This window comes from Corythoichthys intestinalis, chromosome 14 (genome assembly GCF_030265065.1).
Source record: "Corythoichthys intestinalis isolate RoL2023-P3 chromosome 14, ASM3026506v1, whole genome shotgun sequence".
In the NCBI taxonomy this organism is placed as follows: Eukaryota; Metazoa; Chordata; class Actinopteri; order Syngnathiformes; family Syngnathidae; genus Corythoichthys; species Corythoichthys intestinalis.
In genome coordinates, this window is record NC_080408.1 from 2137817 (window position 1) to 2252813 (window position 114997).

The 114997-nt window shown below is 40.6% G+C and overlaps 1 protein-coding gene across 1 annotated transcript; it reads left to right on the top strand.

The window, feature by feature from the left end:
• Positions 1-18317: 18317 nt before the first annotated feature.
• Positions 18318-109312, top strand: si:ch211-207d6.2 (sickle tail protein homolog). The gene is made up of 24 exons (XM_057858170.1): positions 18318-18998; positions 39495-39769; positions 48601-48757; positions 55190-55388; positions 55460-55553; positions 61352-61640; positions 63878-64148; positions 65647-65949; positions 66014-66112; positions 68958-68983; positions 69115-69245; positions 70854-71029; positions 77832-77968; positions 84356-84503; positions 84579-84891; positions 86244-86396; positions 88880-89075; positions 89159-89233; positions 89415-89568; positions 89645-89729; positions 93571-93720; positions 96985-98331; positions 100770-100880; positions 108054-109312. The coding sequence occupies exons 1-24, from the start codon at positions 18728-18730 to the stop codon at positions 108723-108725; spliced, it is 5832 nt and encodes a 1943-aa protein (XP_057714153.1). The 5' UTR covers positions 18318-18727; the 3' UTR covers positions 108726-109312.
• The last annotated feature ends 5685 nt before the right edge of the window (positions 109313-114997 follow it).

Genomic DNA, 114997 nt, shown 5'->3' on the forward strand with positions numbered 1-114997 from the left:
ATTCATTTTTTCTAGAGCTGCTGCATATAATTAACATTTTTTGTTTGTAAGATGTTTAAGTTGAAAGTTTGCACTTAAATTACTTACCTCTTGTGTTAAAAACACCAGGAAATACAGTAATTGAATTACTGCACTTTATTGTTGTCTGTCACTGGAGTTTTATTATCAATCCCATCCAACAAAATGACGGTCATATATACAGAAAAGACGCAAAATATCGTATCGCTCCCTTTCTAGGTGAGTCTATTTTTTATTGCGGAGTTTAAGTACGTACAGGACACCGTCGCCCTTAAAAATTAATCAGCCGCACAAATTGTTTCACTCATACAATTTGGGTGATCCTACCTTGAGTTGCCTTCAGTCCTTTTGGCTTTGCTTCAACCCTCCGCCTCCAGAAGCGGAGGTGAGGCCAGTCCCCTCGAAAACCGAGGATGTGCACACTTTGACTGGAGGTCCCCTCCGCTCCAGGAAACACCAGGTATGTCGCAATCCGGCTCGAAGGACCAATTAAATGTCAAGTTCAAAAATAGATCCTTAGGTAGACATTTGTAAAATTACCCAAAAATAAGGAGAGAAGACACTCAGTTTTCTTGGCCAAGGAGAGCAAGGAGGGACTAGACAGTGAAATGCTAGATTACGCTGTTTAGTCACCAAAATTGATCTAAACCTAAACTCCTTGCTCTTTCTTTTATTAGGGGCTTGCCCTAACACAGAAAGGTGCCGCCCTAAAGGGAGGGGGAAAGCAAGCTGGAGACACCCATGTGATTTTGATTGGCTATGTGTGAGCATGTAGGCCAGGGGTGTCCAAACTTTTTGCAAAGGGGGCCAGATTGGGTGTGGCAAAAATGTGGCGGGCCGACCTTGGCTGACGTCCTTTACGTAGAACAATATATTTAAGCAAATTTTAGCTAGCCATTCTGTGTGTCACATTTGCTTTATTATAGGGCTGCAGCTATCGAATATTTTAGTAGTCGATTAATCGATGGACTAGTTAGTTAGCATAATCGAGTAATCGGATAAGGAACATGAAAAATTAAAACACCTGAGCTGAGCCTCAAACGATATAATTTTTTTTTTTAATGAGGATCTGTGTACAACAAAAGAGCAATTGGCTAACTTGGATAGAGGGTTAGTCTGCTAGCTTAAATGCTATAAAATGCTAATTTTTTTTTTTCTTTAACAATGCTCTTAACAAGTGGTTCAGACACATATTCCCACAAAAAACGGCTAAATATACCTACAAACTAAGTTAAGAATCCATTAAAAAAACATTCGCGCAAACAAAAACTTAGCTTATGTTGGTCTTAACAGGGAGCAGTTGGATTCAGCCATGTGAAAAGAGGCAGACCAGAGGGCATTGTATCCATCCTCATCAGTGAAATTAAATGCAAACACTTTTAAAATCAAGCATTACAATGCCACTTTAATGAAACGAATACTCGAAGCAACAAAATTTAGTTCGAATATTTTTTTCTAATCGAATACTTGAGTTAATCGATTAATCGTTGCAGCACTATTTTTTTTTTTTAATTAATAATTTCAACAATTTTGCAACTAGCCTTTGTGGCGTTCTCTTTCGACTCTCGGGCTCTTGCGAAATACTGCTGCTGTGAAATTAAACTAGCTTCAAGTTGCTTCAATTTCTCGCTACGTATCTACCCTGTAATCTTGTCGTACATGTCAGCGTGTCTTGTTTGGTAATATCACCTCTTATTGAACTCTTTAAAAACAGCGACTGTCTCTTTGCAAATGAGGCAGACACAGTCGTTGCGTAGTTTAGTGACGAAATAGTCCAGTTTCCACCTATCCTTGAAGCGCCAGCCGTTGCAGTCAACTTTTTTTTTTGTTGATTGTCGCCATTTTAGAAAATTGGGAGTAAAGGGTCACATGTGGTACTGTTGCTTAGAGTTCTGCTCCATTTTAGTCGGTAAATGAGGGGCAGCATTTAGTGTGTAAGTTACTTCATATGCTTGTAGCGGTACTGCTGACCAATTTATTAAGTCTGTGTGCGGGCCAGACGTTATTTATTTTATGACGGAGGCTGGGGGCCGGATGAAATCTGACCACTGGCCGCATTTGGCCCCCGGGCCGGACTTTGGACATGTCTGATGTAGGCGGAACTAACTAAATACACGTGTGTAAGCAAAGGCATTTAGATAAAGTGGTCAGAATGACCCAGACACTTCAGTTATGCAACGCTGCGGCCATGGAAGATGTCCTCGAATGGAAGATGTCCTCGAAAGTCTAGACGTAAGATGCTGAAGATGTCCCAGAAGGTCTAGTTACGCAATGCCATGCCTTGCCATGAAGCAAGGCAGTTGTCACCCCGACCCTCTTTAACACTTTAAACATTATACTACAACCTATTATAGCAAGCAATAATCATTTACTGGTAATATCAATAAAAAAATATGTATTAGGTATATATGAGCACAAGCAAATATTCAATCAACCCTCGATAATTAACTCAACAGTAAGCTTTATTTTATTTTCATAAAAAAATAAAACATAACATTGATAATTTTGCTATTAGAAATGTGGTCTTTTTTATATGTTTAAAATACTGTACAAACGCACACAACAAATGTTTACTATCGTATCGTTTTCACTCTGTATCGAACCATATCGTTCTTAAATGATCAAATCGCCCGGCCTTAAAAATGTATCGTTTTTTAATCGAATCGTAACCTGTGTATCTAGATATATATCAAATCGGCTTCATGCCAGAGATTCCCAACCCTACTAATAGGATGTAATATGAAACGTGAAAGGTGATTACATGTTGGTATAATGAGGTCAAAGGTAAGAAAAGGAATTTTGTGATAACTCTAGAAAGAATGAAGGGGGTTGTTATCAAACTAAAAACTGTTTCTTGGCCATGCTGGGCAATGACCAGCCCGGATTGAAGTAGGAATGAGTAGCGATGTGCACACGCTTTCAGACTCTAGGCAACGTTAACGCTAAACTCTCTAACAATCTCGTCTTGTCAGGTCTCCAATTTTGATTCCGAGTCCATGACGTTCCATTCGCATTTCCCCGCCGACAAACTAGACAAAGCCCAAGCTATATGCAATTTTTGTTTTGTATGTTCATGACGTGATTGAACAGGGTCAATTCAGTCCACTTGAAGAGTCTGACAGAACTCTCTTGATTTCCAAACATACTGAATACGACCTGACTCTGTTCGTGCGGCCGGAACAGAAAAAGGCAAAAGTCAAATTAGATAGCATGTTTTTTTCTTCTCTTCCTTTCTGTCGGCCTTCATTTGTAATCGAGCGGAGGAACACAGCGAATGCCTGCTAGCGTGATGAACATTTACCCCCACAGGCTGAACCCTGGCTGACCTTTAAAAAAAATAATCACATTTATACTTCAATGAAATATTGTTGAGTTTTTTCACATACTATAGTATATACAGTGCCTTGCAAAAGTATTCGGCCCCCTTGAATCTTGCAACCTTTCGCCACATTTCAAACTTCAAACAAAGATATAAAATTTTAATTTTTTGTCAAGAATCAACAACAAGTGGGACACAATCGTGAAGTGGAACAAAATTTATTGGATAATTGAAACTTTTTTAACAAATAAAAAACTGAAAAGTGGGGCGTGCAATATTATTCGGCCCCCTTGCGTTAATACTTTGTAGCGCCACCTTTTGCTCCAATTACAGCTGCAAGTCGCTTGGGGTATGTTTCTATCAGTTTTGCACATCGAGAGACTGACATTCTTGCCCATTCTTCCTTGCAAAACAGCTCGAGCTCAGTGAGGTTGGCTGGAGAGTGTTTGTGAACAGCAGTCTTCAGCGCTTTCCACAGATTCTCCATTGGATTCAGGTCTGGACTTTGACTTGGCCATTCTAACACCTGGATACGTTTATTTTTGAACCATTCCATTGTAGATTTGGCTTTATGTTTTGGATCATTGTCCTGTTGGAAGATAAATCTCCGTCCCAGTCTCAGGTCTTGTGCAGATACCAACAGCTTTTCTTCCAGAATGTTCCTGTATTTGGCTGCCGTCAATTTTAACCATCTTCCCTGTCCCTGCTGAAGAAAAGCAAGCCCAAACCATGATGCTGCCACCACCATGTTTGACAGTGGGGATGGTGTGTTCAGGGTGATGAGCTGTGTTGCTTTTACGCCAAACATATCGTTTTGCATTGTGACCAAAAAGTTCAATTTTGGTTTCATCTGACCAGAGCACCTTCTTCCACATGTTTGGTGTGTCTCCCAGGTGGCTTGTGGCAAACTTTAAATGAGACTTTTTATGGATATCTTTGAGAAATGGCTTTCGTCTTGCCACTCTTCCATAAAGGCCAGATTTGTGCAGTGTACGACTGATTGTTGTCCTATGGACAGACTCTCCCACCTCAGCTGTAGATCTCTGCAGTTCATCCAGAGTGATCATGGGCCTCTTTGCTGCATCTCTGATCAGTTTTCTCCTTGTTTGAGAAGAAAATTTGGAAGGACGGCCGGGTCTTGGTAGATTTGCTGTGGTCTGATGCTCCTTCCATTTCAATATGATGGCTTGCACAGTGCTCCTTGAGATGTTTAAAGCTTAGTAAATCTTTTTGTATCCAAATCCAGCTTTAAACTTCTCCACAACAGTTTCTCGGACCTGCCTGGTGTGTTCCTTGGTTTTCATAATGCTCTCTGCACTTCAAACAGAACCCTGAGACTATCACAGAGCAGGTGCATTATACGGAGACTTGATTACACACAGTTGGATTCTATTTATCATCATCGGTCATTTAGGACAACATTGGATCATTCAGAGATCCTCACTTAACTTCTGGAGTGAGTTTGCTGAACTGAAAGTAAAGGGGCCGAATAATATTGCACGCCCCACTTTTCATTTTTTTATTTGTTAAAAAAGTTTAAATTATCCAATAAATGTTATTCCACTTCACGATTGTGTCCCACTTGTTGTTGATTCTTGACAAAAAAATTAAATTTCATATCTTTATGTTTTGAAGCCTGAAATGTGGCAAAAGGTTGCAAGATTCAAGGGGGCCGAATACTTTTGCAAGGCACTGTATATATGTAGTCAGGGCCGTCAACAGACTTGTTGACAGTGTGTAGCCCCCCACCATACCCCTGCCACGACAACATACGCAGTACTTTCAACGCTTTGCAAGCAATGACAGTGTAAATTTTCAAATGATTAGATTTGAGATGGACAGTTAAATTAAATAGAACGAAATGTGATGTGACACAATATAAACAAACAATTTCCATCTATTGTCCCACAGTACAATACAACTGAGAGTGTTATGCCTGCCTGCTGCCTGTTCCGGTACATTGTACTACAACTAAAGCTGTCCCAAACAACTAATTTTCTCCCGATTAGTCAGCCGAGTAATTTTACGATTAGTCGACTAATCTAATATTTTTTTCCCCTTTCTTTTTAACCCTTATTAGTTCACAAAAACATTTTGGAACACTTAAATTCTTTGTTAAAGTACAAATAAAAACGTAAATAACAACAATAAATCACAAATAAACAATGAGGTCAAATGCTGATAGCATTAACTAGTGCAAAAAATTGAATGTAAACAGACCTTACCTTTCCAACATGATTCAAAACAATTCTTGAAAAAAAAAAAAACCTAGCATTAATATTATAGTATACTACTATACAGGACTGTCTCAGGAAATTACAATATTGTGATAAAGTTCTTTACTCTCTGTAATGCAATTAAAAAAACAAAAATGTCATACATTCTGGATTCATTACACATCAACTGAACTATTTCAAGCCTTTTATTATTTGAATATTGCTGATTTTGGCTTACAGCTTAAGAAACCTCAAAAATCCTATATCAAAAAATTAGAATACTTCCTCAGACCAAGTAAAAAAATAATGTTATAACAGCAAAACTAAATCAAACATTTGAAAATGTCCATTGATGCACTCAGTACTTGGTTGGGAATCCTTTTGCACAGATTACTGCATCAATCCGGCGTGGCATGGAGGCAATCAGCCTGTGGCATTGCTGAGGTGTTATTGATGCCCAGGATGCTTCGATAGCGGCCTTCAGCTCATTTGCATTTGTAGGTCTGGTGTCTTTCATCTTCTTCTTAACTATACCCCACAAATTCTCGATGGGGTTCAGGTCAGGGGAATTAGCAGGCCAATCAAGGACAGTGATGCCATGGTCAGTGCACCAGTTACTGGTGGTTTTGGCACTGTGGGCAGGTGCCAGATCATGCTGGAAAATGAAATCCTCATCTCCATAGAGCTTTTCAGCAGATGGAAGCATGTAGTGCTCTAAAATCTCTTGGTACACAGTTGCATTTACTCTGGACTTGATGAAACACAGTGGACCAACACCAGCAGCTGACATGGCTCCCCAAACCATTGCTGACTGTGGGAACTTCACACTGGATTTCAAGCAACTTGGATTTTGCTCCTCTCCAGCCTTTCTCCAGACCAGACTCTGGCGCCTTGACTTCCAAATGAAATGCAAAACTTGCTTTCGTCTGAAAAGAGGACTTTGGACCACTCTGCAACTGTCCAGTGCTTCTTCTCCATAGCCCAAGTCAGACGCTTCTTCCGTTGTCTTGAGTTCAGAGGTGGTTTGACCATGGGAATACGGCTATTGTAGCCCATTTCCCGGACACGTCTGTGAACTGTGGCTTTTGATACCTGGACTCCAGCTTCAGCCCACTGTCTTTGAAGCTCCCCCAAATTCTGGAAGCGGCTCTTCTTCACAATTTTGTTAAGGCTGCGGTCATCTCTCTTGGTTGTGCAGCGTTTCCGGCCACATTTTTCCCTTCCAACAGACTTTTTGTAGATATGCTTTGAAACTGCACTCTGTGAACAGCCTGCTCTTTGAGAAATTTCTTTTTGTGTCTTACCCTCCTGATGGAGGGTATCAATGATGGTCCTCTGGACAGCAGTCAGATCAGCAGTCTTCCCCATACTTGTGATTTAATTTACTGAACCAAGCTGAGTGTTTTTAAGGCTCAGGAAACCCTCGCAGGTGTTTTGAGTTAATTAGATGATTCAGGTGATTAGTTGAATAGCCTACTTGTATACTTTTTCATGATATTCTAATATTTTGAGATAGGATTTTTGAGTTTTCTTAAGCTGTAAGCCAAATTCAGCAATATTAAAATAATAAAAGGCTTGAAATAGTTCAGTTGATGTGTAATGAATCCAGAATGTATGACATTTTTGTTTTTTTAATTGCATTACAGAAAGTAAAGAACTTTATCACAATATTCTAATTATCTGAGACAGTCCTGTATATAATAGTATTATCATCATTGCCAATCAGATTTTTCATAAAGGGTGTCATTTTAAAGCTATTCTTAGGGTAGAATCTGAATTGTGAAGTATGTGGGATTAACTCCAGAAATTGTTATTTACCGTATTGGCCCGAATATAAGACAAAGTTGTTTGCATTGAAATAAGATTGAAAAAGAGGGGGTCGTCTTATTTTCGCGGTTTAGACATTATATCCATTCACGACGCTAGATGGCGCCAAATATCATTGAAGCGATGTTCTGTCATGACAGATCGCAGCTATTCTCAAGTTTAACCAGTTTGCATTATTTTATTGCAATGTTTTTCCTTATGCAGACTTGTTTCAAGACTACAGTTACCGTTAGACTTCACTTTGATGGGTAATGCAATTATTGAAATTTTGTTGTTTTATCACAATAGATTGGTTTATTTACATTTCAAAAACCAGAAGCCATTCATTTATGAATGTGATTGCACTTTAGTTTACATTATAAATGCTCAGATATTAAGATTTAAATGAGGCAAAATAACATGCTTTTTCTCTTAAATATATTGTTATAATCATTTGTTTCGGATGTACTGTAATTATTTTCTGTATAAAAATTGTGTTCAAAAAGTCTTTTTTTCAAACTTTAGTCTTGAAAAAGAGGGGGTCGTCTTATAATCAGGGCCGTCTTATATTCGGGCCAATACGGTATATGACGAACATGACGTGTTTTTATTTTGAAATATTCACCGGAAGAACGTTTGCTAAACCGCTAACAGTTAGCTTTACACTCCGCAAAAAAAGCTCTTTCCGTCAATTTTTTTCGTTTGCAAATGCTGTTAACCAGCAATTTTTCATGTTTGAAGTGTCACCTTTTAACTGCAAGTTGGCGTTTTGGAGAAGCCTGCCAATGTTCTATAACAGGCTAAAGTAGGTTGTCTTTTTTCCCCAATTGGCCTCAATGTAGCGATGCTAACGTTTACAGTGTTTGATATACATGTGTTTCCTTATTTTGTTTGTTTGAACTTGAATTTTATGGCGTCCTGATGACCAATAAACTGCTGTGAAAGGAACTTGAGTCTCATATGCCATCAAAACACACGTGTACACGCATGCTAGGGTGACCAAACGTCCTCTTTTGCCTGGACAAGTCTTACTTTCACGTAGTATCCTCGTCGTCATAAAAATGTCCGGTTTTTATGATTTTTCACGGGACCAATTTGAAGAGAATCCCTTCGGCCGCTGGGTGGCAGCGCCTGCCTCCGATGACATGGCTCCTAGTAGTAGGGAGAGAAGGAGTAGTTCTTGTTTTTCTTGGCAGTTTACCCCTATCATGAGGCATTACCGCCATCTACTGGGTTGACGATTTGGCCACAAAGCTTGAAGTTTTTTTTACGATAAATACGTATATTATGGCAACTGTTGACTTCTGTCGGAGCTTTGACTGTAAAATCCCGTTTGGTGTCACATCGTTGCGCTAGGCATTATGGGAAACGTAGTTTTGAACTGCTACGTTTGGAAACATGCTGGTTGAATAGTTTGTCAGTTTATTTCGGTTTTTGTTTGTGTGCAATCTAGAACATTGAATGAGAATATCAATTGAATGGGGATAACAATTTGTCAAGGACAATTGTCGTGATAGTAATTTATAAAAATGTTTAGTTGGCACATAGCCTACTTTGTGTATGTGTATTGACTGGACTACATTTCTATGGGTCTGCATTATATATATTATACGTACACACACAAACACACACACATATATATATATTTTAGGGCTGTCAAAATTATCGCGTTAACGGGCGGTAATTAATTTTTTAAATGAATCACGTTAAAATATTTGACGCAATAAACGCACGTGCCCCGCTCAAACAGATTAAAATGACAGCACAGTGCAGTGCCAACTTGTTACTTGTGTTTTGGGGAGTTTTGTCGCCCTCTGCTGGCGCTTGGGTGAGACTGATTTTATGGGCTTAAGCAACAATGGCGGGCTACTAGTTTATTTTTGTATTTAAATTTTACTAATTTTATTAAAACAAAAACATTAAGAGGGGTTTTAATATAAAATTTCTATAACTTTTATTAACATTTATCTTTTAAGAACTACAAGTCTTTCTATCCATGGATCGCTTTAACAGAATGTTAATAATGTTAATGCCATCTTGTTGATTTATTGTTATAATAAACAAATACAGTACTTATGTACCGTATGTTGAATGTATATATCCGTCTTGTATCTTATCTTTCCATTCCAACAATAATTTACAGAAAAATATGGCATATTTTATAGATGGTTTGAATTGCGATTAATTACGATTAATTAATTTTTAAGCTGTAATTAGCTTGATTAAAAATTTTAATCATTTGAAAGCCCTAATATATTTTTAAAGTCTTTTTTTTTTTTTTTTTTTTAACTGCATTTTTCCATCCAGAGTGAGGGGCACACTTTAAACATATTAAAGTGACGAAGGCATCTTTGAGTGTACTTCGAGTAAAATTCAAGTATCTTGAGGCCGGGCTGAGTGTCCTCTTTTTTGGAAATGAAAATATGGTCACCCTAACACATGCACAAATGTATGCACGCACGTGATGATAAAACGCAACTGTGAAAATGACTGCCCTCATTTTTATTTACCTTGCGATAAATGGACTCATTGCATATCGCGACAGGCTTAGCAACTTCAATAAAACATGTCATTAGTTAGTTAGTTATCTCCTGTCGTTATCATTCACAGCCGACGTGCAGCCAAGCTTGGCATTGAAGAGACAGGACAGCAGTGTACCCTCCTTTGTTTTGTCGAAATACAGTAAGTCAATGTTTTGGCCACTGTTGTGCGCTTCTTTGGCTTTGTGCCGCTTTCCCCGCTTGCATACCAAGCGTCCAACGTTAAAAAACCCCAAACCCCAACCCTTAAAAAATTTCTCCTCTGATCTACACAATTCACGTAGGTCACGCTTTTTGAATTCAAAACAGATTTTCATGCCTGAATTTGACGGATTTTAATTTCCCGCTTCAGGGCACGTATGTAGTGTAGCCTTGAGTGCGCCAGAGCGGGGTCAAACCATTCTCTGCTTAGACGGGGCGGGGGCGTTGTGGGGAAAAAAATGGGAAAAAAATTAGGGCTGTCAAAATTATCGCGTTAACGGGCGGTAATTTTTTAAATTAATCACGTTAAAATATTTGACGCGATTAACGCACATGTCCCGCTCAAACAGATTAAAATGACAGCAGAGTGTAATATCCGCTTGTTACTTGTTTTTTGGTGTTTGGCGCCCTCTGCTGGCGCTTGGGTCCAACTGATTCTATGGCTTCCAGCACCATGCGTCAGCATGGTGTAATTATTGACATCAACAATGGCAAGCTATGTTTTTTTGATTGAAAATTTTACAAATTTTAATCAAACGAAAACATGAAGAGGGATTTTAATACAAAATTTCTATAACTTGTACTAACATTTATCTTTTAAGAACTACAAGTCTTTCTATCCATGGATCGCTTGAAGAGAATGTTAATGTTAATGCCATCTTGTTGATCTATTGCAATAATAAACTAATACAGTACTTATGTACTGTATGTTGAATGTATATATCCGTCTTGTGCCTTATCTTTCCATTCCAACAATAATTTACAGAAAAATATGGCATATTTTATAGATGGTTTGAATTGCGATGAATTACGATTAATTAATTTTTAAGCTGTTATTAACTCGATTAAAATTTTTAATCGTTTGACAGCCCTAAAAAATATATTTGGAAATAAAGTTTATACCCGGTTGCCCCCCCGTCGACAGGCTTGTATATAGTTTTATCATTATTCAACTGAACATCGGTGTATTTTTTGGCAATGTCACGGGACAGACAGTGGAGGACCAAAAATGTGTCTATCCCGTTTAGACAGTTTGTTTTGCTTTTATGGAAGGATTGGTGGAGCACACGTACAACAGCGGAGCCGGTGAAAATAAAGCAGCAGTACATCTAAGGGCTAAGCAGAATTCATGGCTCCAAAAACACAATGTAGGTCGGGTTACCTGGGCAGGAGAGAAGGCAGAAGTCAGACGCGTTCAGGTCCAGAATCGAGAGTCAGACATTTTTGAGAGCTAGGCAGGCAGGTAACAGGCAGGCTTCACAGACGGTCTGACAGAGTGGAATTTAAAAACCAGGGTTTTACTGTAAGTACACAAGTTAATTGAAGAGTGAAGCAGTGCTCTTGGCTGATCTATGAGGAGGTGGATTGAGAACAGGTGGAGCTAATTGAAGGCAATCAGGCAAGGGCGTAGGTTTGGTCTCCCCATTGGTATGGACGATATAACAGCATAACCTGCATGTACACTTTTTGCTGGGAACAGGACAATTGCCACGTTTACATGGAGCCAAATATTCCAATTTCAATCGGAATATTTGTTCAAACCGAATAAATGTGTTCCATATAAACACCTCATTCGGAATGAACAGGCCCAAACCGAATGGAATTTCATTCCGATTCACAGGGGTGGAATATTCCTTTTCCCAAACCGATTAGAAGTAAAATTATATCATGTAAACAGGGAAGCGGAATGGTGTCTGGCTGCGTTCTTTCTGCACATGCGCCGTACTGACGTGGTGACGTCACTTGGTGACGTAAGTAACGTCACATGCAACATGGCTTCCAAGCACACGCACAGCGCACCCACACAACTTTTTAAATGAACGGCGTGTCATTCTGCAGTTTTGTTTCCACTCGAAAAGTTAGAACAGCAGCTGATCTGACGATCAATCTCCATGTTTTGCAACGTGACGCTTTGTTTTGATTAATCTGCGCATGTCAGACGGCAGTTGTCAAACGTCCTTTCGGAATAAAGGCAGACACATGTAAACGCTGGATCGGAATAGATGAAGTGACATGTAAACAGCTGATGTGAAATTTCCATTCGGAATGATTTGAATCGGTATGAAAAAAAGTCAGCATGTAAACGTGGCTATTGATAAGACCAAACAGATTGGGTGAACGGGGGTCAGAGCATAGATTTCATAATGATTGACGGGTCACATTTCACCTTTACTGTGCAAAGCCTTTAAGTTGGGGGCCACCCTACAGTCCGCTTCAGTTATTCACAGTTGGTGGTAGAGTCAACACATGCAGTGATTCATCATCCAACGCCTGATTTATGGTTGAAAAAGTACAAAAGCTGTACCGCATACAAACAGGAAGGATTGTCTCTGGAGGGATTTGTTCGAGGATTCAAGGTAATTATCATATTTTTCGTATAATGTATGCATTTTGAAACGTTGTGAAAAAAATCAATAGGAGAAATGAACCTCTACGGACTAATATCATTCTTTGACATATTTACGTGAAGTTAATGCAAACTGCCCAATTTTTTTTGCTTTTAACGAATAATCAAGACCCTTTTACGTCCATATCAATAAAGAATTCAGGGATTTAAGCATTTATTCACAAGACATTTCAACGGAAAAAGCCGTGTTACATATGGCGGCTGCTAATTTCCTTACTGACTAGCTTTATCGTTCGCAATATTTACGTAATTGCATAATATAATATTATATATTTATATATATTGCGAAAAACACAGACAAGACTGAAAAAGCAGTTTCTGCTCTTGCACCCCTCTTTGAAATAAACTGCTGTATTTTAAGCCAAAATGACTGTTGTGCTTGATAGAACAATATGTCTATACGTATGCTGCCAAAGCAGATTCATGGCGCATGAAGCCCCCGAACTATTTTTAATTTGTCCGTTTTACCCTGAAAACCCCCGTTTACGGACATCGCGCAACCGCTTTTGTTTCAACCTAGCCATAAAAAGAAGGTAAGTCATTGTACTTATTATTTGAAATGCCTGTCATTTTTAGCTTGGAATTATTAATTGATGTCTAATATTTAGTTAAAAAAAAAAACCAACACTTTAAAACATTATTCACTCGCATATTTTAAACTTTCCACGCATATATTTTCTTAACCCTTCATTAAACGTCGATGGGATGTTAGGCTCGTCGACGCATTTACGTCTTCGATGACATCGACTATGTCGACTAGTCGGGTAAATTGTGAAGGTATGACGGAAAATGCCACATATTTGTCTCATTCTCGTGTCTTTACATGAAAACTGGCATTCGTCTCATTATGTTTTAGTCTCTCGAGACACGTTTTTAGCACGTCATCCTCATGAAAAAAATTGGTCATCGACGAAATTTTTTCGTTATCATCATCTGTGACTAAAACAACAATACTCTACATCAGGGGTCGAGAACCTATGGCTCGTGAGCCAGATCTGGCTCTTTTGACAGCTGCATCTGGCTCGCAGACAAATCTTCATTAAAAAAATAAATAAATCGTTATACTCCTTTGCGCTGTTATCGGCATTCCCAAGGGGCCGCTGTCCCATTTCAATATGACCGGCATTGCCAATTTAGTGTAGAAGAAGTGGGCGAGCGTAAGGGGAGTAAGAGGTGTGGGGAGAGAGTTGTGTGGGAGTGCTGTGTTGAGTGGCTGCATGTCTCCAACATGTTTTTGTTTGTGTTCATAAAGTCTCCGATAAAAAGCCATTTCAGCTTGCATTGCTGGCATTCAGCATTGTCAGCTAAATTTAGAAACCCTTTTGAGAAGATGGCAAAAAGAAAAAAAGACGAGGAGTATCGTACTTTTCAGCTGGACATAAGGACATAAATGCGGCACCGTTTTTTTTCTCTCGCTTCTCGTCAACAGAGGTAAGCAACTTATCCCAGTTCAGCGTGATTGCAAGGATTTGACTATGAAAGGGACAACGACAGGGGAGGATTTATTTAAGTCCTTCACTGAGTTCGCTAAAGAAAAAAATCCCAGCAAGGCCGAGAACCAAAAATGGCATTTTCCAAAATGCCAAATAGATTTTGCCATGTGGCTTTTTTTTTTTTTTTTTTGCCATGTGGAATTTTTTTTTTTTGCCATGTGGCAATATAGATTTTGGTTTGTGGCATTTTTTTTGGTGGGGGGGGGGGGGTTACATGGCATTTTTGGGGGTAGTTTTGCAGGCCATGCACCTCTATGCCATTGACGGCTATGTACGCTCAAATTTTCCATTCATTTTAAATGGCAGAAAAACATGTGGCTGTGATTTTTGACCATCCACTTTACATTATATTGCATTGACATTCAACTTGCACCCAAGTAACACTATGCCATTGACAGCTATGCACGTCCAAATTTTCCATTCATTTTAAATGGCAGAAAAACATATATGGCTGGGATTTTTGACCATACACGTTACATTAGGGCGTATTGACATTCAAAAAATGCCACAAACCAAAATCAATTTTGCCACATGGCAAAAAAAATGCCTCATGTCAAAATCCATTTTGCCAGGTGGCAAAAAAAAAAAAAATGCCACACAGCAAAATCCATTTTGCCACATGGCAAAAAAATGCCACGTAGCAAAATCCATTCTGCCATATGGCAAAAAAAAAAAAAATGCCACATGGCAAAATCTACCGATGGATAAACGTGTATCAGTGTGCACTGATGGTCCTCCATGCATGGTGGGGAAAAACGGGATTCGTGGCGCATCTTCATGAACATGAAAAGAGACGCATCCAAAGTTTCTCAGTGCCTGCATTAAGCTTAACCCCACCAAGTATCAACCAGACTACAAAGCCATCAGCACAACCATGCAGCACCACAAGTCGCATTACTGATAAGAAATACTCATTATTGATTAGCAACAGCCTAACAAAGTTATTAAAAAGAATTCAGCGACTCAATGTACTTTAAAACAGGGGTCCCCAACAACCGGGCCGCGGACCGGTGGCGCATTTGGTACCGGGCCGCGCAGAAATAATAAATAATTTATTAACGACTGAATTCTGGCCAATTTACTTTGGCCTGTGCCGCTTAACACACCAATATCCCTGTCTACTCTAGATATACAACTACAGGATAGGAGGTCGTCATAGAAATGCATTGATTGGGCTGTTAGCACTAAATCTCGTTTTGTATATCTACGCGCGCTTGGACTCGATAATAACATATGACGTAGGTCGTCGCCAATCCCGTTTCTTCCCGGAAATAATTAGCCCCCCACTAGAATGACTGAATAACAGACGTCTTTGGACAGACTTTTTACGGGGAAAAGGGAACCTGACGAGCCAGAAGATGTGCCTACAACCTCGAAGAAAACAAAATTTATGCTACTTCCCAATCACTAAAGACCCACGAACTGCGAAGGAGTGAATTCGTGACCCGTATGTGAATAAACAGAGTTATTCGAGCATGTCTGTGGAACAGGAATATCAGCTTGTAGAGATCGCAAATCACGGCGACTTAAACGTACATTTGAGACAACAACTCTACCGAAGTTCTGGATTAAAGTCATTTCGGAATATCCCGACATCGCTAGGAGCGCGCTGAAAACTGTGCTACAATTTCCAACATCGTGTATTTGTGATGCTAGCTTCTCTCACTCTCCCGTCTCGGGACCACCTCGTCTCAACGAAACAAACTGATTCAGCGGGTGAGTTGCATTTTTTCCCTGCACTTAACACGACGGGGCTAAAAACAAATGCTATTTTATATTTGCTGTATTTTTCTGCCGCACATTGCCGGTGTTCTGACAACGTTGGCATGTGCGTAACGTTAAAAAGGACCGCGAATGCAGCGATTCCAAAGTACACACTACAAACTTTCTTTAAAGAAAGGAATATTAACTTACGTTTGCCATGTTAGGTGCACACAACAACTGCACGTAGCCCTCTCACTTAACGACAAGCTTTAATTTACGCCATTTCCGTGTTGCATGTGTATGTTTATGATATAAATAGTTTTTGAGCACCATTGGATAACATTGAGAGTCCAATTGAATATAAAAGAGGGCTTTTTTCTCTGCCACAAAAGCTTTGGGAGCAAAATTTTTTAAAGGGGAACTTTGAAGTAAGGTTGGCCAACCATGTTTTTGAATAATATCAATGGCTAAACAATTATAAGCATATTTTCATTATTTTTTTTAACGCAACCCTTCCAGATTCTTTGTTTAACCCATAGCAACGCCCTTGACAACCAAAATGCTTTTCTTCGGCAATCTTAGGAAATTACGTCACACCTAGACGTGCGAGGGAAGTCCACCATAGAACAGTATTGTTTGTTGCATTGCTTCTCGGTAAGATGCCACAGCGGTGTGTGGCGATGTTTTGTTCTCGCTCAAACGAAAAGTTGTATGAGTGGCCAAAGGATAGCAGGGCACGTAAATGGACATCTTTCGTTCGCACGAAGCGAATGAATTTCACGCCATCATCGAGTAGTGTTCTCTGCTGCAAACACTTCGAAGATGCCCGCTTCCTTAACCGGTCTGCTTATGATCAAGGATTTGCCAAAAAGTAAGTGTGATTGTTGGATAGATGACTGATGACTTTGTCAAAGTATACCTGCCTACTGTTGTGGAATTGAACAGTATAAGCTATGAGAACCGCTGACAGGTGACAGCTGAAAAATAGCGTGTTGGTTTAGCGTAACCATTGAGTCAATCTCGCAGCGAATCAGCAAGCGCGCAGGTCACGCAGTGAATCATGGGAAATGTAGTCTCGGGACAACACTGAAGTGGTGCTTTGTAATCTGTTCGCTTGTGTGAAAAAACTACATTTCCTCACGCCATTAGACGCCAATTCTTGCCGAGAGCTGTGCCGAGCTGTGTTCTAACTTTTCCATAAGAACTGCTCCATGTGTCCCACAAAGAGACAAGGTTGTCAGCGCGTCGTGTGTTCGATACATTTGTAAACAAAAAAGCTCATAACAAGACACTATGCACAATCCGTTTAAGTGACGCTGGAGTGGGAGGCGAGGAGGAGATCGGCAAGAAGCAAAACTTCGCGGTCGAATGTGGCGGCAGTCCGCTATTATTTTGTTTTCTTATTGTTGCCACAATAAAGTGGAGAAAGCCATCGAAGACTCATCTCCTTCTTTCCCCCCAACGTTTTTATATTATTATTTTATATGCACGAGAGCTGCCGGATCTGCCAAAATGAACATGAAGTCTGATTATTATTTTTTTTTAACAATGTCATCAGATAGACAAAAACAACGTTATGTGCAAATGCCTGCATCTTCAAATCATAAAAATAATAATAGCCTATATGCTACCAATGTTGTAATCTCGATGGGTCTTGTATCCATTCCATGTCAGGTAGTCTAGGTACATTGTTTGCATTCTGATTAGCGTCTAGCTAATACATGTTAGATCCAACATAAAATTCCAAGCTCCTCTTCTTCCTCCAACTCTTCAAAAACTTGGATCTCCTCCCTTGCGCTCGGTCTATCGCTTATATCGCTGTTTGAATCATTGTTTGAAGGGCTTCGTTTGGCGGCCGTATGTATGGAGCTGCCAACGCTGTTCCCGGTGTGACGTATCACTTCCGGGTTCGTCCCCTTTCAGGCTCGAACTTCGGAAATGTGATTATTTTGTCAAATATACAACACATAAATTATTTTTTCATGCTTTATTTGGTGGACAATGTTTAATTACTTTACTTGTGACCCTATTTGGCATGTGAAGAAATTAGTTCACACTACAGCTTTAAGGTTGCAAAATTTGACAGGACACCGGTCCGTGAAAAAAAGACCCAAATCACACTGGTCCGTGGTGCAAAAAAGGTTGGGGACCCCTGCTTTAAAAGTGTTGAAATTACATAAAATGCACACATTACGCGTATTTTTAGTTTTAAACATATTGTATGGCTCTCACGGAATTACATTTAAAAAATGTGTGGTGGTCATGGCTCGCTCAGCCAAAAAGGTTCCCGAACCCTGCTCTACATGACCTCTTTTGTTGCCAAATACGGCCATAGATGTCCAATAAATTTGAACTGGAAGGGGCTGCCAGCGATCGTTCTGTGCTGGAGCCTATCCTAGCTAACTATGGACAGTAGGTGTGGTTTACAGACAATCACAGTAATTAATGAATATACAGCAGCAAATCAGAAAAGTGAAGGTTCATATTTATTTATAAACCCAAATGCCCTCCAGTTCTGAAATGACTCATGATTATAATTGCACAATGTTGTGAATACAGAGACTTCAGGATGAATTTAGAGTGTCATGTAAAATGCTAAGAGAGAGCGAGAGCGAAGGAGGGCAAGAGTGAGAGAGAGAGAGAGAGAGAGAGAGATTAAAAAGGGAAAAATGGGAGTGAGAGAAGGAGATGGCAAAGAAAGGAGACAGAGCGTAGGGAGACACAGAAAGGACTTCAACTCTCACTGGGAAAAGGCAGTCAGTGACGATGCTAGGCGAGAAGCAAACAGCCACAGATTTTCCCAGTTTCCAATGAGGACACTCTGCTACAATGGAATTTACCGCTGGGAGACATGAGACAACTAGGTTGGGATTAAAACAAACACTCTCCCAAAGAGGAGCGACAAAAGATAAACTGGATTAGCAACTGATTCTTGAACAAGAGATCAAGGCAGAACCTACAAAAATAGCAAATGGAGATCCAGAACAAGTCAAATTAAGTGCTCTCTACAATCCAGTGGTAAAATGTCCAAGTCTTCCCGTCTCGGTCGACCGGCGTTACCAGGAGGAACCCAGAACTGTAGTTTGAGAAAAGACCTCCAAGGTAACCGCTCGTGCATGTTGCGCATCGGGGAACGGCTGATGAGAGCGGGCAGCGAGGGAAACTTGGTCCAAAGACCCTTACCGGCCCAGAACCAGAACGCCAGCAAGTCTTCGGGATTGGGACATAATGGAGCAAAAGTTGACACTTTGGAGGACAAAACCTCAGATTCTACCAGGAAGCCTTGCAATGACGGTAAGATGAAGTTTGTAAAAACTATTGTATGGATGCTCTGTAAAATGAAGCTCACCATGTTAGGGTGCACGACAGAAGGGGATCCCACAGCAGACAACGGCATGAGTGACTGTGGTCAAAAAAAAAACGTTTTATTGTTGCAAGATCTTGGAGCATTTAGGCAGGCAGGGTAGAGACAGGAATCAGGAAAGAATCAGGCTTGAGGTTCCAACATGGGGCTTGCAGAGACAGGTCAGTAGTACTAGGCAAGTTGATCTGGCGAAGAGGTGAGGTGCCCACTGGCTTTTCAAGGCTGCTAAAGGCAATAGCCTGCACCTGAGGTCGCTCCATCCGTCTGACGTTCAACCTGCAAATTAGATTAAAACATGCACACCTGCCGGAGGTGGCCCAGGTCTCAGGAGGGAGGGGCTGAGCCTCTAACACCCCACATAAAGTGGTATGTAAAGTATCTGAACCTTTTGGAATGTCTCATATTTTTGCATAAAACGGCCGTCAAATGTGATCTGATCTTTGTCAAAATCACACTGTTGAAAAAACAGTGTCTGCTTTAACTAAAACCACACAAACATTTATAGGTTTTCATATTTTAATGAAGATAGTAAGCAAACAATGACAGAAAGGCTAAAAATAAAAATAAGTAAGTGAACCATCATATTTAATATTTTGTGCCCCCCCTCCCCCCTTTGGCAGCAATAACTTCAAACAGACGCTTTCTGCAGCTGCAGATCAGTCTGGCACAAGGGCGTAGGTTTGTATAGGGACGGTAGGGACATAACACCACCAACTTTTAAGGATGCTGAAATTAGGGTCGTTCCGATCATGTTTTTTTGCTCCCGATCCGATCCCGATCGTTTTAGTTTGAGTATCTGCCGATCCCGATATTTCCCGATCCGATTGCTTTTTTTTTACTCCCGATTCAATTCCAATCATTCCCGATAATTTTTCCCGATCATATACATTTTGGCAATGCATTAAGAAAAAAATGAATACAATTCGGACGAATATATACATTCAACATACAGTACATAAGTACTGTATTTGTTTATTATGACAATAAATCCTCAAGATGGCATTTACATTATTAACATTCTTTCTGGGAGAGGGATCCATGGAAAAAAAGACTTGTGACTTTGTATATTGTGACTAAATATTGCCATCTAGTGTATTTGTTCAGCTTTCAGTAAATGATACTGTAGCCATGCCCAAATGCATGATGGGAAGTGGAACCATGACTGTGCGTACTGCTACCAATTGATATATCTTCTCTGCATTGGGAAATAAGGTGTTAAGAAAAAGATCAATTGCTCCCCATGATATTTCTAATTGTAGGGAGAGGGATTGTAAGGCTTTAGCCAATTAAAAAAAGGCTCCAAAGGCTGCCAAAATTCACTCTATTCATTTTACGCTGCCTTTTATCGCTCTATATAGGTAAAACGGCACCATTACAGATTGAGCGCGACAATGCGTGAGTGGGTCGTGCAACGCATGCATTAATTGCGTTAAATATTTTAACGTGATACATTTTTTAACAAATTAATTACCACCGTTATCGGGATAAATTTGATAACCCTACCATAAGCCTAAACTAAAGACTCTGGATGAGTGTAACATATTATGTCTGTAACGTTAAATACAATTAGAAAACAATTAAATTAAAAAATATATATATATATTAAAAAAAAAGGCATGGCCGATATTTTTTGGCCGATTCCGATACTTTGAAAATGACATGATCGGACCGATCGATCGACATCTCTAGCTGAAATTGTCCCCACCAACTTTTAAGCAACCCTATTTGCATTATATAACGAGTTCAGTTATATAGGTAATTTAGACTGTCTTCCCATAAGTTGTAAGGATAGAATTGACCCTACATTATGTTCAGACTTATATTTATCCTTTTCACTTGCTGAATGTGCTGGTCCATTTTTCCCCCCCCTCAAATGCACTTTTGATTGGCTGATGTCTAGAACCCCCGCATTCACACAATCCCGACAGAAATACATGTCGACATATTCTCTGCCCCCTTTGAAGAGAAGGGATTTTAGAAGGTTTTTTTTCTGGCCAGAAGCAGCAGCCACCGTAAGTAATGTAAAAATACGTCAATATTGTGAAAGTGGGGAACACACCACTAATTTTGCAACTGAAAGTCCGACCTGCATCAGAGTTAGCATGACATTAAACTGTGTGAACTTGCTAACCCGTAAAACTCGAGTAGAAAGCTGCTTAGAGACGTGTCTCCCTGTACTTTTTCTACTGTTAACGTTAATTCAACTGTGCATTTATTCCCTATTTAAAATGTGTGTATTTTCTACATCATAAAAAAAATATTTTTTATTTGCAGCCTATGCACATTTTTAACCCCCCCCCCCCCCCCCCAAAAAAAACACAACCACTGTAAATTTCCTTTCATATGAAGCAAGCACTTTGAAAAATGGCTTCCTCCCATGAAAATAATTTTACTGTAACTTTATTCATTTTTATGTAGGAACCAGCTATTTTTGAGAAATGTAGCCAGTCTGTTTGGTCTTATTAATGTCCGTCCCCAGCAAAAAGTGTACATGCAAGTTATGCTGTTATAGCGTCCCTACCAATGTTGAGACCAAACCTACACCCTTGGTCTGGCACATCGATCAGGACTAATCTTGGCCCATTCTTCTCTGCAAAACTGCTGTAGTTCAGTCAGATTCTTGGGATGCCTGGCATGAATCGCTGTCTTTAGGTCATGCCACAGCCTCTCAATGGGGTTCATGTCTGGACTTTGACTTGGCCACTCCAGAAGGTGTATTTTGTTCTTCTGAAACCATTCTGAAGTTGATTTACTTCTGTGCTTTGGATCACTGTCTTGTTGCAGCATCCAACCTCTTTTTAGCTTCAACTGTCTGACAGACGACCTCAGGTTTTCCTGCAAAACATCCTGAAATATTTTTGAATTCATTCTTCCAATAAAGATTGCAAGTTGTCAAGGCCCTGAGGCATCAAAACAGCCCCAAATAATGATGCTCCCTCCTCCATGCTTCACGGTGGGGAAGAGGTGTTGTTGGTTAGCTGTTCCATTATTCCTCCACACATGACGTTGTGTCTTACTCCCAAACAATTCCACTTTGATTTAATCAGTCCACAAAATATTTTGCCAAAACTTCTGTGGAGTGTTCAAGTGCCTTTTTGTGAACATTAAATGAGCAACAAGGTTTTTTTAGACAGCAGTGGCTTCCTCTGTGGAGTCCTCCCATGCACACCATTCTTGCCCATATAGTTGATGTGTGCACAGAGATATTGGACTGTGCCAGTGATTTCTGTAAGTCTTTAGCAGACACTCTAGGGTCCGTATTTACTAGTCTGAGTATTCTGCGCTGAACTCTTGGTGTCTATTTGGTGGACAGCCACTCCTTGGGAAAGAAACAACAGTGCCAAACTCTCTCTATTTGTAGACAACTTCTCTGACTGTCGATCGATGAACATCCAGACCTTTAGAGATGGTTTTGTATCCTTTCCCAGCTTTAGACAAATCAACATTTCTTGATTGCAGGTCGTCAGACAGCTCTTTTCACCGAACCATGACACACATCAGACAATGCTTCTGATCAAGACATTTCTTACCATGTGTGTGTTTCACCAGCGATTGGGCACACACCAGACTTAAAATGTTTGGTTAAAAATTGGTTTAAATTGCTCTTTAAGTCTCCTCAGGTAGAGGGTTCACTTACTTCAATTCAATTCCAATTATTCCCGATAATTTTTTCCGATCATATACATTTTGGCAATAAATTAGGAAAACAATGAATAAAACTCGGACGAATATATACATTCAACATACAGTACATATGTACTGTATTTGTTTATTATGACAATAAATCCTCAAGGTGGCATTTACATTATTAACATTCTTTCTGTCCATGGATCCACGGATAGAAAGACTTGTAATTCTTAAAGGATAAATGTGACTTTGTATATTGTGACTAAATATTGCCATCTAGTGTATTTGTTGAGCTTTCAGTAAATGATATTGTAGCCATTTAAACTGTTCTGCCCAAACGCATGATGGGAAGTGCAACCATGACTGTGCGTAGTGATACCAATTGATATATATCTTCTCTGCGGTGGGAAATAACATAAGGTGTTAAGAAAAAGATCAATTACTACCTTTCTTCCCCACATTGCTTTCCACGATATTTCTAATGATAGGGAGAGGAATGGTAAGGCTTTAGCCAATTAAAAAAAGGCTCCAAAGGCTGCCAAAATTCACTTTGCTCATTTTACGCTGGCTTTTAGCTCTATATATAGGTAAAACGGCGCCATTACAGATTGAACGCGACAATGCGTGAGTGGGTCGCGCAGCGCATGCGTTAATTGCGTTAAATATTTTAACTTGATAATTTTTTTAAAAAATTAATTATCGCCGTTAACGGGATAAATTTAATAACCCTACCTTAAGCCTAAACTAAAGACTCTGGATGAGTGTAACATATTATGTCTGTAATGTTAAATACAATTAGAAAACGATTTAATGAATATGTGTTTAAAAAAGGCATGTCCAATTTTTTGTTGCCGATTCCGATACTTTGAAAATGACGTGATCGGACTCGATCGATCGGCATCTCTAATTATCGGTCCTATTATAAATGTTATTAGATTTATCGGGATGACGTCATAATTTCTATGTTTGAGTTGTTTTAGTTAAAGCAGACACTGTATTTTCATCTGTATGATTTTGACAAAGATTGATCACATTTGATGGGGATTCGTTCCAGTTGCCGCAAAAACACTGGGCCGGAACATTTCTGCATGAGCGTATGAATCCTATTTGTACTCTTGTCGATTTCCCCATGTTCTTCTTCTTCCGACCCGTCCCTGATCTTCTTGAAGCAGTCGGCGTATGTAACTTCTAAACACGCTCCCATGAGTCAAACCCCCTCCGGCGATACGCGTACGTGTAATATTGCGTGCATGCGTGCGGCGGTGGGGGTGGAAGTTTTGTTTGGGTGCACAAATAGCAGCAGCAGTTTATACAGTAATTAGCTAACATGACTAAGTCGTATGCTAATGTGTTGCTACGTGCAGATCTATTCGAGCGTGAGTAAAGGTTGGAATTAACGCATGACGTGTTCCAAGGTTCACTGCTTTTCATGACTTTATGAGGTTATTAACTCATTGGCTGCCATTGACGGGGCTAGACGTCAAGGGGCCGCAGCCCTAACCCATAACCATTCAGGGGATCTGTGAAGAAACCGAGCAAGTTTTTGGTTTTTTGAAATGTAATTAAGACTCGGGCTCTAACCTTAAACAATTCCAATTAATTCCTAACCACAACAACTCGGGGGGCGCAGCTCTAACCATAACCAATTGGAGATCTGTCCCTAACCATAACAACATTGGAAGTCTAATAGAAGTCTAAGACGACCCAACCTCTAACCTTAAACAATTCCAAACAATGCCTATCCATTACCACTAGGGGGGGCGCACGAAGAAGCAGGATGATAAAATCGGAATCCCGGACTGTTCGTTTTCCCCACAGAAAGGGGTTGACCACGATGTATGGGGAATTACTCAGCACACTTGTCCTCTTTTCCTTTTATTTTTGCTCTTTGCATTTAAAATGGCAGGCGGAATAAGCTGTTGTAGCAGTACAACACAGACCCTGGTTTAATATCCCAAACATAACCTCTGGAAAATGGGTGTAACAAAAAGAGCTGGTCTAATTTTGGAAGAATTGACGCCTAAACCTAAATAAAGGGGGTATTTGGGAAAAATGATGACAGAGAAGGACAGAACCCCGAGCCCATAACTCTGTCCTAAGCCTAACTGGATGGAGGAGTATATAAAATGGAAATACCGCAATTGGTTTTGAAACAACAAGAATTAGGAGAGGGTAACCCTGAGGGGTAGAAATAAACTAGATATTTAGATAAGGTAATAGGAAGGGCAAAATAGGCCCAATCCTGGACGTTGTCAAATACTTACACTGCCCTCCATAATTATTGGCACCCCTAAAAAAGATGTGTTTTTAGCTTCTAATTAGAGATGTCCCAATCGGGTCCGATCACGTCATTTTCAAAGTATCGGGATCGGCAAAAAAATATCGGCCATGCCTTTTTTTGATATACATATATATATTTTAATTAAATCGTTTTCTAATTGTATTTAACGTTACAGACATATTATCTTACACTCATCCAGTCTTTAGTTTAGGCTTAAAGTAGTGTTATCAAAAATATCCCGATAACGGCGGCAACTGATTTATTGAAAAATGTGTCACGTTAAAATATTTAACGCAATTAATGTATGCGCTGCATGACCCTCTCACTCATTGTCGCGCCCAATCTGTAATGACGCCGTTTGACCTAAATAGAGAGATAAAAGGCAACACAAATTGAGTAGAGTGACTTTTGGCAGCCTTTGGAGCCTTTTTTGAATTGGCTAAAGCCTTGCAATCCCCTCCCTATGAATAGAAATATCATCGGAAGCAATGTGGGGAAGCAAGGTGGCAATTGATCTTAGTCTTAACACCTTAAGTTATTTCCCAACGCAGAGAAGATATATGAATTGGTAGCACGACGCAGAGTCATGGTTCCACTTCCCATCATGCATTTGGGATGGCCACAGTATCATTTACTGAAAGCTCAACAAATACACTAGATGGCAATATTTAGTCACAATAGACAAAGTCACAAGTCTTTCTATCCGTGGATCCCTCTCACAGAAAGAATGCTAATAATCTAAATGCCATCTTGAGGATTTATTGTCATAATAAACAAATACAGTACTTATGTACTGTTTTTTGAATGTATATATTCGTCCGAGTTTTATTCATTTTTTTCTTAATGCACTGCCAAAATGTACATATATGATCGGGAAAAATGATTGGAATTGAATTGGGAGCAAAAAAAAGCAATTGGATTGGGAAATATCGGGATCGGAAGATACTTAAACTAAAACGATCGGGATCAGATCAGGAGCAAAAAAACATGATTGGAACAAACCTACTTCTAATCTTTTTTTTTTTTTTTTTTAATTCAAATAATATGGGACCTTAATGGAAAAAAAGAGAAAAATCCAACCTTCAATACAAGTGCATTCATTCAGTGGGGGAAAAAATCCCACATAAAGAAAAAATTATTTGACATCAAATAATGTGTGTCACAGTTATTAGCAACCCTGGTGTTAATACTTTGTACAACCCCCTTTTGCCACCAAAACAATGTCTGGGGACTGAGATGGCCGTGGGAGGAGCTTGATTTTGCGTCTGGTGAACCATTTCTGTGTAGGTTTGGCCATATGTTTCGGGTCATTGTCTTGCTGAAAGAACCAGGGACGACCCATCTTCAGCTTTCAGGCAGCAGATTGTGATTTAAAATGTCCTGGTATTTCAAAGCATTCATGATGCCATGCACCCTAACAAGGTTCCCAGGGCCTTTGGAAGCGAAACAGCCACACAGCATCACTGACCCACCCCCATACTTCACAGTGGGTATGAGGTGCTTTTCAGCATGCGCATCTTTCGTGGCACGCCAGACCCACTTAGAGTGTTTGTTGCCAAAAAGCTCAATCTTGGTCTCATCTGACCAAAGCACACGGTCCCAGTTGAAGCCTGTGACCGTGTGTATTTTTGTGTGAGCCCACCCCAAGATTGAGCTTTTTGGCATGCAAGTGTGTGTTGTCCACAGCAGGTGAAATTGCTAGTAGTTAAAAAAAAAAAGAACCAAGTACCAACTACACCAACTTTTAAACATTAAAAAAAACTTTTTTAAATAAAAGTTTCTCAGAGCAAAAAGTCCACATGCATCCTCATTCACCCATTCATTATTACTTACATTTTCACATTATAATACATGTCCACATAATTTAAAGATATGGACAAATGCAATATGAATGCATAGACTTAAATGATTTCATTTTACATGCTAGCCCATCAATTCAGTGTCAGTCTGTCAAGTGGGTTGCCTGTAGGGAATTATTATGTCCAGCAGGTGTCAGTATTCAATGACGCAATATCTACACTGTGTCAACACAGTGTGTCACTGCGTCAACACGCTTCATGAGGTCTCACAGACCCATCACTATTGTACATACGTGACAATTGCGTGTTGTGCCGCATTAAAAGTAGTCTGGGTAAAACGTCATGCTTAGCGCTGGCAAAATTCAACGATTCCTCGAGGTGGAGAAAATTCCTCGATCAATTTTTTAAATCGAGTTACTTGAATTACTTGTAATCGTTTCAGCTCTGGTAATGTTAAACCACAATTGAGTGAAAGGACTGTCTCTGAAAGTAAGCAAAACCGTCAATACAAGTAGTCCCCGGGTTATGGCGTACCCGACATACAGTGGGGCAAATAAGTATTTAGTCAACCACTAACTGTGTAAGTTCTCACACTTGAAAATATTAGAGAGGCCTGTAATTGTCAACATGGGTAAACCTCAACCATGAGAGACAGATTGTGAGAAAAAAAATAACAGAAAATCACAATGTTTGATTTTTAAAGAATTTAATTGCAAAACATAGTGAAAAATAAGTATTTGTTCTATACCAAAAGTTCATCTCAATACTTTGTTATGTACCCTTTGTTGGCAATAAAGGAGGCCAACCGTTTTCTGTAACTCTTCACAAGCTTTTCACACACTGTTGCTGGTATTTTGGGCCATTCATCCATGCAGATCTCCTCTAGAGCAGTGATGTTTTGGGGCTGCCGTTGGACAACACGGACTTTCGACTCCCTCCTCACCCCGTGGCATCAAAATGATAACAAGAACTGGGAGCAAAAATCCCAGAACCACACAGGGGGACCTAGTGAATGACCTACAGGGAGCTGGGACCACAGTAACAAAGACTTCTATCAGTAACACAATGCGCCGCCAGGGACTCAAATCCTGCACTGCCAGACGTGTCCCCCTGCTGAAGAAAGTACACGTCCAGGCCCGTCTGCAGTTCGCTAGAGAGCATTTGGATGATCCAGTAGAGGATTGGGAGAATGTGTTATGGTCAGATGAAAACAAAATAGAACTTTTTGGTGGAAACACAGGTTCTGTTGTTTGGAGGAAAAAGAATACTGAATTGCACCATACCCACTGTGAAGCATGGTGGTGGAAACATCATGCTTTGGGGCTGTTTTTCTGCAAAGGGACCAGGACGACTGATCTGTGTAAAGGAAAGAATGAATGGGGCCATGTATCGAGAGATTTTGAGTGAAAACCTCCTTCCGTCAGCAAGGGCATTGAAGATGAGACGTGGCTGGGTCTTTCAGCATGACAATGATCCCAAACACACAGCCACGGCAACAAAGGAGTGGCTTCGTAAGAAGCATTTCAAGGTCCTGGAGTGGCCTAGCCAGTCTCCAGGTCTCAACCCCATAGAAAATCTGTGGAGGGAGTTGAAAGTCCAACGACAGTCCCAAACTATCACTGCTCTAGAGGAGATCTGCATGGAGGAATGGGCCAAAATACCAGCAAAGGTGTGTGAAAAGCTTGTGAAGAGTTACAGAAAACGTTTGGCCTCTGTTATTGCCAACAAAGGGTACATAACAAAGTATTGAGATGAACTTTTGGTATTGACCAAATACTTATTTTCCACCGTGATGTGCAAATAAATTCTTTAAAAATCAAACAATGTGATTTTCTGTTGTTTTTTTTCCCACATTCTGTCTCTCATGGTTGAGGTTTAACCATGTTGACAATTACAGGCCTCTTTAATATTTTCAAGTGGGAGAACTTGCACAATTAGTGGTTGACCAAATACTTATTTGCCCCACTGTACGTGGTTTCGACTTTACGATGCCCTAGTCTCATCCGCCATTTTGTCTCCCGATAACGATCCTGATCGTTTGATTGAGGTGTGTTCAAGGAGGGAGACATGGAAAACAAGCTGGATAGCAGCTCTCGAGGCCTGAACTTAATATTAGAGTTAAGTATTTTAAATGGCCTACAATATTCAGAAGTTCTATTAAGAATGGCTGCATCAAAATAGTTAATTGTATCATGAAGCAGTGTCATTTCTTTGCATAAATATCATGCGTGGCAGCACTTGTTTTACAAATCGCAGTGAATGCCGCCTGACCGTCTTCTTAATTCGATCTGACAGCGGCAGTACAATTTCATGTGCGACATTTTCCCATTGCTCGGCCCTATTTAGAGCCCACAAAATTCAGTTTATTTATTTATTTACTTTGTTTTATAGTTCAAATCTTCACATCAGTGAGCAATGAGTGCCCTGGGAAACAGCTGCTTGGTCTAGAAATCTTCAGAGAGTATTTTCTGATCATCCGGGCGATGCGTCGAGCGACACGTCTGAGCGGATAACACTCACCGAGCAATTTCTTGCGCTTATTTTTAGTCACGCCCACAGTGCGGCTATTTTTTGGCACGTTTCGGTCGGAATGATGAGATGTGTTGTGTTAGCTAATGGGCAGAGAATGCCTATCTGACAGTTTGTGTATTTACATCGAGAAATGAAATGTGTTTGGAATGCGCTTCATTCATTGGCTGCTATTCACGGTGATGCCAGTGCCAATACATTTTGTGGACATATTTTGTTAAACCTAAATGTTACTTACAGTTTGGATACTCTATAGGGTATATATTAGGGCTGTCAAACGATTAAAATTTTTAATCGAGTTAATGACAGCTTAAAAATTACTTAATCGTAATTAATCGCAATTCAAACCATCGATAAAATATGCCATATTTTTCTGTAAATTACTGTTGGAATGGAAAGATAAGACGCAAGACTGATATATACATTCAACATACTGTACATAAGTACTGTATTTGTTTATTATAACAATGAATCAACAAGATGGCATTAACATTCTGTTAAAGCGATCCATGGATAGAAAGACCTGTAGTTCTTAAAAGATAAATGTTCGTATAAGTTATAGAAATTTTGTATTAAAACCCCTCTTAATGTTTTCGTTTCAATAAATTTTTTAAAATTTTCAATCAAAAAATAAACTAGTAGATCGCCATTGTTGATGTCAATAATTATACAATTCTCATGGTGCTGAACCTATAAAATCAGTCGCACCCAAGCGCCAGCAGAGGGTGACAAAACTCCAAAAAACACAAGTAACAAGTGCATATGACCCTGAGCTGTCATTTTAATCTGTTTGAGTGGGGCATGTGCGTTAATTGCGTCAAATATTTTAACGTGATTAATTGAAAAAATTAATTACCGCCCGTTAACACGATAATTTTGACATGTATTTGATAAAATGTTTGTGTTTTTCTCTATGACATCAATTTTGGAACAAATTCTTAATAATGACTAGAAACTGCAATTTCTGGAGAGATTACTATGGGGCTTTGCTGTGGGGAGATACAGATCTTAGCTGCGCCCTGGTTGATTTGGGGATATTTCGGGATCAATATCAGGTCACTTCCTGTTGATTAAGGGAAATTTGGGGGACATGTCCTGGTCATATCAGGCCACTTCCTGTTGATTTGGGGACATGTCCTGGTCATATCAGGCTTAACCTGTTGATTTTGGGACATTTCAGGGACATGTCCTGGTCATATCAGGTCACTTCCTGTTGATTTGGGGACATTTCGGGAACATGTCCTGGTCATATCAGCCCCTCCCCAGAGCTGCAGACTCCTGACTGTCCGGACCCCAAGCTGGATGGACGTCCTCGTTGCTACCCCCGTCTCATCTGGCTAGATGGACCGCTTCTTGTTCCTTAACTCCACTGCATCTTTATGAACTGTAACTTTGCCTGCTAATTCCCATTAGCGGTCCTGGGACTTCCTGTCTATCCGTCCTGGGAGTGGATCTCTCCTGAGTGTGGTACTCCCCAAGGTTTCTCATTTTTCTCCTGAAGACTCCGGAGTTTTTCCTTGCCGACATGGAGGGTCTAAGGATGGGGGAAACCCAGGACTTGAATTTATTTATTCATCTTTGTTGCTTCAATTGCTGTTTCTGATTGTGTATCATATTGCCTCTGCAAAGCCCTTTGAGACAATGTTGTTGTGATCCAGGGGTATACAAATAAAATTGAATTGAATTTAATTCAATATCAGGTCAATGCAATGTAAATGCCCTTGAAAATGAATGGGAAATTTGGGCGTACATAGCCGTCAATTGCATCTACTTACATATAGTGGGGCAAATAAGTATTTAGTCAATCATTAATTGTGCAAGTTCTCCCACTTGAAAATATTAGAGAGGCCTGTAAATGTCAACATGGGTAAACCTCAACCATGAGAGACAGAATGTGGAAAAAAACACAGAAAATAACATTTTTTGATTTTTAAAGAATTTATTTGCAAATCATGGAGGAAAATAAGTATTTCTTCAAGACCAAAAGTTCATCTCAATACTTTGTTATGTACCCTTTGTTTGCAATAACGGAGGCCAAACGTTTTCTGTAATTCTTCACAAGCTTTTCACACACTGTTTCTGGTATTTTGGCCCATTCCTCCATGCAGATCTCCTCTAGAGCAGTGATGTTTTGGGGTTGTCGTTGGGCGAACACGGACTTACAACTCCCTCCACAGATTTTCTATGGGGTTGAGATCTGGAGACTGGCTAGGCCACTCCAGGACCTTGAAATGTTTCTTACGAAGCCACTCCTTTGTTGCCCTGGCTGTGTGTTTGGGATCATTGTCATGCTGAAAGACCCAGCCACGTCTCCTCTTCAATGCCCTTGCTGACGGAAGGAGATTTTAACTCAAAATCTCTCGATACATGGCCCCATTCATTCTTTCCTTTACACAGATCAGTCGTCCTGGTCCCTTTGCAGAAAAACAGCCCCAAAGCATGATGTTTCCACCCCCATGCTTCACAGTGGGTATGGTGTATGGTGTTCTTCGGATGCAATTCAGTATTCACAGAACCTGTGTTTCTACCAAAAAGTTCTATTATGTTTTCATCTGACCATAACACATTCTCCCAGTCCTCTTCTGGATCATCCAAATGCTCTCTAGTGATCCGCAGACGGGCCTGCACATGTACTTTCTTCAGCAGGGGGACATGTCTGGCAGTGCAGGATTTGAGTCCCTGGCAGCGCATTGCGTTACTGATAGTAGCCTTTGTTACTGTGGTCCCAGCTCTCTGTGGGTCATTCACTAGGTCCCCCCATGTGGTTCTCGGTTTTTTGCTCACCGTTCTTGTTATCATTTTGACGCCACAGGGTGAGGAGGGAGTTGAAAGTCCGTGTTGCCCAACGACAGCCCCAAAACATCACTGCTCTAGAGGAGAGCTGCATGGAGGAATGGGCCAAAATACCAGCAACAGTATGTGAAAAGCTTGGGAAGAGTTACATAAAACGTTTGGCCTCCGTTATTGCCAACAAAGGGTACATAACAAAGTATTGAGATGAACTTTTGGTATTGACCAAATACTTATTTTCCACGATGATTTGCAAATAAATTCTTTAAAAATAAAACAATGTGATTTTCTGTTTTTTTTTTCCACATTCTGTCTCTCATGGTTAAGGTTTACCCATGTTGACAATTACAGGCCTCTCTAATCTTTTCAAGTGGGAGAACTTGCACAATTAGTGGTTGACTAAATACTTATTTGCCCCACTGTATGCTTCAATGGAATCCAAGTACATTCACATCAATAGAATCGACATACATAGCCATCAATGGAATCTAGGGGTGTGACAAAATATCGAAATGGTGATATATCGTTATACTTTGTATCCCAAAAGGTTATCGCTATGCTCCTGTCAAGAATCGAAATATCATTTTAAAAAGGTGTCAATTAAAAGAAAGAAGAAAAAAAAAGGCTGCCATTGACTGGGAACATTCGATCATTCAAAACCAGAGCATTTACAGGTCACTTGCTTTTCATTTTAGGGCATTTACAGGTCATTTCCTGTTGAGTTTGAGTGTCACTGCCCATTCATTTGGGTGATTCCCAGGTCATTTCCTGTTCTGTAACGCAAAATAAATAGCAAGTGACCCATAAAATACCCCAAAATCAACAGGAAGTAACTGAAAATCAACAGGTAAATGACCTTAAATGGCCCAAAATTACTCATTGCCTGGCATTGGCTGCCACTGATCCTAGAATGATTTCCTGACCAATGTGTCGAAAATCGTTGTATCGCTATATCGTCAGATCATCGTTATCATGAGCTTTGTATCGCAAATTGTATCGTATCGTGAGGTACCAAGAGGTGCCCACTCCTAATGGCATCCGTGCACATGGGCATCAATGCAAAGAAAATGCTATTACAAATGAATGGGAAATTTGGGCGTACATGGACGTCAATGGCATCGACTTACATATCCTTCAATGGAATCCAAGTACATTAGCATCAATAGAATTGACATACATGGGGCTCAACACAATGTAAATGCCATTAGAAATGAATGGGGAATTTGGACGTACATAACCGACAATGGCACCCACTTACATAGGCGTCAATGGAGTCCAAGTGCATTGGCATTAATAGAATCGACATACATGGCCGTCAATGGCATGGATGTGCATAGCCTTCATTGGCAATTGTGTACTTGTGCGTCAATGCAATGTGAATGACGTTGGAAATGAATTGGAAATTTGGACGTACATAACCGTCAATGGCATCCACTTATGTATTGGATTGCCTCCACAATTAAAATAAAACATTTTTTAAAATCTTAAATGTTGGAAAATATCTAGAGTGGTCACCCATACCTAAGAGTTTCATGAAAATATTGGAATTTGTATGTACTGTATTTATGTTATAATAACGAAACTGTAATTTCTGGCTAAATTACGATAGGGCTTTGCTGTGGTAGATAAGATCTATCAGGTCACTTTCAGTTTATTTGGGGACATTTGAGGGACATATCCAGTTGGTATCAGGTCACTTTCTGTTGATTTGGAGACATTTGGGGACACTTGCTGTTGATTTGGGGGGGGACATCCTGTTCATATCAGGTCACTTCCTGTTTATTTAGGGACACATCGGGGACACGTCCTGTTGCATGGCTGTCAGTGGCATCGACTTACATGGCTGCCAGTTGAATGTCAATGGGTCGGAAAAGGTAAGTTTTTGGTCAAAAATCAGAACCACACAGGTTTTTCTGCCATTGAAAATAAATGGGAAATTTGGCGTACATGGCCGTCAATGGCATAGACGTGCATGGCTGTCAATGGCATCGACTTACACGGGTGCCCGGTGAATGTCAATAAGCTGTCATGGTAAATGGTCAATAATCACAAGAACATATGTCTTCCTGCCATTGAAAATGAATGGCAAATTTGGATGTACATGGCTGTCAATGGCACCCCATTAGAAATGAATGGAACAGTTTTTGGCTAAATTTGGGGGAACGCAGGGGGACGTTTTTGGCAAATTCTGTTTACAACTTTTATGCCCCTTACCGTCCTGGAATTTTTTAAAGTGTGAATTAAGCAATTTGTTCAAAAATTGTAGGACTTGATACATTATGCAGATTTTTTTTTTTAATTAAAAAAAACCTGAATTTCCGGGAAACGGAAAATTTTGGGGGGGTCATTCAAAGAATTCTCTGCATCGCGAGATGAAGGAATCTGATCTTCTAACCAGACCGCCGGAATTGCCAGACAGCCGAACCGCCGGCGCAGCTCCAACGGCCCGGGCCGGTGGGACCTGACAATCCGGCCAGAAGGCCAAACTTAAGTGCATTCACCTTTGTCGTAACCCTTTCTACTGACTCCTTTTTGAAAGGTTTAAAGAAGGCTCACCGAAAACAAGTTCATAATTTATTCAGGTCGACAACGATCATACAGCACAGAGGGAACAAGGCGGGGAGGCAAGGTCACCCTATCACACATCAACAAAAGGTTCCTGTGAAAAATGACCACGATTAGTTAAACATTCAGTCTTTTGAAGACTCTCGCTGGACGGGCCATGGGCAGGAAGAAGGGTGTGTTTGGGCGTTGTTTAAGATTATTGTCTGTTTGTGGATTGGACAGGAGGATTTGGGAGTTACTGTTGTCGGGGCAACGAGGGTTGGGAATTTTGCCACCTCAGCGTCATAGGGGCTCTTGGAGTCTTGTCATTCGTGTTATCAGTTGGATATCGGGCCTTGTGTTGGGACAGGGCGTCCCGCCATTTTGTTCTGGACTGTCGGGAAGAACTGATTGCGGGAGTTGGTGCGTCAATCTTGCTCAGTCGGTTGCATGACGCACGCGCTGGGCTTTCGTGTTAAGAAGGCGTTGTTTATCTCTTATGCCCTATATCTGCTTGTTTTCCTTAAACTATGGTATAAGTGCTTTTTATTTTATATTGGGTGCGTTAGAGGAATATAAACAGTAAATGCGAGAAACGATACTATTCCCATATTGATTATATCAAGTGTATTAGGGTAATGCAAACAGTTACACGGTGCCTACGAGAAAAGGTACTATCTACTTCAGCGGAATTTCTGGTTATTTTGATATTTGAACGGAAGAAACGCCATTCCAAAAAGAAAAAGGACTTTTTCTATCTGGGCCTTTAGTTTGCAAAGCCCCATTTAATTAACAGTCAAGGTTGCTGAAAGAGTTGAAAACAGGATTATTGAAATCTTCCTCTCACGTACAAGACGCGGTATTAAGTTGCATATATTCCCAAGAGGACGGCGCGTAAAAATAGCCCGCTCTAAAGTCCGACGGGGAATCAAAGTAATGCACACTGACCACCCTTTTTTTGGTCCGGTACAAAACAGTCTAATTGGACAATGTCAGCAAGCTAACTGGCTAATTGATGGAGTGGCTGTCCAAATTGCGAGTCTTATATCCACACAGTGCTGGCCAGCAAAGTAAAAAGCTACGCTTTCCCTCCAGGCCTCCGCTGAACTAGATCAATCAGATCTACTTTGTCAAGGATTGGGGGAGGGATTGAGATAGAGGGAGAGAAGAAAAGGATGGGAAAACTCTGGTGGTAAATGCAGGATCAAAATTGGGGAAGATCCTGTTTCACCTTTGTGACCTGTGATTGGCAAGTGTGTGCTTCTCGCTCTAAGTCAGAACCAAGGCTAAAGATAAATGGTTGAAACACTTTTTATAGTCTATAAGACTGCTCGCAAACTAAATGAAAACTCTTTGAATGAGTTCATCACTTGTAGATGTTCAATCAAGTGGGGATAGTGTGGCTCAGTGATAGTGTAGTCGTTCCCAAACCCAGAGGTTGTGGGTTCGATTCTACCCTCGTGATGAACTCGTCTAAGTAAGCTTGAGCAAGATACTAAACCCCATGTTGCTCCTGGTGCTGCGTCAGGTGATGATTCAGTGTAAACCTCTTTGAGCGCCACCTAAAGGTGGAAAGGCGATATAAAAGTCTAACACCCACCATCTACCATTTACCGATCCATTTGAAGTGGGAGGGTGGAGCAACATAAACAGGAAGTTACCTTGGAATGCCCCCAAAATAAACAGGACTTTACCCAGAAATGAAAAGCGCCCCGGAAATGAAAGCGAGGGAACCAGAAATGCCCTGAAATTATTAGAAAGTGACTCAGAAAAGCCTCAAAATCAACAGGAAGCAATCCTACATGAACAAGAAGTTAGCCGGGAACACCCCAAAATCAACAGGAAGTGACTCAGAAATGAAAAGCACCCCAGAAGTGAAAACAAGTAAACCAGAAGTGCCCCAAAATTAGCAGAAAGTGACCCAGAAAAGCCTCAAATCAACAGGAAGTGACCCAGAAATCAGAAGTGCCCGAGACATGAAAAGCGTGTTGAAGGAATCTGACCCTTTAGCCAGACTCCCGGAATCACGCCAGGCGAGAAGTCGACAACCCGGCCAAAAGGCCAAACTCCGCGCGCTCACCTTAGTCTTAACCCCTTGTACTGATTCCATTTTGAAAGCTGGTAAAAGGCTTCGAAGAACAGTTGACACATTTTTCAGGTCGACAGCGATCATACAGCACAAAGGGCCCCAGGCGAGGATTCAGGGTCACCATATCACAAGTCAACAAAAGGTTCCCAAGAAAAAATGACAACGATTAGTTAAACATTTAGTCTTTTTGAAGGCTTTTGCGGGGGCGGACTGTGGGCAAAAGAAGTGTGTGTTTGGGCATTGTTAAGGATTATTGTCTGTTTGTGGATTGGACAGGAGGTTTTGGGTGGACCAGAAATGCCCATAAATTAACAGGAAGTGACACTGAATGTGTCTCAAAAACCACTAGACAAGCTTGAAAGCATGTTATACAATATTCCATGATTGGTGATTTTTCAAATGACCCCAAAAAAATTTCCACTCACCCACAAATGCAGGTTTAAGAAAAAAAAAAAAAAAAAGTTTCAAAAAGTATCTAGTCCTACAATTTTTGTCCATGCCATTGACGGCCATATACGTCCAAATTTCCCATTCAATCCCATTGGCATTTACATTGCATTGACACCCATGTACACAGATGCCAATGAGGGCTACTCACATCCACGCCATTGACGGCCATGTAAGTCGATTCTATTGACGCCGATGAGTTTGGATTCCATTGACGCATTTGTAAGGCGATGCCATTGACAGCCATGTACGTCCAAATTTCCCATTAATTCCCAATGTCATTTACATTAAGTAGCGCCCATGTACACAGATGCAAATGAGGGCTACTCACATTCATGCCATTGGCGGCCATGTGTGTCGATTCTATCGAACCCAATAAATTTGGATTCCACTGACCCATCTGTAAGGCGATGCCATTGACGGCCATGTACACGTCCAAATTTCCCATTAATTCCCAATGACATTTACATTGCATTGGCGCCCACGTACACAGATGCAAATGAGGGCTACTCACGTCCATGTAATTCACAGCCGTATATGTCGATTTGACTGACTTCAATGAATTTGGATTCCACTGACACATATGTACAGTAAGTCGATGCCATTGGAAGGATGTACGTCCAAATTTCCCATTAATTTCCAATGGCATTTATATTGCATTTGATGCCTATGTACACAGATGCCAATGAGGCCTAAGCACGTCCACGCAATTGATGGCCATGTAAGTCGATTCTATTGACGCCGATGAGTTTGGAATCCATTGACCCCATCTGTAAGGCAATGCCATTGACAGCCATGTACGTCCAAATTTCCCATTAAATCCCAATGACATTTACATTGCATTGGCGCCCACGTACACAGATGCAAATGAGGGCTACTCACGTCCATGTAATTCACAGCCATGTATGTCGATTTGACTGACTTCAATGAATTTGGATTCCATTGACGCATATGTCAGTCGATGCCACTGACAGCCATATACGTCCAAATTTCCCATTCATTTCCAATGGCATTTACATTGAGTTGACGCCCATGTACACAGATGCCAATGAGGGCTACGCACCTCCACGCCATTGACGGCCATGTATGTCGATTCGATTGAAGCCAATGAACTTGATTCCATTCCACAATGATTCCATTGACGCATATTTAAGCCGATGCCATTGACGGCCATGTACGTCGAAATTTCCCATTAATTTCCAATGGAATTTACATTGCATTGGTAGACGGATGCCAATGAGGGCTACTCACAACGACGCCATTGACGGCCATGTATGTTGATTCTATTGACGCATATGTAAGTCAATGCCATTGACGGCCACATACGTCCAAATTTCCCATTCCTTTTCAATGGCAACAAAAAAAAAAATAAAACCTGTGTGTACAAATCAACAGTATGTGACCTCGTATCAACAGGACATGTCCCCGAAATGTCCCCAATCAACAGTAAGTGACCTGATATCAGCTTTACATGTCCCGAAATATCCTCAAATCAACAGATGTCCCCGAAATGTCCCCAAATATACCTGGACGGGTCTTAGCTCTGTATCTACCACAGCAAAGCCCCATAGTCATTTCTCCAGAAATTGCAGTCTTGAGTTCAATTTTGTAATTAACATGAAAGTAATGCGTGGTGAGACTTTGTGGTTGAAGTGAGGGCTCAAGAAGCAGAAAGTGACAACATGAAGACACCATCTCACTGTGTGACCTTTGCAGCAAAGGACTGAACGTGACAAGGCAGTCATGAGAAGTCTCTGTTGAGTGCATCAAACACTGCTGGGCCTGAATTTCTTTTGCAAATGTCACTGCGTCCAGTACGAGTTTATTTTCCAAAAGAAACGCGTGTTCAATGGAGTAGAATTTTCCACTTGGGCTTGGTCATCTCAAGGAAATGACTTGCGTGACGATAGACGTCCTATCAAGACGCTCTTTTCATTCTTCTGAATAAGTTTATCACTAGTAGACGTCCAATCTGTTTGAACTGAGAGGGCCTCCCAGTTCAAACGTATTGGTCATCCCGTGGCGTCAATGGCAGCTGGTGAGATTAAAATATCAAACAATTAACGCAATAAGAAATTTAAGGCACATACTGTAAGTTTTATGTCAAAAACATACAAAATTTGAGAAAAACAACCACACGGTGCTAGACACAAAATGGATTGAACTTCTAGCGCCGTCAATGACACTGAAAGATAAGTTTCAAGGAAATGACCCAAAAATGCGCTCTCCTCCAGATCTGCTGTATAATAATTCTAAATGGTTTCAATTTTGTTGTCCTTCTTGGCCAATGTCAGTAAATGTATTCTGATTCCGATCCTAGGAAACGCAGCAGCAGCGATTGTCCCCGCTTCTTCCGCTGAGCATCCGCTCTCAAAGAAACAGCACATGAACAACAACCTTGGTGAAAGTCCACACTCTGCTGGCACCTTCCCCCGAAGCTATGCTAGCAGCAGTAGGGATGGCGACCTGGAGAACCTGCTCATGCAGCACTCCAAGGTGGAGAAAAAGAAGGAAGTCTTCCTGGATCACCTGAGGCAGAAGTATCCGCACCATGCGGCCATCATCCTGGGCCATCAGGAACGTATGAGAGAGCAGGTAAGGTCTTGAGTCCTTCTTTCATAGACGTCCGTGCAAATTAGGGTTGCAACTAGGCCTGCATAATACAGGTATTCCCCGGGTTACGAACAAGTTTCGTTCCTACGCTGGCGACGTAAACCGTATTTCGGTGTAAATCGGAATCAACCCTTTTAACACTACAACTACCAAGGGTGGATCAGTTGATACAAATCACTTTTGTAACCAGAGAGGGATCATCTGACCCTAATAAGCATATCTTTTGTGAGCACTATAATCCTTATTAGTCATTTCGATTCACACTCGCAAAACCAAAGGGTTGGATTGCTCCAATCAGCATCTTGAGTGTTTGCAGGGCAGGGGTGCCTTGGCTAATGGGGAAAGGGTAAACTGGTGTTATTCTAGCTGGCCTGTTGTCACTTTCAAGACCAGAAGACAGTAGTGTCGTATCGGTCGCGAACGATTCGTTCTTTTTGAACGAATTGTTTGGGTGAACGAGACCGAACTAATCACCATCTGCACTGATTCGTTCTATGAAGTTGGTGGCGCTTGTTCGCTGCGTGGGAGGGCGTTGAGCAAGCGGCAGCGTCTTCTGACATCGCACACGACCAATCAGACGCCAGCCTCATCGCGGGCAGGGGAGGGAGCGGAAACAGAATCATGGCGTATGTCACTCATTTCCACGTGTGGCCAATAAGCAGCCAGCGTGCAGGCAGGGGGAAAGACTGAGTTTTGTCACTTCCCGTTCAGTGATTCGGTCCTCCGGTTCCTGACCTAGCTTGCTGCTAACTTGACTTTCCAGTAATGACTATGCGGTGAACGAGTCATAAAATGAAAGGAAACGACTTTGTCACATATTTGTTAACGTGGAGCCTATCAAATGCTGCTCAAAAAGACAAAAACACCACACAAATCTAGCGAGCATGGTTTAGTGTTCTACTTTTCTCAACAGACTCGGGACTGTGCCTATGACGATATACTATCAAATTTACAGTAATTTAAAACACGCGTAGCTACGAGGCAAGCAAAACCTGAGCTGCGGTCGCGTGACGGCAGTGAAGCGGGCAGAGAACTGTCACTATATGGAGGCTTCATGGCAGCTATATGTACCTCATATGTGCACAGAAAAAAAATAATATTTAGTATGATCACCATAATACTGATTTGCAATGAAACTGTATATACATGTCAATTTTTTCCGAGTGTTTTTTTTTTTTTTTTTTTTCGTGTCAGAGGGTGTCGGTTGGTTTGATAAATTATGTCAATCCGTCCATCATGTGCTACTCAAGCGCCCCAAAAACAAAGCGCGCGGACACGGGAGATGTCGCAATATGTCTACATTTTTCTTAACAGACTAATGAGAGTAGAAAGCATAAAGCAAACAATTATTTCTCGTCAGCATTTGACGATCTGAGATGCGGGGACGACAGGGGAGCTGACCGGATTATTTTATTTATTAATACCAGTGCAAAAATTCAAAACGATCATCTTAATAATAAAAAACAAAAATACAACAGAGCGAGAGGTTAATATGATGTGTTGGCCGTTCCATAATTAGAAATTAAACTTTCGATTTATTTTGATTTTCGTGACAGCAGGCATGCCGCGTTGGCTGTTAGCAGCAGCATTGTATATGTGAGCAAGATCATGCTAAAGAAAGTCCGTGCGCCCCCGACCCCAAACCCCGACTTCCCCCTCAAAAGGAAAATGTTTAACCGTGTCCTAATTCGAAATGCAAGCACGAGCCATGACTTTGAGCCCATAGAACTAGGACAGACGACGCGGAAGTTCTCCCTCGCTTTTGCAGCAGCGGGAGGGAGACGAGGCTGTCTCTGAGAGCAGAATGATATCGCCTGTCACTCATTTCTGAAACTACGACGAGTGGTCAATGTGCAAGAGAGGGAGGGACCAAGCAATGTCACTTCCCGTTCAGTTATACTGCGAAGCGGTCTTTGGTGATTCGTTCGGCAACGTCACTTCCCGTTCACTAACCGAACGATTCATTTGGGTGGGGAGGGAGATGAGGGGGGCGAACGATTCGTTGAACGATTCGTTTGAACGAATCGTTTTACTGAACGAACCGGAATGGATTCGTTTACTCAAGTGAACGACAGATCCCGTCACTAGAAGACAGGTTGTGGTGAAAAAGCCACCATAAAATAGACCAAACTACTGACAGGACTTTTCTTGTTAAGTGTTTACTTGTCTCTTCCACTCTTCCTTTATCCTCTGCGTAAACTGTCAAGTTAAAAAATAGACCCTTAGGTAGACATTTGTAAAATTACCCAAAAATAAGGAGAGAAGACACTCAGTTTTCTTGGCCAAGGAGAGCAAAGAGGGACTAGACAGAGGAATGCTAGATTACGCTGTATAGTCACCAAAATTGGTCTAAGGAAAAAACCCTCTTTGCTCTTTTTATTAGGGGTTTGTCCTAACACAGAAGGGTGCCGCCCTGAAGGGAGGGGGAAAGCAAGCTGGAGACACCCATGTGATTTTGGTTGACTATGTGTGAGCATGTAGGTGGAACTAACTAAATACACGTGTGTAAGCAAAGGCACCGGTAAAAAATGGTCAGAATGACCCAGACACTTCAGTTATGCAATGCTGCGGCCATGGAAGATGTCCTCGAATGGAAAATTGTCCTCGAAGGTCTAGACGAAAGTCCAGACGCCAGGTGCTGAAGATGTCTCGGAAGGTCTAGTTACGCAATGATGCGGCCATGAAGCAAGGCAGTTGTCATCCCGACCCTCTTTACTCTTTGTAACACTTAAACATTATACTACAACCAAGTATAGCAAGCAATAATCATTTACAGGTTATATCAATAAGAAAAAAAAATATGGCAATATGTATTATGTATGGTATATATGAGCACAAGCAAATATTCAATCAATCAAGCAAATATTCAATCAATCAACCCTAGATAATTACCTCAACATAAACCAAATGGAAGATACTTGTCAGGTTTTCCTTTTTTTTTTGTTTTGTTTTAAACCTCATGCATGGAACCGTACTGTGGTCAGACTATGTATGTCTCACACGTACTGTATGTGTGTGTAAACTTTATAGAGATAGAAAGCTGCCATTGGATGGTTGTCTGAGGCAATAAACACTTTTAGAGGTCATTTTCTCTCCCCCTCCCGAATAGGCTTGTCCAGCTGGACAAAACAGGTGTTGCTTGTCGGACAGTGGACCGCTCAGGCAGGCGAATGGGCGGACAACCTTTCTACATCTTCCAAAAGCTGCAATTTGCCTACTGTACAAGGGACTTTGTAATAAAAAAACAAAACAAAACGTTTATTATGTGGTGACATATGCCACTTCGCCTTTTGCCGGGGCTAGGTGTTGGACGTTGTTGCCGAAGCATTTTTTCTTTCTGCGCCTTCTTTGCACCCACATGAATGTGAGCCAATTCCTTTGCAAGACCCACCAAGGAGTCCAGTCCAACCATCTCTCTTATATTCAAGATGCTAATTGTAGCTATCCAGAGTGGCACCCCCCCACACACACACACCTAGGCAGCGACTCCACAGGAGTGTGTAGGGGGGTGGCCTGCTTGATTGCTTCTTTGAGTGGTCTATTGTTTGACAAAGCCCAATAGTTAGTTTGGGATCGGGGTCATTTAACGCCTTTCTGGTATTTCTTTGTAGCCTAAAAAAAAAAACCCGGGACTTCCAGTGTTAAGTGAATCTCAAAATATCTATGCGAAAAGTCCAAAAGTATTTTATTTTGTTTAATGATGGAGGATACACTGCCCTCTGGTGGCAGCGTTGGGTCTGGCTGGACTGTCGCCTTATGAAGCAGGAGCAGACTCAGACATCTGACATGGATAAAGGACAGCTGCAGCCTGGTTTGGCCCACATAAGGCTGTAAGTTGTTTCAGCCTATATATGTTGGTGTATGCATTTGTAATTAAAGTGCCTATGACAGCAAAAAGGATGTCAATTTCCCGATCCGATTGCTTTTTTTTGTTTGTTTTTTTTTTGCTCCCGATTCAATTCCAATCATTTCAGATAATTTTCCCCGATCATATACATTTTGGCAATGCATTAAGAAAAAAATGAATAAAACTCGGACGAATATTACATTCAACATACAGTACATAAGTACTGTATTTGTTTATTATGACAATAAATCCTCAAGATGGCATTTACATTATTAACATTCTTTCTGTGAGAGGGATCCATGGATAGAAAGACTTGTAATTCTTAAAGGATAAATATGACTTTGTATATTGTGACTAAATATAGCCATCTAGTGTATTTGTTGAGCTTTCAGTAAATGATACTGTAGCCATTTAACTGTTCTGGCCAAATGCATGATGGGAAGTGGAACAATGACTGTGTGTAGTGGCACCAATTGATATATCGTCTCTGCGTTGGGAAATAACATAGGGTGTTAAGAAAAAGATCAACTACTACCTTTCTTCCCCACATTGCTTCCCACGATATTTCAAATTTTTGAGAGAGGGATTTTAAGGCTTTAGCCAACTAAAAAAAGGCTTCAAAGACTGACAAAATTCACTCTACTCATTTTACGCTGCCTTTTAACTCTATATATAGGTAAAACGGCGCCATTATAGATTGAACGCGACAATGCGTGAGTGAGTCGTGCAGTGCATGCGTTAATTGCGTTAAATATTTTAAGGTGATTAATTTTTTTAAAAATTAATTACCGCTATTAACGCGATAAATTTGATAGCCCTACTTTAAGCCAAATCTAAAGACTCTGGATGAGTGTAAGACATTTTGTCTGTAACGTTAAATACAATTAGAAAACGATTTAATTAAAAAATATTTTAAAAAGGCATGTCCGATACTTTTTCGCCGATTCCGATACTTTGAAAATGACGTGATCGGACCCGATCGATCGGCATCTTTAGTTATTACTATTATTTTTTTGCATTTCTGTAGTTTTAGTTTTGAACCCCCTGCCCCAACCCCACAAAAAAATCTGGCTCTGTGGCTGCTTTTATGTAAGGTAGATCCGGCAAGAAATTGTATAAATATATATATATAATAAACACTTTCACCCTTCTCTTAAAAGTCAACATTTTAAAAAGCTGTCCATGCTATTGACCTGCACTGTCCCTGAAAGGGACAAGAATACATATCAAATGAGCATTTTTCCAGCAGTAACAAAGTCTGGCTCCCGTTCAAGAAAACGCGCGTGTCGCTGTTCAAATTGGAATCCTTTTGCTAGCGTGACTCGTAAACTCCTGTCGTGCCATAACGTGAAATATGACAGTTGTGCTGCTAGTCGAACAGGTACGGCCAGCATTATTTGTCAAGGTGGAGTTTTGTTGGAACAGACGGGAGGTGGGGTTTGACACCGCATCCCATTCGGACTGAAGCGAAGGCTAGTTTAGAAATGCGGTGCGCTAGATACCAAGAAACAACATTTTCAACTCATTCTTGTGTTACCTGATTGCAAAGGAGTGACGCCACGTCGCTCACCAGGTAAGCAGTTGGCACCCGACATCGAGTGTGAAATTTTACCTGCTGTGTCATGCCGGCTGGCCAACAAAATGCAATGTCACACAGGTTTACCTGCAAAAGATTGAATCAACACTACTGCTTTCATTTGTCTGTGTGGTATAAACATTGTGTTTGTCAACTTTTTCATGTGGTGTTAACTGTCTTAGTGTCATTGACGTTGATAGAGGCAACGGCGGATGTAAAAACAAATATTTATGGGGTGGCAGGAACTTTAAGAGGGTGGCAAATATTTATTGACTGTATTCTTTGGACAATGATGCGATATTCTGCGATGATTCCATTCAAACGCCTTTAATTGATTTAACACAAAATGATAAAGACATTGAAAAACAACCCGTTCCAATTTACCTACAGTGGGGCAAATAAGTATTTAGTCAACCAATATTTGTGCAAGTTCTCCCACTTGAAAATATTAGAGAGGCCTGTAATTGTCAACATGGGTAAACCTTAACCATGAGAGACAGAATGTGGAAACCCCCCCAGAAAATCAGTTTGATTTTTAAAGACTTTATTTGCAAATCATGGTTGAAAATAAGTATTTGGTCAATACCAAAAGTTCATCTCAATACTTTGTTATGTACCCTTTGTTGTCAATAACGGAGGCCAACGTTTTCTGTAACTCTTCATAAGCTTTTCACACACTGTTGCTGGTATTTTGGCCCATTCCTCCATGCAGATCTCCTCTAGAGCAGTGATGTTTTGGGGCTGTCGTCGGGCAACACGGACTTTCAACTCCCTCCGCAGATTTTCGATGGGGTTGAGATTTGGAGACTGGCTAGGGCACTCCAGGACCTTGAAATGCTTCTCATGAACTCACTCCTTTGTTGCCCTGGCTTGCTGATGGAAGGAGATTTTCACTCAAAATCTCTCGATACATGGCCCCATTCATTCTTTCCTTTACACAGATCAGTCGTCCTGGTCCCTTTGCAGAAAACAGCCCCAAAGCATGATGTTTCCACCCGCATGATATTTGCTCACCGTTCTTGTTATCATTTTGACGCCACGGGGTGAGATCTTGCATGGAGCCCCAGATCGAGGGAGATTATCAGTGGTCTTGTATGTCTTCCATTTTCTTATAATTGCTCCCACAGTTAATTTATTTACACCAAACGTTTTACCTATTGCAGATTCTGTCTTCCCAGCCTGGTGCAGGTCTACAATTTTGTCTCTGGTGTTGCCCAACGACAGCCCCAAAAGATCACTGCTCTAGAGGAGATCTGCATGGAGGAATGGGCCAAAATTCCACCAACAGTGTGTGAAAAGCTTGTGATGAGTTACAAAAAACGGTTGGCCTCCGTTATTGCCAACAAAGGGTACATAACAAAGTATTGAGATGAACTTTTGATATTGACCAAATACTTATTTTCCACTCTAATTTGGAAATAAATTCTTTAAAAATCAAACAATGTGATTCTCTGGGATTTTTTTCCACATTCTGTCTCTCATGGTTGAGGTTTACCCATGTTGACAATTACAGGCCTCTCTAATCTTTTCAAGTAGGAGAACTTGCACAATTGGTGGTTGGGGAAGCCTGTAACTGTCAACATGGGAAAACCTCAACTATGAGAGACAGAATGTAGTAAAAAACCCAGAAAATCACATTGTTTGATTTTTAAAGAATTATTTCCAAATAAGAGTGGAAAATAAGTATTTGGTCACCTACAAACAAGCAAGATTTCTGGCTGTCAAAGAGGTCTAACTTCTTCTAACAAGGTCTAACGAGGCTCCACTCCTTACCTGTATTAATGGCACCATTATCGGTATAAAAGACACCTGTCCACAACTTCAGTCAGTCACACTCCAAACTCTACTATGGCCAAGACCAAAGAGTTGTCGAAGGACACCAGAGACAAAATTGTAGACCTGCACCAGGCTGGGAAGACTGAATCTGCAAGAGGTAAAACGCTTGGTGTAAAGAAATCAACTGTGGGAGCAATTATTAGAAAATGGAAGACATACAAGACCACTGATAATCTCCCTCGATCTGGGGCTCCATGCAAGATCTCACCCCGTGGCGTCAAAATGATAACAAGAACGGTCTGCAAAAATCCCAGAACCACACGGGGGGACCCTAGTGAATGACCTACAGAGAGCTGGGACCACAGTAACAAAGGCTACTATCAGTAACACAATGCGCCGCCAGGGACTCCAATCCTGCACTGCTAGACATGTCCCCCTGCTGAAGAAAGTACACGTCCACGCCAGTCTGCGGTTCACTAGAGGGCATTTGGATGATCTAGAAGAGGACTGGGAGAATGTGTTATGGTCAGATGAAACCAAAATAGAACTTTTTGGTAGAAACACAGGTTCTCGTGTTCGGAGGAGAAAGAATATTGAATTGCATTAGAAGAACGCCATACCCACTGTGAAACATGGGGGTGGAAACATCATGCTTTGGGGCTGTTTTTCTGCAAAGGGACCAGGACGACTGATCTATTTAAAGGAAAGAATGAATGGGGCCATGTATCGAGAGATTTTGAGTCAAAATCTCCTTCCATCACCAAGGGCATTGAAGATGAGACGTGGCTGGGTCTTTCTGCATGACAATGATCCCAACCACACAGCCAGGGCAACAAAGGAGCGGCTTTGTAAGAACCATTTCAAGGTCCTGGAGTGGCCTAGCCAGTCTCCAGATCTCAACCCCATAGAAAATCTGTGGAGGGAGTTGAAAGTCTGCGTTGCCCAACGACAGCCCCAAAACATCACTGCTCTAGAGGAGATCTGCATGGAGGAATGGGCCAAAATACCAGCAACAGTGTGTGAAAAGCTTGTGAAGAGTTACAGAAAACGTTCGGCCTCCATTATTGCTAACAAAGGATACATAATAAAGTATTGAGATGAACTTTTGGTATTGACCAAATACTTATTTTCCACCATGATTTGGAAATAAAGTCTTTAAAAATCAAACAATGTGATTTTCTGTTGTCCCCCCCCCCCCCCCCCCCCCCACATTCTGTCTCTCGTGGTTGAGGTTTACCCATGTTGACAATTACAGGCCTGTCAGATATTTTCAAGTGGGAGAACTTGCACAATTAGTGGTCGACTCAATACTTATTTGCCCCGCTGTATTTTTTTCTCTTTAGGAATATGCTTAATGTCAAACACGAACAACGCAGCTCCCGCAATCCAGCACATTAAACAGTGTGCCCCAGGCTTCGAGCACATCACCATTGTTTGAGTAATCATATGTGACAGCAGTCTTGCATTTGATTTAGAAATGTCTTGGCAGGTATTAATATTCAACCCTGCCTTTGCAGGCCTGAAAGTATGCAAATTTCATTTATTGTATGGTATTCGGGAGACTAAAATGTTACCTTTCAGCCTTGAATCTTTATACTTTTGTGTTTCGCATAGTTGAGGAACCCACGACCTTCTGAAGGCGCCACCTGCGACAGAGAGAACATGTCTGACGGAGAGTCTCTGAACATGACGGTTCCTTTCTCAAGGGGTTGTAAAGCCCGATCGAGTCTGCCGATCGGACGGTCGAGCAGTCATGCAAGAGAGCCAGTTGGTAAGGCAATCCGTTCACATTCAGAATGATTGCGTTCATCATCTACAGTGGGGCAAATAAGTATTTATTCAACCACCAATTGTCCAAGTTCTCCTACTTGAAAAGATTAGAGAGGCCTGTAATTGTCAACATGGGTAAACCTCAAGCATGAGAGACAGAATGTGGAAAAAAAACAGAGAATCACATTGTTTGATTTTTAAAGAATTTATTTCCAAATTAGAGTGGAAAATAAGTATTTGGTCACCTACAAACAAGCAAGATTTCTGGCTGTCAAAGAGGTCGAACTTCTTCTAACGAGGTCTAACGAGGCTCCACTCGTTACCTGTAATAATGGCACCTGTTTTAACTCATTATCGGTATAAAAGACACCTGTCCACAACCTCAGTCAGTCACACTCCAAACTCCACTATGGCCATGACAAAAGAGCTGTCGATGGACACCAGAGACAAAATTGTAGACCTGCACCAGGCTGGGAAGACTGAATCTGCAAGAGGTAAAACGCTTGGTGTAAAGAAATCAACTGTGGGAGCAATTATTAGAAAATGGAAGACATACAAGACCACTGATAATCTCCCTCAATCTGGGGCTCCGTGCAAGATCTCACCCCGTGGCGTCAAAATGATAACAAGAACGGTGAGCAAAAATCCCAGAACCACACGGGGGGGACCTAGTGAATGACCTACAGAGAGCTGGGACCACAGTAACAAAGGCTACCAACGACAGCCTCAAAACATCACTGCTCTAGAGGAGATCTGCATGGAGGAATGGGCCAAAATACCAGCAACAGTGTGTGAAATGCTTGTGAAGAGTTACAGAAAATGTTTGGCCTCCGTTATTGCTAACAAAGTGTACATAACAAAGTATTGAGATGAACTTTTGTATTGACCAAATACTTATTTTCCACCATGATTTGCAAATAAATTATTTAAAAATCAAACAATGTGATTTTCTGGGGGTTTTTTTTCTACATTCTGTCTCTCATGGTTGAGGTTTACCTATGTTGACAATTACAGGCCTCTCTAATATTTTCAAGTGGGAGAACTTGCACAATTAGTGGTTGACTAAATATTTATTTGCCCCACTGTATTTTTTGTCTTTAGGAATATGCTTGATGTCAAACAGTCTGAAAATAGTTATTCACAACCTAATTCAGCCGATTGCCGATGTGTAAAGCCAATTTTGTACGCCAATGTACACTGCTGGCCAAAAGTATTGGCACCCCTGCAATTCTGTCAGAGAATGCTCAATTTCTCTCAGAAAATGATTGCAATTCCAAATGCTTTGATAGTAATGTCTTCATTTATTTTGCTTGCAATGAAAAAAACACAAAAGGGAATGAAAATAAAATTAAATCATTATGATTTTACACAAAACTGGGCCAGACAAAAGTATCAAAGGAAAGTCATCCTCACACACATTCTACCAGGTGGCTGCGTGCAACTCGACTGCACACCGATCTCTCATCGTTAACGTCTTCCCCTATGCCGTTAAGCTTTTTTCACGCCATATTCAAGTTGAACATGTACTTATTATGAAGTAACATGTTTATTTAGCTCACAGATAATATTGAAATTAGGGCTGTCAAAATTATAGCGTTAACGGGCGGTAATTAATTTTTTAAAAAATTAATCACGTTAAAATATTTGACGCAATTAACGCACATGCCCCGCTCAAACAGATTAAAATGACAGCACAGTATCATGCCCACTTGTTATTTGTGTTTTTTGTCTCCCTCTGTTGGTGCTTGGGTGCGACTGAATTTATGGGTTTAAGCACAATGAACATTGTGTAATTATTGACATCAACAATGTCGAGCGACTAGTTTATTTTTTGATTGAAAATTTTACAAATTTTATTAAAACAAAAACATTAAGAGGGGTTTTAATATAAAATTTCTATAACTTGTACTAACATTTATCTTTTAAGAACTACAAGTCTTTCTATCCATGGATCGCTTTAAGAGAATGTTAATAATGTTAATGCCATCTTGTTGATTTATTGTTATAATAAACAAATACAGTACTTATGTACAGTATGTTCAATGTATATATCAGTCTTGTGTCTTATCTTTCCATTCCAATTATAATTTACAGAAAAATATGGCATATTTTATCGATGGTTTGAATTGCGATTAATTACGATAAATTCATTTTTAAGCTGTGATTAACTCGATTGAAAATTTTAATCGTTCGACAGTTTGAAATACATCAAAGTTATTTATCTTCTTCTACAACTACTTCATTTTGACAACTAAGTTGTGCAAGAACACAATCAACAAATATCATCACCCAAACAATGAACATAACTGTTATCTTATGACATTAGCTTTTTACTTGTAAATCGGCCGATGTGGAAAAAGTCAGTACCGTATTGGCCCGAATATAAGACGGTGTTTTTTTGCATTGAAATAAGACTGAAAAAGTGGGGGTCCTCTTCTATTCGCGGTCTAGACATTATACCCATTCACGACGCTAGATGGCGCCAGATATCATTGAAGCGATGTTCTGTCATGACAGATCTCAGCTACTCTCAAGTTTAACCAGTTTGCATTATTTTATTGCTATGTTTTTCCTTATTCAGATTTGTTTCAAGACTATAGTTACAGTTAGACTTCACTTTGATGGTTAATGCAGTTGTTGCAATTTTAATGTTTTATCACAATAGATTGGTTTATTTACATTTCAAAAACCAGAAGCCATTCATTTACGAATGTGATTGCACTTTAGTTTACATATTTAAAGGTTCAGATATCAAGATTTGAATGAGGCAAAATAACATGCATTTCTCTCAAATATATCGTTATAATCATTTGTTATAGATGTACTGTCATTATTTTCTGTATAAAAATAATTTGGTGTTCAAAAAGTCTTTTTTTCAAACTTGAGTCTTGAAAAGGAGGGGGTCGTCTTCTAATCAGGGCCGTCTTATATTCGGGCCAATATACCCTACCCACCGACGTCACAAAACCACGTGCTCGCTGTATGGTTCCGCCCACTTGTCCGTCATTTTGTCTCTGTATTAGCATTGGTTTCAATTGATCGAGGAATTTAAAATGCATTTCATGGAAGACCTGGTGCTTTCTGATGCCGTAAACTCACTGGATGTGTTGCATAAAAGGCGTTATGTGGAAAAGCTTCGTTCTATACAGTCGCCAGATCCATATTTGATGCCTAAATCGATGATTTTTGACCGGCTGCCTTCGCCGTCTCTGCCTGACCCTGATATTTACAACTATCTTGTCCACACAAAATCAGCCTATTCTCACGAAAGTTTGAAAAACTTTAAGAGCTTGGAGGCTTATAAATGCTACGTTGCTGGTTGGGTGAAACAGGTCCTCGTACACGAAAATTCGGCAGGAATCTTGTGCTCGGAAGGTGAGTTACGAAATTTTCAATTCAAAATCTTTTGTTCTTGCTAACATCCACTGTCAAGTCTAATGTATTTCATGTCATTTGTCAATGGAGCTAGGGCTTTTAATGTTTATATGGATTAGCGATAGCACTCTCACTACATACATACGTGTATGTTGTCGGCGATTAGCCTAGCAATGATCTTAATTGTGGTTGTCAGCCCAAAACCCTCTAAATATATATTAAATGCATCTTACCAGATATAAAATGACTACTACATAATCTGTGGTAATCGTTTGGAGCCCAGTTTTCTCGTCAAATTGCAGCAGCCCATCTCGCTCTATCCTCTCCGTGTCTCTCGGAATCCGGTAGAACTTCAAGTCTCTCCGTCTATCTTTTCTGTTATTGCAACCGACTGCCACACACGCCTTCACCATTTTGATTATTAATGTTAACGAGCAGAAAAACACGCCGTAAATAGGAGGAATGTACGTAGCCGTAACAGGTCAACACGATGTGTTGACGGACAAGTGGGCGGCACCAGTCAGGAGAGCGGAGTTGTGACGTCACGTGGGTAGGGTCTATACGGTATATGACGAACATGACGTGCCTTTATTTTGAAATGTTCACCGGAAGTACGTTCGCTAAACTGCTAACAGTTAGCTTTACACGCCACAAAAAAAAGCTCTTTTTGTCATTGCATGTGGTGTCAGTAATCAATTTTTTTCGTTTGCAAATGCTGTTAACCAGCAATTTTTCATGTTTGAAGTGTCACCTTTTAACCGCAAGTTTGCGTTTTGGAGAAGACTACCAATGTTCTCTGGCAGGCTAAAGTAGGTTGTCTTTTTTCCCAATTGGCCTCAATGTAGCGATGCTAATGTTTACCGTGTTTGATATACAGTGCCTTGCAAAAGTATTCGGCCCCCTTGAATCTTGCAACCTTTCGCCACATTTCAGGCTTCAAACATAAAGATATGAAATTTAATTTTTTTGTAATGAATCAACAACAAGTGGGACACCGTCGTGAAGTGGAACAACATTTATTGGATAATTTAAACTTTTTTAACAAATAAAAAACTGAAAAGTGGGGCGTGCAATATTATTCGGCCCCTTTACTTTCAGTGCAGCAAACTCACTCCAGAAGTTCAGTGAGGATCTCTGAATGATCCAATGTTGTCCTAAATGACCGATGATGATAGAATCCACCTGTGTGTAATCAAGTCTCCGTATAAATGCACCTGCTCTGTGATAGTCTCAGGGTTCTGTTTAAAGTGCAGAGAGCATTATGAAAACCAAGGAACACACCAGGCAGGTCCGAGATACTGTTGTGGAGAAGTTTAAAGCCGGATTTGGATACAAAAAGATTTCCCGAGCTTTAAACATCTCAAGGAGCACTGTGCAAGCCATCATATTGAAATGGAAGTAGCATCAGACCACTGCAAATCTACCAAGATCCGGCCGTCCTTCCAAACTTTCTTCTCAAACAAGGAGAAAACTGATCAGAGATGCAGCCAAGAGGCCCATGATCACTCTGGATGAACTGCAGAGATCTACAGCTGAGGTGGGAGAGTCTGTCCATAGGACAACAATCAGTCGTACACTGCACAAATCTGGCCTTTATGGAAGAGTGGCAAGAAGAAAGCCATTTCTCAAAGACATCCATAAAAAGTCTCGTTTAAAGTTTGCCACAAGCCACCTGGGAGACACACCAAACATGTGGAAGAAGGTGCTCTGGTCAGATGAAACAAAAATTGAACTTTTTGGCCACTATGCAAAACGATATGTTTGGCGTAAAAGCAACACAGCTCATCACCCCGAACACACAATCCCCACTGTCAAACATGGTGGTGGCAGCATCATGGTTTGGGCCTGCTTTTCTTCAGCAGGGACAGGGAAGATGGTTAAAATTGACGGGAAGATGGATGCAGCCAAATACAGGAACATTCTGGAAGAAAACCTGTTGGTATCTGCACAAGACCTGAGACTGGGACGGAGATTTATCTTCCAACAGGACAATGATCCAAAACATAAAGCCAAATCTACAATGGAATGGTTCAAAAATAAACGTATCCAGGTGTTAGAATGGCCAAGTCAAAGTCCAGACCTGAATCCAATGGAGAATCTGTGGAAAGAGCTGAAGACTGCTGTTCACAAACACTCTCCATCCAACCTCACTGAGCTCCAGCTGTTTTGCAAGGAAGAATGGGCAAGAATGTCAGTCTCTCGATGTGCAAAACTGATAGAAACATACCCCAAGCGACTTGCAGCTGTAATTGGAGCAAAAGGTGGCGCTACAAAGTATTAACGCAAGGGGGCCGAATAATATTGCACGCCCCACTTTTCAGTTTTTTATTTGTTAAAAAAGTTGAAATTATCCAATAAATTTTGTTCCACTTCACGATTGTGTCCCACTTGTTGTTGATTCTTGACAAAAAATTAAAATTGTATATCTTTATGTTTGAAGCCTGAAATGTGACGAAAGGTTGCAAGGTTCAAGGGGGCCGAATACTTTTGCAAGGCACTGTACATGTGTTTCCTTATTTTGTTTGTTTGAACTTTCATTTTACAACGTGCTGATGACCAATAAACTTCTGTGAAAGGAACTTGAGTCTATTATGCCATCAAAATGCACATGTACACGCACGCACAAATGTATGCACGCACGCACGCACGCACTCACGCGATGATAAAACGCAGCTGTGAAAATGAAAGCCCTCATTTTTATTTACCGTGCGATAAATGGACTCATTGCATATCGCGACAGGCTTAGCAACTTCAATAAAACATGTCGTTTAGTTAGTTAGTTAGATGGACTTACAAACTGGGTTTACATATTTAAATGTTCAGATATTAAGATTTGAATGAGGCAAAATAACATGCTTTTTCTCTCAAATATATTGTTATAATCATGTTTCAGATGTAATTATTTTCAGTCTAAAAATTAATCTGGTGTTCAAAAAGTCTCTTTACAAACTTGAGTCTTGAAAAGGAGGGGGTCGTCTTATAGTCAGGGCCGTCTTATATTCGGGCCAATACGGTATATCGATCTATGTTCACTAAAAACGTTTCTTCTTCCGTCCAGGTGTGCTGTACCTCCAATACGGAGATGAGACGAAGCAGATCCGGATGCCTGCGGAGATCAACAGCGAGGATACGCTGCGGGCTCTCTTTGTCGCTGCGTTTCCTCAGCAGCTCAGCATGCAGAAGCTCCAATCTCCCAACATGGCCATTTACATCAAAGACACGCGTCGCAACGTTTACTTTGATCTGGAGGATATCAGGTGAGGGATCTGGATGCGACACCTGGAACTTGACACTCTGCGTGATGACGGCATTTGTTATCTGCTTTCAGAAATATTACATCCCACTCCTGTCTGAAGGTTTATCATAAAGACGCATCGCACGTGTTCAACCGTCACACGAGGCCTACCAACGCAGACGGAAGGGTGAGGCATTCCATCCATGCTGGTCACGATGTTTCACACATTTACTGCCTATCGTAGCAAACATTTTCTGAAAACAACATCAAATATTCCTATTAACGAGTCCAGAAATCAAGAAAAGTGGGGTCGATGAATGTAACTTTTTCTGTTTTGCCTCACGCGGTATCTTTGAGAGGACAAGCTACATTTTGTTGATACCCTCAGGGTTGCTGAATTCTAAATATTTACAAAATGCTCACTTACACGCTATCACTTTGAAGCCAGTTGTTGGGATTAGGGAGAATTTCTGTCAGCAAGGAGGTGTCATTCTTTCGAAATGTGCTTTCCCACGCCAACTCCTCTGACAGAATCATTTGAAAGAAAGCAGCTTCCTTGTTAGTTTCCCCAACTATCCTGTGTGTTGTTTTTATCACTGTTGCTTACATGTTTTATCATCGTTGTTTTGGCTTAAGATCATTAGTTTTATGGAATGTTAGTTATTAGGACTGCCAACCGTCCCTTGAAAAAATGCTATCATCCTGTATTCAGAAACAAAAGTACAGTGCCTTGCAAAAGTATTCGGCCCCCTTGAACCTTGCAATCTTTCGCCACATTTCAGGCTTCAAACATAAAGATATAAAATTTAAATTTTTTGTCAAGAATCAACAACAAGTGGGACACAATCGTGAAGTGGAACAAAAATAATTTCAACTTTTTTAACAAATAAAAAACTGAAAAGTGGGGCGTGCAATATTATTCGGCCCCCTTGCGTTAATACTTTGTAGCGCCACCTTTTGCTCCAATTACAGCTGCAAGTCGCTTGGGGTATGTTTCTATCAGTTTTGCACATCGAGAGACTGACATTCTTGTCCATTCTTCCTTGCAAAACAGCTCGAGCTCAGTGAGGTTGGATGGAGAGTGTTTGTGAACAGCAGTCTTCAGCTCTTTCCACATATTCTCCATTGGATTCAGGTCTGGACTTTGACTTGGCCATTCTAACACCTGGATACGTTTATTTTTGAACCATTCCGTTGTAGATTTGGCTTTATGTTTTGGATCATTGTCCTGTTGGAAGATAAATCTCCGTCCCAGTCTCAGGTCTTGTGCAGATACCAACAGGTTTTCTTCCAGAATGTTCCTGTATTTGGCTGCATCCATCTTCCCGTCAATTTTAACCATCTTCCCTGTCCCTGCTGAAGAAAAGCAGGCCCAAACCATGATGCTGCCACCACCATGTTTGACAGTGGGGATGGTGTGTTCAGGGTGATGCGCTGTGTTGCTTTTACGCCAAACATATCGTTTTGCATTGTGGCCAAAAAGTTTTTTTGGTTTCATCTGACCAGAGCACCTTCTTCCACATGTTTGGTGTGTCTCCCAGGTGGCTTGTGGCAAACTTTAAACGAGACTTTTTATGGATATCTTTGAGAAATGGCTTTCTTCTTGCCACTCTTCCATAAAGGCCAGATTTGTGCAGTGTACGACTGATTGTTGTCCTATGGACAGACTCTCCCACCTCAGCTGTAGATCTCTGCAGTTCATCCAGAGTGATCATGGGCCTCTTGGCTGCATCTCTGATCAGTTTTCTCCTTGTCTGAGAAGAAAGTTTGGAAGGACGGCCGGGTCTTGGGAGATTTGCAGTGGTCTGATGCTCCTTCCATTTCAATATGATGGCTTGCACAGTGCTCCTTGAGATGTTTAAAGCTTGGGAAATCTTTTTGTATCCAAATCCGGCTTTAAACTTCTCCACAACAGTATCTCGGACCTGCCTGGTGTGTTCCTTGGTTTTCATAATGCTCTCTGCACTTTAAACAGAACCCTGAGACTATCACAGAGCAGGTGCATTTATACGGAGACTTGTTTGCACACAGGTGGATTCTATTTATCATCATCGGTCATTTAGGACAACATTGGATCATTCAGAGATCCTCACTGAACTTCTGGAGTGAGTTTGCTGCACTGAAAGTAAAGGGGCCGAATAATATGGCACGCCCCACTTTTCAGTTTTTTATTTGTTAAAAAAGTTTAAATTATCCAATAAATGTTGTTCCACTTCACGATTGTGTCCCACTTGTTGCTGATTCTTGACAAAAAAATTAAATTTAATATCTTTATGTTTGAAGCCTGAAATGTGGCGAAAGGTTGTAAGATTCAAGGGGGCCGAATACTTTTGCAAGGCACTGTATGTAAAACGAAAATAGTGTCAGGTTTCCATGCATGAAATATTACAGCTGTTTTTCATCTTTACAGTCCCCGTCTTTTTAGTTAGCGTTGAAACGAATAGGAATGAGCAAGCGCCAAGAGAAATTTACTCAATTATTTCGTGCCGTTGGGTTAAATTTGTACAGTGACATTTGAAGGCCCGTTAAGGAGATTAACGCGGCAAAGGGGGATGAATTACATGAGATATGTCCGCGATAATTTAATGAAATCATTTCTGGTATTTGAGGGAAAGTAGCAACTTATCTCTGTCAAAACTGTAGCGTCGAGCTTGACTGCAAAACTTTTAGATGAGAATTATTAGTGTTGCACAAATACCATTTTTTTGGCTCCCGATACAGATTCCAACACTTGGCAGTGTGGTATCGTTCAATGCTGTTTTTTGTATGTAACCCCTAAAGGGACATCGATAGAAATAAAATAAATTTAAGCAATCTGGTGTGCACCAGATTGTTTCTAGTGCGCTAACTTCCATAGCAAAAGTCCGCTAGCTTGAATGCCAGTTGTTGTCAGCATTATTTACCCTTTAAGCTTGCTGACTTTTGCTATTTAGGTTAGCAAATGTCCGCTAGCTTAAATACAATGTTTACCAGATTGCTTCTAGTGCGCAGGGCCGGCCCAGGCCATGTGGGGGCCCTAAGCAAAATAATGCAAAGGGGCCCATATTTTTGGCCCACCATTTCGTCATAGTGTACTGTGAAACCCATACATGCAATCCAACTCATACGCCCATATTTTGTACATTAATCAGATTTTGTTGCACTGCATACTTCAAACTTCTCACCCCAAATGATTGTCAGTACTTACAGTAAATAGCGCCAAACCTTTTTTTAAAAGAGGAAAGAAAGAAGTTAAGGAAGAACTTTTATTTTTTTAAGCTTGTAATCAAGTATCAAAACTCACAAAAGTCAAATAAAGCAAACTGTATTCAAAAAAATAGAATATAAATTAAACAATTGCCAGATTGGGGCCCCCCTAGTGGTCAGGGGCCCTAAGCAGCTGCATAGTCATGGCTGGCCCTGCTATTGCGCACCAGAAACTATCTAGTAAAGATTAGCATTTTATCGCATTTAAGCTAGCAGTCTTTTGCTATGCAAGTTAGCCAATGTCCACTAGCATAAATGTTATTTAATGCTAATGTTTACCAGATTGTTTCTAGTACGCTAACTTGCATTGCAAAAGTCCGCTAGCTTGAATGCCAGTTGTTGTCAACATTATTTACCCTTTAAGCTTGCTGACTTTTGCTATTCAGAGTAGCAAATGTCCGCTAGCTTAAATACAATGTTTACCAGATTGTTTCTAGTGCGCACCAAAAACTATCTGGTAAAGATTAGCATTTTATCACATTTAAGCTAGCGGTCTTTTGCTATGCAAGGTAGCAAATGTCCACTAGCATAAATGTTATTTAATGCTAATGTTTACCAGATTGTTTCTAGTGCACACGCCAAACTTTCTGGTAAACATTAGCATTTTATCGCATTTAAGCTCACGGACTTTTGCTATGCAAGTTAGCCAATTGTTGTAAACATTAGCATTACATAGCATTTAAGCTAGCGGACTTTGGCTATGCAAGTTAGCCAATTGTTGCAAACATTTGCATTATAAATCATTTAGGCTAGTGGACATTTGCTATGCAAGTTAGCCAATTGTTGTAAACATTAGCATTTTATAGCATTTAAGCTAGTGGATTGTTGCTATACAAGTTTGTCAATTGTTGCAAACAATAGCATTATATAGCGTTTAAGCCAACGGACTTTTGGTATGCAAGTTAGCCAGTTGTTGTAGACATTAGCATTAGATAGCATTTAAGGTAGCTGACTTTGGCTATGCAAGTTGGCCAATTGTTTCAAACATTTGCAATATAAATCATTTAAGCTAGCGGATTTTTGCTATGCAAGTTAGCCAATTGTTGCAAACATTTGCATATAAATCATTTAGGCTAGTGGACCTTTGCTATGCAAGTTAGCCAATTGTTGTAAACATTAGCATTTTATAGCATTTAAGCTAGCGGACTTTTGGTTTTCAAGTTAGCCAATTGTTATAAACATTAGCATTAGCTATATCGCATTGAAGCAGGCAGACTTTTGCTTGTCTGGTACACCAGACTCACCGCTGTTCCAGCGATTGAGTCTGGCGACCGTCCAGCGGATCAAATTCCCAGTGTGGAGCAAGACACAGCAAACAGCGCAGTGGACCAATCAGCGATGTGACCTTGGTCAAGCGACAAGAAACTAGCGCGAGAGGAGAATGGAGAAGTTTATTCAACATGGCTAGCGCGAGACAGACTGTTGTCAATGACTTGTGTCGATGTGTTTTTGGTCATTTAAAACTGATTTTACCGCTGATTGGAACATATTCTCTGTTCTCCCGTTCGCCATCTGTGTTGTTGTTGTTGTTGTGGAGACGACCTCCGACGCGCAAGAGTGACGCTGCTTGTTAAGAAGAAGTCATGCAAATAATTGAATCTGATTGGACAGATGATTTCGTTCGGCTCGAGAGGCCTTTAAGGTGCTGGGTCCCAGACTATTATCACCGTGTTTGAAAAATATAGGGAGAACAGTCTGGCTGTGCCAGGCAAAACTTTTGCTATGCAAGTTAGCAAATGTTTGCTAGCTTAAATGCGATATAATGCTAATGTTTACCAGATTGTTTCTAGTGTGCACCAGAAACAACCTGGTAAACATTAGCATTTTATCCCTTTTAAGCTGGTGGACTTCTGCTATGCAAGGTAGCCATTTCCAACAATTGTTGCATTGTTGGAATTGGCTAACTTGCATAGCACAAGTCCGCTAGCTTAAATGCTGTATAATACTGATATTTACCAGATACCCAGATTGCTTAGATTTATTTTTATTTCTGTCAATGTCGATTTTAAATACTAAATTTCTGCATACTTACGTAAAGTTAAACTATTTGCGATCACGGCTTGGTCCGACACTGCTTTAATTCGTTGGTTGCCATTGACGTTAGTACACGGCCACTCCATTTGAGGTGGAAGAGCTGGCAGGGAATGAATGTTTGTCCATTGGCTACTGCCCTTCCATGTCAAATGGACTGAACTGTCTACTAGTCATGATCTCATTTCAATTCACTGCAGAAGCCTGAAAAGACCTGTCATTGCCCCTACAAACATGGCCTCGCGGCAGCCATATTACTAGGGGTTCCCACCAAAGTCAAATGTTATCATAACTTATTTCTCAACTGATTTTTAAAAGATTGCTAAAAGACCGCTATTCACTTCACTGACGAACATTGACAGCACTAGACGTCCAATCCTTTAAAAGTGGGAGGTCGTTCATCGTTCGTTTACTTGTGAAAAACCCATTAAATCTCAGAAGGATGGTGATTGGACGCCAAGCGATTGGCCATCTATCATCTTTTTAAGACAGCGTGCGTAGCTGGCAGGCATCTTGGGCGGGGAAAGCAGCGTTTGGATACTAGATCTCGAAAAGTATGTACTACGCCGTGTTGGCACGTTATTTTTTTATCACTCCCTGATACAGATGACGTCATTTTAGTGCTCTATTGCTACCCTAATACACTAATAAAGATCTAATTTAAATTCTGGCCATTCTGGAGTTAACTGAATTCAATTGTTCTTCCAGATCTCCAAAGACATGCTCTACGGTAACCACAGTCCAGTCCATAGACTGTCATCGTCCAGTCGTGGGACGCTTCAGGGCTTGCAAGGCTCCATGTCTCCACCCATGGTGCGTTCCATGCCTTCATCCCCATCCAGGATGGCTTACAGTGGCAGGAGCAGCCAAGCCTTAGTCGGAATGATGGACGGTGGCAGCACCACTTTGCCCCGAGACCGGCTATCCGGCACTGGACGATCAAGCAGTTTAGGAACCAGCAGTAGTGCGATACTAGAGAGGAGAGATGTCAAACCTGGTAAGAAACATGCACATTTGGCCAAGTCGATATTTTTGGTCATTTTAAAAAAACAAATAAATAAAGTAGGGCTGTCAAACGATTAACATTTTGAATCGAGTTAATCACAGCTTGAAAATATATTAATCGTAATTAATCGCAATTTAAACCATCTCTAAAATATGCCATAGTTTTCTGTAAATTATTGTTGGAATGGAAAGATAAGACACAAGATGGACATAAACATTCAACATACTGCACATAAGTACTGTATTTGTTTATTATAACAATAAATCCACAAGATGGCATTATTAACATTCTTTCTGTTAAAGGGATCCATGGATAGAAAGACTTGTAGTTCTTAAAAGACAAATTTGAGTACAAGTTATAGTAATTTTAAATTAAAACCCCTCTCAATGTTTTCGTTTTAATAAAATTTGTAAAGTTTTCAATCAAAAAAAAAAACTAATAGCTCGCCATTGTTGACGTCAACGAGCGGGACGTCACATAGGCTCTCTGCCGTTCTTCAACAGTGTTTTTGACTACGTAAGATAGTGATTGAAATACACCACAAGGTGTCAAAGGCAAGTTTTAAATTGATTAGAGATCTGGCCAAGGCAAAGTCTGATTAAGTTTTATGTGTATTTTGCATTGCTGTTTTGATTGGGAATGCTAGTTCTCTTTGCATTGAGTGCTTTTGTTTTTGTGAACATTATTTTTTTTGAGGGATAGGAATATTATTTTTGTTGTGCTTTCACCATATGATACCGTAGCGACTTAACTGTTCCGCCCAAATGCATGATGGGAAGTTGGGCAACCATGACTGTCAGTGGTGGCTGCAAATGGTATACAGTATGTTCTGTGTTGTGTTCAATTAAGTGTGTTAAGAAAAAAATGTCTCCTGTGAGAGATAGGAATATTATTTTTGTTGTGCTTTCACTAAATGACACTGTAGCGACTTAACTGTTCCGCCCAAATGCATGATGGGAAGTTGGGCAACCATGACTGTCAGTGGTGGCTGCAAATGGTATACAGTATGTTCTGCGTTGTGTTCGATTAAGGGTTAAGAAAAAAAATGTCTCCTGTGAGAGATAAGAATATTATTTTTGCTGTGCTTTCACTAAACGCTACTGTAGCGACTTAACTGTTCCGCCCAAATGCATGATGGGAAGTTGGGCAACCATGACTGTCAGTGGTGGCTGCAAATGGTATACATTATGTTCTACGTTGTGTTCAATTAAGCGTGTTAAGAAAAAAAATGTCTCCTGTGAGAGATAGGAATATTATTTTTGTTGTGCTTTCACTAAATGAAACTGTAGCGACTTAACTGTTCCGCCCAAATGCATGATGGGAAGTTGGGCAACCATGACTGTCAGTGGTGGCTGCAAATGGTATACAGTATGTTCTGCGTTGTGTTGAATTAAGCGTGTTAATTAAAAAAATGTCTCCTGTGAGAGATAGGAATATTATTTTTGTTGTGCTTTCACTAAATGAAACTGTAGCGACTTAACTGTTCTGCCCAAATGCATGATGGGAAGTTGGGCAACCATGACTGTCAGTGGTGGCTGCAAATGGTATACACTATGTTCTGCGTTGTGTTCAATTTAGCGTGTTAAGACAAATATCGTCTCTTGTCATTCTTCCCCACGTCGTTTGCCACAATACTTACATTTGTTGTGAAAGAGTTGCCAAAAAAAGGCGCGGTCTAATGAACGCCTATGTCCACTGCATTTCTCTGCCTTTTCACTCTCAATGTGCTTAAAAAGGCGTCATTGTAAACTGTATAAGGCAACGCATGAACGGGTCGTTCCATGCGTGCGTTAATTGCGTCAAATATTTTAACGTGATTAATTTTAAAAAATTATTACTGCCAGTTAACGTGATAAATTTGACAGCACTAAAATGAAGTAACTCCATTAAGACCTAGCGTCCACACACTTGGATATCACACATTGGATCACGTAGCAACAATATTAGCATTTGGTGTGGCCTACATCAGAGGTCCCAATCAAATATTTAAAACAAAAATGAACCCAATTAAAATGAATACAAATAGAAATACACTGTTTGAAAACACTGAGCATCATTCGATTTGTTGCGTACGTGTATGTAATTATATGAGGCCAGCGTCCATTTATACGGGTTGGCAGTTATCATGGCCCTATCAAGGAAACCATAACTACGATGTGGCCCGCGACAAAGATGACTCTGACAGATGTGACTAGTGAAATTTCCTACTCTCTTGATGTGTCTCTTAGACGAAGATGTCAGCAGTTGCAAGAGCATGGCCCTGGTGCTCCACGGGGAAGGAGGTCAACGCTACGCAGACGCCTACTCTTCCTCCCTGCAGGAAGGAGGAAGAAACAGCTTTGCTTCCTCTCAGTGTAGTGGTACTTTGTCCCATCCGGGAGAAATGCTGGATTCCGGGCCCGTCGGAATTCCCGGGGGCGTAAAGCAGTACCGCGCTTCCGTCAAGCCTCTGATGGGCTACGGGGATGTCATGGAGCAGCACACGCAATCCCTGCACAGGTTGGCTTTTTCAATAGTTATTTTTAGATTTGGGGGTACTTAACACTCGAACTACCAAGAGTGGATCAGTTGATAAAAATCACTTTTGTAACCAGAAAAGGATCATCCGACCCTAATTAGCATATCTTTTGTGAGCACTATGGTCCCCATTAGTCATTCCCTATCACACTTGCAAAACCACAGGGTTGGATTGCTCCAATTAGCAGCTGTTTGTGAGGGAGGGCTGCATTGGCTTTATTGGACAGTGGACCGCTCAGGCAGCCAATTGGGTGGACAACCTTTTTACATATTCCAAAAGCTGCAATTTGCCTACAGTACAAGGGACGGTGTACTAAAAATACAAAACATTTTTTATGTGGTGACATATAACGCTTTGCCCTTTTCCCGGGGCTAGGGCAATTTTGCACCCACATGAGAGTGAGCCAATTCCTTTGCAAGACCCACCAAGAAGTCCACCCGTCTCTCTTAGGGGCAGTTTACATGGCGACTCTGCGACACAAAGACGCAATGACTGAGTAGCAGAATCGCCTCGCGTGCATATGGTGTCAGCGAAGACGAAAGGCAAAGACGAAAAATTCTGAATCCTGCCTCCAAAGTGGAAGAATTCGATTGCGGGGGATTGAGGGGGGCTTGTTCCGAATGAATATAAGAAGCTCCTGAAGCGCGCCGATAACGTCAGCACTCGTACACGTCACATCGGGCGTGCGCAGAGGTGCTACTAAACATTAAAAACAGCAAATATGGCGGAATGTCGGCTTGAATTTACTGTCTTAATAATATTTTTAAATTAAATATGTTGAATGTTTCCATTTTTGTGTCTCTTTGAACAAAAGAAAAATGCCATTGCTTCAAATGGGCGGGCATATTTTTTTCCGGGCTAAGGAGCTAGAGTGCATCATTCGCTGTCGCCTTGTAAACCTGCACTGCCCCCTAGGGCCTGGCATGAATACTACATCGTTTTCATGCGGAATTTCGACATTGTTCGAATGGAATTTGAAATTTTTCCTATTCTTTGAGAGTCACCAAGTAAACGGCCCCTTATATTCAAGATGCTAATTGCAACTAGCCAGATTGAAACCCACCTTCACACGTGGGCAGCGACTCCGCAGGAGTGTGTAGGGGGGTGGCCTGCTCGATTGCTTGTTTGAGTGGGCTATTGTTTGACAAAGCCCAGTAGTCAGTTTATATCGGGGTCATTTGACAACTTTCTGGTATTTCTTTATAGCCAAAAAAAACCTGGGACTTCCAGTGTTAAAGGGTTAATTACGATTTATTCGGAACTTTGGGTTACGTCACCATAGTAGGAACAGAACTCGTTTGTAACCCGTAGACTACCTGTCTTATCAAACTTGCAGGATATGTTTGATATATGAAACTATGCCAACCCTCCCAGTCAAAATGGATTGGACGCCTATCGCCGTCATTGGCCGTGAAACATGATCATTAAACGCGTTATCACTTTTAATTGGATCTTTTAAAAAAATTTTTTTCATTCCAGACAAAAAAATCGAAAATGTGGTGACAGCCAACTTCCTCAATTAGGAACTCCGCCTCCCTCCCCACAAAGACTGAATGAAGTCCGTTTGAATGAAGGACAAATTATCGGAGGGGTGGGCCTGGTCTCACCCGAGAGGATGGCCCCGATCCGTCGATCCCTGCGCTGGGAAAATAACGTGGACACGATACACAGAAACAGAGGGAGCGGTTCATCTTCGTCCACTTCGTCCGTCTTCGTGGATAGCCCGCTCGGCCAATCGGAAAGGCTCATTCAGGGTCACATGAGTGCATTTGAAGCGCAGAGGTAAAAAAGATTGAAGTTGGTCACTTGTTTTTTAAGTTATATTGTATGAATGTTTATATTTCAGTGAGCGAATGAAAGCAATGGAGGAGCAAATAGCCAGTCTTGCAGGGCTGGTTCACCATGCATTGTCGGTGGGAGGCGATTTGTCAAAAGGCCTTGTCAGGTTTGTATATACTGTCTTAAAATTATATAATTATAAAATATGTATAATAGTTATACGTATATATACAGTGCCCTCCATAATTATTGGCACCCCTGAAAAATATGTGTTTTTTAGCTTCAAATATATATATATATATATATATATTTTTTTTTTTCAAATAAAATGGGACCTTAATGGAAAAAAAGAGAAAAATCCAACCTTCAATACAAGTGCATTCATTCATTGGGGAAAAAATCCCACATAAAGAAAAAAATATTTGACATCAAATAATTTGTGTCACAATTATTAGCACCCCTGGTGTTAATACTTTGTACAACCCCCTTTTGCCAACAAAACAAGGTCTGGGGACTGAGACGGCCATGGGAGGAGCTTGATTTTGTGTCTGGTGAACCATTTCTGTGTAGATTTAGCCATATGTTTAGGGTCATTGTCAGTGTTGTGCATGAACGCGTTCAATGAACGATCGTTCATGAACACGTTCATATTTTGGGCGAACGTGAATTGAACGCATCATATTTCTGTCTCATGAACGTTACTGTGAACGCGCTCATTCTAGCGGTTGTGAGCGGTGCTCATAACTTCGTTCATGAGTTCATCACATGTAGAGCCTTACCGACAAAACTGCATATAAGGCCATAGGCTAAAAACACACAATAAAATTTTTTACCTTAATAGCGGAACATTATCCAACATGGCAACCCAAGCTGCCTGTCACGGCCGTATTGTTTAAGCAAATACGTCATCATAACAAGAGCAGCATGGACACAGAAGCTGGCAGCTCTCGAAACCTGGCCCGCTCAGAGCAACTTTCTACACAGTACCAGCATTTAAAAGAGTTTTACGAAAAAGTCAGTACCGACCCGGATGGCAAAAATATAAGAAGACCGTCCGTACGTCGGTAACGTCTTTAGCCAACCTTAAACGGCACATCGAAATAAAGCATGCGACAAGCCTTGCTAGGGATCTGCGACTGCGAGCATGTGCGATTAAATAAAGAGACAGCAACGGTTGGCCAGAGCAGTACCTCTACCACCCAAATACCGCTAACAGCATACCAGAGCGGCCCCGTTTTCTGTCTCTCCCAGCCGCAGCTAGACAATCTAGTTCTGCAGTATATTGTGGGAGACTCTTCAGCATCGGTGGTCAAATATTCAGGTAGGAAATGAACTGTGATTATTTTCTATAAGCTTTGGAAATAAATACAGTAAATAATAGTTTGCAAAAATTTTTGGCGAACAAAAAGAACTGAACTACAAAAGTTCATTTTTGGAACCATGAACTTTAGTTCAAAATTTTGAATTATGAACTATGAACTGAACAGTTCATTTTAAAATTTGTGAACTGCAATTTGAACTAGTTCATGTAGAAAATGAACTTTCCCAACACTGGTCATTGTCTTGCTGAAAGACCCAGTGATGACCCATCTTCAGCTTTCGGGCAGAGGGCAACAGATTTTTAAATTCAAATGTCCTGGTGTTTCAAAGCATTCATGATGCCATGCACCCTAACAAGGTTCCCAGGGCCTTTGGAAGCCAAACAGCCCCACAGCATCACTGACCCACCCCCATACTTCACAGTGGGTATGAGGCGCTTTTCAGCATGCGTATCTTTCGTGGCACACCAGACCCACTTCGGCTGGAACCGTGTGCTTTGTGTGTGACCAAGATTCTTGGTCTCACACAAAAATACACACGGCCCCCGGCTTCAACTGGAACTGTGTGCTTTGGTCAGATGAGACCAGGATTGAGCTTTTTGGCAACAAACACTCTGGGTATGTATGTATATATATATATATATATATATATATATATATATATATATATATATATATATATATATATATATATATATATATATATATATATATATATATATATATATATTAGGGGTGTCAAACGAATAAAATGTTTAATTGAGTTAATTACAGCTTAAAAATTAAGTAATCGTAATTAATCGTAATTCAAACCATCTATAAAATATGCCATATTTTTCTGTAAATAATTGTTGGAATGGAAAGATAAGACACAAGATGGATATATACATTCAACATACGGTACATAAGTACTGTATTTCTTTATTATAACAATAAATCAACAAGATAGCATTACCATTATTAACATTCTTTTTTTTTTTTTTTTTTTTTTTTTTTTTTTTAAACCTGTCCTGTTCAGCTGTTTGACACAGAGAATGGAAGTCTAAGTGCCCGGATTCTGAACAGTTTTAATGTTTCACATTGAGAGTCTGACATACTCCCATTGTGATGATTCAAAATACCTTTTTATTATGACAAAGCAGCGAACAGGAAGGGATTATGGGGGGACAGAAGAAAAGAAATTATTATTATTATTAACATTCTGTTAAAGCGATCCATGGATAGAAAGACTTGTAGTTCTTAAAAGATAAATGTTAGTACAAGTTATAGAAATTTTATATTAAAACCCCTCTTCATGCTTTCGTTTTAATAACATTTGTAAACTTTTCAATCAAAAAATAAACTAGTAGCCCGCCATTGTTGATGTCAATAATGACATACACAATGCTCATGGGTGCTGAAGCCTATAAAATCAGTCGCACCCAAGCCCCAGCAGAGGGCGGCAAAACTCGGAAAAACACAACCAGTACCTTTCACTGTGCTGTCATTTTAATCTGTTTGAGCGGGGCATATGTGCGTTAATTGCGTCAAATATTTTAACAGGATTAATTTAAAAAATTAATTACCGCTCGTTAACGCGATAATTTTGACAGCCCTAATATATATATATAGTGTGAGTGTGTATATACAGTAATATGTATATATAATACTATACTAAGTCTTTAAATCAATTAAAAATATGTCTTTTTGCAGTGAAAGCGCTGGGAAAAGTCATCCTGGTAAGTTTTTGTTGTTTTTTTTTAACATACAATAAGAACGTCATGGTACAATAACCGTACAATTCAAATACAGCTTGTTAATAATGACTACATTTTAATGTACAAGCCAGTATTTTAAATGTGTTTTCCAGTTCTGCCTGAGCCTTCGGTGACCAGTGGCGTAACAGACATGACTGATTGCGAGCTTCAGCAGTGCTTGGCACACGTTAAGAACAACGTGTCTGAACTACGACAGCAATTAAATCAACTTCGAAACTTACAGGTATCTTCCTTCTTTTCCATAGTGATTGAACAAGGCGATAAACACCCATTTTCATGCCTGTGGTTTACGACCGAAAGCACACTGTTCATTAAACCAAGTACAAAACTGTTTTTTATTTCAAGCCATGTTTTTGTTTTTATACAGAGTGTCCCACGACAAAACAGGCCATAAATTTGAATAGGTATTAGGGGTGCAACGGTTCAGTTAGCCCACGGTTCGGTTTGAACCTCGGTTTTGGGATCACGGTTTTCGGTTTGCTTTTTGCATTTTTTTTTTTAAACTGCCTTTATTTTGCTTTTAAGAAAATGAAATAAACACTTAAAATGTAAAAATGTTCGACTGTTAAAATGCCTCTTAGCTCTTTGGCTAGTTTAGTGACTGACTACTGAAATACACACGCAGTAGTAAAAAGTTACTTGGCAAAGTAACTGGTGTTACCTTTCTTTTTTTTTCATTTTTTTCACACAAAAAAAACAAAAAACATAGTAACCTTTGTTATGTTTGGAGGTCATTTAATGTTCTGAATAGAGATGTCGATCAGCATCCCGATCGACCGGGTCCGATCACGTCATTTTCAAAGTATCGGAATCGGCAAAAAAATATCGGCCATGCCTTTTTTTAATATATATATTTTTTAATTAAATCGTTTTCTAATTGTATTTAACGTTACAGACATAATATGTTACACTCATCCAGAGTCTTTAGTTTTGGCTTAAAGTAGGGTTATCAAATTTATCCCGATAACAGCGGTAATTTATTTTTTTTAAATGTATCACGTTAAATATTGAATGCAATTAATGCATGCGTTGCACGACCCACTCACGCATTGTCGCGCACAATCTGTAATGGCACCGTTTTACCCATTTAGAGAGATAAAAGGCAGCGTAAAATGAGTAGAGTGAATTTTGGCAGCCTTTGGAGCCTTTTTTAAATTGGCTTAAGTCTTACATTTCCTCTACTTGCGATTAGAAATATCATGGGAGGCAATGTGGGGAAGCAAGGTAGCAATTGATCTTTTTCTTAACACCTTATGTTATTTCCCAACGCAGAGAAGATATATGACTTGGTAGCACTACACACAGTCATGGTTCCACTTCCCATCATGCATTTAGGTTGAATGGCTGCAGTATCATTTACTGAAAGCTCAACAAATACACTAGATGCCAATATTTAGTCACAATATACAAAGTCACAAGTCTTTCTATCCGTGAATCCCTCTCACAGAAAGAATGGTAATAATGTAAATGTCATCTTGAGGATTTATTGTCATAATAAACAAATACAGTACTTATATACTGTATGTTGAATGTATATATTCGTCTGAGTTTTAGTCATTTTTTTCTTAATGCATTGCCAAAATGTATATGATCGGGAAAAATTATCGGGAATGATTGGAATCAAATCGGGAGCAAAAAAAAGCGATCGGATCGGGAAATATCGGGATCAGCAGATACTCGTACTAAAACGATCCGGATCGGATCGGGAGCAAAAAAACACGATCGGAATAACCCTAGTTATTACCGTAATTTTCAGGCCATCATGCCCAGCCCTATTTTTTATGATCTCGAAGCTCCATTTAACAATTCACCCGTTACTGTTGTCTTACAGTTATCCCACCAACAAACCATGAGTTCCATGTTGCACATGGCCAGCCAGGAGCTGGTGTTATTGATGTGCGATCGCCTGACTCAATCCGAGGAGAGGACGTGCGGGCGAAGAGCTGAGTTGGAGGAAGAGAGGATTCACTATCTGGCGACAGAGGAACAAATACTCAAACAGCTCAGGTGATTTCTTATAAATCAATGACGCCAACCTAACTTCAATGACTAATTGTGATCTGTATCAAAAATTAGGGCTGTCAAACGATTAAAATTTTTAATCGAGTTCATTACAGCTTAAAAATTAATTAATTGTAATTAATCGCAATTCAAACCATCTATAAAATATGCCATATTTTTCTGTAAATTATTGTTGGAATGGAAAGATAAGACACAAGATGGATATATACATTCAACATATGGTACATAAAGACTGTAGTGGGCATTTCACTCTACTGTTAATATGTTAACATTCTGTTAAAGCGATCCATGGATGGAAAGACTTGTAGTTCTTAAAAGATAAATGTTAGTACAAGTTATAGAAATTTTATATTAAAACCCCTGTTAATGTTTTCGTTTTGATAAAATTTGTAAAATTTTCAGTCAAAAAAATAAACTAGTAGCGCGCCATTGTTGATGTCAATAATTACTCACACAATGCTCATGGGTCCTGAAGACTATAAAGTCAGTCGCACCCAAGCACCAGCAGAGGGCAGCAAAACTCCATAAAACACAATTAACAAGTGGGCATTGCACTGTACTGTCATTTAAATCTGTCTGAGCGGGGCATGAGCGTTAATTGCGTCAAATATTTTAACTTGATTAATTTTAAAAATTAATTACCGGCCGTTAACGCGATAATTTTGACAGCCCTCAAAATATCAAAAATAAATGGTGATAAAAAATCCCTCAAAATTGAACACATACAGTGCCCTCCATAATTATTGGCACCCCTGAAAAAGATGTGTTTTTTAGCTTCTAATATATATTCTTTTTAATTCAAATAATATGGGACCTTAATGGAACAAAAGAGAAAAATCCAACCTTCAATATTAGTGCATTCATTCAGTGGGCAAAAAATTCCACATAAAGAAATAATTATTTGACATCAAATAACGCGTGTCAAAATTATTGGCACCCCTGGTGTTAATACTTTGTACAACCCCCTTTTGCCAACAAAACAAGGTCTGGGGACTGAGATGGCCATGGGAGGAGCTTGATTTTGTGTCCGGTGAACCATATCTGTGTAGATTTGGCCATATGTTTAGGGTCATTGTCTTGCTGAAAGACCCAGTGACGACCCATCTTCAGCTTTCGGGCAGAGGGCAACAGGTTTTGATTTAAAATGTCCTGGTATTTCAAAGCATTCATGATGCCATGCACCCTAACAAGGTTCCCAGGGCCTTTGGAAGCGAAACAGCCCCACAGTATCTCTGACCCACCCCCATACTTCACAGTGGGTTTGAGGGTCTGTCTACACGCCAACAAGCTGTTTGGGAGGCATGCACAGAGAAAACCTTTCCTGACTCACAATCATAAACGCAAACGTCTGGAGTTCGCCAAGCGGTATTGAGGCTTCAACTGGGACCATGTGCTTTGGTCAGATGAGACCAAGATTGAGCTTTTTGGCAACAAACACTCTAAGTGGGTCTGGCGTTCCACGAAAGATGCGCATGCTGAAAAGCACCTCATACCCACTGTGAAGTATGGGGGTGGGTCAGTGATGCTGTGGGGCTGTTTTGCTTCCAAAGGCCCTGGGAACCTTGTTAGGGTGCATGGCATCATGAATGCTTTGAAATATCAGGACATTTTAAATCAAAATCTGTTGCCCTCTGCCGAAAGCTGAAGATGGGTCGTCACTGGGTCTTTCAGCAAGACAATGACCTTAAACATATGGCCAAATCTACACAGAAATGGTTCACCAGAAAACAAAATCAAGCTTGTGAAACATTATAGGAGAAGATTATGTACTGTTTTGTTGGCAAAGAGGGGGTTGTACAAAGTATTAACACCAGCGGTGCTAATAATTGTGAGACACATTATTAAATGTCAAATAATTATTTCTTTATGTGGGATTTTTTCCCCACTGAATGAATGCACTTGTATTGGAGGTTGGATTTTTCTTTTTTTTTTCCATTAAAGTCCCAGATTATTTGAATTAAAAAAAATATATATTAGAAGCTAAAAAACACATCTTTTTCAGGGGTGCCAAAAATTATGGAGGGCACTGTAGATGGAGATCCTAGTACAGCTTTTTCTCTTTGAGTGGCCTTTTATAAATTCCTACACCCACACAGACTGGCTGTCCAATGCTATCAGACTACAGTTGAAGCTCATCTCGGGTGGCAAACGGGACACGATGTCCGAACGCCCCTGGCAGAAAGAAAATTGGATGAAGCATATTGTTCATGGAAGAGTCGGGACAATAGAAAGTCAACTGTGATATGACAACAGCTCACAAAGTTAAAAACAAAAGCAAAAAAAAATCTGTGAAGATGACTTTGTTCATCTAATACAGGGATCCCCAACCTTTTTTGCACCATGGACCGGTGTTATTTGGGTCTTTTTTTACAGACTGGTGTTCTGACAAATTTTGCAACCCATCAAAAATTGCAACGATGCGGTTCTGTGCATTCGCGTAACGTTAAACATAGCCGCGAAATGCGCAAATGCAGCGATTCCAAAGTAAACACTACAAACGTTCTTGAAAGAAAGGAATATTAACTTACGTTTGATCATGGAAGGACTTGTAGAAAAGTTCTCCTCAGATACATCCTGCCATGTTAGCCGCACAAAACAACTACATACCGCTCTCACCATTATTGACTTCGAAGCCCGCTTCACAAAGATACGATGTTGGAAATTGTAACAAGGTTTTCAATGCTCTCGTAGCGATGTCAGGATATTCCGGAATGACTTTAATCCAGAAACTCGGTAGAGTTGTTGTCTCAAATGTACGTTTAATAGGCAAGGCAAGGCAAATGGTGTTATACTTATATAGCGCTTTTCCACCTTTCAAGGCGCTCAAAGCGCTTTACACTATCTCGCCATCCACCTACTGGTGACGCAGCACCAGGAGCAATGTGGGGTTCAGTATCTTGCTCAAGGACACTTAGACGAGTTCATCAGGGCGGAGAATCGAACCCACAACCTCTGGTTTTAGGGAAAACTACTCTACCACTGAGCCACGCCACCCCAACAAGGCAAGGCAAATTTATTTATATAGCACAATTCAACACAAGGCAATTCAAAGTGCTTTACATCACATAGATCATAAAAATCACATTTAAATCAATACAACGTAAAAACCAAGACAATCAAAATCGGAAATAAAATTATACATAAAAATCGCATTTAATAACAAATAGAATAAAAATAAATAAATAGAATAAAACAAAAACTACTAATAATAATTGAAATGAGCAATGGAGATAAGCACAACAGGAATAGAAAGAGAAATATATGTATGTATGTATAAATATATAATAAGGTCGCCGTCATTTGCGATCTCTATAAGTTGATCCTCCTGTTGCACAGACATGCTCGAATCACTCGGTTTATTCACAAACGGGTCATGAATCCACTCCTTCGCAGTTTGTGGGTCTTCGAGGTTGTAGGCTCGTCAGGTGCCCTTTTCGCCGTAAAAATTAAGACGTCTGTTTTCCAGTCATCTTCGCTCGTGTAGGGGCTAATTATTTCCGGGAACAAACGTGCTGCGCCCGCGGCCTAGTAATACGTTATTATCGAGGACAAGCGCACATAGATATATTATATAGACAAACAAGATGTACTGCTAGCTGTCCAATCAATGGATTTCTATGACGACATTCTAATCTATCCCATAGTATTATATCTAGAGTAGACAGAGATATTGCTGTGTTAAGCAAGGGCACAGGGTTAATTCGGCCAGAATGCGGTCGTTATTAAATTATTTTTTTCTGTGCGGCCTGGTAGCAAATGCGCCACGGACCGGTACTGGTCCGCGGCCCGGCAGATGGGGACCCCTGATCTAATACTCATCATCAGAGGTGGGTAGTAACATGTTACATTTACTTCAGTAACTTTCTGAGAAAAATGTACTTATGAGAGTAATTTTACCACGTCATACTTTTACTTTTTCTTGAGTAGATTTATGAAGAAGAAACGCTACTCTTAAGCCGCTACTTTGGGCTGCACTAGAGTCGCTACTAGAGATGTCCCGATCGATCGGGTCCGATCACGTCATTTTCAAAGTATCGGAATCGGCAAAAAAACATCGGACATGCCTTTTTAAAACTTTTTTTTTTTTTTTTTTGTAGGACTGTCAAAATTATCGCATTAACGCGCGGTAATTAATTTTTTTTAATTAATCACGTTAAAATATTTGACACAATCGACGCACATGTCCCGCTCACAGTATTCTGCCTTTTGGTAAGTTTTACAGCAAGGCTTTTTGTGCTGTCTAACAGCGAACTCTTGTGGTCGCTTTGCGACATGGTTTATTGTTTTCTTTCCAGTTCAGTATGTAATATGGCTGCACGACGTCTCGGGCTGACGCCTACGTTGTAATGTTGTGCTTATATTATCCTTGGACAAGATTTGTCCGTAAGTATGGTTGTTGTAAAGAATGTACATATTATGTTAGTAAGCGAAATGTTATATTTTTTGTATGAGACGCTTTTTGTTTATGTTTACTGAACCTGTATAGCGTGCTAAGCTAATGTTGTTGCTAATGCAATGCTTGTGTACTTTTTTTTTTGTAGTTTTACGACGGTCTAAAGAGGACAATGGTTTGAGGCTATTTTATTAATAAATCAGATGAAAAAGGAAGAAGTCTGATTATTAAGGCGTCGTTCACTAGCTGTCTAGCTTTGGAAAAAGTAGACGCTTCGGAGTGAGGACAGCATAGACAGATTTAAATGACAGTAGAGTGAAATGCCCACTACAGTCCTTATGTACCGTATGTTAAATGTATATATCCATCTTGTGTCTTATCTTTCCATTCCAACAATTTATTTTACAGAATATATATATAATTTACAGAAAAATATGGCATATTTTATAGATGGTTTGAATTGCAATTAATTGCGATTAATTACGATTAATTAATTTTTAAGCTGTAATTGACTGGATTAAAAATTTTAATCTTTTGACTGCCCTAAATTTTTTTGATTAAATCGTTTTCTAATTGTATTTAACGTTACAGACATAATATGTTACACTCATCCAGTCTTTAGTTTAGGCTTAAGGTAGGGTTATCAAATTTATCCCGATAACGGCGGTAATTAATTTTTCTAAAAATGTATCACGTTAAAATATTTAACGCAATTAATGCATGCGCTGCACGACCCACTCACGCATTGTCGCGCTCAATCTGTAATGGCGCCGTTTTACTTATATAGAGAGCTAAAAGGCAGCATAAAATAAGGAGAGTAAATTTTGGCAGTTTTTGGAACCGTTTTTTAATTGGCTAAAGCCTTACAATCCCCCTCCCTACGATTAGAAATATCGTGGGAAGCAATGTGGGGAAGCAAGGTAGTAATTGATCTTTTTCTTAACACCCCATGTTATTTCCCAACGCAGAGAAGATATATCAATTGGTAGCACTATGCACAGTTGCACTTCCCATCATGCATTTGGGCATGGCTACAGTATAATTTACTGACAGCTCAACAAATACACTAGATGGCATTATTTAGTCACAATATACAAAGTCACATTTACCCTTTAAGAATTACAAGTTGTCAAGTTCAAAAATAGACCCTTAGGTAGACATTTGTAAAATTACCCAAAAATAAGGAGAGAAGACACTCAGTTTTCTTGGCCAAGGAGAGCAAAAGAGTGACTAGACAGAGGAATGCTAGATTACGCTGTATGGTCACCAAAATTGATCTAAGGAAAAACCCTCCTTGGTATTTTTATTTAGGGGTTTGTCCTAACACAGAAGGGTGCCGCCCTGAGGGAGGGGGGAGCAAGCTGGAGACACCCATGTGATTTTGATTGGCTATGTGTGAGCATGTAGGTGGAACTAACTAAGTACACGTGTGTAAGCAAAGGCACATGTAAACAACGGTCAAAATGACCCAGACACTTCAGTTATGCAACGCTGCGGCCATGGAAGATGTCCTCGAATGGAAAATTGTCCTCGAAGGTCTAGACGAAAGTCCAGACGCCAGGTGCTGAAGATGTCTCGGAAGGTCTAGTTACGCAATGATGCGGCCATGAAGCAAGGCAGTTGTCATCCCGACCCTCTTTACTTTTTGTAACACTTAAACATTATACTACAACTAGTATAGCAAGTAATAATCATTTACTGGTTATATCAATAAGAGAAAAATATGGCAATATGTATTATTTATGGTATATATGAGCACAAGCAAATATTCAATCAATCAAGCAAATATTTAATCAATCAACCCTCGATAATTACCTCAACACAAGTCTTTCTATCCGTGGATCCCTCTCACAGAAAGAATGTTAATAATGTAAATGCCATCTTGAGGATTTATTGTCATAATAAGCAAATACAGTACTTATGTATTGTATGTTGAATGTGTATATTCATCCGAGTTTTATTCATTTTTTTCTTAATGCATTGCCAAAATGTATATGATCGGGAAAAATTATCGGGAATGATTGGAATTGAATCGGAAGCAAAAAAAAAAAAAAGCAATTGGATTGGGAAATATCGGGATCGGCAGATACTCAAACTAAAACGATCGCGATCGGATCGGGAGCAAAAAAACATGATCGGAACAACTCTAGTCGCTACTTTTTTTTTTTTTACATGCAATGACTTCATTCGGCCATCGGAGGGGCACTGCCCCATCTGCGCCCCCTAAATCTCCGCCTATGCCTGGGCCCTGTTAACATTTGTTCCGCCACTCATGTAGACTGTATATTTTGATTATTTACTATACCACCGCACATACTCTGTAAAATAAATCTAATTCTGTGTGACTTATTTGCCAGCATGCATCCTCCTGTTCTTTCTGTCTTCTCATCTCAGTGAACTGGAGGAGTATGTCAATCGCTTACAAAGCGGCCCCGTTTCCCTCCCTGGTCAGTTGCCAATCACTCTGAGAGATGTGGAAGAGGGAGCAGTCAACCTGCGCAGAGTCGGGGAGACTCTGGCCGTCCTTAAAGGTACGAAACGGAATTTCAAGTACCGTAATTTTCGCACTATAAGGCGCACCTGACTATAAACCGCCACCCACCAAATTTGACACGAAAACGGCATTTGTTCATGGATAAGCCGTACTGGACTATGAGCTGCAGCTGTCTTCACTAAATTATAAGATATTTACTCCAAAAGATATTATCCGGTGTTACGTCCCAAGGACGGCTCGCGAAGGGCGTAACATAAAATAAGCCACACAAGTTTACAAGTGGACAGAAATTTATTTACAATAACCAAACTCGCAATGAATATATGGCGGAAAACACTCAAGTAACTTGAAGTTCCGCTCTGAGACCCCCAATTTGACCAAATTTCAAAATTGTCCGATATGCATATGTGATACATCATCAGAAAGCTTAAAATCTCAATTTTCTGGGGGAAGAAAAATTTTGAACAGGTGGGAAGTTAAAATAATATATAATTTTAAACTGCAAAACCCTAACTGGAGGTGAGAGCACGCGACAGCAGAATTAAAGACGCCACGATTTTTTAATGACATATCATCGCGTACATACCATGTTTCGATCCAAAAACTCCATGTAGCATGTATCATCAAGTGTCAAGACATAGCTCTGAATGGCCACAGCTGTATTTTGGGGGGATTTTATGGGTGAAACATGGTGATATAACAAGGATGCAGAAATCGCAGACATCAAGGAGTGGTCGAGATTTTCTTTTTCATATATTTACCCTTTTAAACGTTTTTCTTCAGCTTTTTTTGTTTGGATCAATTATTTATCATCTAACATATCGGAGAAAATGTGACAGTAACAAAAAAAAATACAATTAAGCGATAATTATGAGGTAGATATTAGAGATGTCCCGATCTTGTCATTTTCAAAGTATCGGAATCGGCAAAAACACATCGGACATGCCTTTTTTTAATATATATATATTTTTTAAATAAATCGTTTTTTTAATTGTATTTAACGTTACAGACATAATATGTTATACTCATCCAGAGTCTTTCGTTTAGGCTTAAGGTAGGGTTATCAAATTTATCCCGTTAACGGCGGTAATTAGTTTTTTTAAAAAATGTATCACGTTAAAATATTTCACGCAATTAATGCATGCGCTGCACGGCCCACTCACGCATTGTCGCGTTCAATCTGTAATGGCGCCGCTTTACCTATATATAGAGCTAAAAGGCACCGTAAAATGAGTAGAGTGAATTTTGGCAGCCTTTGGAGCCTTTTTTAATTGGCTAAAGCCTTACAATCCCTCTCCCTACGATTAGAAACATCGTGGGAAGCAATGTGGGGAAGAAAGGTAGTAATTGATCTTTTTCTTTACACTCTGTTATTTCCCAACGCAGAGAAGATATATCAATTGGTACCACTACGCACAGTCATGGGTGCACTTCCCATCATGCATTTGGGCAGAACAGATGGCTACAGTATCATTTACTGAAAGCTCAACAAATATACTAGATGGCAATATTTAGTCACAATATACAAAGTCACAAGTCTTTCTATCCGTGGATCCCTCTCACAGAAAGAATGTTAATAATGTAAATGCCATCTTGAGGATTTATTGTCATAATAAACAAATACAGTACTTATGTACTGTATGTTGACTGTATATATTCGTCCGAGTTTTATTCATTTTTTTCTGAATGCATTGCCAAAATGTATATGATCGGGAAAAATTATCGGGAATGATTGGAATTGAATCGGGAGCAAAAAAAAAAAGCAATCGGATCGGGAAATATCAGGATCGGCAGATACTCAAACTAAAACGATCGGGATCGGATCGGGAGCAAAAAAACATGATCGGAACAACCCTAGTAGATATCTGTGACTTTTTTACAGACGCCAAATTTTTCATTGTGACGTCATTTTTTTAAAAGTTTGAAATATGCAAGTGAATATTTTTTTTTAAGTCGTTTTTTTTTTATATATATATATATTAAAATATTAGACATCAATTAATGATTTGAAGCTAAAAATGACAGACATTTTGAATAATAAATATAATTACTTACCTTCTTTTTATGGCTAGGTTGAAACAAAAGCGGTTGCGCGACGTCTGTAAACGGGGGTTTTCAGGGTAAAATGGACAAATTATAAATAGTTCGGAGGCTTAGTGCTCCACAAATCTGCTATGGCAGCATATAGACATATTGTTTTATCTAACACAACAGTTGTTTTGGCTTAAAATAATGCAGTTTCTTTTAAAGAGGCGTGCAAGAGCAGAAACTGCTTTTTCAGTTTTGTCTGTGTTTTCCGCCATATACCAAATGCGGAAGAAGCGCAGCTTCAGTGTAAGCCCAGGCCAAAACAACAGACAAAAGGAACTACACCTAAACCCTACCCGCTAGCTAAACTCTGATCGTAAAAAGGAAATAAAGAAAAGACAGCCACTACCGTAGCTTCCTACTCTAAACAAAACAGGACAAAACGGGTTGAACAGAAATGGTAGCTTACCCCTACTGCTTCAGTGCTCTTATGAACAAAAACGACCCAATAACGAATAAACACAAAAGACCTCACCGAAAAAGCAGGAGTGTAACAAAGTAGCGATCAAACGCCCACGAGAGTGAATGGCGAGCAAACAGCTGGCGAGGAGGACCGCGGCACGAATGCTGTCAAATGCGACCTCCCAGAGTATTGACAGCGGAAGGTTTATGGCGGAAAACACTCATGTGACTTGAAGTTCCGCTCAGAGACCCCCAATTTAGCCAACTTTGAAAATTGTCCGATATGCATGTGTGATACATCATTGGAAAGCTTCAAATCTCAATTTTCTGGGGGAAGAAAAGTTTTGAACAGGAGGGCAATTAAAAAAAAAAAAAAAAAAAATTTTTAAACAGCAAAACCCTAACTGTAGGTGAGAGCACGCGAGAACAGAATTACAGACGCCATGACTTTAACGAGATATTATCACGTACTTACCTTGTTTCCATCCAAAAACTCCATGTAGCATGTATCGCCGAGTGTCAAGACACAGCTGTGAATGGCCACAGCTGGATTTTTTTGTGATTTTATGGGTGAAACATGGTAATATAACAAGGATCGCAATGCAGAAATCGCAGACATCAAGGTGTCGTTGAGATTTACTTTTTCATATATTTACCCTTTTAAACGTTTTTTTTTTTTTTTTTTTTCAATTTTTCTTTGTTTGAACCGATTATTTATCATCTAACATATTGGAGAAAATGCGACAGTAACAAAAAAAAAAAAAATACAATTAAGCGATAGTTATGAGGTAGATATCCGTGACTTTTTTACAGGTGCCATATTTTTTCATTGTGACATAATTTGTTTAAAAGTTTGAAATATGTGAGTGAATAATTTTTTAACACTAGAAGTCCCAGAGAATTCTGGTACTCCTACTAGTCCCAAACAATGGCCGATATGGCCTCTCCCCCGGAAAACCCAGAGGTGGCAAAAATGACCCAAGTGCTTTTGAATTGGCAAGTCGTTGTCGGACAGACAACAGCCGGTCATATGGAAATGCAACCACTAGACACACAATGACCACAATCCATACTCCATGCCCCTGATTCAGTCCTTCTAAACTATAGACACAATTCCTGCTTTACACTCATATTGCAGTTGTAAAACGCTTTTCTTCTTCAAAACAATGTACACATTTGGGCCATTCTTTCTGTTGTTATGTGTGGAGAATAGGAGAAGTGAATTAAAAAATGTGTGAAAAGTGTCAAACTACATAAATAAATGTGATTAAATAAATGTAGCTTGACTTGAACTGACACAAACTATCACATGCGTCACGGAGGAGAGGCCAAATCGGACATTGCTAGGGAATATTAGGAGTGTTTGTCTTGGGAAAGGCCAAGTCGGCCTCTGCTGGGTTTTCTCGTGTTAAAGTCGTTTTTTTTGTTGTTTTTTTAAAACAAAATTTGAGACATCAATTAATGATTCAAAGCTAAAAACGACAGACATTTTGAATAATAAATATAATTAATTACCTTCGTTTTATGGCTGGGTTGAAACAAAAGCGGTTGCGCGACGTCTGTAAACGGGGGTTTTCAGGGTAAAACGAACAAATTAAAAATTGTTCGGGGCTTCACGTGCTATTAATCTGCTATGGCAGCATATAGACATATTGTTCCATCAAACACAACAGTTGTTTTGGCTTAAAATACAGCAGTTTCTTTTAAAGAGGAGTGCAAGAGCAGAAACTCCTTTTTCAGTCTTGTCTGTGTTTTCCGCCATATGAATGTTGGTGCCTTTTCGTGGTGGCCAATCAGCGGCGGCGACGTCGTCTGTCCGTCCGGCGTCGATCAGCTTACGTCACAGTGGGAGGGGAGGCAGCCAGCTGGCAGAGGTGACGATCAGCTGACTGGAGGCTTCTCCAAAATAAAACAACAGTTAAACGGCAAGTCCGTCACATCCGGTAACACTTTATCTAACAGCGGCGTCATAGGACTGTCATAAGACCAAATGAACCACCATGAATCACTGCTTTAAGAAGCTTCAATTTGGCCATCACTGTTCTCTTGGGGGAGACACTCAACCTCTGCTGCCACCTGCTGTCAACACTGTTGTCATCCAACATGCCTCCTAGCATGTATTGCAGCGCTACAGATGTAAATAAATCAGAATTCGTTTTCTGTGCTGATTACTTCTTCAGTTACTGTTCTAGTTGTTTGATTCATTGCTAGTTATGGTATTTGGTAACACTTTATTTGACAGTGGCTCCAAAGGACCATCATAATTATGGCATGACACTGCCATAAGCATTAATGAATGCTTATGACAGATGCCATTAAGTGCCATCCGGCAAATCATCCCTTTTGAACGGATGTAAAAGATCTGAGCTGGACATAAATGGAGTTAGTGAGAATCATTCGGGATCTGTCATAAGCATTCATTAATGCCCACGATAATGTCATGTCATAATTATGACGGTCTTATGGCAGTCTTATGACGCCGCTGCCAAATAAAGTATTACCTATTGTTGAAATTCGCCTCCCCAGTCAAGCCGCACGGAAACAGCGACAGCCAAAACAAGTGCCACTCTGCCGATGCTGCCTCGCATGCGCCAACCGGGAAGGCGAAACTTCCCGCGTTCTCTTCTTATTTTAACCCTTTGTACTGACTCCATGTTTCAAAAGTTTAAAGAAGACTCACCGAAAACAGGTTGACAATTTATTCGTCGACAATGGTCAAAAACAAGGCAAAAACAGACAACGGAGGGAACAATGCTGAATCCAAAGCAAGGCTACATAGCAAATGTTTCCGAGCAGCAAATCTGTCTTATCTCAGTGTCCAGTGTTTTTTAAGTCTGTGGGCCGGCCGAAGGTGTGTCCGGGCGTTGCTTTGGGATCATCCCTCTCTGGCCGGTTTCGGGCTGTTTAGGTTCGTGCGTGGATGGGATGTGGTTGCCACAGCGACCGACGCTGGTCTTGACGTCACAAGCGCCCGCTATCAACTTTGTTATCCGGGCTGGCACTACCTGTTTTAGGACAAAGCGCGCTGGTCTTTGTCCTTGCTCGTTTCGTTCGGGAGGACTGATTGCCAGAGTTGGTGCGTCAATCTTGCTCATGGTGCACACGTTTGGGCTTCTGTGATAAGATGGCGTTGTGTATGTATTCTGTTTTTTAAACTATGGTGTGCTATTTATTTTACATTAGGTGTGTTAGAGTAGTGCAGTCCTACAGTGAGTATGAGAAATGATACTATTCCCTGATTGATTATATTGCGTGTGTTCGAGTAATGCAAACAGTTAGACGGTGCCTACGAGAAACGGTACCATTTTTCCTTTTCCCCCTCATGAGCGCCGATAAGGTGATTAACTGTGTCAAGGGCACTGAGTGAAGTCTGCCTAAACTATAGTTAGATGAATGTGTTAGACTAATGCAAACAATAATATGGTGTGTGCGAGAACGGTACCTTTTCCCTTCACTATTAACCCATATAAATCAACAAATAAGCCGCACTGGACTATAAGCCGTAGGATTCAAAATGAAGGGAAAAAAGTAGCGGTTTATTGTCCGAAAATTAAAGTTTTCATTTAAAATACTTTTGGTATGCATGCTCTCTATATCGATGCTGATCCTGATTAGTACACAGAGCCTTGACATTTTTATTCCCTTCAAAAAAGCCTAGTCTTCGCTTGGGAAAAACACTTTCCTAACCCACTTAAGACTTGCTACTAAAAGTAAAGAATCACATTTGCTGTTTTTACATTTCTGGTGGCGATTTGATGGGCCAAACACTCGTCGCTTTATGTTTTTGTTCGTACTAGCATGCGCGAACTTAACGCACGCTGCAGTTACGCTTTAGGCCAGAGGTGACAGTCTCCAGTAAAAAAAAGTGACAAACTTCAAATAGCACCTTTAAAGTCCAGCTTCCTTACCCTTTGGCCTGATGGCTTTCCCATAGGCGAGTTCCCAGAACTGCAGGTGAAGATGCGCTCAGTGCTCCGGCTGGAGGTGGACGCGGTTCGATTCCTCAAGGAGGAGCCTCACAAAATGGACTGTATGTTAAAAAGAGTCAAAGCCCTGACCGAAGCGCTGAGCTCTCTCCGCAGGTACCGTTTCGACATTCAAAGTTAAATACCGCAAAATCCAACCGTTACTGTGTGCCGTATATGTGTGGTTATCAGATGCGTTTCAGAATCAACTCCTCCGTCCAGAGGCGCCCAAGCAGAATGTCCGAAAGCCTCAGAGTCGGACAGAGAGCCCCCGACGAGCCGGAGTCCCCCCGCTTCGCCGAAACCGCAGCCCCGATCGTTGGGGAAAAGCGCTCAAGCCGTTCCGTCGACTTCTTTGACTTTGCCCGAGCTCAACCGCTCGGCCTCGGCGTCCCCTGCAATGGCGCGCAGAGGTAATATGGCTTCGGCCGCCGGGATTCAAGCGCACCAGCATAGCCCTCCGCTCAACCCCACCCATGGAAAAGACCTACCAACTGTGGCCAAGGTAGTATCATTCAGAAATTTCAAGTCATTGAAAGCAGAATGATTAGTCAGCAAAATCTGTTGTTTGAGTTTTGACAGTGGTTTTGAACTAATTTTCAGGTGCGAAACCTAAAATGGATCTTGTTTACCATGTTGTTACAACACACACATAACTATTCCTTGTCAAAATTGCAGCCAGTCCTATTGCAATCATATTTCATTCTATTTCAATATTTTGATTAAAAAACTGATATGAAATCAGTTTTGGATTCCACACCCTAAAATGGAGTTTTTTTGTTTTGTTTTGTTTTGTTTTTAACACCTGTCCTATAGTGTGTGATATATACGGCTTTGATTCTACATCTATACATAAAATGGACAATCTGAACCGTTGAACCATGACGAGATGCTTTATGTTTGGTAAATTTGGGGTATGTGGAGCAGAGGTTGCGCTAGACTTTTTCGTTGTCTGTCATTTTGACTGACAGGGTCATAAAAATCCGGTCATAATCTATTTTTACCCGTCACTTAAATTTTTAAAATGATAATAATGACATATTCAATTGCATTTAGTTTTCATTCATTTTTAATTAATATTGTAATGCTTGCTTGGCGGCGAAAAATGAGACACGGAAGTCGTGGTATTTTTCTCCTTCTTTTTACTCTGCTTACCGCCAGCAACACCAACAAAACAACAACTCCGCCCCCAAAGAAAAAGCGGCAACTATATACACAGGCGGCAATCTAGTCCACCAATTGGATGACGCGCTGGCACACCGGGTGTACCAATAAGAACCTCGCGTTGATGTGTCAATCACGGTGCCGCCGCCAGACCCCGGTGACGCTACAATATTCTGTCCGAACAAGCTTAACAGAATCCACACCGTGCCATCAAGCATATGAATATGTAACTTTTTCTCCGCAGTGACAAAAACAGCTGACTGTGGCCCCAGTAGGTAAGGCTACATATGGAACAATGAAATTAACAGTTCACCTGCTGTGGCCTGAACGGAGTCTTACACCTTCCTCCTGGTGCGCATGGACTTGAATTGCGTGCCCGCTTGTGCAGTCCCTGTTTTTCACCTCTTTTATCAACACCATCGTCGTTTTGGGGCTTTTTGAAGAAACTTCGGACACTCAGTTGCCTTGACATTTTTCCGAGTAAGGCCAACGACGTCATGCATCAAGATAGACAATAGCTAATTAATATGCTCACTCGCCACCCTGTGGTCTGGGGTGTGAATTGTAACCTGTCAAAATGCCAGATGGACTTCAGTTTTTTCCGTCACCGTTTTAAAAAACCGGTCAACGACGGAAAATATTCGGTTAACGCGACCCCTGATGTGGAGTAAAAAAAATGATGTTTTTGTGAAGGTGAGTCCTCGCAGCAGAGAGGGCAGCCCTGCCCTGCAGAAGCCACTTGCTCCTCTACACTCCAATGAACTTCACAGATCGAGCGTGCCAGAAATGACGCAGGAAAGTCACACAACAGAGCAAGTCAAAACCTCTTTGAAAGACATCGTGCTGGTGAGCATTACACTTGCTGGAAAGAAAAAAAAATCATAAATCACACTTACATTATAATTGATTTTACCTCCACCAGTAGGTGAAACTTACAGAAGATTGTGTTATAGTTACTATATGTTATGTTTATGTTTATGTTATAGTAAACATAACATATGTTATGTTATGGTTACTATATATTATGTTATGTTATGTTATGTTACAGTAAACATAACATATGTTATGGTTACTATATGTTATGTTATGGTAAACATAACATATAGTAACCATAACATAACATACAGTTAACATAACATATGTTATGTTATGTTATGTTGTGGTTACTATATGTTATGGTTACTATATGTTATGTTATTACGTTATGGTTACGTTATTACGTTATGGTTACGTTATGTTTACATTACAGTAGGTATACGTTATGGTTACGTTATTACGTTATGGTTATGTTATGTTCACGTTACAGTAGGTATACGTTATGCTTATGTTATTACGTTACGGTTACGTTACAGTAGGTATACGTTATGGTAATGTTATTACGTTACGGTTACGTTACAGTAGATATTCGTCATGGTTACGTTATTACGTTATGGTTACATTATGTTCACGTTATTACGTTACGGTTACGTTACAGTAGGTATACGTTATGGTTACGTTATTACGTTCACGTTACGTTATTATGCTATGGTTATACGTTATGTTCACGTTACGTTACGGTTACGTTATGGTAAGTATACGTTATGGTTACGTTATTACATTATTGTTATGTTACGTTATGGTATGTATACGTTATGGTGATGTTTCGTTAGGTATACGTTACGGTTACATTACGTTCCGGGTATGTTACGGTTACATTACGTTCCAGGGACGTTACGGTTACATTACGGGTATGTTGCTGTTATGTTACGGGTACATTGCAGTTGCGTTGCGGTTATGTAACTTTACGTTGCGGTTACGTTACAATTCCGTTAAGGCTCCATTCCATATGTCTGTTTATTTAACGTTACGGTTACATTATGGTTACGTTACGGGTACGTTGCTGTTGCGTTACTTTATGGTTATGTTGCGTTACGGTTACGTTGCGGTTACGTTACGGTTACATTACAGTTCCGTTAAGGCTCCATTCTGTTCCGTATGTCTGATTATTTAGCTGTATGCAGAAGTTGGTAGAGTAACCAAACAAATTCTCAATTTAGAGTAGCGTTACTTCAAAATACCGTAATTTTCCGACTGTAAGGCGCAACTGACTATTAGCTGCACCCAGCAAATTTGAAACGAAAACGGCATTTGTTCATAGATAACCGCACTGGACCACGAGCCGGAGTTGTCCTCACTGTATTATGGGAAATATACACCAAAGGATATTAACCAGTAACACTTTATTTGGCAGGGCGTTATAAGTCTGTCATAAGACCGTCATAATGATGACAAGACACTGTCATAAGCAGTAATGAATGCTTATGACGGATGTCATTAAGTGTCATGAGGCAAATGTTCTCACTTTTGAACAGATGTAAAACACCTGGACTGGACATAAATGGAGGTATGACACTTAATGACATCCGTCATAAGCATTAATTAATTCCCATGACAGTGTCATGTCATACCTATAATAAAGTGTTACCTATTAACTCGAGTAAATCAAGAAATAAGGGAGGGAATGAGGGGAAAAAAGTAGCGGTTTATAATCCGAATATTACGGTTATATTACTCAACTAAGAGTAAAATTAGACATCCAAAAAATGTACTCAAGTACAAGTAAAAAAGTATTTGGTGAAAAGAATACTGAAGTCATGAGTAACATTGTGAGTAATTGGTTACGATGTTTGTTTGTTTTTTTAAACAATGGTATTTTTTTCTCAGCACAAAGTCATCTATATTATTATTATTATACTTTACTAATGTAACTATTACATTACCGCAATAAACCAAAGAAGCACAAAAAATATATTTTAATTTCGGCGAGAGAAAAGAAATCTACAGAGCAGAATCATCATTCAGCCTAAGAGCATGAGTGCCCTCTAGTGGAAAAAAATAGTTCCTAATTTGAATAGTTTAATAGTGAATAGTTCCTATCATGAAATTAAAACGATCACATATCCGGTGAGAGTAGCGTTTTTTCTTCACAAATCTACTCAAGTAAAAAGTATGGCTTTGTAAAACTACTCTTAGAAGTATAAAGTAAATGTAACGGAGTAAATGTAACTCGTTTCTACCCACCTTTGGTTGTATGTTAGTGTTATTAATAACTCAAGAACAAATAAAGGGATATCTGTACAAACAGAAGACGTGATTAGTTTAAAGGTAATAGGTCAAATAAGTCAAAAAGTAATTGCATGATAACTTGGTAATGAATTAGCTCGTTTAAAGACGCTACATGGCGCTTGTAACTTTTTTACCCGCGACTGCCTCCTCTGGCCGAAAGTGTAACTGCAGCCTCTGTGCTAAGCTCAAATGTAGTCTCTAAAATGAATCCTAACTTTTGACAGAACACGGATCAAGAACCTACAGGAGGGCGTCTGAGCCAAGAAAGCCAGCCGAGCACCTGCCAAACATCAATCGCCACCCAAAATTTAGATCTGGTCCTGCAGGAAGCCCAGGCTACTCTGATGAAGTCCATTCCCGATCTGAATCTACACTCAACTTCCAAGACCGAAAAGGCGAAACCTCTCAACAAGCTACACGGTTGGCTTTGAGTTACGATCAACATGGTTATGCGTCTGTCACCGTCAATGACAGCGAATGAGTTAATTTTGTATTCACTCTAGCAGCTATGACAAGTCAGGATCAAAAAGCAGCGCGACAAAATGATGAAGTGCTATCCTGCCAGCTTAAGCCCTCAGGTTAGAAGTCTTAAAAAAAATTTTTTTTTAAATCTCCTAAAAAAAGTACATAAGTTCCAAGAAAATGTACCCAAACTTTTTGGAGACTACATATTCCCAGACTTCAAACGCAAATGTAATCATCCTGTATTAATCCACAAAAAATAATTCAGCCATGAAATCTGTCCTTGATTGCATTTAGCTTCACTAGCAACAGGGGAAGCGGAAGCGCAAGCATCAGCGTCTCCGTCGGCCTCTCCGAGTGTGAAACGGATGGAAAAACCTCGACGGTCCAGCATGGAGAAGAAGCAGAGCCCTGATAGTAGTGGACAGTCTCCTCCACCTGTCCCAAGAAGGTGATTGTCACTTTTTAATGCGTAAAGCAGCTCTATCATCACCTCCGTGGTGAAATTGCTAAATATATATTCTCAGGATGCATGCATCGTCCATTGGGCAAATCCCTGGAAAAGCTGGCGAGGTGGTCAATACTCCCAGGAAAGAATCACTTGGGCAACAGGTGGGTTTGCACTATTGAGATATCGATAACCGACGATTCATTTGGTTAAAAATTATAGGACAATTATGACAGTTTTGCTTTTAAATAGGGCTGTTAAAGGATTAAAATGTTTAATCGAGTTAATCACAGCTTAAAAATTAAGTCATCGGAATTAATCACAATTCAAACCATCTATAAAATATGCCATATTTTTCTGTAAATTATTGTTGGAATGGAAAGACACAAGACAGATATATATACATTCAACATACTGTACATAAGTACTGTATCTGTTTTAGAGCTGAAACGAATACTCGAGCAACTCGAGTTTAAAAACTGATCCGAGTAATTTTATTCACCTCGAGTAATCGTTTCGTTTGACAGCTCTAAGCATCACGTTTTGCTCGGACTGCTTTTAATGTGGGACAACGCGCTGATGTCACGTGCGTAGAGGAAGAAGCACCCAAAAAAAAAAAAAAACTTACTGCAACCGACAGCCGCTACAAACGACGCCGATGGTTGCTAAATACTAGCCCGTACGATGCTACGTTGGTAGCAGGTAGCGTCTGATGAGTCGCATAGAGATCAAATGTATGTTGAACTAGATGCGTAATGACAGACTCGGCTGCGTCTGGGCAGCGTTAGTAAACAGGCGCCATCTTAAAGCAGTAGAGCGCTAGGTGCTAATAAAGAGCGCTAAGCGCTAATAAAGATGAACATTACGGTCACTAGCTCACGTAACGTTAGCCCTGCGGAGGGCTAGGTTTCTAATATTATGACCACTGTCGATGCGTGACTAACGTGTCTTATGTACAGGCTTTAACATAACATAGCGTTGTGGAGTGATGAGGGTATAAAATAAAAACTCAATAATGCTAACTATCAATTTTAGCTCAGTAGTCATCGCTGGATAAAACACCAAGTAGCACTGGTCCCTAATGTGCTCCAATACAGCCTGTCGCAGACATTTATTTTGAACACTGCAAAAACTCAAAATCCTATCAGTACTTACATTTTAGACTAACTTAAAACTTAACTAGAACTTAAAAATGGCTTGACACAAATAGAAATTCAATTGAAACACATGGGGGGGGGAAATCCTAACTTTTAAGTGATGTGTGTTATCAAGCGTAACGGCATTTTTAGGTATATATAATTTTTTTTTTAAATAAGATCTAAAGGTTTTTTGAGTGAAAGCAATGAATTAGTCTTTTTTTTAATTCTAGTTACATCTGAGATGCAATTGTTGGCTGTTTTCAACAATATACATCGAAAATAAAGACAGTGATTCACTGAAAATGGTTCAAGATTAGATTAAATGTCTTGTTTTCTCATGTATATTCATAATTGCTCTTCACCTAAAAATATATTTGTTTTATCCGATTACTCGATTAATCGATAGAATTTTCAGTCGATTACTCAATTACTAAAATATTCGATAGCTGCAGTCCTAATTTGTTTATTAGAACAATACATCAACAAGATGGCATTAACATTAACATTCTGTTAAAGCAGTCCATGGATAGAAAGACTTTTCTTTAAAGTTTTCTTTAAAGTTCTTAAAAGATAAATGTTAGTAGAAGTTATAGAAATTTTATTTTAAAACCCCTCCTATTGTTTTTGTTTTGATAAAATTTGTAAAATTTTCAATCAAAAAATAAACTAGTAGCTCGCCATCGTCGTCAATAATTACACAATGCTCATAGTGCTTACACGCATAAAATCAGTCGCACCCAAGCGCCAGCAGAGGGCGACAAAAAATACAAGTAACAAGTGGACATGACTGTGCTGTCATTTTAATCTGTTTGAGTGGGGCATGTGCGTTAATTGCGTCAAATATTTTAAAGGGATTAATTTTAAAAATTAATTACCGCCCGTTAACGTGATAATTTTGACAGCCCTACTTTTAAATTGTCATTTCAATAACCTGCCACAAATGTTAAATGCATCAAGTAGTGCTGCAACATAAATATATCCAGTACAAACAGAAACAGCACAGTTCTAATATATATATATAAACCCTCAGGTGACTTGAAGTTCCGCTCTGAGACCCCCAATTTGGCCAAATTTCAAAAGTGTCCATTATGCATGTATGATACATCATTGGAAAGCTTAAAATCTCAATATTCTGGGGGAAGAAAAATTTTGAACAGGAGGGCATGTTTTTAAAAAAAATAATGTTTAAACAGCAAAACCCTAACTTGAGGCAAGAGCACGTGAGAGCAGAATTAAAGACACCACGATTTTAAAGAGATATTATTGCGTACATTCATGTTTCGGTCCAAAAACTCCATGTAGCATGTATCACTGTCAAGACACAGCTGTGAATGGCCAAAGCCGGATTTTTTTCAGATTCTATGGGTGAAACATGGTCATACAACAAGGGTCGTGATGCAGAAATCGCAGACAACAAGCAGTGGTTGAGATTTTCTTTTTCATATAGTTACCCTTTTAAACGTTATTTTTCACATTTTTGTTTGGATCGATTATTTATCATCTAACATATCAGGGAAAACAAGAAGTAACCCAAAAAAATGGCAATTAAGCGATACTTATGAGGTAGATATCCATGCCTTTTTTTTACAGACGCCAAATTTTTCATTGTGACGTCATAATTTTTTTAAGTGTTTTTTTTTTTTTTTTTTTTTTTTTAACTAAATAAATATGAGACATCAATTAATGATTCTAAGCTAAAAATGACAGACATTTTGAATAAGAAATATAATTACTTGCCTTCTTTTTATGGCTAGGTTGAAACAAAAGCGGTTGCGCGACATCTGTAAACGGGGGTTTCCAGGGTAAAACGGGCAAATTAAAAATTGTCCGGCTTATTGGCCATGAATCTGCTATGGCAGCATATACAAATATTTTTCTATCAAACACATTAGTTCTTTTGGCTTAAAATACAGCAGTTTATTTTTAAAGAGGGGTGCAAGAGTAGGAACTGCTTTTTCAGTCTTGTCTGTGTTTTCTGCCATATATACATATATATATATATATATATATATATATTTTTTTTTTTCTTTCTTTTTTGCTGGAATGTAAAGATATCTAATGATCTTCTGAATCATGTAACTACAGTTGGCGCTCACTTCAGACAGAAGGTAGACAACAATAACAGGGATTGCGTAAAAGGGTTTATTGAACACAAAAAAAAACACGCGATCGCCAAACGGGAGATACGAAAAGGGTCCGTGATCAATTAAAAACAAAAAACTGGGAAAACTGCGGAAAGGCAGACAAATGTAATAAACAAGGCAATGATGCAACGAGCAATGAAGGGATATACAAACTGTCAAGTGGCAGCAAGGCAATATCTCAGCAAGCCGCCTAGGGTCGGTTTAAAGACACTGCTAATGGGCTGGAATTGGAAGCAGGTATGACGTCGGGAACTCATTCCACAGCTCTGTAACAAAACAATCCGACCACCAGCAGAATGTGATAAAATCATGCCAGTTGTCATGCTAGCTAGCACAGCTATTCTCCCATTCCAGCCCAACCGTGTCATCACCCCCAGCGTGCATTGCGCACCCAAAACATGGGCACGCTCCGGAGGTCAAAACATGTGCTAAATAATATAGATTTTTAAATCAATAGCAATAATATATGTTTCTCATAACATATTTATTTAACGTAGAGCCTACATGTCTTTAAGACAGATTCCCTTTAATGCTTCCACTTTAACTTATTGTCAATATTAATTTTTTTCAATTCTTGAAACTGTGTTTATTATTTTTAATTATGTTACTATTTTCTTGTGGCTCATTCCCATCATTCTTAGCGAGCATTTTGTCATCTACTTACCAACTATTTGTAGTGTGCCCACAAATATATTCTCTTGTCTCTGGTTAATCTTTGTAAGGGTGTGAGCGACAAACCACCATCTGTTCTTCCTCAAACGAAACCCCTAAGACACCCACCTGAGGTCAAACCCAAACCCAAAACCTCTGTCGTCTCAGAAAACAAAGATGATGAGGAAGATGACAAAAATAGGTCCCTGAAAGAAATGCAGGTATGTTTGATGTGCTATTGACGTTGATAGACGTTCAACGATCCTTGTGCTGTAAATTTAAATGTGTTTGTCCCGAGCGGGAGTTTAATTAAACGGTGGAGTTGACTTCAACAAATTCCGTGCAGTTTGTTATTATTAATTTCAGAGCTATGGAGTGGCTAAGCTAGCATTTTGTCAGTTGACGTCTGATTGAAGCAACTCGTGAAGTCGGGTGAAGGAATCTGACCTTTTAGCCAGATTGCCGGAAACACGCCAGCCGAACCACCAGAACCACGCTAGCCAAATTCCAACGACCCGGGCCGGACAACCCGGCCAAAAGGCCAAACTCTGCGTGTTCACCTAGTTTTAACCCCTTGTACTGACTCCATTTTAAAAGCTGGAAAGGGCTTCGAAACACAAGTTGAAAATTTATTCCAAGTCGGCAGCAATCATACAGCACAGAGAGACCCAAGCGAGGAGGCATACTAGGTCCAGGGTCACCGTAACACAAGTCAAGAAAAGATTTCTGAGAAAAATGACAACGATCAGTTAAACATCGTCTTTTAAAGGCTCTGGTGAGGCAGGCTGTGGTCCAGAAGAAGATTGTGTTTGGGCATTGTTAAGGATTTTTCTCTGTTGTGGGTTGGGTGGGAGAGTTTCGGGTGGTACTGTTGTCAGGGCAACGACAGTTGAGGATTTTGCCATCCTTAGCACCACGTTAGAATCACTAGCTAGCGCAATTCCAAAGACCCGGGCCGGCAGAACTCCGACAACCCGGCCAAAAGGCCAAACTCTGCACGTTCACCTTAGTTTTAACCCCTTGTACTGACTCCATTTTAAAGGCTGGAAGAAGGCTTCGAAACACAAGTTGACAGCAATCATACAGCACATACATACTTTTGTCCGTCCCATTTTTGGAGTTTTGTGTAAAATGATAAAGATTTAATTTTTTTTTTTTTTTAATTCTCTTTTGTGGTTTTTCATTGCAAGCAAAATAAATGAAGATATTACTGCCAAAGCATTTGTAACTGCAATCATTTTCTGGGAGAAATTCAGCATTATCTGACAGAATTGCAGGGGTGCCAATACTTTTGGCCAGCACTGTAAATAACTAACTGCACGGAATTTTCTCATTCATTTATTCTTACTCAGGGGTGTCAAACCAATTCCATAAAGGGCCGCAGTGGGTCCTGGTCTTTGTTCCAACAGATCCAGCACAGACAGTTCAACCAATGAGGTTTCTGCTAAAATTGTCAGGTATGCGAGCAGGCAGGTGTGTGTGGACCCAAACACAGGAAAAGTGAAGCGAGGCAAAAAAGGCAGTGCAAAAATGATTTAATTAAGGCCGACAGAAAAAAACAAAGTACAAACCAAAACTGAGTTTTTTTCTGAAATTTCCAGGTTCGCGGTGAATCAGTAACAGGCACACTTTTGCTCAATAGATGATGTTTATTGATTAGAAAGTGCAGAATAAATTAGATTTATTGATTACAATCCCACAAGAGCAAGCAAACGGATATCAAAAACAAGTGAAAAAATGGTAACGTGATGCTAGATTTGAGTTTGTCAACTCCAGAATCCCCGCGCTACGTTACAGCACAACCAAGTGTCCCCTAGCAATGAAAATCGCTTACCGTGACAAACGAGTGGAAAGCCAACAACACTTCAGTAAAGCGGCAAAGGGACAAAAGCCAGGTGATCCGTACGTGACCCGCTGGTAGACCTCACTGGTCGCCCGGAAATGTTCGGCTTTTGTAGGGACGCACCCTCCGGAGGCGGAGAGACCAACTTCCGCCCCCGCGCGGCGCGGCCCCGTCCAATCACAAACATTTAAACTACTTTTGGTTCAGCCCCCTTGAAAAGGGCTTTTCACATGGGACAAATGAGCTGTGCTGCAACAGATGCCAACATGTGGTGAATATTATGGGTGCAAAACAAGTGATCTCTATGGGACCTAGGCATGTAACTATGGGACCCAGGTGTGTCCAAACAAGTTATCTCGTGAGATTCTCAAGCGCGTCTCCTAACTATGGGAACAAGGGGAAAAACAATAGAAGTTGTTACAATCTATGTCACAGAAGCAATCATACATCACAAAAACAGAATGTAATATTTTCCCAATCATGAGTTGATCCCAAAAAACACAGTTACAAACAAAACTCAGGTTACTAACAAAAGGCTGGATATCAAAAACTTACTGAGGCAGAGAAACACGAGGGCTGTGACGAATGAACGGGCAAGAATTGACACAGGCATGAACGAAGATATTGACGTTGACAGATGCCACGTTTACATGGAGCCAAATATTCCAATTACAATCGGAATATTTGTTCAAACCGAATAAATGTGTTCCATATAAACACCTCATTCGGAATGAACAGGCCCAAACCGAATGGAATTTCATTCCGATTCACTGGGGTGGAATATTCCTTTTCCCAAACCGATTAGAAATAAAATTATATCATGTAAACAGGGAAGCGGAATGGTGTCTGGTTGCGTTCTTTCTGCGCATGCTCCGTACTGACGTCACTTGGTGACGTAAGTAACGTCACTTGCAACATGGCTTCCAAGCACACGCACAGTGCATCCACCTAACTTTTTAAATGAATGGCGTATCATTCTGAAGTTTTGTTTCCACTGGAAAAGTTAAAACAGCAGCTGATCTGACGATCGATCTCCATGTTTTGCAACGTGACGCTTTGTTTTGATTAATCTGCGCATGTCAGACGGCAGTTGTCAAACGTCCTTTCGGAATAAAGGCAGACACATGTAAACGCTGGATCGGAATAGATGAAGTGACATGTAAACAGCTGATGTGAAATTTCCATTCGGAATGATTTGAATCGGTATGAATAAAAGTCAGCATGTAAACGTGGCTAATGAGTGAAAAGAAACTAGGTGCTTATATACACACATGCAGACAAGGGGTAACGAGACAACGAGGAAACAGCTGGGTAATACAGGAGGATGCACTAGGAGCAGGGACACCATGTGAAATCAATGGGTAATCACAGGGACAAGTCACACTAGGAAAAAAACAACACAAGACCTAACAAAAATAAGCAGCACCTGACTGCAGTCAACTGATTACACTTGTAAAACACCAGATTGGTGAAAAGGTATTCCTCTTGTTTGGTTGGAATGAAATCCAGTACCCACTGCAGCCCTTTGCGGACCGGTTTGACACCTGTGGTCTAATTAAACTCCTGCTAAGTCGAAGATTAAGCCTAATGTCAAAAATTCTGAACTACTTCTTTAATAGCGACGAATTAAATCTGATTTTAGGTGGCAATTGAAGCATCATGCAGTGACAAATTGCCTGTTGGACAACAAACCCAGAAACAAATCCTTCCAATTAGCCACGCAAAAGCGCCACCTGTAGAGTTTTCCAATAACCATTCACTGGCTGCTGTAAATGACAAATCTGGTGAACCTAGACAAGATACCGGTGCTCCTGACCAGAAAGAAGATGGGAACGTTGTCCACGAAAGACCGATACCCGAGTTAAATAGCGTAGCCCTGCAAAATGTTGATATCTGTGACAACGTGAAAGATTCTAGCTTTTCTCTAAGGTTGAATCAGGAAATCCTATATTCACCGACTACTGATGAAAATAAGTTGTTAACCATCACTGCTCTGCAAAAAGACAATAACCAATCGATTGGCGTTGTAAAACCTGATCAAATTGATAAAGCTGTCGCCAAACAGACACCAAATGAGAAACCTTTTTGTTTAGAGTTGCAGTTATCTGGGGACAAAGAATGCCTAGATGAAGAAGGAAGTTTGAGTCCTGATATTTTGGATGATGGAGGACCTCCCCCTCCTCCACTTCCGTCTAGTAAGATTGCCCATCAAATCTCCAAGATCAGAGTCAAGCTACGGTCTGCAAATGAAGATCTGGACAAAACGGCCGAGTGTCAAGCTTACGAGAACCTCGCTTTTCAGGACGGCGATGATTGTGACAGCCGGCCCGTCGTTATCTTAAATGAGAGTGTGGACTTTGATTCAGACTGTAAGCGTCTGTCAACTATCTTTGAATATGATGAGGATCTTGAGCGGACGGTTCCTTTAGATGGCGTTGCGGAAGAGAACAAGGAGGAAACGCTGGACAAAGATGTGAAAAATACAGGCGTACGCATCCACATATCAGAAAATCTGGAACATACGGATGCTCCACTTGACGAAAACCAAGATAGCGCCAAAGAAGATTTACTAAAAAAGGCAGAGACGAACCGTCCGTTTAAATTCAAGTTCCCCAAAAGCAAATTATTGGCAATTAGCAAGGCCCTACGATCGAAAACCGCAAAGAAGACTCTTGACGATGGAATAGCGACCGAGAACCAGAAGGACATGGACAATCTCACAAAACAAGGGTCCGACCTCAAGTCGGAGGTAGAAGAGAGAACCGACGACGCCGTTGGGAGTCTGGACGAGTCCATTCGGCAGTTGCAAATCAGCGCGGACGTCCAAAAAACTCAAGACGGAGCTGATCTTTCAAGCGCTACCAAGCTACCAGGAAGCCCGTCGAAGAGGCCGGCCTCTCACATCCACAAGAATTTAAATTCACCCCAGAGCAAAAGAGTCAAAGCGCAGCTTCCAACCAACACTGTGAAATCTTCCCCCAAGAAACAGGTCGGACATTTTTGGTCCGTAGCTGCTCTGCTTCTTTGGTGATGGGCTCGCGCATCTGACTTGTGCTGGTTTCTAGTAATTTCTGGTTTTCTAAGTTGAACGGATTTCTGTACTCTGTTTCTGCCATTGAACGTATTCCTTTAGTTTCTGTTCTGCTCATCTTGCTTAGAAATGGGGCAGTGGTACCTCTACTCGCGAAATTAATTGGTTCTGGAAGTAGTCTCGTAAAGTGAAAACGTACAGACTGTGTCGGCCTCTTTAAAGGGTATGTAGTGCCCTGGGAAATTTTTAATATTCCATCATTTATCCATAAACGCATACCTTTTGTATTCATATCATGCCACTTCGTGTAATTACACACAAGAAAATGAGAGAAATTTGGCTCGATTGTCAAGCTAAAACGACCGGCGCCCGAGATCTGGCAGATTGTGTGCGTGACGTCACGACAAGTGAAGAGAGTGCCACCGGCCACTAGGGGGGCAGCACTTGTCTGCATCAATAGAATTCCTTCTAGTGAGGGGAGAATTAGGGGTGTTTTGAGCTGTTTATGCTGATGCATTGTGTTCGTCCTGCACATATTCGTTTCTAGCAGACAATTTCGTTTCTAGTTTCAGCGACGAATCTGACGTAGAAGGACGTAACGAATGTTCATCTAATGGTGACGAGGAGAGTTATGAAGCTTTAATCGGTGTTTTAGGTTACCAATTTGAGCCCAAACGAACGGCAATGCAGCGTAATGAAACGGTCATTGAAGGGAGCAATGACACTGATGAAACATCGGCAGCAGATCGTGTGGGAAACACCAATGATTTGTTTTGCATTTCTTTTTGTGAAGCTGATACACCGTGACTGCAAAATGAAGGAATGCACAGAATAATTATCATTTATTGCGCTATCATAGCTTTTCGCTCTGCCAACAGACACAAATATGAATGGGATCAGAGGATTTGTTCTATATATTTTACGAATATACAGGGTTGTCCAGTCCTGTATCCAATGCGTGACATTTTTTTATTATAAAAGAGTACTCACTCTGGCCATTTCGAGCTTGGCTGCTCCCCTCCTTTGCTTAGCTTTAGCCTCCTTTGCTAGTCATCGTCCTCTTTCTTGATATCTTGGGACATTTAGGTCGCTGCGCGTGTATGGTCAGCACCGCATCTCCTTTGAGCAGCAATCTTTTAGCAAAATCCGATTTCACTTGTCCATAGTTCGAGAAGCTTTCAGGTGGAAAATGCGCACCACAGAAAAGCGTGCCAGAGGCTGTGTCTAGAAAATTAGCCCTCTTTGCACGGACGAACTTTACCCATCGTCTGCGTAGTCCAGCTTTTTTTTTTCGCGTTCGGGAACTCATGGATACTATATTCCGATAAATAACTATTTGTACACCACATAGCACAGCAGTTTTGAACCATTTTTGAGATGTTTTCGTCAAACAAACCCCAACGCTACTCTCTCGTCGTTAAAAAACAATGGCACCTGACTCCGCCTCGACTGTCAATCACTTGTCGTGACGTCGCCGCCCCATTCGGCTGTTTCCGGAACACTTTCGGGAATGTTCGTCATTTTTGATCTATTTTCGATAATTGCTCATTAATGTGATTGATTTTTTTGTTAACATTATCAATATTTGTTATCTTGGCACATAACGGTTCTATTGATGTCTCACACCCCCTTTGCCGCTACATTCACTTTAATATTAGCTGGAAGCTGATTCCATAAGATAGGAGCTTGGTAACTAAAGGCTCTAGCTCCTACTGTACTTTTAGAGACCCTGGGAACTACCAGTAGACCTGCAGTCTGAGAACGAAGTGTTCAGTTGAGACGGTATGGAACCAGAGCATCTGTGAGATAAGATGGCCCCATACCATTAATGGTCTTAAATGTAAGAAGGAGGGTTTTAATTTAATTCTAAACTCGTCTGGAAGCCAGTGAAGGACTTGGAGCACAGGGGTGATGTGCTCTCTTCTATTAGTTCCTGCTAAAAGTCTTGCTGCTGCGTTCTGGACTAGCTATGTGTGCTATATATGTGTCAATCATTGTGATGAAAATCTCTTTACCTTTTCTTGTGGTATCCATGGGTTTCTGTTTTAAATCTCAGGCTGCCATTGACATTGACAGCTCTAACATTCACCGCACAATAATTTTAGCAAAATAATACTCTCATAAGGGAAGAGATCAACAACCTTCCTACTACACAGAGGTTGGGAGAGTAGCCAAAAAAATACTTTTTAGTTAAGTAAATGTAACGGAGTAAATGTATCAAATTACTACCCACCTCTACATTGATTCAGTCACTCCTCCCAGTCCAAAGGGATTGGACGTCTATCACCGTCAATGGCACCGAAGCCTTCACATCTAACTCCGTCTGGGTTTTTTGTTCCAAGAACGATTTTGTTTGATTCCACCTAAAAGTGTCTGTTTGCGACTGACCCTTCCAGGCTTCCGGTTCTTCTACCCAGCGAACATATACCAGGCTACGCCGCTCTTCTGGCTCACCTGAAAAGACGGGCAAAGTCCAGCAGCAGGCTTCCCAGAAGCAACCCAGTCAGGTAAAGATGATCTAGCGTGCAATTCAATGCTATGCCGTACACGTTGTGGTGCTGTGCGATATGGGACAATTTTACTATGACTATATAATAGGGCTATCAAACGATTAAAAATTTTAATCGAGTTAATTACAGCTTAAAAATGAATTAATCGCAATTCAAACCATCTATAAAATATACCATATTTTTTTGTAAATTATTGTTGGAATGGAAAGATAAGACACAGATGGATATATACATTCAACATACGGTACATAAGGACTGTATTTGTTTATTATAACAATAAATCAACAAGATGGCATTAACATTAACATTCTGTTAAAGCAATCCATGGATAGAAAGACTTGTAGTTCTTAAAAGAAAAATGTTAGTACAAGTTATAGAAATTTGATATTAAAACCCCTCTTAATGTTTTCGTTTCAATAAAATTTGTAAAATGTTCAATCAAAAAATAAACTAGTAGCCCGCCATTGTTGACGTCAATAATTACTTACACAATGCTCATGGGTGCTGAAGCCTAGAAAATCAGTCGCACCCGAGCGCCAGCAGAGGGCGGCAAAACTCCATAAAACACAACAAGTGAGTGTTTCAATGTACCGTCATTTAAATTTGTCTGAGCGGGGCATGTGCGTTAATTGTGTCAAATATTTTAATGTGATTCATTTAAAAAATTAATTAACGCCCGGTAATGCGTTAATTTTGACAGCCCTATATATAATACATTCATACAGTTATGACTAGGGTTGTTCCGATCATGTTTTTTTGCTCCCGATCCGATTCCGATCGTTTTAGTTTGAGTATCTGCCAATCCCGATATTTCGCGATCCGATTGCTTTTTTTTTTTTTGCTACCGATTCAATTCCAATCATTCCTGATAATTTTTCTCGATCAAATACATTTTGGCAATGCATTAAAAAAAAATGAATAAAACTCGGACGAATATATACATTCAACATACAGTACATAAGTACTATATTTGTTTATTATGACAATAAATCATCAAGATGGCATTTACATTATTAACATTCTGTGAGAGGGATCCACGGATAGAAAGACTTGTAATTCTTAAAGGTTGTATATTGTGACTAAATATTGACATCTAGTGTATTTGTTGAGCTTTCAGTAAATGGTACTGTAACCATGGCCAAATGCATGATGGGAAGTGGAACCATGACTGTGCGTAGTGCTACCAATTGATATATCTTCTCTGCGTTGGGAAAAAACATAGGGTGTTAAGAAAAAGATCAATGACTACCTTTCTTCTCCACATTGCTTCCCACGAGATTTCTAATCGTAGGGAGAGGGATTGTAAGGCTTTAGCCAATTAAAAAAAAAAGCTCCAAAGGCTGCCAAAATTCACTCTACTCATTTTACACTGCCTTTTAGCTCTATAAATAAATAGGTAAACGGCGCCATTACAGATTGAACGCGACAATGCGTGAGTGGGTCAAGCGTTAATTGCGTTAAATATTTTGACGTGATAATTTTTTTTTTTAATTAATTACCGCCGTTAACGGGATAAATTTGATAACCCTCCCTTAAGCCTAAACTAAAGACTTTGGATGAGTGTAACATATTATGTCTGTAACGTTAAATACAATTAGAAAAGGATTTAATAAAAAAATATATATATATATTTAAAAAAGGCATGTCCGATATTTTTTTGCCGATTCCGATACTTTGAAAATGACGTGATCGGACCCGATCGACATCTCTAGTTATGACAACTCATCTTATTTGTGAATTGACCTTAAAGCAGAAATGTGAACTAAGGTTGGCCAACCATGTTTTTGAATAATATCAATGGCTAAACAGTTATAAGCATATTTTCCTTTTTTTTTTTTTAACGCAACCTTTCCAGATTCTTTGTTTAACCCATAGCAATGCCCTTGACAATGAAAATGCTTTTCTTCGGCAATCTTCGGAAATTACGTCACTCCGGGAACTGCGAGGGAAGTCCGCCATACACACTGTATTTGTCAGGGACGCGGGGCAGGCAGGTGGTGTGTGGACCCATGTGCAGGGAAAAGGAAGCGAGTCAAAAAGGCGGTGCAAAAGTAATTTAATTAATGCCGACAGAAAAACAAAGTACAAACCAAAACTGATGTGATCCCAAAAAACACAGTAGCAAACAAAACTCAGGTTACTAACAAAAGGCTGGGTATCAAAAAACTTACTGAGGTCGAGAAACACGAGGGCTGTGACGTAGGAACGGGCAAGAATGGACACTGGCATAAAGACATTAACATAGACAATGACGCAACAAGGAGTGAACAGAAAATGGGAGCTTATATACATACACGCAGACAAGGGGTAAGGAGACAACAAGGAACAGGTGAGCACAGGAGGATACACGAGGAGAAGGCACATTAGGTGAAATCAATGGGCAATCACAGGGACAAGTCACACTAGGAGAAAACAAACACAAAACCTAACAGTATTGTTTGTTGCATTGCTTCTCAGTAAGATGCCACGGCGGTGTGTGGCGATGTTTTGTTCTCACTCAAACGAAAAGTTGTATGAGTGGCCAAAGGATAGCAGGGCACGTAAATGGACATCTTTCGCTCGCACGAAGCGAATGAATTTCACGCCATAATCGAGTAGTGTTCTCTGCTGCAAACACTTTGAAGATGCCTGCTTCCTAACCGGTCTGCTTTTGATCAAGGATTTGCCAAAAAGTAAGTGTGATTTTTGGATAGATGACTGATGACTTTGTCAAAGAAGAGCTGCCAACTATTGTGCAATGAACAGTATAAGCTAGCAACGTTAGCCGAAAGTTAACTCGTGGCAATCCCCGATCATAGTTGTTGTTGCGTTCGCTAGGTTAAGCGTGTTTAAATTGGGCGTCATCTACGATCTTGTCCGAAAGGGTTATTCCACTGTCAATTGAGAAAGGGGTGTGGATGTGCGTATAAGCAGGTCGGCGTCGCGGTAATTCACGGTCACGTTGCCGTAAAAGACACACACCGCCGGTGAGTTTGTGCACATTTATTTGTATTTGTATTATGTACGTATTTCCACCTTGATGCTTCAAGCATTGCATTGCATTTGTATGGTTCGGCGTTTCTTTCACGGTGATCGCTTGATAGCCTTCTAGTTTGTGTTTTACGTACAAGAGCCGCTGACAGGTGACAAGTTGCTTTTAATGTCTGGCAGCGAATCAGTGAGCGCGGAGGTCACACAGTGAATGATGGGAAATGTAGTCTCGGGACAACACTGAAGTGGTGCTTTGTACTCTGTTCGCTTGTGTGAAAAAACTACATTTCCTCACGCCATTAGACGCCACTTCCTGCCGAGAGCCCCAAGCTGTGGTCGTACTGTTAGCTCCATGTGTTAATAAAGAAACAAAGTTGTCAGCACGTCGCGTGTTCGATACATTTGTAAACAAAAAGCTTATAACAAGTGTTGAAATTCGCCCCCCTGGCCAAGGCGCACTGAAACAGCGACAGCCGAACAAAGTGCCGCTCTGCCGATGTTGCCCCCGCGCGCGCCAACCGGGAAGGCAGAACTACGCGCGTCCACCTCTGATATTAACCCTTTGTACTGACTCCATGTTCCAAAAGTTTGAAAAAGACTCGCCGAAAGCAGGTTGACAATTTATTCGTCGACAATGGTAAAACACAAGGCAAAAACAGACGACGGAGGGACAATTCTGGATCCAAAACAAGGCTACATGTTTACGAGCAGCAAAATCTGTGTTATCTCAGTGTCCAGTCTTTTTAAAGTCCTTGGTGAAGCGGGCCGTGTCGAAGGTGTGTCCGAAGGTGTGTCTGGGCGTTGCTTTTGGGTCTTCCCCTCTGTGGCCGGTTTTGGGCGGCTTAGGTTCGTGCGCGGATGGGACGCCCGCCATCAACTTTTTTGTCCGGGCTGTCTCTACTTGTTTTAGGACAAAGCGCTTTGTCCTTTGAGTTTGCTGGGAGAGCTGATTGCAAGAGTTGGTGCGTCAATCTTGTTCGTGACGCACGTGTTGGGCTTCTGTGATAAGACTGCATTGTGTATCTCTTCTATTTCTTCTCATTAAACTATGGTGTGCTATTTATCTTATATTAGTAGTGCAGTTCTACCGTAAATATGAAAATGATACTATTTCCTGATTAATTATATAACGTGTGTTAGAGTAATGCAAACAGTTAGACGGTGCCTACGAGAAATGGTTCCTTTTCACACATTATGCACGATCCGTTTAAGAGACGCTGGAGTAGTAGGAGGCGAGGAGGGGATCATAAATAGATTATTAATAAATTCTATATACAATCACAACTTATAGCGGCCGCCTGGCGTAAACAGAGCTTTTGTGGCAAAAATTATTGTAAATAAATGCTTAAATCCCCGAGTTCTTTATAGATATGGACATAAAACAGTCTCGATTCTTGGTTAAAAGTAAACTATGAGGCTAGTCAGTTACAAAAATTAGCCACCTCCATGTGTAAACAAAGAAGAAAATTCCTGTGAGTAAATGCTTGAATCACGATCGCATGGTACGAAAAATATAATATTTACAGTGAATCCTTGAACAAATCACACGTCTGACAATCCTTCCTGTTTGTATGTGGTACAGCTTTCGTAGTTAAATCCAATTGTAAGGAAATCCAAGCTTAAATCCGACATGAGCGTGTGCCGTCTTCGGCTATTCCTAAATAAAGCTCGGACCCCTCTGATAAGGCGTCAAGCAAAGAATGACGAAGCGACATATCAATAGTAATGAAGTCTATGTACCAAATAACAAAAAAATCAAATGTACTCGATATCATAATTACATTTTTATTTTTTCTGTAAATGACAGGTGAGGCTCTGCCTCCCCTGAATGCACGTCACTGTTTTAGCAATACATGTCATCATATCGTACAGCACTAATATGTTGCATGATTCCTTATACTTATTTCCGTCTTTACTCTTGTTGGACCCCCCCCCCCCCCCTTCCCTCTGCGACTTTGCCTTCGCACAGTGGACTGTCTCTTCTATCTGTATTCCTGCACGTTTGCGTGAAATATAGCTCCTTCCTCTGTCAAGCAGCATCCACTGAGTTGTCTTTGTCAAAAAAAAATTGACAAACACATTCTAAATGTGTCACCCATTAAGACCCAAAAGGTCTTTTGGTCAGTACTGCATGTATGTTTTCCCTGTTGTTATTTCAATAGTATTTGTCGTCAACAAGCCTCTTCTGAAGACGGTACACAAGAAAGCCCGCCCATGTCATCAGACCATAGGACATGGTTCCAGTAATCCATGTGCTTTGTTGACATGCCTTCAGCAAACTGTTTGCGGGCCTTTTTGTGTACCGTCTTCAGAAGAGGCTTCCTCCTGGGGTGACAGCCATGCACACCAATTTTGTAGAGTGCGGAACTAACAGGCTCACCCCCCCCCCCCCCCACCACCACCACCACCTCTTCAGTCTCTGCAGCAAAGCTGACAGCACTCCTGTAACAAATCACATGACATTTTGAAGGGAAAATAACAAGCAGTACTCAATTTGGACATTTAGGGATGTACGTAGTTCCCATGCGGTTTACTCACTTTTGTTGCCAGGGGTTTAGATATTAATGGGTATATTTTGAGGGGGGAAATAAATGAACTCTATTATACGCTCACCGGCCACTTTATTAGGTACACCATGCTAGTAACGGGTTGGACCCCCTTTTGCCTTCAGAACTGCCTCAATTCTTCGTGGCATAGATTCAACAAGGTGCCGGAAACATTCCTCAGAGAGTTTAGTCCATATTGACATGATGGCATCACACAGTTGGTGCAGATTTGTCGGCTGCTTATCCATGATGCGAATCTCCCGTTCCACCACATCCCAAAGATGCTCTATTGGATTGAGATCTGGTGACTGTGGAGGCCATTTCAGTACAGTGAACTCATTGTCATGTTCAAGAAACCAGTCTGAGATGATTCCAGCTTTAGGACATGGCGCATTATCCTGCGGAAAGTAGCCATCAGAAGTTGGGTACATTGTGGTCATAAAGGGATGGACGTGGTCAGCAACAATACTCAGGTAGGCTGTGGCGTTCCAACGATGCTCAATTGGTACCAAGGGGCCCAAAGAGTGCCAAGAAAATATTCCCCACACCATTACAGCACCACCACCAGCCTGAACCGTTGATACAAGGCAGGATGGATCCATGGTTTTTATGTTGTTGACGCCAAATTCTGACCCTACCATCCGAATGTCGAGGCAGAAATCGAGACTCATCAAACCAGGCAACATTTTTCCAATCTTCTATTGTCCAATTTCGATGAGCTTGTGCAAATTGTAGCCTCAGCTTCCTGTTCATAGCTGAAAGGAGTGGCAGCCGGCGTGGTGTTCTGCTGCTGTAGCCCATCTGCCTCAAAGTTCGACGTACGGTGCGTTCAGATATGCTCTTCTGCTGGGTGGTTATTTGAGTCACTGTTGCCTTTCTATCAGCTCGAACCAGTCTGGCCATTCTCTTCTGACCTCTGGCATCAACAAGGCATTTCCGCCCACAGAACTGCCGCTCACTGGATATTTTTTCTTTTTCGGACCATTCTCTGTAAACCCTAGAGATGGTTGTGCGTGAAAATACCAGGAGATCAGCAGTTTCTGAAATACTCAGACCAGCCCTTCTGGCACCAACAACCATGCCACGTTCAAAGTCACTCAAATCACCTTTCTTCCCCATACTGATGCTCGGTTTGAACTGCAGGAGATTGTCTTAAACCATGTCTACATGCCTAGTTGCCACCATGTGATTGGCTGATTAGAAATTAAGTGTTAACGAGCAGTTGGATAGGTGTAACTAATAAAGTGGCCGGTGAGTGTATAAGCTGCATGCAGACTACTTTTCATTGTGTCAAAGTGTCATTTTGTCAGTGCAGTCCCATGAAAAGATTTACTTAAATATCTGCAGAAATGCGAGGGGTGTACTCACTTTTGTGATACACTGTATACATATCTAGTGAACCCTTTCATGCTACTTTTTTTTTTTTTTTAAACACAGGGCATAGAATTGCTCATATTTAAGTTTTTTTAATGGCGAAAAAAAGTAATTTGCTCTATAAATGGGTTAAAGGTCCTAAGTCTCAATTCATGAACAGCAGTCCACTGTTGTGTCCCTGAATGGGCCTTGAAACAGATCGGACGTCTGAAGTGGTCAATGTAAACACATCAGACGGCACGAGTTGGAGTGACACACGGTACCGTCTCCCTGTTTGCAGGCCGACAGCCGAGGCAGTAAAGCCGCCGGAGATTGTATTCATTTACGTGCGTCTAAGATCCCGGCCTTGCGCCATAGTTGCGGGAAAGCCCCTTCGTCTTCTTCTTCTCAGTGCTCAGATGCCGCAGATAGCCTCCAGACCTTCTTCTCCTCTTCCTCCTCCTCTTCTTCTGCTTCATCACCCACCGCTTCTGGGAAAAACTTAGTTCTTTGCCCTCCCCCTTCCGGCGCCTCCCGTTTGTCTCCTCCTTCCAAGCCGGCGCTCTTCTGCCCCCGAGAACATCGCACCTCATCCCCGTCCCCGTCCTCCTCCCCTCACAAGTCTTTAATCCCTTCTCTGAATCTGAGTCGTCTGCTCCCCTCGTCCGGCAGAGTCTCGTCAGCGTCCCCCGTTAGCGGCGACGGCGGGGGGAAACGTCGGCAGCAGCGTCGCCTGACGCTGGCCACCGCCACCGCCGCCATCTCTCAGCTCACCTCTTACTCCTCCTCGTCGTACTCTTCGTCGTCGTCTTCCGCCTCCGTTTCGCCCACCTCGTCCTCGTCCTCGCCGCAGTCTCCCTCCTCGTCCTTCCTCCACCCGGCGGCGAGTCACGGAGGGCGGACCGCTCGGTCTTCCGAGCCCGGTACGCCGAGCGACGGCAAGAAATTCAGCGCGACCGGTGCGTCACAATGATAACACATCTGTTTTAAAACTGTTCAAGTGAATCAGAAAGAGTCTGAAAACTTTTGAGCAAGCTTGTATCACATGGAAAAGCTTCAATTATATCCATTATGTAAAGATCGCAATTCTATTCATCATGTGAAACGAATGAGACATCGGTTTCAACTGAGATTGACTTGGCGAAACAAGATATTTAGGCTGCGTTTAGACTGCAGGCATATCTGATTTGAATCTTATTCCTCCTCAAATCTGACTGTCCACACTATCTTTAGCAAGTGTCCAAATCGAATTTGGTCCTGTTCAGACTGGGCCACATTATTGACACACCCTGACAGATCAGGGTGGCAACGGAGGCAGCATAGAGTGACATCACAGACCGTCGAAACCGATTTGCGCTGTTCAGACTGCGACGCTTCTTCAGACTACAAAAGAGTCATCCAGTTTCAATCTGGATGGGCCAATAATCAGATTTTAGCTGCCAGTCTGAACAAGGCTGCGTATGTAGATACAGTGGGGCAAATAAGTATTTAGTATTTAGTCAACCACTAATTGTGCAAGTTCTCCCACTTGAAAAGATTAGAGAGGCCTGTAATTGTCAACATGGGTAAACCTCAACCATGAGAGACAGAATGTGGAAACAAAAAACAGAAAATCACATTGTTTGATTTTTAAAGAATTTATTTGCAAATCATGGTGGAAAATAAGTGTTTGGTCAATACCAAAAGTTCATCTCAATACTTTGTTATGTACCCATAGTTGGGAATAACGGAGGCCAAATGTAACTCTTTACAAGCTTTTCACACACTGTTGCTGGTATTTTGGCCCATTCCTCCATGCAGATCCCCTCTAAAGCAGTGATGTTTTGGGGCTGTCGTTGGGCAACACGGACTTTCAACTCCGTCCACAGATTTTCTATAGGGTTGAGATCTGGAGACTGGCTAGGCCACTCCAGGACCTCTAAATGCTTTTTACGAAGCCACTCCTTTGTTGCCCTGGCTGTGTGTTTGGGATCATTGTCATGCTGAAAGACCCAGCCACGTCTCGTCTTCAATGCCCTTGCTGATGGAAAGAGATTTTCACTCAAAATCTCTCGATACATAGCCCTATTCATTCTTTCCTTTACACAGATCAGTCGTCCTGGTCCTTTTGCAGAAAAAGAGCTCCAAAGCATGACGTTTCCCCACCAATGCTTCACAGTGGGTATGGTGTTCTTCGGATGCAATCCAGTATTCTTTCTCCTCCAAACACAAGAACCTGTGTTTCTACCAAAAGGTTCTATTGTGGTTTCATCTGACCATAACACATTCTCCCAGTCCTCTTCTGGATCATCCAAATGCTCTCTAGTGATCCGCAGACGGGCCTGCACATGTACTTTCTTCAGCAGGGGGACATGTCCGGCAGTGCAGGATTTGAGTCCCTGGCGGCGTATTGTGTTACTGATAGTAGCCTTTGTTACTGTGGTCCTAGCTCTCTGTCGGTCATTCACTAGGTCCCCCCGTGTGGTTCTGGGATTTTTGCTCACCGTTCTTGTTATCATTTTGACGCCACGGAGTGAGTTGAAAGTCCGTGTTGCTCAACGACAACCCCAAAACATCACTGATTTTGAGGAGATCTGCATGGAGGAATGGGCCAAAATACCAGCAACAGTGTGTGAAAAGCTTGTGAAGAGTTACAGAAAACGTTATTGCCAACAAAGGGTACATAACAAAATATTGAGATGAACTTTTGGTATTGACAAAATACTTATTTTCCACCACGATTTGCAAATAAATTCTTTAAAAATCAAACAATGTGATTTTCTGTTTTTTTTTTCCACATTCTGTCTCTCATGGTTGAGGTTTATCCATGTTGACAATTACAGGCCTCTCTAATATTTTCAAGTGGGAGAACTTGAAAATATGAACGCACCAGATAGTTTCTCGTGCGCACCAGATTGTTTCTAGTGCTCACCAGATAGTTTGTAGTACGCACCCAATTGTTTCTAGTGCGCACCAGACAGTTGCTAGAGGGCACCCGATTGTTTGTAGTGCTCACCAGATTGCTTAAATTTATTTTATTTCTATCGATGTCCCTTTAGGCGCTCTTTAGCATCACAATACAATTAGCCATAATAGGTTACGTCCATGATGTCCGATACATGCGGTCATGGACTTAGTTGGACAATATCAGGTTATTGGTTAAAAAGACATTATCTGACAATTGTAAATATATATTCCTTTCTGTATAATGTAGAAAGTTTTTGGTGTTATACTTCAGAGTCGCTGCATTCGTATGTAACGTTACACGCATACGCAGAAACGCAAAGTTGCAATTTCTGATGGGGGGGCAAAATCTGACAGAACACCCGGCCCCTGCATAGCCGGATTGTTCTACCTGACAGGCACTTTATAGCTCATTTATACTGTACATACAAAATCACATGCTTTTACTTTGACATTGTAAAATTGTGGATTTGTGTGATCGAGTGCGTGCACTACTCACTTTTGTGTCCGCAGTTACAATATGAGTTCTACAGAATACTTTTACACGTGTGAATGTGTACCGTATTTCGATTCACATCATTGTAAACAAACAAAATACACAAACAGGTAGTCCCAGTTTACGATGTACTTGACTTGGGTGATTTCGACTTAAAACGCTGGAGTCTCGTCCGCCATTTTGTCCCTAGTCGTATGACACGTTCCGTCTTCACTAAACGTGAAGTTGTTCAGCTTTACAGACAGCAAACAAAGCAATTGTGCTTTTTGAAGCTTCTGAATTCCTTCACTTTTGACATATTTGGAAAACTGACAGGCTTATGTTCAAAGCGACACACATTTTAACACTTGACACAAAACAATTGGCGTTTTCAAACGTCCATCTAGTCTGATCAATATGTACATTTAGTACATTAAATTAGCCTAATTTGCCTAACAGAATGCTACAAATGCTAACATATTTACATTCGTCATAGCTAATCGCTCACACATGTAACCCCACTAAGCCCTAAACTTAATTACAAATGTATACACAAACATACATTAGCTGAAACAACTTACAGCCTTATATGGGCCAAACCAGAGCGTAGCTATCCTTCATCCATCTTTGAAGTCTGAGTCTGCTTCTCAATCATACAAGGCGACATCCAGCCAGACCCAACGATGCCACCAGAGGGCAGTGTATCCTACATCATTAAACAAAAGACAATATTTTTGTATAGTTATTTTGTAGGGGTACTTAAAGGGTTAATACCAATTTACGCGGAAATACAGGTTAGGATCGCCAGCGTAGGAACGGAACTTGTCCGTAACCTGGGCACTACTTGTACAGTCATACAAGTTCTATGACTTTGGGGCAAAGTATTTCCAAGTAGGTCCAATGACAATCCTATAAATTCCTGTATTAAAAAAAAGGAAATGTTCAGGTCTGTTTGTTGATTACTACTGTGTATAAAGAATATATTTATTCGAGATGGTGTTCACTTGCCTGTATAGTACAGAAATGATGTAAATGGAACTTTTCACTGTAATGTAAAACCCACCACACTTTAAAAATGTCACATAACATGCATGTCAAATATAATATTCCATATATTTACAAAGGCAACTGTTTCTATTAAGATGTCGCTGATCAAATCAGCTGTTTTTGTCGCCCCGAGCTACAATTCTGCATGATAACAACAGATGCGCTCTATTTGCATCCCGTATATTGTAAGATTTTTGTCATGAGTCAGCCCCATGAATATGCAACTGTGTAAATAAATGAAAATCCCTATGCAAAGAAAAAACTGGGCTCACAAATGTGTGGTGAAATGTACTTTTTTTAACCTTTGGTTTGCAGTTGTGGCAATATCTGAACCTTCGCATGAAGTTTCTCCATGAAATATTAAACTACTTGTATATCATCCTGACTGCTTCTACTCTGGCTGGTCAGTAGAGGGCAGTGTAGACACGCACTATCTATGCACCCCTTGTAATGTACTGGACTCCATAAAACTGGATTTATCCTTATTGTATGGCATCGACGGTGATGGACGTCACATCTGTTCAAATGGATTGGACGTCCGTCGCCGTCAATGGCACTGAAAGAGTCAAAAGACGTGGATACTCGTTATTCAGGAATCCATTGTTTGTTTTGCACAACATGCATCATGTCGTTGTCAAGATATTTTTTCAGTTGAATAAAAGGAGAGAATTACGTCAACAATTTGTCATTTCTACACGTGTTTGACTTGGAAATGTTTCTTTCAGCAGCTAACTTAAGGGTGTTAAACTCAAAACCAGTGTGGCCCGCCATTAACTTCATGTTTGTCGCTAAATTAAATCTGTAGTCCTTCAATTTTGTTGAGGGAATTTAGGGTTTTTAGGATTTTTTTTTTTTTTTAATCATTTTTTGTCAATTTCTTCCTCCTTGTAAATATTTTTAATCCCTTTTTTGAATAAAACATGCACTGTTAAAAAAAAACAACCTCAAATTTAGAGTAAAATGGTGGCAGCTGTGATTGCCAGTAGTTCACCGTTAAATATACAGTGACAATTTATCACGGTACACACACACAAAAAAAAAAGTATAATTTACGGTAAAAAGCGAACAGCTCTGGTAGCCTGCACCATAAAAAGTACGGTGACAATGTAATAATCATTACAATAATGTAAATAAAAGAAAGAAAAACGCAAACAACAACAAGAAATACATTGAACGCCTAACTACACTAACTACTAATATGTTGGTGCTACCGTCTGCTAAATGTATTTCCGGTTGACACCATGTGGGGGGCCTGTTGACCAGGGGGGAAGAGCCCATCCCTCCTCCCGCTGCCCAGTAAAAGAGCCCTTGCCCCCCCCGGAATCTAGGGTGGTCCCCCGGGCCAGCCACACGCCCATCTACCGGCCTTCAGGGATGGCAAGAGGGGACGCACCGCCAGCCCCACGCCCGTCCCCAACCATGTCCGCCCACCCGGGCCACGAGCCGCTGCCGCAGCCCCCCAGCCAGCACGGCACGCCACGGGGCCCCTAGCGGCCCACCAAGCCCAGAGCAGGTCAGGGTCCCCCGCCGTAGCAGGCAACATCCCACCTCTCCCCGCGCCACCCGAGCACCCACACTGAGCAGGCGCTACGCCAAACGCCGGAGACCAGGGGATGTCCACCTCACCAGCAAGGAACAGCAAGCCCCACCCAAGGCCCCGCAGGCCCCAAGAGGCCCCGCCGATGACCCCGTCGGCACGACGGCAGCGGCGGCCGCCGTAGTGGTGCTCAGATTGCTGGCTTGAACACTTATTGTTCCCTTTTTTATTTCAAATGTAAACAACTTTTTTTTTAAAAAAATAAGAATTAAGAGAATATTTACATTTACCCTTTTTTTTAATCAAAAAAAAAAAAAAAGTACAGTTCAGTTTTTTCATTTTGCACGCTTAATCATAATTTCTCCAGAAAATGCAGTTTTGCGTTTTTCAATTTAATTTCCCTTTGTACGTAAATTCTTAATACATTTGCAAGCTTGCCTTTACAAAAAAAGTAATAAGAAAGCCCCAATAATTGGCTAAATGATTAATTAGTTCCATCAGAGCATAATGAGCTCATGTGTAAATTGAAGAATCCCAGTGCGTAATTAGCCTGTAATTCCATTGCATCCTATGGAATGGGGGAGGGGCAGGCGAGTAATTAGAAAGAGCTCACATCAAGCGCTTTGATATTAATTACAACATTTTCTGTGTCCCTGTACTTTTTTTTTTTTTTCCGTCGGAGGACACACAAACCAACAAGGAACTTGGTGACTTGTTAATCACAGATGTTCCTCATTTGCATTTATAATTGAGATTAATTAGGATTGGTGTGTACTGTCGCGATAACCCTTGAGAAGGCCCTGTTTTGTTTTTATTTTGTAATGTCGAAAGAGCATGACCGGCAAGATCTGGTATTAACCCTTTATAGGACACTGGTGAACTGTCATGGACGGCGACGGACGTCTAATCCAGTTTATTGTCAATCACAAACTCTTGTGTTGTTTTCGTCACCGATGACCATTACGAAGACATTTCGTCAACGAACAATTTTTTTCTTGATGACGAGACAATAACAGGCCAAAAACGTATTTTTGGAGACTAAAACAGAACGAAACTAATGCCAGTTTTCGTCTGACGAGGCAAGAATGAGACGAAAATGCGCCACAGTTGTCGTCACGTTCACAATGTGTGACACTTTATGTGTAGTTAGCCTGCATCATGACAGTGTTTGTGTCACTCGTGTGACATGCTACGCCCCCCCTCCCCGGGTCCTCTCCAGTCTCCCCATTGCTTGTTTTGACAC

Bases quoted from the DNA above. Each gene is read 5' to 3' on its own strand.
- si:ch211-207d6.2 (XM_057858170.1), top strand. From the start codon at position 18,728: ATGTCCAAGTCTTCCCGTCTCGGTCGACCGGCGTTACCAGGAGGAACC. The intron at 66,113-68,957 runs GTTTGTATATAC...GTCTTTTTGCAG, and splicing joins TTGTCAAAAGGCCTTGTCAG to TGAAAGCGCTGGGAAAAGTC. The intron at 69,246-70,853 runs GTATCTTCCTTC...GTTGTCTTACAG, and splicing joins ATCAACTTCGAAACTTACAG to TTATCCCACCAACAAACCAT.